Raw genomic sequence first — 134,729 nt, 5'->3', positions numbered from 1 at the left:
ATAAAGACACCAGGGTGATATGTTTGCCTCCCAGGTGCCAGGGTCAGGGATGTCTCAGACTGCGCCCATGCATTCTAAAGGAGGAGAGTCAACAGCCAGACATCTCGGAGCATATTGGCACCGATGATATAGGTAGGAAAAGAGAGGAAGTCCTTATGAGAGAAGTTAGGGAGTTTCGTACAACACTGAAAAGCAGGACCTCAAGGGTGGTAATTTCTGGATTGTGACCTGTATCATGTGCCAGTGAGCGTAAAAATAGGATGATTTGGCAGATGAATGCATGTCTAAGAAACTGGAGCAGGGGGCAGTGCTTCAGATTTCTGGATCATTGGGATCTCTTCTGGGGAAGGTATAAACTGTACAAAAGGGATGGGTTACACTCGAGTAATAGGGCTGAGGAAGGAGCTGTTAGTGTACAAGCAGAAGCAGTCTGTAGTGAGACTGTTAGGGAGGACAGGCAGGTGACAGAGCAAAATTGCAGTCAGTGGGATGAGTTGCAGTGAAACAGGGGACAAAAGCGACAAGGGTGATGAATACAGGACTGACCAAGTTATATTTGAGTGCACACCATATATAGAATAAGGCAGATGATCTTGCAGTGCAGTTAGAGATTGGCAAGTATGGTGTTGTGGTGTGGTGCTGATTCGTGACTGAAAAGAAGATTATAGTTGGGAGTTGAACATCCAAGGATACACATTGTATTGAGAGGACAGGCGGGAGGCAGAGGGGTTGTCATGGCTCTGTTGGTAAAAAAAATGAAATCAAATCCTTATAAAAAAAGTGACATAGAATTGAAAGATGTAGAATAATTGTGGGTAGAGTTAAGGAACTGTAAATGTAAAAAGACCCTGATGTGAGTTTTATACAGACCTCCGAACAATAGCCAGGATGTGAGCTACAAATTACACCAGGAGATAGAAAAGGCAGATGGTGGCAGAACAATAATAGCTGGAGCCTCTGGGGGCAATTTGGAAGGTGCAGGATAGATACATCCCAAAGAAGTATTCCAAAGGTAGGATAATGCAACCATGGCTGTCAAGAGAAGTCAAAACCGACAGAAACATAAACCAACATTCTACCAGGATGCTGCCTGGTTTAGAGAGTAGGCATTATGATCAGAGATTAAGGGAGCTAGGTCTTTACTCTTTGGAGAGGAGGAGGATGAGAGGAGACATGATAGAAGTGTACAAGATATTAAGAGGAATAGACAGAGTGGACAGCCAGCGCCTCTTTCCCAGGGCACCACTGCTCAATACAAGAGGACATGGCTTTAAGGTAAGGGGAGAGAAGTTCAAGGGGGATATTAGAGGAGTGTTTTACTCAGAGAATGGTTGGTGAGTGGAATGCACTGCCTGAGTCAGTGGTGGAGGCAAATACACTAGAGAAATTTAAGAGACTACTGGACAGGTATATGGAGGAATTTAAGGTGGGGGGGGGGGGTTATATGGGAGGCAGGGTTTAAGCATTGGCACAACATAGTGGGCCAAAGGGCCTGTACTGTGCTGTACTTTTCTATGTTCTATAAAAGCAATAGAGAGAGCACATAATAGAGCAAAAATCTGTGGGAAGTTAGAGGATCAGGAAGCTTTTAAAAACCAGTAGAAGGCAACTAAAAAAGTCATAAAGAGGGAAAAGATGGAATACAAAGTTAAGCTAGCCAATAGTATCACGGAGTATACCAAAAGCTTTTACAGATAAAGATAATGAGACACCAGAGGAGATATTGGACCACTGGAAAATGACACTAGAGAGGTAATAGTGGGGGGGGGGGGGGGGCAAGTAAATGACAGATGAACTGAGTAAGTATTTTCTATCAGCCTTCACTGTGGTGGACACTGGTAGTGTGTCAGAGGCTTGACAGTGTCGAGGGTTGAAGTGAGTGCAATTGGAATTACTAGGGATAGGGTTTTTGGGAAGCTTAATGGTCTGAAGGTAGATAATTCACCTGGACCAGATAGACCACACCCAGGGTTGAGAAAGATGTAGTGGAAGAGATTGTAGAGGCATTGGTATAGATCTTTCTGGCATGTTTCCAGTGGACTAAAAAATTGCAACTGTCACTCCATTCTACAAGAATGGAGGGAGGCAGAAGAAAGGAAACTATAAGCCAATTAGTCTGACCTCAGGGGCTGGGAAGATGTTGAAATCAACTGTGAAGGATGTGGTTTCAGGGTACTTGAACGCACATTGTAAAATAGGCCAAAGTCAGCATGGTTTCCTTTAGGGAAAATCTTGCCCGTCAAATCTGTTAGAAACCTTTTGAGGAAATAACAAGCAGGATAGACAAAGGAGAATTGGCTGATGTTGTGTACTTGGAATTTCAGAGGATCTTTGACAAGGTGTTCCACCTGATGCTGCTTCCATGGTATTACAGGAAAGAGATTAAGAGAGATAGAGCGTTGGCTGATTGGCGATCTGTAACTAGTAATGTTCTGCAAGGGTTGGTGTTGGGACCACTTCTTTATGTGCTGTGTGTCAATGATTTGGATGATGAAACTGATGGCTTTGTGATCTTGTTTGTCAATGATACAAAGACAGGTGGAGGAGTAGGTAGTGTTGAGGAAGCAGGAAGGCTACAGAAGGACAGACACATTAGGAGAATAGGAAAAGAAGTGGCAGATGGAATACCTCTATGAGGGTTCTCAATCATCCAAGTTGCTGGTAATCAAGGCTGTGTTGTCTAGAAGACGTTTTTCCATTCATCTGAAAGGCTTTTTCAGTTCTGATCCATGGTGGGTCGTTCTCCAGTTTATAAACCCTGTGAGTTGTTTAAAGGTACTGCAATCACATGAGAGCTGTTAAGAGTCATAGAGGTAATTAGTGGGCTATCAGTCTTTGCATGAATGGATGTGTGAAGTGTTGTGGAGATGCCGGGGTAGAGGTGTTAGGACTGCATTGTAAGTAGCTGATAGGTGGTGTTATACCCCACCCCCTCTGTTCAGGGATGGGTTATTCAGTTTGACAAAGATGGCTACTTTAACCCCTCTTTCAAATCACCTGTCCTTCCTGTCCAAAACGTGCACATTGTTATCATCAAAGGAGTGTCCCTTGTTTTTTAAGCGTAGATATACATCCGAATCTTGACCTGAGATATTAGCCCTCCTATATTGGGCCATCCATTTGTGAAGGGGTTGTTTAGCCTCGCTGATATGCAGCTCTGTGCAGTTCTCATTGCACTGGATAGCATATACAATATTGCTCTGTTTGTGTTTGGCTGTAAGATCCAAGGAGTGCAAGTATTTAAGAGAAGCCTTGAAAGCTTGTGGCTACCCTGACTGGGCCTTCATCAAGACAGCAGCAAAAACCAGCAGGGACATCAGGCCAACAGACAAAGGTAAGGAGCAAAGCAGACAGAAAAAACATAGTCATCTCATATGTAGCTGGAGTTCAGAGAAACTCAGAAGGATTTTCAAAAAACACCAAATGTCTGTGTTTTTTACACCTACAAATACACTCAGACAGAAACTCATCCACCCCAAAGACCCCACCACACATCTATTGAAGTTTGTCAAAGTGTTAGATTTCATCCCACATCTTTGCAAACCTCTAAGGAGGTAAAGGCACTGCCGTGCTTTCTTCATAATTGCAATTACGTGCTGGGCCCAGGATAGATCCTCTGAAATGATAACAACAAGGAATTTAAAGTTGCTGGTCTTCTCTACCTCTGACCCTCTGATGAGAACTGGTTCAAGGGCCTCTGGTTTCCCTCCTGAGTTCAATAATCGGCTCCTTGGTCTAGCTGACATTGAGTAAGAGGTTGCTGTTGTGGCGCCACTCAGCCAGATTTTTAAAATCCTTCCGACATACTGATTCATCACCATCTTTGATTCGGCCTACAGCAGTGGTATTGTCAGCAAACTTAAATATGGCATTGGAGCTCTGCTTAGCCACACAGTCATAAGTATAAAGCAAGTAGAACCGGGTGCAAAACACACAGCTTTGTGATGCACCTGTGCTGATGGAGATTGTGGAGGAGATGGTGTTGAGTCCGAACTGACTGGGGTCTACAAGTGAGGAAATTCAGATCCAATTGCACAAAGGGGTACAGAGGCGAAAGTCATGATTAGTTTTGAGGGGATGATAGTATTGAATTCCAAGCTGCGGTTGATAAAGAGCACCTTGATGAATGCATCTTTGCTGTCCATATATCCCACTGCTGAGCAAGGAGCCAAAGGAATGGAGTCAGCTGTGGATCTGTTGTACTGGCAGGCTCTTCTCAGGCAGGAGTTGATATGTTTCATTACCAAACTCTCAAAGAACATCATCCCAGTGGATGTAAGTACTACTGGACAAAAGTCAATGAGGCAAGTTTCCATGTTCTTCTTAGGCACTGGTTTCATTGAGGCCTACTTGAAGCAGATGGGTATCTCAGACTGCTAAAGTGAAATGTTGAACACACCAGCCAGTTTATTAGCATGAGGTCTTTAGTAGTTGGACCACTACCCCATCTGGTCCGGATGTTTTCCGTGGATTTATTCTCCTGAAGAATGCTCTCAGGTTAGCCTCAGAGACTGAAATCATGACATGATCATTGGGGGCAGTGGGAGTTGCTGAAGGCTCTTCCAAGTTTTGACAGTCATAACGAGCATAGAAGGCATTGAGCTCAATTGGGAGCAAAGGTATATTAATGATTCAGGTGATAATGGGTTAAACTGGGATTAGCAAATTTGTGGAAGATACCATGATTTTGGCTGTAGTAGTCAGTGAGAAAGACTATTAAAGCTTGTAGCATGATCTGGATCAGCTGGGAAAATGGGTTGAAAATAGCAGATGGAATTTAATGTGAGGTGTTTCACTTTGGGAGAACAAAGTAGAGTAAGACTTACACATTGATTGGTTGGGCTCTGAGGAGTGTCATAGAACAAAGGGATCTGGAAATATAGATCCATAATTCCTTGAAAGTGGCATCACAGGATTTCAGCACATTGCCTTTCCTATACAGACCATAGGGTACAGGAGTTGGGATGCCATGTTGAAGATATATACACATTGGTAAGGCCAAATTTAGAGTACCGTATGCAGTTCTGATCAGTTACCACGGGAAAGATATCAACAAGCTTGAAAGAGTACAGAAGAAATTTACAAGGATGTTCATGGGATTTGAGGGCCTGAGTTATAGGGAAAAGTTGAAAAGTGGGAAATTTATTCCCTGGAATGCACAAGAATAAGGGAGATCTTATACAAGTATGTACAATTATGTGGAGTATACAGTATATAGGGTGAAAGCATGCAGGCTTTTTTTTTCTTGAGGTTGGGTGATACTGGACCTAGAGGCCTTAGTTTAGAGTGAAAGGTGAAATATTTAAGGGGGATAAAAGGGTAAACTTCTTCACTCAGAGGGTAGTGTGAGTGTGGAACAAGCTGCCAGTGAATGTGGAAGATGTGGGTTCAATTGTAACAATTAAGAGAAGGTTGGATAGGTGGGGGAGAGGAAGTTGGGTGCAGGTAGAAGATCAGGTCAACATGGACTAAACGGGCCAAAAAGCCTGTTTCTGTGCTGTAATACTCCGTGACTCTAAGTGAAAACTGAGGGATAGAAGCTGATATTGGGAAGCAATGCAAAAGTATACCATTTTTGTAAGTCAATGTAGACTCAGATATTCTAATAGATAATAGACTTTGGTCCAGCAGGTAGAGAAATCCTCTTCATTTTCCATAGTCCCATAGTCACTTCTCCGAACATTAATCTTGAAGAGCAGATTGCTTTTCCAGTAGGGGTGGATCTATCTAAAGGCATGTGATCATGCAGAGTCTTTATGACCTGCCGAGCAACTGCCTGAAAGGGAAGTTTGGAAACAGAATATTTATGTCACATCATTTCACAGAATCTTAAAATATATAAGGTTGCAATTGGTCATTATGTAGAACCAAATTACTTGAGGGATTTATTTACTGGGTCACACTCCTCATTGCTCCAACTTCATGAGTATTTTTCAAACTTTTATCATCTTGCCGTTTCCAAACCTTTATAGATCATCTATCTTCTGTTTCAGTTAATGGATTCCATACCCTTGAAACCCCCCATGGGCAAAAAAGATAATTGTACTGCTGGTTCTTTGGCTTATGCCCTCTAGTTACTAATTAATGATTGAATGATGAAAATAATTTCTCTCCTTTCTTTATGAAAATACTTCAGTCATAAAAATTGCCAATTAATCTCATCTGAACAATTTTGTGCATATAAGGAGCTTTTGTCTTTCATATTCATTGATAGAATTGAAACATTTTATTCTTAATATTTTCTTAATTGACTTTTCTTGCATCATCTCGTGTTGACCTTCTGTCACAAGTCAACAAAAGCAAGTACTGAATATTTCTGATTTTTCTAACAATGCAGAAAACTGACTTTTTTTACTTTTAGAAATGTCTGCAGCTGATTCTCTAAGCCTTTCTGGCTCTTTGCTACTTTTTAAAGCTTTAACACCTAATGCATATTCCTTTATCTTATTCTTCCTCTGAAGCTATTTAACACTACAATGCTCTGCATTGAAAGTAATTTGGCCTCCATTTGCTATGTGCAACAGAAGTTATTTAGAGTTTTCTTAACTGCGGTCTTATTTTGTCATCTGCACATTTTGGTAATGTATTCCTTACTCAAAAGGAAAAAAAAGTCAAGATCATAAATTTAAATCAATTCCCAAAGGGCGGTAACAACGAGGCTATCAAAAATACCCTTCACATTGTGCCTATCTCTGCAGCCAGAGATCGCCTGTTTTAATTTTTCAGTTCTTGCACTTCTCAGTTCGAATAGTTGAAATTTGAAGGGATTGTTATATATTTGGTAAATGATTTGACTTATACCATATATTTTAAATAGACTTAATATGTGTTGCGTCCATGGATTTTATTGATGTTCCTGTTTACTGGTGGTGCAGCTTGACTTGCTTTCATTTCAGGTTTTCCATGCTGTACGAAAGCTTTGAGATCTAGGTTTAAAAAAAAAGAGTAGAATTTGTCTTTCCTTTTCGTTAGTCCTGACGAAGGGTCTCGGCCCGAAACGTCGACAGCGCTTCTCCCTATAGATGCTGCCTGGCCTGCTGCGTTCCACCAGCATTTTGTGTGTGTTGGTTGAGTAGAATTTGTCTGTAGGTTTCAAGAGCAGAAAAAGGCATGAGACACAAAAACAAAACCTACTCTCACTTTACCTCAGAGAAACATATTGCCTTCTGTTGAATTCTTCATTTCATCTCCGGGAATCTGGGTGGAGTTTTGGTTGCCATCTGACAATCTAGAATATCGCTTACAGATACAGTATATTGGCCAGATGTCTATTCTATTGAATACATGAAAAAACTTTTAAGAGATTCAGCACACAGCAGGCCCTTCCATACACCACCCTTCATAGAGCCAGAGCACATATGATTAGTGGATATGGTACGGGGGGGTGGGGGGGGGCAAATGATGTGATAAGAGTTGCTCTGTGATTCACATTGCTGTCAACATTATTGTCCGGAAATGTCTAGGTGTATTGTACGAAGTTGTGTATCCCCATCCACCTCCAAGTCTGAGGCTACGTCCACACTAGACCGGATAATTTTGAAAACGTCTGATTTGCGTAAAAATGATAGGCATCTACACCATGAGTTTTTGAAAATACCTCTGTCCATATTAAAACGGGTATTTGGGCGAATCTCCTATTGGACATGTGCAGGACACATCTACAGAAAACAAGCGACATGTTTGGTGTCGAATCTCGCAGTGAAAGTGCGTGCTTGTGCAGTTACAGACTAGAAAAACTTAAAAAGAAATTGCCAAATGATGGACAGCTGTTGGCTCTTGCGCAGGAGGACTTAAAACTAAAAAATAACAAACACTAGAGCATACGGAGGCAACCGACAGGGAGTTCATGGACAGTACGACCTGGCTGATGATGAACATTGAAAAACTGACTAACTCTGCTGCATTAATAAAGCCCCTTGTTAAATGTATAAAACATGTCTGCATCAATGTTGTCTTGTATTTCCATACAATGTTACATTAGGCTGTTACACATCTATTGTCAGAGAAGTACTTGCATAAATAGGTAAACCACCTTCATACGAGCAAGGACAGAAAACAGGGCAAAGTGAGTATGCTCATTTATTCAGTAAGTTATGGGTCAAAGTATTTGGTGAGTACATTTCTAACTCTTCTGGCTTCAGTCTCGTTGCCGTCTGTTCTGAAATTGTTAGGTTGTGTGTGGGGGGTTGCGTTCAGGAAAACAATGAAATGCCACCATCTGTTTCGGCACGTCATGACAGCGTTTCTAGAAATCTCCGGTTACCCTGTCCACACTACTCTTGCCCAAGCGGCATTTTCAAATTTAAACACTCTGGAGGGCGTTTTAGAAAAGCTCCATTTTCAGGGGAGGAAAACGCCGTTTCAGTGTGAACAGAGGGAGAAAACGAAGAGAAAAAGCTTCGGTTATGGATTTATCCGGTCTAGTGTGGATGTAGCCTAAGTGAGTGACGGGGTGGAGATATGTCTCTACCAAAGAAGGTGTAAAGTGCTACTTCCCTCTGTTAGCCTGCAGGTCACCCTTGGGTAAAATGTATCAGCTGCTTAGCCGCCTCCCACTCCTTTAATCAAGCTCATGTGAAACCATGGGAGCAGGTGATGGATGGTCAAATCACATCACAAATCCGGGTTATGTGACCACTGGCACCAGGCAGACAATCTCTGAAGAGTACCAATAATGGCTGGGGTCACCTGTCTTGTAAAGACACTGCCAGAAGAAAGCAACGACAGGACAATTCCATAGAAAAATTTGCAAGGAACAACCACGGTCATAGAAAGACCATGATCGCCCGTATTATACAACACGACACATAATGAACAAGTGATTAAGTGACAAAAGAACACTAAAAAGAATTGAAGAACATTTGGGAGTTTATTGTTACAGTGAGAGGCAGGGATGGAACTGACGAGATTGTTCTGCTGAAGGTCTGCTTAGAACTGTTAGGCCAAACAACTTCCTGTTGTGCTAATGATGCCTCTAATCACATTCTGGTCATGTATATTGTGCCTATTAGTTACCTTCTTTAGACAGTTGTTCAAAATGCCCACATATCTATGAATAAAAAATGCCTCATCAGATTTTGTTTGGCTTCCTAATTATTAATTATTTTTTGAGGTATTTTGACCTTTTGAAATGATTTGCCTGTGTTAGCATGGCAGACATTATGATCTTGAAAATTCAAGATGACAGGAGGGAATGTGAAAGCCTTTTGTTTTATGACATGGATAAAATTAATCAAATTTCATTTCTCTTTTGATTTGTGATCTCTGAGCTCGCTATTTACATGTTTTTGATGGGTAACTCAACCATTCGTCATTTTTTCCATCTATTTTCCAATTCATGGCCTTGCTTGTTTGAGCAATATTTCACATGAAGAATGATGATCTGTCAAACTCCGAGGGACTTTAACAATCACCATTCTTCATATGTGAATGAATGCAGTGGCAAAGAGAATGTTATGACTTACGCCCGACCGTGCCAGCTTCCAGAATGTAGACTCTCTAACTCTCTGGAATATGGATAGCTGGCGTAGCTCCTTTAAAGATCCAAGCCCACCTTGCTAATTGGCAGCCATGTTATGGCGCAGGATTTTAATATTTAAAGAGTACCTGAACTGAGGTTCAGCGCTCAAACATTCGGTGAACTTCGGATTCTTGTCTAACATTAGCTTACAACCCTGTCTTCTTCTCAGTCTTGCATCGTGTCTTGATTCTAATCTTCGATACTCCAGCACCTGGGTCCTAACCATCCTCATCGAGGTCTCTCGTCACAGTACAATTGAGCCTAACATGGGCCTGGTGGGGTATCAGAGCTTCTTGTTAGCTGTGGCCAGCCACAGCGAGAAAAATTCTAGGCAGAGCCTGGATATATATGACCTCCAGGTCGCCATGTACCAAGTATCGTGAGGAGGAAGCCAGAGTTTCTCGGGTGAGATGATTCCAGTTCATCTTCTGTGCCCGGAGAGATTCAGTGGTGAACCGGGTTCTTGCCACGGCTTCCTCACTCAGTGTTCATTGGTGTTTGAACTCCAGCCATCCCGGTTCCCTACAGAGTGCGGAAAGGTGGACTTCATGATCTCTCTCCTGAGTGGGAGATCCCTGGCCTGGTCCACCAAGCAATGGGAGTGAAGGTCAGAATGTGTTCCACCATCCCGCTGGAGCAAACTGAGCCTTGGACCATCTCATGAAGGTGCCTCAGGGTAGTTGGTCAGCCTTGGCCACTCTGTACTGCCATGGACTTCAAGGTGAACTGAAGGATGCCCTTGCCTTGAGAGGGCTGGTAGAGGACTTAGAGGCGCTGATCAATCGATCTGCCTCGATAATTGCCTGGTGGAGCAAGAGTGGGACTACCTCAAGAGGTCGAAGAGGGCTAGCCCATTCCCAGCCACAAGGCATTGCAGTTCCACTTCCCAACCTCAGACAATGAACAGCCTTTTTCTTGTTCAAGATAGCCTGGAGATATTACAATAGTCATGGGAGACTTCAATATGCAAGTAGACTGGGAAAATCAGGATGGTGCTGGATTCCAGGAGAGGGGATTTCTAGAGTGCCTATCAGATGGCTTTTTAGAGCAGCTTGTGGTTGAAGTCAACAGAGGATCAGCGATTCTGGATTAGATGTTGTGCAATGAAGCAGAATTGATTAGAGACCTTCAGGTAAAAGAATCCTTCAGGGAAGTGATCATAATATGATCAAGCAACACGCACAAAATGCTGGTGGAATGCAGCAGGCCAGGCAGCATCTATAGGAAGAGATCAAATTCACCCTGAAATTGAGAAGGAGAAGCTAATGTCAGATGTATCAGTATTACAGTGGAGTAATGAGAATTACAGAGGCATGAGCGAGGAGGTGGCCAGAATTGATTGAAAAAGGACACTGGCAGGGATGATTGCAGAGCAGCAATGGTTGGAATTTCTGGAAGCAATTTGGAAGGTGCAGGGTACATACTTCCTAAAGAGGGATCCCAAAAAGGAAAGATGACACAACCAGAAGTCAAAGCCAACAAAAAAGTCAAAGCGAGGGCATATAATAGAACAAAAATTAGTGGGATGTTAGAGGACTGAGAAGCTTTTAAAAACCAACAGAAGGCAACTAAAAAAATCATTAAGGTAAAAACGGAATACAAAATTAAGCTAGCTAATAATATTAAAGAAGATACCAAAAGTTTCTTCAGATACATAAAGTGTAAAAGAGAGGTGAGAGTGGATAGCAGACCGCTGGAAAATGATGCTGGTGAAGTAGTAGTGGGGGACAGGGAAATGGCGGATGAACTGAATAAGTATTTTATATCGGTCTTCACTGTGGAAGACAGTAACAGTATGGTGGAAGTTCCAGGTGTCAGGAATCATAAAGTCTGTGAAGTGACCATAACTAGAGAGAAGGGTCTTGGGAAACTGAAAAATCTGAAGGTAGATAAGTCACCTGAACCAGAGTTCTGACAGATGTGGCTGAAGAGATCGTGGAGGCATTACTGATGATCTTTCAGGAATCACTGAATTCTGGAATAGTTCTGGAAGACTGGAAATTGCAAATGTCACACCACTCTTCAAGAATGGAGAGAGGTAGAAGAAAGGAAATTATAGGCCAGTTAGACTGACCTCCGTGGTTGGGAAGATGTTGGAGTCAATTATTAACGATGAGGTCTCAGGATACTTGGAGGCACATGATAAAATAGTCTGTAGTCAGCATGGTTTCCTCAAGGGAAAGACCTAAGGTATATAAGTCACCCAGACCAGAGGAACTGCACCCTAGGGTTCTGAATGCAGAAGGTAGCATTTGAGATTGGACTCTGGCATGGCACCAGAGGACTGGAAAATTGCAAATGTCACTCCACTCTTTAAGAAAGGAGGAAGGCAGCAGAAAGGTAATTATAGACCAGTTAGCCTGACCTCAGTGTTTGGGAAGATGTTAGAGTCAATTGTAAAGAATGAGGTGATGGAGTACTTGGTGACAAAGGACAAGATAGTACAAAGACAGCATGGTTTCCTTCAGGAAAAATCCTGCCTGAAGAACCTGTTGGAATTCTTTGAGGACATTACAAGTAGGATAGATAAAGGGAATGAAGTGGATGTTATATATTTGGACTTTCAGAAGGCCTGTGACAATATGCCACACATGAGGCTGCTTACCAAGTTAAATGCCCATGGAATTACAGTAAAGTTTCTAACATGGTTAGAGTATTGGCTGATTGGTAAGAGGTAGTGAGTGGGAATAAAAGGGTCCTTTTCTGGTTGGCTGCCAGTGACTAGTGGTGTTCCACAGGGGTCAGTGTTGGGATCACTTCTTTTTATGCTGTATATAAATGATTTAGATGATGGGATAGATGGTTTCGTTGCCATGTTTGCAGAAGATACAAAGATTGGTGAAGGGGCAGGTAGTGTTGAAGAAACAGGTAGGATGCAGAAGGACTTGGACAGATTCGGAGAATGGACAAGAAAGTGGCAAATGAAATACAATGATGGTCAAACACTTTGGTAGTAGAAATAAATGTGCAGACTATTTTCTGAATGGGGAGAAAATCCAGGAATCTGAGATGCAGAGGGACGTGGGAGTCCTTGTGCAGAACACCCTGAAGGTTAATTTGCAGGATGAGTTGGTGGTGAGGAAGCCAAATGCAATGTTAGCATTCTTTTCAAGAGGTCTAGAATACAAGAGCAAGATGTGATGCTAAGACTTTATAAGGCATTGATGAAGCCTCACTTTGAGTATTGTGAACAGTTTTGAGCCCCTCATCTTAGAAAAGATGTGCTGGCGTTGGAGACGGTCCAGAGAAGGTTCACAAGGATGATCCTAGGAATGAAAGGGTTATCATATGAGGAATGTTTGATGGCTCTGGATCTGTACTCACTAGAATTCAGAAGGATGAGGGGATCTCATTGGAACTTTTCAAATGTTGAAAGGCCTAGACAGAGTAGATGTGGAAAGGATGTTTCCCATGGTGGGAGAGTCTAGGACAAGAGGGCACAGCCTCAGGATAGAGGGGCACCCTTTCAAAAAGGGTGGTGGATTTGTGGAACTTGTTGCCACATGCAGCTGTGGAGGCCAGGTCATTGGGTGTATTTAAGGTAGAGATTGATAGGTTCTTGATGGGACATGGCAACAAAGGTTATGGGGAGGAGGCCGAGAAATGGGGTTGAGGAAAAAATAGGTTGAGGTTGACGGTCTGTCTCTCTGGAATTTAATAGCTGGCATGTCCCACTTAAAGTTTCATGTCCACCCCGCTAACTGGTGGTCTTGGTTTGGTGCCAGGATTTAATGAACACCTGAACCGAGGTTTGGTGCTCAATTGTCAGCTCAACTTTGGATTCTTGTCTAGGGTCTGGTTTAGAACCCTGTCTTCATTTCAGTCTCCTATTGTGTCTCATTTCTAGTCTTGGATACTCATGCACTTTAGTCCTAACCATTCTCCCCCAGGTCTCTCGCCACAGAAGAGTCAGCAATTCTAAAAGTCAGTCCCCACCTCACCAGATTTGCACCCAGTTCTCTGTTATCCAGTTAGATTAGAAAGATAGGCCCTTGTTTTTCACTCAGCTGGAGGACAATGAGGCCATTACTAATATGGTGAGCTTCATCATGCTAGTCGGCACTGAAACTTGGGCCTTTGGTTGAAATCACTGCATCTGTGCTATCATATTGCAGATGTAAGAGGAGATGAATTACTGAGGATAACTAAATTTGTTAAGGATACTCCATGCTCCCTCTCAATTGACAAGAGTTAAGGGCAACGTGAGATCAAAAGTGGTCACATATGATGATTATATGTGAACCTTTGCAATAACTTCCCTCTGTGGTTAGCGGAAACATAATTTTTTTTTTGGAAAGATTGAAACAATCTTTGAGATTCTCTGGCATTCCTTCTCATCCCTGGGGTCTGGAATGAGACTATGAATTTGTGTCTAACCTTCCTCTCCACTGAGTTTTAAAATCTCAGCAGGTCTTGATATTTTTCAAAGGCAATATGATCTTTTCAACTTGTTCTGTGGTGACAGTGAGACAGGATCATTTGCTGTGACATGGAGTCCTAGGTGAGTGTCATGGACAGGAATTCTTTCGAATGGCTCCAACCTTAAGCTCCTCTTCATTCTCAGTTCTCTGTGTGATAGAACCTTGGGTATTTGGGCCAGAGATGGCCTTGAGAGTGCAGAAGAATTGAGACCTGATCATCTACAGCATATTATAGGAGGACAATACAGATTATAGATAGACCTTGTGTACCCCAGACAAAGACTATGCCTTTTATGCAGTGTGCTTAACAGATGGACACAGAACTTGTGCTATACAATTGGTGGGTGAAATATGCTGAGGAAGAAAGTGAGGTACTATGGAGAGACAATGACTATACAAATGGTGAACAGCATCTCTTATTGGTGGCAATGTGTATTAAAGGTATTTATAGATTGAGATTCTGTATAATGGCCAGATGGGTAATATGTATTTTAGGCGGACAATTTAAAAGAAAGATTAGGTAGAATTACCCGATAACGTATACGATGTGTGTTATAGGAATCGTGCAGCGGCCGACATTGTTTATCACAAACGATCATTGTGTACTATAGACGAACAGTGTATGTAATAGGCAGCGTTTATAAAAGGTGGCAAGTGTGTGTTTACCTGTCATGTTGCCGGATGCCTGCGGGACTGAGCTGACCGGACCGGGTGAAGTGTAGCCGCGAGTACGGTGCAGAGGGGGGCAGGGCACTGTACCGCTGGCTGGCAGCCTCCGAATTGATGGCTAGCGGAATGATTCACGGAGAGGGAGACGCGTCCGACAGTTCCAAACAATCATTTGTAAAATATATCAACTGCGAGGGCAGCCCACAATTGGATAAGGTAAACATTTTTTTTCATCTTTCCGAAGGATCAGCCCCGGAGAGTTTACTTCAGTAAGAGTGTCAGCCGGGGCTGACATCAAGCATTTCAGTAATTGATCAGGATTTGTCTGTTCTGTTCTCCGTAAGAAACTATTCTATAACTTTTCTGAATTCGGACTTTGTTGTGATGGCTTGACTTTGATGACATAAACCTCCATATAGTCAAACCTGAGAAAACAACCATCCACGGACAAAACAAAATGTTGATTTTCCTGGATGTCAAACACTGGGGAAAACTCCAAGAAAGCATAATTATATCAACTCCTTACTTAAAAGCAGAAGCGGCTTCTAATGCAGAAGGGAGGGGTGAACTATTTCCTTCGAGAGGAAGTGAGCTCCACTTTGAGAGCAGTTGGTGGAGAAGGAGCGGCAGGAAATGTCCCGTGATTGTCCAGACTTAACTCTGGCAACACTCAGTGGGTCATACCGCGTCTGTGGAGGGAGAATTGAATGTTTCAGTAATATTCCGGCGAAGCCTGGCCCAGACTTTCGGAGATTGTGATTGTAAATTGGAACCAGGGCGAGGTGCAGTAATTGTACAAGGGGAACGGAGTCAGGCTGAGGCGCAACGACAAGGATGTTCAATGAGTCACAGTGGGGGGGGGGGGGGGGGGAAGAAAACAAATGGAAATCTGTTGTGAATAATACCTAGTCATTGCCTACATTTTCCATCCCAGCCAACATGTCTGGTGCTGCAGCTCAGAGATCTAATTCAGCTCACGCTAAGTCGCCTCATCTGGCACCATCATGTCAGCTTCCCGGTTTGTAAAATTCCTAGTCTTGTTTTCAAATCTCTCCATGTTCCCATTTCTGTACTCCTGTGGAAATTCCTCCTGTCGGTGATCCCCGCCCTCCTTCAGCCGTGGACACTCATCCACCACAGGTGGCCAGGCTCCAGAACATCTCCTGCAGCTCATCTTTTTTTCCCTGTGTTACCTGGAGAAACTGATAGTATGCTTAAGGGGCACTAGGTAGTAAGTCACAGTCGGAGTTAGCAAAAGTAGCTGAAACTAGCCTTGCATTTGCCCCAGTTTGCAACAATATGGTGAGTCCTACTTTCTGGGATCCGCCTTTGAAACTTCAGCGAGTTTCAGACTTCAAGGCAGGAGAGGAGAACGTAAAGTCTGAGGCCTGCTTTGTGATGGATAGCACTGAATTAGTCACTGCACTTCGTCACTGGACTGCAGAAAATGTGGAACCCTTTCGATGGGGATTCCATAGCATTGCTTTGAGAAATTGTGACAGGGATCCTGCATCTGGACAGATCACATAGGGCCAGAGCTCCATTGACTTCAATGGGAATTTTAAGGACGTAGGTTAGGAGACAAAATGGAGTACCATATTTGGATTGACAGTCAATAATGAATGGGATGCGACTGGAATCCGTGCTGGGGCCCCAATTATCTATATAAAAACAGGTTTAGATAAAGTGACCAAGTGTACTGCATAAATATGTTGATGATAAAAGGAAACACGAGGAAATCTGCAGATGCTGCAAATTCAAGCAACAACACACACAAAATGCTGGTGGAACGCAGCAGGCCAGGCAGCATCTATAGGGAGAAGCACTGTCGATGTTTCGGGCCGAGACCCTTCGTCAGGACTAACTGAAAGGAAAGATAGTAAGAGATTTGAAAGTAGGAGGGGGAGGGGAAAATGTGAAATGATAGGAGAAGACCGGAGGGGGTGGGGTAAAGCTGAGAGCCGGAAAGGTGATTGGCAAAAGTGATACACAGCTGGAGAAGGGAAAGGATCATGGGACAGGAGGCCTAGGGAGAAAGAAAGGGGGAGGAGAGCACCAGAGGGAGATTGAGAACAGGCAGAGTGATGGGCAAAGAGAGAGAAAAATAAGGAAGAGGGGGGAAAAAAACTAAATCTATCAGGGATGGGGTAAGAAGGGGAGGAGGGGCATTAACGGAAGTTAGAGAGGTCAATGTTCATGCCATCAGGTTGGAGGCTACCCAGCTGGTATATAAGGCGTTGTTCCTCCAACCTGAGTGTGGCTTCATCTTGACAGTAGAGGAGGCCATGGGTAGACATATCAAAATGGGAATGGGACGTGGAATTAAAATGTGTGGCCACTGGGAGATCCTGCTTTCTCTGACGGACCGAGCGTAGGTGTTCAGCGAATTGGTCTCCCAGTCTGCGTCGGGTCTCACCAGTATATAAAAGGCCACACCGGGAGCACCGGACGCAGTAAACCACACCAGCCGACTCACAGGTGAAGTGTTGCCTCACCTGGAAGGACTGTCTGGGGCCCTGAATGGTGGTGAGGGAGGAAGTGTAAGGGCAGGGGTAGCACTTGTCCTGAATGGTGGTGAGGATGATGGGTTAGCACACAGTGAGGACTATACAACAAGTCTGTAAGCCAAAGGTTCCTATCCTGGGGTCCACCGACCCCTCAGTTAATGGTAGGGGTCCATGGCATAAAAAAGGTTGGGAACCCCAGCTGTAAAGGGATGTACATAGATTAAATGAGTGGCTAAGAAAGTAAAATGCGAGCAAGCGAGAGGTTATTTACTTTGCTAAGAAAGAATTAGAAGGAAATTGGAGTATTCTGATTTACAGGGACTATAGCGGACTATTAATGAATTGGGTGGCAGTTTGGAGATACATCTCTACCAAATGCACTCCTTCCCTCCGTTAGCCTGCAGGTCACCCCTGGGAAAGGCGTAGCACCTGTTTAGCACCTTAGCACCCTTCCCGTGCCCCCCCCCCCCCCCCCCCACCGCAATCAGGGTCATGTGAAGCAATGGGAGCAGGTGGCGGATGGTGATATGAGCAGCTGTTGTATATCACGTCCTAATTACTGACGCCACACAGTCAACCTCTAAAGATTAGTGATAATGGCCAGAGTCACCCATTTCGCAATGACACTGCCCAGAAGAAAGCAATGGCAAACTACTTCTGTGGAAAAGTTTGCCAAGAGCAATCATGGCCGTGGAAACACCATGATCGTCTACATCATATGACACAGCACATAATGATGACGATGATGATTAATGAATATATTCATGTTCAAAATAGTGCAGAGAAGGTTCACAAGTTTGATTTCTGGAAAGAAGGTGTCAGATATGAAGAGAAGATAAACAAATTGAGCATTTACCCACTGGAGTCTAGAGGAATGAGAAGTAATCTTATTGAAATACATACAGGAGATTGTCAGGGTATTGACAGGGTGAATGTGGCAAGCTCCCCACCCCCCAGCACCCATCTCCCCCCCCCCCCCCCAGTGGGGCTACCTTTGAACTAGAGAGCATAATTTCAGAATAAGCTGTCATCCATTTAAAATAGAGGTGGGAAAGAATTCTTTGGTACTCATTACAGAAAGAGCTTTGGAGTCAGAATCATGAAATACATTCAAGGCAGAAATTTGCAACCAAGCATAATTAAATAGATAAGACATAACATAACTTTTGAATGTACAAAATATAGTGCAGATATTGGTGATTGGAAAGAATACAACGACAATAGTATTACCAAGACAATTAATAAGAGGCACGAATAAGAATTTTGGAAACAAACTCAAATTCAATAGAAAACACTTAATGATTTTATTGGAGAAAATGATTATGGTTATATTAAATAATGATTTTATGGCAGTACTTATAATAGAGAAAACGGATGACATGCTGGATAGCCTAAGGCATGCAATTATAAACTGGGGACATGGAGATCAAATTAAATGTAAAGAACAAAATAATGGTAATGAAAAAAAATAATGACAATAAAGAGTTACAAAACCCCTGGACTAGATGGCTTCAATTCATGGATCTTTAAGAAAGCAATAGGGAACACTGCAGATGTCCAATATTTAATTTTACATTACGGTCTCTGTCAAAAGCCTTTCCTTTGTTTTTGTAAATGCTTGACATTCTTTGAAGAAGATGAGAGAGAAAAACAGAATATAGACATTAGCCAAGGATACCTGTAGGAGTCCCATGGAGTCCAATAAATGGATGCAGATCTCCCTGATTTCCAAAGCTTTTTCACCAAAATTCCTTGGATTTCCATTTAATCATGTGCAAGCCTTGCAGCCTTAGTGAATAAAAAGAAATAGTTATAGACAAAAGGAATGTTTATTTTAAGTTCCTTTTAAATTTACTTCTATATAATTGTTGTTGTGTTTTCAATCATTTTATTTAAAAATGTATTTTTCATTTTTAATAGGCTTGAGTCTTTGTCACAAACAAATTCTCAGTGGCAGCCAGTAAGCCTAGAATTAGGGCCTTATTGATTGGCAAGGCAGCCGTAGAGGCAGAACCAGTCAGAAATCTATTGGAAAAAAGTTGATGGAAAATACAACCTATTAAAAGATTACATGATTGGGCAAATTGGGTAAACAGATCTCAAGTATAGGCAAATATGAGTTCATCCATTTTGGAAATAAGTATGTTAGAACAGAGTACTTTCAAAATGGCTTACAAAATAAAAACAGCGGAATTGCATAGGTCTTTAGAGTGTCATGGTCAAGTAGACAAGGTATTCAAAAAATAATAAAAGGAAAGTTGACTCTTAAACTAGGTGGAAGTTAAGTTCCAACTATTCAAAGCCTTGATTAAATGACAGTTCTGGAAGGATATATTGGGCTTAGGGGGTACAGCATATGTAGATTTACCAGATTTATAGTAGGACTCCAAGTGTTAAATTAATGGAAGAAATGAAACATTTTTGGGTTATATTTGCTCAAATATTCTGAAAATGTTAAGGGCACAGTTTAGATAAACAAAGGAGAAATTAATTCTGCCATAATAAATAGAAGGTGTTCAAAATGCTCAGTGGGTTAAGCAGTATTTGTAAAGTAAAATACAGAATTAGCATTCAGGATGATTCTGCTTGTACTCAGGTTCATTTCTGACTTCTAGTGTTGAATGTGTGGAATTTTCACAATTTCACTGTGACAGTGTGGGGTTGTTTCAGCACACACAATTCCTCCTATATTCCTAAAACATGTAGGTTAATAGGTTAATTAGTCACTATAACTTAACCCTAGTATGTGGATAAGTAGAAACTGGGTTGGGAAGGTGTGTGATTAAGGGAGAAAGTTGCAGGAATGCAGGGAGAAAAAACTGACTCGTATATAGATGGTTGTAGTTGGAAGGTTAATTGGTATAAACTTGGTGGTCTGAGTTGTTGTATTGCTCTAAGTCTCCAGCTCCAGGTAGAAGGAGGTGAATGAGAATGGATGGGAGAGCAAAGTAGTGTTGGAATAGGGGGATATTATACACATCAGTCATTCAAAATCGGAAATACAAGAGAATATTGGAATTACTCAGCAGATCAGGTAGCATCTGAGGTGTCAGGATAACCTAGTTGCAATTCAGGTCAATTTCATCAGAAATGGTTAGTTCTGATGCAAGTAGATAACCTGGTTATCTGAAACTGTTGTAGCCTCTGTTAAGTGTTGGGTTGTAACTTGCCTGGTCAGGAGATCTCTTCCTTGAGTTCATATTTGAATTCAAGTTTAACTATTATTCAACTATACATGAATATAACCAAAAGAAACAGTGTACTTCCAGGACCAAGATGCAAAACACATTACTTACAGCACATAGCACATAACACAAATAGCACATATGGTTACAATTTCCGAAAAACATACAGTCACAAAGAAAACTAAAATAATATAGCCCAAATCCTTGAGTGGTATGACTGTAGATTGATGGTAGGTTGTCCTGGTCAAACTTGTTTTCCACCAAGTGAACACCAAAGGGCAAGTAGCAAGTGAATACTGGAGTTCATTATTGGAGTATTGTAAAAAACTAAGCTTGTCAATCTTAGAGTGAGGTGGAGAGTTAAAGTGACAGGCAGCTGGAAACTCAGGATCACCTTTGAGGGCTGCTGTTTCAGAATCAGAATCAGAATCAGATTTATTATCACTGACTTGTATGATGTGAAGGTTGTTACATATGAACTCTTCTCGGGCTTCCAGCCAGGTACAGGTGTCGATTTTAACTGACGTTTTGATGATAAACTCCTCCATCTTTATCAGGGACGATGCCAAGGCATGACTAGTCCGGTGCTATATATACTCAACTTCCATCATCCGTCCCTCCTGATTGGTTAGTCCTCAACCAATCAGGTTTCTGCTGTCCCACCATGTTTAAAAATGTATTCCACTTCTTACTGGGAGCAAGACCTTCATCCTTTGTTAAAGTTCTTATTCTCTATAGTCTTATTCAATGGCTTCCTTCACCAGGCGGTCCCAAAAGCCATTGGCGTGGCACAGTAATTTTGTGTGTCAAAGTCAATCCTGTGGTCATTGCATATGCCGTGTTCTGCTACCGCTGATTTCTTTGGGTAAGCTAAATGGATACATCTCCTATGCTCCTTGTTACGATTTCTGGCCACACGAGGCCAGTACTACTGTTTCGTGCCAATGGCTTTTGAGACCGCTTGGTGAAATAAGACTAGAGAACAATAATATTAACAAAGTCAAAGGTCTCAGACCACATAAAAACTGGAATACAATTTTAAACATGGTGGGACAGCAGAAATCTGATTGGTTGAAGACTAACTAATCAGAGGGATGGACAACAGGAGATGTGTATATATGCCACTGGACTAGATGTGCCTAGGCATCATCCTTGATGAAGGTGGCAGAGATGATCTTTGAAACATTGGTTAAAATCAGACCTGTACCCAGCAGGAAGCCTGAGAAGAGTTTATGCGTCATATAAGCTGGGAAAGCGCCAAAACCTTTTTCATCAAATTTGTTATTTTACGACAACCACTATGATGAGTTGTGATGAAAGTCATCAAACTGAAATGTTAACTGATTTTTCTCTCCACTGATAGACAATAGGTGCAGAAGTAGACCATTCGGCCCTTAGAGCCCGCACCGCCATTTTGAGATCATGGCTGATCAACTACTATCAATACCCGGTTCCTGCCTTGTCCCCATATCCCTTGATTCCCCTATCCATAAGATACCTATCTAGCTCCTTCTTGAAAGCATCCAGAGAATTGGCCTCCACTACCTCCCGAGGCAGTGCATTCCAGACCCCCACAACTCTCTGGGAGAAGAAGTTTTTCCTTAACCCTGTCCTAAATGACCTACCCCTTATTCTCAAACCATGCCCTCTGGTACTGGACTCTCCTAGCATCTGGAACATATTTCCTGCCTCTATCTTGTCCAATCCCTTAATAATCTTATATGTTTCAATCAGATCCCCTCTCAATCTCCTTAATTCCAGCGTGTACAAGCCCAATCTCTCTAACCTCTCTGCGTAAGACAGTCCAGACATCCCAGGAATTAACCTCGTGAATCTACGCTGCACTTCCTCTACAGCCAGGATGTCCTTCCTTAACCCTGAAGACCAAAACTGTACACAATACTCCAGGTGTGGTCTCACCAGGGCTCTGTACAAATGCAAGAGGATTTCCTTGCTCTTGTACTCAATTCCCTTTGTAATAAAGGCCAACATTCCATTCGCCTTCTTCACTGCCTGCTGCACTTGCTCATTCACCTTCAGTGACTGATGAACAAGGACTCCGAGATCTCTTTGTATTTCTCCCTTACCCAACTCTACACCGTTCAGATAATAATTCTCCTTCCTGTTCTTACTCCCAAAGTGGATAACCTCACACTTATTCACATTAAACGCCATCTGCCAAGTATCTGCCCACTCACCCAGCCTATCCAAGTCACCCTGAATTCTCCTAACATCCTCATCACATGTCACACTGCCACCCAGCTTAGTATCATCAGCAAATTTGCTGATGTTATTTTCTATGCCTTCATCCAAATCAATAACGTAAATGGTAAACAGCTGTGGTCCCAATACCGAGCCCTGTGGCACCCCACTAGTCACCACCTGCCATTCCGAGAAACACCCATTCACCGCTACCCTTTGCTTTCTATCTGCCAACCAGTTTTCTATCCATGTCAATGCCTTCCCCCTGATGCCCTGAGCTTTGATTTTACCCACCAATCTTCTATGTGGGACCTTATCAAATGCCTTCTGAAAATCGAGGTACACTACATCCACTGGATCTCCCCCATCTAACTTCCTGGTTACATCCTTGAAAAACTCCAACAGATTAGTCAAGCATGATTTACCCTTGGTAAATCCATGCTGGCTCGGCCCAATCCTATCACTGCTATCTAGATATGCCACTATTTCATCCTTAATAATGGACTCTAGCATCACCGATGTCAGGCTGACAGGTCGATAGTTCTCTGTTTTCTCCCTCCCTCCTTTCTTAAAAAGTGGGGTAACATTAGCCATTCTCCAATCCTCAGGAACTGATCCTGAATCTAAGGAACATTGGAAAATGATTACCAATGCATCCGCAATTTCCAGGGCCACCTCCTTTAGTACCCTAGGGTGCAGACCATCTGGACCTGGGGATTTGTCAGCCTTCAGTCCCATCAGTCTTCTCATCACCGTTTCCTTCCGAATGTCAATCTGTTTCATTTCCTCTGTTACCCTATGTCCTTGGCCCATCCATACATCTGGGAGATTGCTTGTGTCTTCCTTAGTGAAAACAGATCTAAAGGACTCATTAAGTTCTTCTGCCATTTCTCTGTTTCCCATAACAATTTCACCCAATTCATTCTTCAAGGGCCCAACATTGTTCTTAACTATCTTCTTTCTCTTCACATACCTAAAAAAGCTTTTGCTATCTTCCTTTATATTCCTGGCTAGCTTGTGTTCGTACCTCATTTTTTCTCCCCGTATTGTCTTTTTAGTTAAGTTCTGTTGTTCCTTAAAAACTTCCCAATCATCTGTCCTCCCACTCACCTTAGCTCTGTCATATTTCCTCTTTTTTTAATGCTATGCAATCTCTGACTTCCTTTGTCAACCACTGTGGCCCCTTTCCCCCCTTTGAATCCTTCCTTCTCTGGGGGATGAACTGATTTTGCACCTTGTGCATTATTCCCAAGAATACCTGCCATTGCTGTTCCACTGTCTTTTCTGCTAGGCTATCCGTCCAGTCAACTTTGGCCAGCTCCTCCCTCATGGCTCCATAGTTTCCCCTGTTCATCTGCAACACTGACACCTCCGAGCTGCCCTTATCCTTCTCAAATTGCAGATAAAAGCTTATCATATTATGATCACTACCTCCTAATGGCTCCTTTACTGCAAGATCGCTTATCAAATCCTGTTCATTACATAACACTAGATCCAGAATAGTCTTGTCCCTGGTCGGCTCTCGTACAAGCTGTTCCAAGAATGCATCCCGTAGGCACTCTACAAACTCCCTATCCTGGGGTCCAGCACCAACCTGATTCTCCCAGTTCACCTGCATGTTGAAATCCCCCATAACTACTGCGACATTACCTTTGCCACATGTCAATGTTAACTCCCTATTCAACTTGCACCCAATATCCATGCCACTGTTTGGTGGCCTGTAGACAACACCCATTTGGGTCCTTTTGCCCTTACTGTTCCTCAGTTCTATCCACACAGACTCTACTTCTCCTGACCTTATGTCTCCCCTTGCAAAGGACTGAATCTCATTCCTCACCAACAGGGCCACCCCACCCCCTCTGCCCACATTTCTGTCCCTACGATAGCACGTATACACTTGTACATTCATTTCCCAGGTCTGATCTCCCTGCAGCCATGTCGCCGTTATCCCAACAACATCATAGTTACCCATTCGCACCTGGGCTTCAAGCTCATCCACCTTATTTCTGACACTTCGTGCATTCAGATATATAGAATTTTTAACCCATTTCTCCTCTCTCTGTTTGAATCGCTGCCTATTGTGCTTAACCCAGCTCCCCGAACTCCCATCGGGCTATACGCCCCTAGAATTTTGTTGTCCTTCCTAAATTTACTTATTCTTTCAACACATTTAACTCCATGTTCTGTCAGACCATCCCTCTGTACATGAGTCCTCCTTATCACTTGTTCTGCCCCACCTTCCTCTACTACACACTTAATATTCCGGAACCATGTAGTCCCCACCTGTCCTTTATTCTTCCTCTTGCTATCCTCTCTCACATTCTGGATCCCCACTCCCTGCAAATTCAGTTTAAACCCCCCCAAGAAGCACTAGCAAACTTCCCTGCAAGAATGTTAGTACTGCTCCAGTTCAGGTGTAAACTGTCCCTTCGGAACAGATCCCACCTTCCCTGGAACCAAGCCCAATTATCTACAAACCTGAAGCCCTCCCTCCTGCACCATCCTCTCAGCCACGTATTAATCTTTATAATCCTTCTGTTCCTTGCCTCACTCGCACGTGGCACAGGTAGCAATCCTGAGATTGTTACCCTGGAGGTCCTGCTCTTCAGCTTCGCACCTAACTCCCTGAACTCCCTACGCAGGACCCCCTCACTCATCCTACCCACATCATTGGTCCCTACATGGACCACGGCATCTGGATTCTTGCCCTCCCTCTCGAGAATATTGCCTGGCCTGTTAGTACTTACAGAATTTCCTTTTATCAGTCCAGATTTCCAGCACGTCTGTTTTGTTTTTCATTAACTAGTTCTGTTGTTTGGAGAGTCTAGATCTGGGAAGATGTGGGATAGTAGGGTTAGGTTAGGCTCAGGTTTTTCAGAGATGAATTTGGAAACACTCCCTCATATTGCAGATGGCAGAACTTTTGAACTCACACACAAATGGAAGTTGATGCTGGGCCAGTTGTTAATTTTGAAGAAGGTCATACATTCAAGCAGGAGTTGCCCATTTAGTCCCTTTCATTTATTCCACTGTTCAATCTCAAGACCATAAGATACAAGAGCAGAATTAGGCCATTTTGCTCTGCCATTTCATCATGGCTGATACAATTTTCCTTTCAGCCCCAATCTCCTGCCCTCTCCTCATATCCCTTCATGCCCTGACCAATCAAGAATCTGCCTTAAATATACATAAAGACAGCCTCCACAGCTGCCTGTGGCAAAGAATTGCACAGATACACCACCCTTTGGCTAACGAAATTCCTCCTCATCTCTGCACTAAAAGGATGCCCCTCTAATCTGAGGCCTCTGATCTTGGACACTCCCAGCACAGGAAACATCCTCTTCACATCCACTCTATCAAGGCCTTTCACCATTCGGTAGGTCATCAGTTCATCAAATCATCATTGGCCTTTTACCTTAGCACCACTTATCCATATTCCATGTTTGCCTTAATATCCAGAATTCTGTTGAGCTTTGGAGATGCTGGAGGTCTGGAGCAACATACGTAAAATGTTGGATCCTGAGGAAGGGTCTTGGCCAAAATGTAGCCTGTTCATTTCCTTCCATTAATGATCCCTTCCTTGCTGATTTCCTCCAGCATTTTGTGGTGTGTTATGTCTGTTGAGCTCTGCCCTTCTGGGTGTAGAGATTTCTTAAGACCATAAGATATATGAGGAGAAGTCTGCTCCACTATTCAATTATAGTTGATCCTCTTTTCTCCTCCTCAGCCCCATTTCCCGGCCTACTCCCCATGACTTTTGATGCCATGCCCAATCAAGAACCCATCAAGCTCTGCTGTAAATACACCCAATGACCTGGTCTCCACCACTGCCTGTGGTAATAACTTCCACAAATTCACCACCCTCTGGCTAAAGAATTTTCTCTGCATCACTGTTTCAAATGGACACCCCTCTATCCTGAGGCTGTGCTCTCTTGTCTTAGACTCCCCTACTATGGGAAATATCCTTTCCACGTCTACTCTGTATAGACCTTTCAACTATCCACCTGGATGATAAAGTCTCTTCTTATCTGAGTCCTGATTGGTGTACTCCTTATTTTAAGGTTTTGACCGATGATTCTAGATATCCAAGTCAACACATACATTGTCCTTATACTTACCCTGTCAATCGCTGTATGTTTCCGTGTGAGCACCTCTTATTCTTCTAAATTCTAGAGAGTCTAGGTGTTGTCTGCTTAATCTCTCAACTTTGGACAATTTCCCGAAACTGCTCTGGTGAATCTGATGGGTGCGTGGAATGCACTGCCAGCAACAGTGGTAGAGGTGGATACAACAGGGTCTTTTAAGAGACTCTTGGATAGGTACATGGAGCTTAGAAAAATAGAGGCTATACGGTAATGAAATTCTAGGCAATTCTAGAGTAGGTTACATGGTCAGCACCACATTGTGGGCTGAAGAACCTGTAATGTGCTGTAGATTTTCTATGTTTCTATGTTCTATGTTTCTTAATCTTTGCTGCACTCATTCTAAGATAAGAAAATTCTTGAGGAAGACACTACCAATACACAAGATTCTTGGAAGACACGTTTATTCTTCTTTTCTTCAAATGCCCTTGGAAAGAAGGCCACCATACTCTTTGTTTCCCTCTCCTCCTGTTACACCTCCATTTTAACTTTAAGTAATTCATGATGCTTTTAAAATTTCTTCCATGAAGGTACATGATTGCACATTTTTTCCCATTATGTTTCATCCGCCAAGTCCTGGTCTGAAATTGAAAAATTACTGTTAATCAAAATAATTGGAAGAAACAGGAAGCATGGTATATGGAGTTTTGACAGGGATTAGCTCATTGACTAGTGGAGTAGGATTGAGGGCCCACTCTCATTCCTATCATTTTTATCCACATTCAGACTTGGGCATAAATTCTACATCCATAAAGGCCAAGGGCCAATAAATTTTCTAAGTCATTCAATTTTCTTTCCTGTGACTGAAACTCGTGTATGATTTCTAAAGGTACTAATATGTTCTAATGTTGAAAAGGATCTTGATTGGGATGAGGTCGAAGTAGAGCCGGCCTGTGTGCTGGACAATGTGGAGATTAAGGAAGAAGTACTGGATCTTCTTAAAAACATTAAGATTGATAAATCCTCAGGGCCGGATATGATACACCCCAGGTTGTTGTGGGAATTGAGAGAAGAGATCGCAGGAGCATTAGCTATGATCTTTGAATCCTCTTTGGCTGCAGGGGAAGTGCCGGAGGACTGGAGAATGGCAAATGTAGTTCCCTTGTTTAAAAAAGGTAATAGGGAGAAACCTGGGAACTATAGACTGGTGAGTCTTACGTCAGTGGTCTGCAAACTACTGGAAAGGATTCTTAAGGATAGGATCTACGAGCATTTGGAGAAGTACAGTCTACTCTTGGATAGTCAACATGGCTTTGTGAAGGGAAGATCATGCCTCATGAGCCTGTTGAGTTTTTTGAAGAGGTAACAAAAGAAATTGATGAGGGTAGGGCAGTGGATGTGGTCTACATGGACTTTAGCAAGGCATTTGACAAGGTCCCTCACGAGAGACTCATCCAGAAAGTCATGAGGCATGGGATAAGTGGAACCTTGGCTGTTTGGATAAAAAATTGGCTTAAAGGAAGAAAGCAGATGGTAGTTGTGGAAGGAAAGTATTCTGCCTGGAGGTCGGTAACTAGTGGAGTGCCACAGGGATCTGTTCTGGGACTCCTGCTATTTATGATTTTAATAAATGACCTGGATGTAGAAGCAGAAGGATGGGTGAGTAAATTTGCGGATGACACGAAGATTGGAGGAGTTGTGGATGGAGCTGTAGGTTGTCGAAGGTTACAAGAAGATATAGACAGGCTGCAGAGTAGGGCAGAAAAATGGCAGATGGAGTGCAATCCGGACAAGTGTGAGGTCAAAGTGTGAGCGATTTTGGAAGGACAAACCAGAAGACTGAGTACAGGATTAATGATCAGTTACTTAAGAGTGTGGATGAACAAAGGGATCTTGGAGTTCAAATCCATGTATCCCTCAAGGTTGCTGCGCAGGTTGATAGGGTAGTTAAGAAGGCCTATGGGATGCTAGGCTTCATTAACGGGGGATTGAGTTCAAGAGTAGAGAGGTCATGTTGCAACTCTACAAATCTCTGGTGACACCTCACTTAGAGTATTGTGTTCAGTTCCGGTCACCTCATTATAGGAAGGATGTGGAAGCTATGGAGAGGGTGCAGAGGAGACTTACCAGGATGTTGCCTGGTTTGGAGAACAAGTCATATGAAGCAAGGTTAGCAGAGCTGGGACTTTTCTCTTTGTAGCGTAGAAGAATGAGAGGGGACTTGATAGAGGTTTACAAGATTATGAGAGGCATAGATAGGGTGGATAGTCAGTACCTGTTTCCCAGGGCACCAATAGCAAACACCAGAGGGCATATGTACAAAATTAAGGGAGGGAAGTTTAGGGGAGACATCAGGGGTAAGTTTTTTTTACACAGAGGGTTGTGAGTGCCTGGAATGACTTGCCAGGGATGGTGGTGGAGGCTAAAACATTAGGGCTATTTAAGAGGCTCTTGGACAGGCACATGGATGAAAGAAAAGTAGAGGGTTATGGGGTAGTGAGGGTTTAGTACTTTTTTTAAAGGATTATATGGGTCAGCACAACATGGAGGGCTGAAGGGCCTGTACTGTGCTGTAGTGTTCTATGGTTGTACGGAAACTTCATCTTTAATAAAGACCATAATAGAATAAGGATTCCCAAATTGGGGTCCATGACATAAACAAGGTTGGGAACCCTTGTCATAGAGTCAAGTTATACAATAGAGACTTTATCCATTGCCAAGTTTTTGTTTATCCACCCTAATCCCATTTCCCCTCATGAGGATGCTATTCTTCTATGTCTTGCCTATTAAAGTGTCTGTCAAAATTCCTCTTAAACATAGTAATTTTACATGATTTCCTATCTCTTCTGCTGGTGCGTTCCAGATGTCAAATATTCTGTGTAATAAGGAAACTCCTTACTGCTCAGATCCTCTTTAAAACCCCTTTCACTCACCTTAAACATACACCCTCTTGTTTTTGTTATCCTTACCATGGGAAAGAAGATTTAGGATGTTTACCCTTTCAAGTCACCTCCCAACCTCCTTCTCTCAGAGAGATGAAGCCCAGCCTAGCAAAACTCTGCACATTAACTAAGGTCTTTCAGATCAGACAACATCCTGGTGAATTTCCTCTGCTTTCACTCTAACACAAGCACACACTTGAATTAGAATCATAACCTAATTCAGATAGATTTATATGGTGAGATATGATTTTAATTCCTAATGACAATTTTTAGAAAAATTGTGTTGTTTCCAGTATTTGCTCCTCATGGATGTGACAGCTCAAAAAAGCTTTTTGCCAACTGAATGACTGAGCTCAGCTGCAGTGCTACAGGAATTGTTTATAACAGACTAAGGGAAGACCATATATATTGATTGTATTTTTCTAGCCTGCAGTCATGGAATGGAACCATATCTTATCGAATAACTGTGCTTTTCTCTTGTCATTCCTTTCATTCTATTACCCTTTAACCGCAACTGAAGAAAAAAAGCTCATGTGATCATTTTTATTCCTGTAGTTGACAATGTATATATTCAGAATGTCTCCAAATGCTTTAGACCCAATAAATTATTTTTGATCGGAAGTCACTTTTGAAATAGCAGTGACTAAATGTGGCATACCTACAAACAGAAATGGAGAAATGACTCTGTTTATATAATGATAATTGCTAATTTTATATAAAAATAAATATTATTCATAACAAATACTCATTTACAGGAACGAACTATGCAATGCCTTTTTATTCTTCATAGACATTGTGTTCTATTACCTTTCTTAAAACTCTTGCCACTCAAGTGGCCCACTGAAGTGGTATATTGCTACAATAATTGAGGGCTTCTATACCCAAGCCAGCCTCTCGCTGTCAAGCAGAAGAAGAAGCCTGTACCATGGTCTTCCCCACCTTGCCCTTCCGGTGGCGGCACCAGGCTTCAGTGTGTCCCTCAGCATGTGCTCCATTGCCTGCTCCATGCCAGTCAGCAGCATTAATCTACAGGCATCTCTCTGTGCTGACAAACCAACAAGTTCTTGGTGGACCAGGATTATGAACCAAATATTGGTGAGCGCATAATGTATACATCCTTGGTAGTCTTTGAAAAATAGCTGTAGGTCCTTTTGATTCTACCTTACAGTACAAGCAGGTACTGACTCAATGATACAGCACTAGTCTAGATTTTTATGTTCAAGGTTTTACAAACCGCGCACATATATACTGAATGGTGCAGTCGATGAAAACTGAAATTAATTAGAATTGTTTGAACCTGGCTGAGGTGAACTTTAGTTAGCCTAAGTGGGGTGATGAATTCTGACTTAATGCAACAGTGAGAAAAAAAGAAAATGACATCTTCTTTGTCCTTTTTAGGATGGTTTTATAGTATTTTGATGGTTTCAGAGTATGTTGAAATAAACAAGATGCATTTTAAGCAATGCATTTACTTTGAATTGTTTATCGTTTATGAAAAGATGTTTGATCAGTTTCCAAATTGTGGATATTGTAATAATGATATGTGTCTGCTTTAGGCCAAAACTTCGAGAAGATTGTCTACACGCAGCAAGATATATTTTGCAATTGGAGGCGCTCCGTATGAGGTGGTTGGTACCACAATAGGCTTCTTCCTGCAAATCTATCTACTTGATGTAGCTCAGGTGAGTATATTTAGAGAAGGATAGACTTGCATAAAATAATTATTGAAAATAACTGCATTTTATCCTTTTAGGAACAAGTAACAATTGATATTACTAATGGAAGTTGCCAGCAGTCACAGTGGGGTTATATTTAGTTCAAAAGTTGAACCAGAGAGTTCATTCACTGTCTCTAAATCAGTGTGACATAAATTGACAAAGGTTCACATTGTGACTGAAACCATGGCCACAAAACCCTAGTTCTAATGTACAAATTGATTGAAAATTCATTCTTTACAGAGTCAGCAGTATACTATTCAATCCAATGAACTGTTTGTCATCCTTTTGGAAAGAATATATTTATTGAGCCAAACAAGTAGCAATACAATTGGATGATTCTAATTCAGTTGAAACAAGTGCAGCTGCTGTAGTGGAAACAAAAATGAAACAACACAGATCCTTCCATTAAAACAAAGACCTAACAGTCGGGCACTTCAGCCAATTGAGAAGTACAGTTCTATATTTATTTTATAATCAAATTGACAGTGAGTGATTTAAAATATATTAAAGACCTTGAAGTCCATGAACTCACTGGAGATGCAGAAGTTGCAATCAATAGTAAATCAATGGGACTGCATTCTATTCAGACTTGGTACGTGTTATATTAAAAACAGTCTTGGATTGGGAACCCGTCTGATCAGCAATTTGCTAAAAGGATTTATAATATTCTTTGCTCCACAGTAGAAAAGCAGCTCTTATATTTGTATGCGTCATGTCTCTTCAAACAACTCCATCATATTTGCTCATTCTGACCATTTATGTAACCACAAAGATGGTCATAGCAATGTTGCAAGGCAAAATAAAAAGCTGATTTCCCCCTTCCCTCTCTCAAGTCCACCACTTGGAGGAGTTCTTTATTTACTGAGCATGCATCAGAATGCCCTATATTCTCTCCATGTATTGCAAGCTGTGCTTTAGGTGACAAATATCATTGAATTTAGCTTTTAGCCTTCTCACAAGATGTTGCTATTTTACAAAATGCAAGTCTAAAACCAGATTTTGTCATTAAGGACAGAGGAACATGTGAGTAAGGATGTAAGAATCAGGAGAAGTCGGCTCAGCCCCTTATGCTAGCTCCGTCAGCCAAAAAATCATGGCTGATTAAATTTTGGTCTTAGCACCGGTTGCCCATGCCCTCCCCATACCGACTGGTTCCATTCTTGCTTCAGTGATGTTATCTTGACATCTCCCTGGCGTAGAGAATTCCAGAGATTCACAGCCCTCAAAGGGAACTTATTCCTCTTCACTTCCATCTGAAATGGTTGATAGACTAATTTTGAAATGACACTTCATAATGTTTGATACCTCACTGGGGGAAATATTCTCTCCGCACTCTCCTTCAGAATCTTACACTTCTCATTGAGGTCATTGTGCTCATTTTCTAAGCACAAGTGTGCATGGATTCAATCTGTTCACCCTCTCTTCTACGTCAATGATGTCATTCCAGGACTCAGACTAGTGAGTATTCTCTGCACTGGCTCCAGACAGGTATGTGCTTCCATAGAGTTAGGAACTAGGTTTCTATTCCAGATTTCCAGCATGTGCAGTGTTTTGCTTTGCAACAGGAAGCAATGCGATTGCAGCAGGACTTAAATTGGAAGAATGGGCAAAAAAGTGGCAGATGGAATACAGCATTGAGAAATGTATGATAATGCATTTTGGTAAAAGGAACAATTGTGTGGACTATTATGTAAATGGGGAGAAGGTTCAAACATCAGAGGTGCAGAGGGACTTAGGAGTCCTCATGCAAGACTCCCAGAAGGTTAATTTACAGGTTGACTCTGTGGTAACGAAGGCAAATGTAACGTTGGCATTTATTTCACAGGGAATATAACAGCAAGGAGATAATGCTGAGCCTTTATAAGACACTAGTCAGGCCACATGGAGTATTGTCAACAGTTTTAGGCCCCATATCTCAAAAATGATGTGTTGTCAATGGAGAGAGTCGAGAAGAGGTGCATGAAGATGAAGAGGTTAACATATGAGGAGTGTTTAGTAGCTATAGGCCTGTACTCACTGGAATTTAGAGGAATGTGGGGCATCTCTGAAATCTACTGAATTTTGAAAGGACTAGATAGGGTGGATGTGGAGAGGATGTTTCCTCTTGTGGGGGTATCCAGAACTACAGTACACAGCCTCAAAACTGAAGGGTGACCTTTTAGAACAGAGGTAAGGAGAAAATTTTGTATCCAGAGAGTAGTAAATCTGTGGAATGCTCTGCTACAGACTGTGGTGGAGGCAAAGTCTGTGGGTATGTTTAAGGCTGTTTCCTGATCAGGCAGGGCATCAAAGGATATGGCAAGATGGCAAGTGTATGGGGTTGAGTGGGAACCACAATCAGCCATGGTGGAATGGCAGAATAGACTTGATGGGCTGAATGGCTTAATTCTGCTCCTATGACTTATGGTCTTAAAATGAAATGTGCCAGACAAAAGCAAAACACTGCACATGCTTGAAATCTGAAATAGAAACAGAAAAGGCTACAGGACCTGTGGATGGAAAAACAGTGTTCTTAGTCTATTAGAGCTCTATCCACACATTTTGAATGTTTCCAACATTTCTTACTTCTCTTCTAATATTTATATTTTTGTGTATCTGTGCACTTGTAATGCTGCTGTGGCATTGAAATTTCCTTTGGGAATATAGATAGATAGATACTTCATTGATCCCAAAGGAAATTACAGTGTCAAAGTAACATTCCAAGTGTACAGACATTCAAATATAAGAAGAGAGGAAAGAAAGAATAAAAAAAGTAGCCTCAAACAGTCTAACAGGGGAGGGGATAATCTCTTCCCCGGCTATAGTTTGACTCATTATAGAGCCTAATGGTCGACAATAAGAATGACCTCATATCGTGCTCTAGTCTTAGCCTATTATTGAAAGTGCTCCTCTATTCAACCAAGGTGGCATACAGAGGATGAGAGATATTGTCTATAATTGTCAGGATTTTCCCATTGGGTCCTTTGTTCTGCCACAACCTCCAGTGTGACCAGTTCGACTCTTGCAACAAAGCCAGCTTTTCTAATCAGTTTTATTGGTCCTGTTGGCATCACCCATGATGACGCCGTTGCCCCAGCACATCACCTCATAGGAGATAATACCGGCGACAACAGACTAGTAGAACATGTGTAGGAGAGGCCTGCATAGTCCAAAGGACATCATTCTCCTCAGGAAGTAGGAGTGCCAGAGTGCCTAAGACTTCGCATAGTGTTGTAATAATTTTATGTATTGCACTGTACTGCTGTTGCAAAAAAAAACAATTTTCATGACAGATACATGTGTGTGATGAAAAACCTGATCTCGATATGAGCCGAGAGTGGGAAGGGGGCAGGGGGAAGGGAATCATGTTTGGAAAAAGGAAAAGGGAGACGGCAGGGAATGGAAGCACCAGAGAGACATTGTGTAAAGATCAATAAACCAATTGTTTGGAATCAAATGTGCGTGCCAGGTGTCGGTCTGGCTGTGTTTCCAGCTGCGCCAACCCCGACCCTGGCACTTCTCTGCCACCTGTCCCACATCCTTCCTGCGGCGTTCCACCCTCGTCATTTCCAACGTCCTTTGCTCCTGCCAGATTTACAAACTCGCTCTGCACTCCACCTTGACAAATACAGTACTGTGCAAAGTCTTGGACACTTCCAAACTTTGAGTCACTGCAAGCATGAAGGACAATAACATGAACACCTTCGCCTTCAGTTCTTCACCTTAGTTACTTTCATTGCACCATTTATGCAAGCTCTGCAAAACCTTTGTTGATCTAAGTGTGTTCTTTCATGTAAAAATTGTGTAAAACTCATGATTAATTGATTTTTTTTCTCATATGATGCTCATCTGATGTCATGTGCTTGTGATGATGCTGCAGTTAACCCTTTCATTACACCCGTGCATGGATGTACTTGTGCATATAAAAATGAACTTGACTTTGACTTTGTTAATAAAGAGTCAAAAACATCACCAGATAGGAACCTCAGATAGAAAATTAACACGAGAAAGCTGAAGTCACCCATGTTAGCAAGAATAAATTTTGTCTGAGAGGGGATATATTACGTCAAAAACATTACTAGACCCAAAAACTTTGAGTCCATTTAAGCCCTATCTAAAAAAAGTGTTATTTTTCCAATTTCCCTTGTGGCCTGAGTGAGTGTTGAGCTTCTGTAATGTACCAGTGCTCACTGTAATAGCATTGAAGTCACTACCATTTAGGATCCTTGGGGACATCAGAAAAGGAAGTTATTAGTCTTCCACTCTAAATTGAAAGCACAGAAGTGAATAGCAAGACACTTGCTCAGCCAGACTCCTTTCTTATGTTATATTAGTTGTAAGAATGTTTTCTTCTCATTCCTTTTCTCATTTTTGATTTCAGATAGCTCCATTTCAAGCTTCCTTAGTACTGTTCATTGGAAGAGCCTGGGATGCTATTACAGATCCAGCCATTGGATATTTAATCAGTAAAAGCAAGTGGACAAAGATCGGAAGATTAATGCCTTGGTCAGTAAGCTTTATAGATATTTTAAAAGGCGTGTATGCAAGGGATTTGCAATGTTTTGGGATCAAACCCCAGACGTCACTACCATTGTGATGATCACTGAATCAAAGATGCAACTAACAGGCCAATTTTACCTCACATCTGGTGGGAACTCGATGGATGAGACTGCCCAAAGTTAGTAAATGTTATTAAAAAAGGCTATATTTATCTTTCAACAAGTTCTAAGCAGACTTGCTATAATTATCTAGAATATCAAAAGTTAAGAATGATTAATCTTAACTTTTGAAAGGAATTTACAGATTAGACTGAAAAGTACTTTAGTCTTCTGATGAGAGTGTCTGTAACATCATAACACCTTGAAATCAGAGCCAGTTTTAGAAATGAAATTAGGGAACAATTATTCTCCCAAAAGTGTGTATAGAACTCTCGCCAATAAAACACAACAAATCTGAGGTAGGAAGATTTTTCCCAGACATGAGAAATGCAGCACATAGGTCAAGTTATGATACAGATCATGGTGGCAGAATAGGTTAAGGAGCAGAAAGGACCGATCATGTATCTACGCTCCCATGTTCAGAGAAGCTGAATCTGAAAAATGTTCCCCAAACCGTTAGTGAGATTTGAAAAATGAAGCCCCTGTTCAAGTAGGTAAAAGGTCTAAAATAAGTGAAAACTAGATTATAGATAAGATTATAATTCGGGCCTCACTGCAGACTTACTTTTATACTTCATGATCAATGCATTTCAGTGTAACTGTGAAGTTTCTTTAAGATTAATCCAGAGTATCTAATTTCTCCTAGTAGAATTTAAAATTGAAGTTTAAAAAAAAGAATGATTTCTATGGAACACCTATATTATGCATGTTTTCAGCCTGCCATGGGCAGGAGTTGCACATCGTGAAGAAGAAAACAACATTGTGCAAACCTGGTCTGGTGAACTGGGAGCTTCATTTTCTCGAGATGATACAGTTTGCGAACCCTTGCACAGCTATTACAATTAGAACAGGGGTTTCTTTTGGTGTTTTATATAAACAACAAATTTAATGAGGTTTTGATAGCAACATAACTTTTCTCCATTATTATGAAACAAAACAGAAATTGCCCATAGAATGCATAGCATGGTAATGCAATGAATTTATTTTCTGGCTTGGAATACCCCAAACCACATTCGTTGATAACAATCTTTTGCACTGGAATGCAACAATCATCCACCAATTGTGTAAACTTCAGCACAAATTCACCATTGGACCTGAAACCTTATTTGAATAATTTCAATGTGTCATGGTCCTTTTTGTTTTGGGTGGGAGGCATAGAGTTATTGAAACAACATCTCTGGATTTGTTTAGCCCATGTGGTAGCATGGGGAAGTCCTGAGAGGCTGGAGAAGTAAATGGTGACTATGGGATGCAGTGGTGCAGCATGAAAGAGGGTTCACACAGAAGTAAATTAAAGAGAAACCTTGCGACTCATCCTTGGTGAATAATAGAGCAGCTGAGTTTGTCCAGAACACAGGCAAGTTACTGCATGAGCACACTCAGCATAGTGAACAGGTCAACAAGTCAGAGCTCACCCACTCACATTGTACCAATTGTGCAGCTGATTTGTTAAGCCATTTGTACCACAGTGTGTCGTCTTCTTTTTCACATTATGCTTAACGTGGCATATTCAAATGAACTTTCCCAGTGAATTTTAAAGTGTAAACATACAGTTTGGAAAAAGGTTTAATTTGTGGCATAAGTTCCAACATTTGAGGAAATATAGAGCCAGTTGATCAAATATAATGAAAAGTACATGTTTCTCCTATGAGAATGTTATCTCATCAACTCCCCCATCAACCTTCCTCACTACAAGATGAGGACGACACACAATAAAAATAACACTGAAATTGTATTAGTAGCTAAATGCTAAATCAAGCTATGAAGTGTTAGGTTATATCTAGGATATTGCAGGGACTCCTTAATTTCATTAGACACAGATTGTTAAGGGTTACATTCACCGTGTATTCAATGTTACTTGTTATGTTGTACGTTATTATGTTTTGGGGATGGGGTTTATATATATATATATATACACACACACACCATTTGTTGGTGGTGAGAATAAAGTGTACTTTAGAAGTACTGTAATTACACTTGTGTCGATATTTACTGACACTTGTCCAATATGTTTATACACAAATCCAGCATCAACATTTCAGCTGAAGAATCAAATTAACATAGGAGTATAGATCATTCCTCCATACCATCAGCCTTATACATTATGGTAAAGTAAACAAGCTTAAATAATGGCAGGGCAGAAGACAAACATAGCATAGTTATTAGATATCATTTTTTCCACAACATCATATCTGCTCTGTAAGATTTGCTATAGCTGAGGGATTGCTTCAGTTAGAAAAAAAACAATATAAAATATTCAAGAACCTGGAGGAACTCAGCAAGTCAGGTGGCACCTATAGAGGAAAATGGATAGTCGATGTTTTGAGTTAAGACCTTTCACTAAATATTCATTTCCCGTCCTGATTTCAGATTCCAGCATCTGCAATAAAAAATATTGTTCATTTACTTTTTTCTCAAAAGGAGTCACACATATATAATTGACTTCTTCTAAAAGGTGTTTTTTTAGAGATGGTTTGTCAGTAACACTTGAATTACCGTCAAAGTGCTTTCTAGCGACATTCTTAAATAGTGAGATAACTTAATAATGGGATAATTTGAGACTAGCATGACAGAAGAAAGGACTCTGGCCTAGAATATTCTGGCTGAGTGAGCTACCTGCTGTTGCTGCTTGACTGCAAAATTCATGATTTCCTGGCGCAGGTCTTCCAGCATCAGCTTTTCAAAGGTAGTCTGTTCAAACCTAGCAGCTGCACAATGCCATTCCCATTGAACTGATATCATGTGGTAGGTCCTGAATAAGCACTGTCCACAGAAATGCTTTAATAGTTTGCCAGGATAACCCATACCCCAAGTTCGAACTGGGTATTAAATAGATTGAACATTTGTGAATCTGTGATATTGAAAATAATTCAAAATTAAATACATTAACAATTTTACAAAATAAATACTGAAAACAATTAAATACATGGCATTTAAGACAATAAAAATGCAAATTACATGAAAATTGTCTCTTTCCCTCATTGCCTTCCCAATCCATTGAAAGGAAGAGAGTCATTGATTTCTCATTAGATTGAACCTCACAAGAAGTTTGGAGTTTCCACAATTACGGATAGTCCCAATCTCTCTGACAGTTAAAGACAGAAAAGTTGGTACTACTCAGGAAAAAATAAAATGAATGGAATAAAAGTAAGAATTTAACATTTGCAAGAAATATTACGCTTGGAAATAATAAGATGAAAGGGTAATGAAATGCGCACAAATGGAAGTAGAAGTGGATATCAATGTCATTTTTTCATCCACTAGTAGTTTAATTGGTCAGTTTCAAATGCAGAGGAATTGCCAGCTGGGGCCCAAGGGAGGCTGATTAATCTACATGATGATAGCTTTACATAGCAATCACAAAGGATTAATGGAAACCACATGACATGCAATCGCCTCTTCATCAACTTTCAATGCATCTGTTCCCTCCACTGCATTTTAATTATGAATGATTGACAGATTGGACGACAAAGCTCTTGGCTGAAATGATTTTTGATTGGAGGTTGATGGGTAGATGTTGACTGTAACATTTTTAATAAACAGCGGCACAATAACAGTGCACACTCCTACCTTGCAGACGCAATCCTGACTCAAAATTACTATTTGCTTTCCAAGGTATAAATTGGCTCTCCTTCTCCCCGTGCTACAGCAATGATGCCTGAAATTAAAATAAACCGCATCTAGAAATTTAATTGCTTGGAGCAAACCTTTAATTCTAGAAGTCCCAAATGTGTCTATCTATTGAGCATTTATGTTGATCGTTCCTGGATACTGTCTGGGTTTCTTCATGCTTTATGATGTGTATGTAGGAGATTCTCCAGCAAAATAGCCAACTATTTTCAACTCCTTCCTCAATTACCTTACCTCCATCAAAATATCAAATATAACAAAGTTCATGATTATTTTGGTGTTCAGCTCCAGCGTCAATTTCTCGGACCTTGACAAATTCCTACTTTTGCTGTTTGACTGCAAAATTCATGATCTCTTGGCAAAATGCTGGAGGAGCTCAGCAGGCCAGGCAGCATCTGTGGAAAAGAGTAACCTTTTGTGCCGAGACCCTTCATCAGGACTGGGGAAAAATACGAGAAGTCAGAGCAAGAAGGTGGGGGAGGAGTGGAAGTATGAGGTGGTAGGCGATAGGTGAAACAAGGAGGGGGAGGAGTGGAAGTATGAGGTGGTAGGTGATAGGTGAAACAAGGAGGGGAGGGGTGGAAGTATGAGGTGGTAGGTGATAGGTGAAACAAGGAGGGGGAGGAGTGGAAGTATGAGGTGGTAGGTGATAGGTGAAACAAGGAGGGGAGGGGTGGAAGTATGAGGTGGTAGGCGATAGGTGAAACAAGGAGGGGGAGGGGTGGAAGTATGAGGTGGTAGGCGATAGGTGAAACAAGGAGGGGAGGGGTGGAAGTATGAGGTGGTAGGCGATAAGTGAAACAAGGAGGGGGAGGAGTGGAAGTATGAGGTGGTAGGCGATAGGTGAAACAAGGAGGGGAGGGGTGGAAGTATGAGGTGGTAGGTGATAGGTGAAACAAGGAGGGGGAGGGGTGGAAGTATGAGGTGGTAGGTGATAGGTGAAACAAGGAGGGGGAGGGGTGGAAGTATGAGGTGGTAGGTGATAGGTGAAACAAGGAGGGGGAGGAGTGGAAGTATGAGGTGGTAGGTGATAGGTGAAACAAGGAGGGGGAGGGGTGGAAGTATGAGGTGGTAGGTGATAGGTGAAACAAGGAGGGGGAGGAGTGGAAGTATGAGGTGGTAGGTGATAGGTGAAACAAGGAGGGGGAGGAGTGGAAGTATGAGGTGGTAGGTGATAGGTGAAACAAGGAGGGGAGGGGTGGAAGTATGAGGTGGTAGGCGATAGGTGAAACAAGGAGGGGGAGGGGTGGAAGTATGAGGTGGTAGGTGATAGGTGAAACAAGGAGGGGGAGGAGTGGAAGTATGAGGTGGTAGGTGATAGGTGAAACAAGGAGGGGGAGGGGTGGAAGTATGAGGTGGTAGGCGATAGGTGAAACAAGGAGGGGGAGGGGTGGAAGTATGAGGTGGTAGGCGATAGGTGAAACAAGGAGGGGGAGGAGTGGAAGTATGAGGTGGTAGGCGATAGGTGAAACAAGGAGGGGGAGGAGTGGAAGTATGAGGTGGTAGGTGATAGGTGAAACAAGGAGGGGGAGGAGTGGAAGTATGAGGTGGTAGGTGATAGGTGAAACAAGGAGGGGGAGGAGTGGAAGTATGAGGTGGTAGGTGATAGGTGAAACAAGGAGGGGGAGGAGTGGAAGTATGAGGTGGTAGGCGATAGGTGAAACAAGGAGGGGGAGGAGTGGAAGTATGAGGTGGTAGGTGATAGGTGAAACAAGGAGGGGGAGGAGTGGAAGTATGAGGTGGTAGGTGATAGGTGAAACAAGGAGGGGAGGGGTGGAAGTATGAGGTGGTAGGTGATAGGTGAAACAAGGAGGGGGAGGAGTGGAAGTATGAGGTGGTAGGTGATAGGTGAAACAAGGAGGGGGAGGAGTGGAAGTATGAGGTGGTAGGTGATAGGTGAAACAAGGAGGGGGAGGAGTGGAAGTATGAGGTGGTAGGTGATAGGTGAAACAAGGAGGGGGAGGGGTGGAAGTATGAGGTGGTAGGCGATAGGTGAAACAAGGAGGGGGAGGAGTGGAAGTATGAGGTGGTAGGCGATAGGTGAAACAAGGAGGGGGAGGAGTGGAAGTATGAGGTGGTAGGCGATAGGTGAAACAAGGAGGGGGAGGAGTGGAAGTATGAGGTGGTAGGTGATAGGTGAAACAAGGAGGGGGAGGAGTGGAAGTATGAGGTGGTAGGTGATAGGTGAAACAAGGAGGGGGAGGAGTGGAAGTATGAGGTGGTAGGTGATAGGTGAAGCAAGGAGGGGGAGGAGTGGAAGTATGAGGTGGTAGGTGATAGGTGAAGCAAGGAGGGGGAGGAGTGGAAGTATGAGGTGGTAGGTGATAGGTGAAACAAGGAGGGGGAGGAGTGGAAGTATGAGGTGGTAGGTGATAGGTGAAACAAGGAGGGGGAGGAGTGGAAGTATGAGGTGGTAGGTGATAGGTGAAGCAAGGAGGGGGAGGGGTGGAAGTATGAGGTGGTAGGTGATAGGTGAAACAAGGAGGGGGAGGAGTGGAAGTATGAGGTGGTAGGTGATAGGTGAAACAAGGAGGGGGAGGGGTGGAAGTATGAGGTGGTAGGCGATAAGTGAAACAAGGAGGGGGAGGAGTGGAAGTATGAGGTGGTAGGCGATAGGTGAAACAAGGAGGGGAGGGGTGGAAGTATGAGGTGGTAGGTGATAGGTGAAACAAGGAGGGGGAGGGGTGGAAGTATGAGGTGGTAGGTGATAGGTGAAACAAGGAGGGGGAGGGGTGGAAGTATGAGGTGGTAGGTGATAGGTGAAACAAGGAGGGGGAGGAGTGGAAGTATGAGGTGGTAGGTGATAGGTGAAACAAGGAGGGGGAGGGGTGGAAGTATGAGGTGGTAGGTGATAGGTGAAACAAGGAGGGGGAGGGGTGGAAGTATGAGGTGGTAGGTGATAGGTGAAACAAGGAGGGGGAGGAGTGAAAGTATGAGGTGGTAGGTGATAGGTGAAACAAGGAGGGGGAGGGGTGGAAGTATGAGGTGGTAGGCGATAGGTGAAACAAGGAGGGGGAGGAGTGGAAGTATGAGGTGGTAGGTGATAGGTGAAACAAGGAGGGGGAGGAGTGAAAGTATGAGGTGGTAGGTGATAGGTGAAACAAGGAGGGGGAGGGGTGGAAGTATGAGGTGGTAGGCGATAGGTGAAACAAGGAGGGGGAGGAGTGGAAGTATGAGGTGGTAGGTGATAGGTGAAACAAGGAGGGGGAGGAGTGAAAGTATGAGGTGGTAGGTGATAGGTGAAACAAGGAGGGGGAGGGGTGGAAGTATGAGGTGGTAGGTGATAGGTGAAACAAGGAGGGGGAGGGGTGGAAGTATGAGGTGGTAGGTGATAGGTGAAACAAGGAGGGGGAGGGGTGGAAGTATGAGGTGGTAGGTGATAGGTGAAACAAGGAGGGGGAGGAGTGGAAGTATGAGGTGGTAGGTGATAGGTGAAACAAGGAGGGGGAGGGGTGGAAGTATGAGGTGGTAGGCGATAGGTGAAACAAGGAGGGGGAGGAGTGGAAGTATGAGGTGGTAGGTGATAGGTGAAACAAGGAGGGGGAGGAGTGAAAGTATGAGGTGGTAGGTGATAGGTGAAACAAGGAGGGGGAGGGGTGGAAGTATGAGGTGGTAGGTGATAGGTGAAACAAGGAGGGGGAGGGGTGGAAGTATGAGGTGGTAGGTGATAGGTGAAACAAGGAGGGGGAGGGGTGGAAGTATGAGGTGGTAGGTGATAGGTGAAACAAGGAGGGGGAGGAGTGGAAGTATGAGGTGGTAGGTGATAGGTGAAACAAGGAGGGGGAGGGGTGGAAGTATGAGGTGGTAGGTGATAGGTGAAACAAGGAGGGGGAGGAGTGGAAGTATGAGGTGGTAGGTGATAGGTGAAACAAGGAGGGGGAGGGGTGGAAGTATGAGGTGGTAGGTGATAGGTGAAACAAGGAGGGGGAGGGGTGGAAGTATGAGGTGGTAGGTGATAGGTGAAACAAGGAGGGGGAGGAGTGGAAGTATGAGGTGGTAGGTGATAGGTGAAACAAGGAGGGGAGGGGTGGAAGTATGAGGTGGTAGGTGATAGGTGAAACAAGGTGGGGGAGGAGTGGAAGTATGAGGTGGTAGGTGATAGGTGAAACAAGGAGGGGGAGGAGTGGAAGTATGAGGTGGTAGGTGATAGGTGAAACAAGGAGGGGGAGGGGTGGAAGTATGAGGTGGTAGGTGATAGGTGAAACAAGGAGGGGGAGGAGTGGAAGTATGAGGTGGTAGGTGATAGGTGAAACAAGGAGGGGAGGGGTGGAAGTATGAGGTGGTAGGTGATAGGTGAAACAAGGAGGGGGAGGAGTGGAAGTATGAGGTGGTAGGTGATAGGTGAAACAAGGAGGGGGAGGGGTGGAAGTATGAGGTGGTAGGTGATAGGTGAAACAAGGAGGGGGAGGGGTGGAAGTATGAGGTGGTAGGTGATAGGTGAAACAAGGAGGGGAGGGGTGGAAGTATGAGGTGGTAGGTGATAGGTGAAACAAGGAGGGGGAGGAGTGGAAGTATGAGGTGGTAGGTGATAGGTGAAACAAGGAGGGGAGGGGTGGAAGTATGAGGTGGTAGGTGATAGGTGAAACAAGGAGGGGGAGGAGTGGAAGTATGAGGTGGTAGGTGATAGGTGAAACAAGGAGGGGAGGGGTGGAAGTATGAGGTGGTAGGCGATAAGTGAAACAAGGTGGGGGAGGAGTGGAAGTATGAGGTGGTAGGTGATAGGTGAAACAAGGAGGGGGAGGGGTGGAAGTATGAGGTGGTAGGTGATAGGTGAAACAAGGAGGGGGAGGGGTGGAAGTATGAGGTGGTAGGTGATAGGTGAAACAAGGAGGGGGAGGGGTGGAAGTATGAGGTGGTAGGTGATAGGTGAAACAAGGAGGGGGAGGGGTGGAAGTATGAGGTGGTAGGTGATAGGTGAAACAAGGAGGGGGAGGGGTGGAAGTATGAGGTGGTAGGTGATAGGTGAAACAAGGAGGGGAGGGGTGGAAGTATGAGGTGGTAGGCGATAGGTGAAACAAGGAGGGGGAGGGGTGGAAGTATGAGGTGGTAGGTGATAGGTGAAACAAGGAGGGGGAGGAGTGAAAGTATGAGGTGGTAGGCGATAGGTGAAACAAGGAGGGGAGGAGTGGAAGTATGAGGTGGTAGGTGATAGGTGAAACAAGGAGGGGGAGGAGTGGAAGTATGAGGTGGTAGGCGATAGGTGAAACAAGGAGGGGGAGGGGTGGAAGTATGAGGTGGTAGGTGATAGGTGAAACAAGGAGGGGGAGGGGTGGAAGTATGAGGTGGTAGGTGATAGGTGAAACAAGGAGGGGGAGGGGTGGAAGTATGAGGTGGTAGGCGATAGGTGAAACAAGGAGGGGGAGGGGTGGAAGTATGAGGTGGTAGGTGATAGGTGAAACAAGGAGGGGGAGGGGTGGAAGTATGAGGTGGTAGGTGATAGGTGAAACAAGGAGGGGGAGGGGTGGAAGTATGAGGTGGTAGGTGATAGGTGAAACAAGGAGGGGGAGGGGTGGAAGTATGAGGTGGTAGGCGATAGGTGAAACAAGGAGGGGGAGGGGTGGAAGTATGAGGTGGTAGGTGATAGGTGAAACAAGGAGGGGGAGGGGTGAAAGTATGAGGTGGTAGGCGATAGGTGAAACAAGGAGGGGGAGGAGTGGAAGTATGAGGTGGTAGGTGATAGGTGAAACAAGGAGGGGGAGGAGTGGAAGTATGAGGTGGTAGGCGATAGGTGAAACAAGGAGGGGAGGGGTGGAAGTATGAGGTGGTAGGTGATAGGTGAAACAAGGAGGGGAGGGGTGGAAGTATGAGGTGGTAGGTGATAGGTGAAACAAGGAGGGGGAGGGGTGGAAGTATGAGGTGGTAGGTGATAGGTGAAACAAGGAGGGGAGGGGTGGAAGTATGAGGTGGTAGGTGATAGGTGAAACAAGGAGGGGGAGGGGTGGAAGTATGAGGTGGTAGGTGATAGGTGAAACAAGGAGGGGAGGGGTGGAAGTATGAGGTGGTAGGTGATAGGTGAAACAAGGAGGGGGAGGGGTGGAAGTATGAGGTGGTAGGTGATAGGTGAAACAAGGAGGGGGAGGAGTGGAAGTATGAGGTGGTAGGTGATAGGTGAAACAAGGAGGGGGAGGAGTGGAAGTATGAGGTGGTAGGTGATAGGTGAAACAAGGAGGGGGAGGGGTGGAAGTATGAGGTGGTAGGTGATAGGTGAAACAAGGAGGGGGAGGGGTGGAAGTATGAGGTGGTAGGTGATAGGTGAAACAAGGAGGGGGAGGAGTGGAAGTATGAGGTGGTAGGTGATAGGTGAAACAAGGAGGGGGAGGGGTGGAAGTATGAGGTGGTAGGTGATAGGTGAAACAAGGAGGGGAGGAGTGGAAGTATGAGGTGGTAGGTGATAGTGAAACAAGGAGGGGGAGGGGTGGAAGTATGAGGTGGTAGGTGATAGGTGAAACAAGGAGGGGGAGGGGTGGAAGTATGAGGTGGTAGGTGATAGGTGAAACAAGGAGGGGAGGGGTGGAAGTATGAGGTGGTAGGTGATAGGTGAAACAAGGAGGGGGAGGAGTGGAAGTATGAGGTGGTAGGTGATAGGTGAAACAAGGAGGGGGAGGGGTGGAAGTATGAGGTGGTAGGTGATAGGTGAAACAAGGAGGGGAGGAGTGGAAGTATGAGGTGGTAGGTGATAGGTGAAACAAGGAGGGGGAGGGGTGGAAGTATGAGGTGGTAGGTGATAGGTGAAACAAGGAGGGGGAGGGGTGGAAGTATGAGGTGGTAGGTGATAGGTGAAACAAGGAGGGGGAGGGGTGGAAGTATGAGGTGGTAGGCGATAGGTGAAACAAGGAGGGGGAGGAGTGGAAGTATGAGGTGGTAGGTGATAGGTGAAACAAGGAGGGGGAGGGGTGGAAGTATGAGGTGGTAGGTGATAGGTGAAACAAGGAGGGGGAGGAGTGGAAGTATGAGGTGGTAGGTGATAGGTGAAACAAGGAGGGGGAGGAGTGGAAGTATGAGGTGGTAGGCGATAAGTGAAACAAGGAGGGGGAGGAGTGGAAGTATGAGGTGGTAGGCGATAGGTGAAACAAGGAGGGGGAGGAGTGGAAGTATGAGGTGGTAGGTGATAGGTGAAACAAGGAGGGGGAGGGGTGGAAGTATGAGGTGGTAGGTGATAGGTGAAACAAGGAGGGGGAGGAGTGGAAGTATGAGGTGGTAGGTGATAGGTGAAACAAGGAGGGGGAGGAGTGGAAGTATGAGGTGGTAGGCGATAGGTGAAACAAGGAGGGGGAGGGGTGGAAGTATGAGGTGGTAGGTGATAGGTGAAACAAGGAGGGGGAGGGGTGAATTAAAGAGCTGGGAGGTCAATTGGGAGCTGGGAAAGCGATAAAGGGCTGGAGAAGTAGGTATCTGCTGGAGACTCCATGGAAAGAGGAAGGAGCACCAAAGGGCGCAGATGGGCAGGTAAGCAGATAAGGTGACAGAGGGAAATGGGAATGGGGAATGAAGGGGGGGGGGCAATTACTAGAAGTTCAGGAATTCAATGTACATGCCATCAGGTTGGAGGGTAGCCAGATTTTGAAATGGCCTGTGGCTGCAAGCAACAAGAACCCTGTAACATTCAAGGAAAGGATGATAAATGATATTCATGTCATAGAACTGCTAGACAACAACTGTCTGGAACTAAAGGCAGCTGTTGCCTAATCCTGCATTCAGTGGAATCACCACCCCTACCACATTAACATCCGCCTGTCACCATTGAGCAAAAACAATTGGGCCAGCCTTTTTAATAGTGTGACTACAAGAATAGTCAGAGGCTGAGCATTCTGCAGTGAGTGACATATCTCACTCCCTAATGCCTACTCACTGTCTATAGATCACTCCTCAGGAGAGTGATGGAATACTCTCCAACAACATTCCAGAAGCTTGACACTTTCCCTCAACAGAGAAGCCAAGCTCTGACCTGAACGCAAGCCTCCAAAGATTCACTTGTTTCACCCCTGGTACAAGGTGGTGGCAGTGTGTCCCTTCAATAAAATTCACTGCATGGATTTGCCTAAGCATCTTTGGCAATAACTTGTAAACCCTCAGCCTCTGCCACTAAAACAATAAAGGCAACAGGTGCATGGGATTACCAATATTGGCAAGCTCTCTCCAAGTCACTCAACATCCTTATACCATCTTTGCTGTTTATTAATGGTCGCCAGCTCTAGGCCCTGGTCCTCCCTACTTAACAGCAAATGGAAGTGCCTTTACCAGAAGGACTATAGATAGCTCATAGTCCTGTTCTCAATGGTAACCAGGGATGGGCAATAAATGCCAGTCTTGACAGCAACATTCGCATTTAGTAAATGAAAACAACAAGAGTGAAACTATGACATTGTGATAGCCTAATCACATTAGTTCATCAAATTTATTGCGGAGATATCAGGCTTGATGTATGGTGAGAAGTCGTGGACACGAGGCCTATATTTATTATTATGATTGAGATACAGTGCGGAAGAGCCCCGTCCAGCCCTTCGAGCCACACCGCTCAGCAATCCCCTGATTTAATTGGGGCCTAACCACAGGACTGTTGACGACGACCAATTAACCTACCAACTGGGACATCTTTGGGCTGTGGGAGGAAACCAGAGCATTCGGAGGAAACCCACGCAGTCACAGGGAGAACATATAAACTCCTCACAAGCAGCAGTGGGAAATGAACTTGTGTCGCCTGTACTGTAAAGCATTGTGCTAACCACTACACTACCACACTACCCGGTCCTCTGAAGGTTGGAAGAATCAGAGATGATCTTAATGAAATATGGAAAACTCTTATTGGGATTAAGAAAGGAGATGCAGAGTTGATGTTTCCCTTGGCTGGGATGTCAAAACCAAAGGTCAGTCAGCATCTCAGACCATTTCACCATTCATGCCAGAGTGAGAAGATATTTCTTACCCAGAGTGCCGTGAATCCTTTGAAGTCTCTAGCTAAGATGGCTGTGGAGATTCAGTTGCTGAATACATTAGGTATAAAGGGAAGCAAGGTATATTCTGCAGATTACAGTAGTCAAGTGGTGCTGAGATAAAAAAATAGCATAATCGTTGACTGGTTGAGTAGGCGCAAGCTTCTGTTCTCATGGTCACCATTATTCGTAAGCACATTATTTTGATAAACTGAATTTAAATTTCCCAACTGATTAGTTGGGATGTGAATTCACATCACAGTTATGAGGCAAAGTTTTTGATTACCGGTCCATTTAAAACAGCAGGGCAAAGCTTTTCCATATTTCTTGATTCAGCACTCTTTTCTGCTCAGGCAGATCTTGCTTTATATATGAAAAGACCTCAAGTGAACAAAGCAAGTTGAGGTACTTAGGGAAAAAAAAACAGGAATTTAGAATTCTTCATCAGTTGAGCATGGATTACAAAAGCAAGGAACTAATGTTAAACTTCAATAAAGCACTAAATTGGCCCCACTTGGGTAGTTATATTCAAAATGTTGCAGAGATATATCCTAGGATGTGCTGGGCCACATCATCAGTAATGTCACCTGGGGTCATCGAGTGTTTTCGGTTTCTCAACATCAGACATACTTGTCCAGGTGATACAGCCAGGGTTGATCAGGCCCTGGCTTGTGTGCGAGCAGCACTGGTCCATGGGTCACATCTCTTGATCCATAGCCATCTGGAGGCTCGTTCTGCAGCCATCATGACGGTTCTGATGGCTCTTTTCTTTGCAACTCCCATAATGCCAAGGAGAGAATAGGTTCTGCACAGCAAGCAGCCAGCTAAACCTCTGCATACCACCTCCATAGGCTGGCATCATGCCCTTTGCCCATTTCTGGTACTGCTCTACCAGCTCCAGGTACTTGGCTCTTACACTCAAACGCCTCCTCAATCTGGTCTTCTCCAAGGAACTGTCAGTTCTACCATGATCACCTGTTTCGATGTTTCTGACAGAATGACCATGTCAGGCCTCAGGGATGATGTAATGATCTTTAATTGCTTGCCAAGATTAGCACTGTCTTCTGTTGTTTATTGCAAAAATATACAGACCTTCCTTGCATCATTACCAGTTTATAAGGAAGATTCTTGTTCACCCAGCCTCCTCTCAATCTCCATACAAAATCAGGGCATCAAACATCAAACATCCTGAGGTGAATTGCATTAAAAAGAGCTACAGATACAATGCCAATGCTATTTCATAAACATTCCAGAGCACTGATGCCGAAGTTTCAAGAGAAGGAAATGCTCCACACAAATCAGCCCACAAATACCTACCTTATGTTATATTTTAGCTGTGATATTTTTGCAAGACACAAACAAAATGTTCAGTTTGTTTTTCCAGTGGTTTTTCCCAATTCATCATTCACACATCTGTGTAACTAGCGCATTCATTCACACTTGTGTTTTGTGTCTCGCTCTTTTAAAAAGATGTAAATGGATTCAACTGACATATACAATAAAAGTAGGAATATAGCAACAGGAGTTGGCACCTATTTTGAGCCTGCCCCTCCATTAACATCATCATGGATGATCTGCCCTCATTTCAACTCCTCTTCTGTATCTGTTTCTAGTAACTCATTCTCTGAGCTTTCAAAAATGTTTCTACCTCCTCAAACATCTGTATTTATCTAGCCTTCATAACTCTAAAACTCTAAAATATTGCAGAGGTTCAGATCCCTTGTGCAAGAATGTACCTCCAATTGAAACATCTCAAAATCTAACCCATCCTCTCTTGGGATCTTGTGCGGTTCAATAGATCATCCCTCATTCTTCTAAATTCCAAAAGAATACAAGTGTTGTTGGGGATGTCAAGTGGGTTAAAGCAATTCATTGCCAATAAAGTTGCACACGAATTGTCTCACGGAAGATTGACTATTGGACCTATCACTGCGGACCAAATACCAACATCACCTTCTCATCAAAATATTTTCTCATTGTGAGATCATGTTGCCTTTCATTCCATCATAAAATGTATCAGATTTAAGTGAGGATTTGCCAAAGTGGAAGGTTAGAGAGGATTTTTAACTTAAGAACAAAATTAGTTCAGCGAGTTTGAGTTCTGTGTCATGACTACAAACTCCTGCCCAATAATGGTGTTGAAAAGGATGGATATTTTCCAAAAAAAAAAGAGAAAAAGAATGAATTTATCTTTCTCCCCCACTTGGCTTGAGGCAACCTGACTGGAAGCATTGGCTGTGATGCAAAGAATCATCCTGACGATCAACCAACAAGCTGGTCAGCTGACTGCAAGCCATGGGGTTCTGTAATGGTGAATTATTGCCCAGCAAAAGAATGATTGCAGTGTCCTGAGCATCAGGCATTGATTTGCAAGATATGGGAATAAGCATTGCACATTAGTGGGATATTACTAGGATGAAAATCTGCTTTTCTCGTAAATTTACTGTCACAAGGGTTTCATCTATTGCTCGTCTTGGGAATAGCATAGTTTTTTCTCTTTTTGCTTGTGAGGTAAGACGAGAAGTTGTTCAACCCTTCTGAAAGGAGTGTTGGGAATAGGAGTGTTTGATACAAAACACCTAACACTGCCAGAAAGCTCCATAGCACAAAGAAACTGAAGGCAGTTCTCTTCTCAATGCCAGCATCACAGAGCAGGTACAGGAGTGTGCAACCACACACTTAGCATTTTAACAACAGCTTCTTCCCCTCTACCGTCAAATTTCTGAATGGACAATGAACCCATGTACACTATCTCAATATTTTTGCACTACTTATTTAATTTAATTTTTATATATATTTCCTATTGCAATTTATCATTTTTTTATTTATTGCACTGTCCTGCTGCTGCAAAAGAAATTTCATGACATGCTGTATGCCAATGATATTAAGCCTGATTCCGATTCTGATGGATGTTATAAGAGTAGGTCTCCATGAAGCCTCTCTCCAGGGATGCCAACGTAACTCCTTTCATGTCCTCATAGTCTTTCTCTTCAAAGTATAAAAATGGAAATATTCCCTTTCAGAAATACATATTCTCTTACATTGCAGCACCTTGAGGAGAGATGAATTAAAAATGTAAACAGAAATTTTGACAAACCAGGAGAGGTAAGGGAATTAAGTAGTCATTGCAGGCTCCCCTGTGGCCTTTCCCCTCAGCAACAAGTATACCCCTTTGGATACTGCTCGGTGGAGGGGGTGGCTATCAAATCATGACAGTGACTGCCAGGTTGGTGGTGCTGTGGCTGACACTGAGCCTCAACAGGGAAGAGTTAAGTCAGGTAGTGCAGTAGTTATAGGGGACTGGATAAGGAGATTCTGTGGCCCCAAACAGACACCAGGATGGTGTACTGCCTCCTGGGTGCTAGGGTTCATGATGCATTGGAGTGGTTGTAGGATATTCTCAATGGGGGGGGGGGGTCGAAGTGGGACAGCCAAAGGTCCAAAGGCAGAGAAAGGGAAAAGGTCTTACACTGTGTATATAGAGTTAGGAAAGAGGCTGAAGAGAAGGACCTCCAAGGTTGCAATCTCCGGATTACTCCCTGTGCCGCAGGCTAGTGCAGGTAGGAAAGGGGTGATAGCATGGATGAATGAGTGGGTGCAGAGGTGGGACAGGGGACAGAGTATCAATTCCCTAGATCATTGAACCTTTTGTGGGGAAGGGAGTGACCTGTTCAACAGGAACGGGTTGCACCTGAACTGGAGGGGGACCTATCTCCTGACGGGGAGGTTTGCTGATGCTGCCTGGCAGAATTTAAACTAGTTGTGCAGGGGTCTGGGAACCAGAACTCCAGGTCAGTAAGGGAAGGATCAGGCTGGAAGATAGATGTCAGGAAACATTGAAAGGCAAAATTAAAATAACAGTATGATGGGTCAGATAGCTCTAAGTGCTAGGAGTCTTTTGGATAAGGGTGATGAAATTAGGGCAGGGATCAGTACATGGAACTATGGTGTTGTGGCCATTACTGAAACTTGGTTGAGAGAGGGGCAGGAATGGGTGATTAATGTACCAGGTTTTTAAAGTTTTAGAAAAGATAGAGAAGGAGGTAAAAAAAAAGAGGGAGATGTTGCACAACTAACTCAGAGGAGACCATTTGGGTAAAACTCAGGAATAAAGGTGGAATCACACTGATGGAACTGTACTACATGTCCCCAATAGCCACCAGGACACGGTGGAACAAATATGTAATCAGATTAAGAAAATATGTAAAAATATTAGGTTTGTTGTCATAGGTGATTTCAACTTCCCCAATGTAGACTGGAACCTTCCGAGTGTTAGGGGCTCAGATGGGGATGAATTTGTTAAGTGTATCCAGAAAGCTTTCTTAAATCAGTATATGGATGATCCAGCAAGAGGAGTGGCCATACTGGACCTTGTATCGGGTGATGAATTTGACCGGGCAGCTGACCATTCAGTGCGTGAGCAGTTCGGGAAGTGACCACAACCGGCCCCTCTATAGGAAGGACGTTGCGGCTTTGGAGAGGATGGAGAAGAGGCTCACCAGGATGCTGCCTGGTTTAGAGGGCATGTGCTATCACAAGAGGCTGGATAAACTTGGCTTGTTGCATCAGAGGCTCAGGTAAGATCTGATAGAGGCTTATAAGATTATGAGAGGCACAGATAGAGTTTCCAGAGAGTATCTGTTTGCCAAGGCTGAAATATCCAAAACCAGAGGCCTTGCATTGAGGGTGAGAGGGGGCAGGTTCAAGGTGGATGTGAGGGGTAAGATTTTTTTTGGATGCCTGGTATGGTGATAGAGGCAAAAACATTGGAGGCTTTATGAGACGTTTGGATAGGCGTATGGATGCAAGGAGGATGGAGGGATATGGCATAGGTAGGAGCGATTAATTTTTGGGCTTTTTTGATTTGCTTTTTAGCAGCATTGTGGGCCGAATGGCCTGTTTCTGTGCTGTACTCTTCCATGTTCTAAAATGAAGAGAAGTAACAAAGTAATTCTTTTATTCCTCTGCCATTTTCTGTTCCTTTTATAACTTCTGTTTGTCTGCCAGAGAGAGATATTTCCCCCCTTTAGTCCTTTCCTTTTGAAATATCTATGAAACCTCTAACAGTCGGGTTTATCTTTCTGGTTATATTCTATATTACATTTCTTTATCAATTTCTTGGTGCTTATTTGCTGAGATTCTAATGTGGTCTCAGCTTCTCTTCCTATGGTACAGTATGTTTCCAATCATCAAGCCTACCTCCATTTCTAGGAGCATTATGATATTAAACTAAGGCTACATCCACACTAGACGGGATAATTTTGAAAACGCCGGTTTTGTGTAAAAACGATAGGCATCCACACTATTCATTTTTAAAAATATCTCTATCCGCATTGAAACGGATATTTCGGCAAATCTCCTCCTCCTACTGGGCATGCGCACGACACATCGACCGAAAACAAGCGACATGTTTGGTGTCGAATCTCGCTGTAAAAGTGCGTGTTTGTGTAGTTACAGACTAGAAAAAAAACTTAAAACAGACAACTGTTGGCTTTTGCACAGGAGAACTTAAAAAATAAAAAAACAAATACTGGAGCATATGGAGGCAACTGACAGGGAGTTCATGGACAGATTGACCTGGCTGACGATGAACATTGAAAAACTGACTAACTCTGTTGCATTAATAAAGAACCTTGTTAAATGTATAAAACATGTCTGCATCAGTGTTATCTTGTATTTCCATACAATGTTACATTAGGCTGTTACACATCTATTGTCAGAGAAGTACTTGCATAAATAGGTAAACCACCTTCACACGAGCAAGGACAGAAAACAGGGCAAAGTGAGTATACTTATTTATTCAGTAAGTTATGAGTCAAAGTATTTGGTGAGTACATTTCCAACTCTTCTGGCGTCAGTTTTGTTGCAGTCTGTTCTGAACTAGGTTGCGTTCAAGAAAACAACCTATTCAAGAAAACAGACGCGCTGCCGTCTGACAGTATTTTCAGAAGTCTCCGGTTACCCCGTCCACACTGATCCAGTGTTTTCAAAAATACACACTTTGGAGAGTGTTTCTGAAAAGCTCTGGTTTCGGGGGACAAAAACACCATTTTAGTGTGGACGGAGGGTAAAAACGAGTAGAAAAAGCTTTGGTTACAGATTTATCTGGTTGTGTGTGGATGTAGCCTAAATGAAGAACATATTTTCTTTTGCAAACCTCAAACTAAGTGGATCCTCAGATGTCTAATGTCTTGTGAAGGAGGTGGTAATGTATTGCAGATTTCAATACAATCTTTACCTGGCAGATGATTTTCAACCACCAGACCAGGGTTTAGGTTATAAATCAACAGACCACTTTATGTGACACTAAACAGGATGAAAGATGAAATTAACAAGATATTTATGACTTTAACCAATGGTGTCAAAAATGGTACAGATGCTTTCCTACCTTTCAATTTTAAACTAAAAAAATGCAACTATCTGTTTTATCTCACGTTATCTGTTTCTTTCAGAGTGGTTACTTTTAAATGGTCTAAACACCCAACTGGAAACTCCTCACCAGGAATCATAATTATACTTGGCATCACTAACCTTACAATGAGACGTGCACAGACATGCATTGAATAGAAATACTGGCCGCGACTCTTGTGTAATAAAGAGGCGGTTCTGTGCTGACTTTCTCAAAATTAGTGCATCAAGTCATAACTTCAAAGATAAGTTGCAACACAAAAGGCTATTTAGCCCATCTTGTTGCTTTCTGCTGTAAAGGATCCACCTGCCTCATCCCACTTTCTAGCACTTAGGTCCGTACCCCAGCAGCCCATACACGATTCTCCAGATACACATCCACAGATTTTTCAAGGCGAATCAGATTTTGCCTTTGTTGTTCGTCACTTCAGGCAGGAAGTTTCAGACCCTTCAATATGTCAAAGTGATAAACAATCTTTCCTCATCCTGTCTCTAATCCTTCTGATTTCATCTATTCCACCCAGTTTTTTTTTATCCAGCTAAATAAAATTACCCTTCCTGTTTACTCTATTAAGATCCTCTTAATTTTGCACATCCCATTTAAAACTTCTCAGCATCCTCTGTTTCAAAGAAAACAACCAAGTAAATGATATATAACTATCTGCCAAGTCTTGATACCCTTAATTTGCTATTGGAGAATAAAAACAAGCAGGGATTTTTAAAACAAATCTGAATCACAAGATTAGAACTTTTATTTAGGAAACCTGTACTTTAACAGATGTTAGCAAGAATGATGTCACTGTGTCTCTAAACGGAAGACTTAATTAATATTACCAACAAATGAAATTTCAGATATGTCAGATGTGCAAATATAAATGTTACCACTTACAGTATTTCACCAGATGAATTTAATTAAGAATTTGTACTGAAAATGTCACTGCAGTAACTGCTGTAGCTGTCGTTTGTTGTTGTTTTTTGGGGGGGATGTGAGCATCGGGAACAAGCCTGGCCAGTTCTTTGCAAAGGTTCTGCGCAGGTACTTACCGGTATTTGAATTACTACATTCCGTCAGTGAAAGCACTCAGGCAGGGAGGGAGTTTCAGGAATTAGGCGCAGGGTCAATTTCCGAGCCAGGGTGGTGTGTTTGTCTTTTTTATTTGATAATTTTTAAGAGATAAAGTATAGTATCAGGCCCTTCTGCCCCAACAGGCCTGTGCCACAGACTTACAGCCATGTGACCATTTAACCTACTTACACATACATCTTTGGCTTGTGGGAGGAAAGTGGAGCACCTGGAAAAAAACCTGCACAGTCATGGGGGAGATCAGGGGCAGAATTGAACCAGGGTTGTTGGTGGAATAATCACACTAGATAGATAGATAGATAGATAGATAGATAGATAGATACTTTATTCATCCCCATGGGGAAATTCAACTTTTTTTCCCAATGTTCTAACTGCTACGTTATCGTGCTGCCTTCCAGAGGACAGTGTAGGTAGTGATCTATGCTTGCTGGCCTTGTTGTTCTTGATGGCAGAGTTGTGGGTCTGCAAGGTGCTGCCACAGTAGTCTCAGCGACTAACTGCAGTGGTTTTTGTACATGCCTTGATGACGGAGAGATTGAATGTCATTTGGTGAATAGAGTTAAAGTTAAATAAATTGCCACCATCCATGACGGAGCCATCTTCTTGAAGTGGTGCAGATTATTCGGCATGTACAGTTACACCAAATGGCATGCAACAATAGAATCTTACTGTGCAATTGAGGCCTGTAAAACATAAAGGTGAGCATTGTGCCATCACTCATTCCCACTTGATCAAAGCTGAACACCTCCCCACTTCTAGACCCCTCCCCACATTCCAACCATCGGAGATATATCACAAACAAGAGAAACCCCGCGGATGCTGAAAATTTATTGTGCCTTTACAAGTGAGCTATGCAGAAGAAAAAGTTTGATGGTACCTTGAGTTTCTTCCCTTAGAACACTTCTTTAATGAAATGCTATTCATTCTTCACTTTTCTAGGATTATTGGCTCCACACCTTTTGCAGTAATTTCCTACATTTTCCTGTGGTATGTACCACCACTGAAAACAGGGAGGTTCCTCTGGTATGTAGTCTTCTATTGTCTGTTCCAGACTCTACTCACAGTAAGTACCTAAAATAGTGACTCAACAGAGTCTGATTTATTAAAGTGTCATGCAATCGATTGTTATAATGTGCAGAATTGAAGGTTCATACAACATTTAAAGTAGACATGAAAAATAGTACTGCATCTAAACATACAAGAAGCGTGTTTGGAGTATTTCTGGGGCAGATATTTTGAAATAATTTGCTAATAAGGCCAACATTTAGAGCAGGTTGAATAAATGGGACATGCAGATATTATTCAAAAGGAACCTGGATGTATCAAGTGGCTCACCAAAATGTATTTCAACATATATAAATGGACTAAATAACAGAAAGTGTAACAACATGCTTGATAAATTGCTAACTTCAAATATTCTATACATGGCTGTACTTGACGTGCATGAACATTTCTTTAGCTGCACCACAGTGCCAAACTGTCAGGAAATAACTGACAATCACTTCTGGGAGATTGCATTTACCTCAGAGGGGATTGACGGAAAGGCCATGCAGACCCCTTTCCAGGTGATGGAGCGAGAGAGTGAGAGCAGAGTAAATACTGTGAACAGATCTGACCTGGAAAAGGTACAAAAATACCTTACTTGAGTGAACCAGATCTGATTAAGACAAAGGGAAAGAACGAATTGGCAGAACAGGGGAAGATCAAGGAGCAACTTGATAGAGATTTTAAAAAAACATCCTTGGCGTAGAGGTGTTTGCAGTTATGAGGGACATCAGTTCTGGGGGCCATGAACATGAGCTAGCTAGTAATAAATCCCACAGGAGATTCAGGGGAATATTTCCTATTGGAAAGTTCTTTGGAATGTAGATCTAATTAACACAAGATATAATTAATATAGGCCTCATAAATGTTGCAAGTAAGAAAACCAGATTATCACATGAGAGAGAAAAGGTTATACGAATATGAGGAGGCTGTGCCGAACACAAATACTAATACAAACTGAAAAAGGATCTAGTGCTTTCCTGTTGTATATGCCAAATAGACTCATCTTGGGCTTCCAGCCGGATACAGGTATCTCCATTAGGGATGATGCCTGGGTATGTCTAGTCTAGTGGTATTTATACCCCCATCATCTGTCCCTTCTGAATGGTTAGTCCTCATCCAATCAGGTTTCCGGTGACCCACCTTGTTTACAGTTGAATTCCAATTCTTATTAGAGCAAGACCTTCATCTTTGTTAAAATTCTTTTCCTCTGGTTTTATTTCAATGGCTTATTTCACCAGGCAGTCCCAGAAGCCATTGGCACAGCACAGTAGTTTTGTGCCATTGAAGTCAATCCTCTGACCTTTGCAAATGCAATGTTCTGCTAATGACCTAGGACTCAGGACAGCTGGTGTTTACAGGATTCCCTATGAATGTAGAGCAGCATATAACGGCCAAAGAGGACATACAGTGGAAAGCTGCATCAAGGAGCTCAGAGGTGTATCCATTTGGGTTACCCGGAGAAATCAGCGGTTGCAGAACATTGCATTCACAATGCTCAATGTAGCCAATTATTTCATTGAGGGAGATTTAAAAAAACACTTAAAACAAACCACTGAATGATTCTCTTAGGTCTGCTGAGAACATTCCTCAGAGATCTAATGTTCAGGTTAGAGACGGTTGCCAAATAAGTTTTTAAATGCTGATCCTATGTGTCCCAGGAGAAATTAATATAGCTATTAAATGATTTGATATTGGACATAAGCTTATATCCACTTATAAATATTACTTCAGAGAGAAGAATATTTGATTTTTTCCTTCTATGTTCTTCCTGGAATATCGTCCTTTCCACAGTACATCAGGTTGCACCGTGTTTACAGTATGTGTTTACATTTACAGTAGCATAACATCCAGTGCAAACTCATAGGCTTCTATAGTTCCTACTTCTTCACCATAAGAGATAGGGAAGAATTGGGCCATATGGCCCATTATGTCTGTTCAGCCATTTCATCATGGCTGATCTATTTTCCTTCTCAAACCCATTCTCCTGCCTTCTCCACCTAACCTTTCATGTTCTGACTAATTGAGAACCTATCAACCTTCACCTTAAATACACCCAGTGACCTGACCTCCATAGCTGCCTGTGGCAATGAATTCCACAGGTTCGCCACCCTCTGGCTAAAGAAACACCACCCTCTTCTCCATTCCACATGGACGTCCCTCTATTGTGAGGCTGTGCCCTTGTTTGAGACTCCCCACTATAGGAAACATCCTCTCCATCTAGGCCTTTCAACATTCAGTGGTCTCAATGAGATTCCCCCCCCACCCCATTCTTCTAAAGTCCAGCGAGTATAGACCCATTGTCAAATGTTCCCCATATGATAACCCTTTCATTCACTGAAGCATTCTCATAAACCTCCTCTGAACCTTTTTCAATGTCAGCACATCCCTTCTTAAGTAAGGGGCCGAAAACTGCTCACAATACTCTGAGTGAGGCCTCAAACTTGGCCACAAAGCCATCAATTCCATCATCTAAATCATCGATATGTAATGTAAAATAAGCAGTCCCAACACCGATCCCTGCAGAACACCACTAATCACCAGCAGCCAACCAGAAAAGGCTCCCTTTATTCCCACTCTTTGCCTCCTGCCAATCAGTCAATGCTCTATCCAAGCTAGTATCTTTCCAGTAATACCTCATGTATGGCACCTTGTCAGAAGCTTTCTGAAAATCCACATATACAACATCCTTCATCTATCCTGCCTCAAAGAATTTCAATAGATCTGTTAGGCAAGATTTTCCCTTAAGGAAACCAGGCTGACTTTGGCCGATTTTATCATGTGCCTCCAACTACCCCGAGACCTCATAATTAACTATTGACTCTAACACCTTCATAACTACTGAGGTCAGACCAACTGGCCAAAATTTTCTTTCCTTTTCCTCCCTCCCTTCTTGAAGGGTGGAGTGACATTTGTAATTTTCCAGTCTTCCAGAACCATGTGGAATCTAGCGATTTTTGAAAGATCATACCAACGTCTCCACATTTTTGCCAGCCACATCTGAAGGAGGTGATGGGTAGATTGTGGAGACATTGGTAATGATGTATACAATCTGGTCCAGGTGACTCATCCACCTTCAGACATTTCAGCTTCCTGAGCACTTTTTCCTTATTAATAGTAATTGCACTCACTTCTGCCTCCTAACACTCTCGAACTTCCATCTGGTGTTTTCCATATTGAAGACGGATGCAAAATACTTATTTAGTTCATTCACCATTCCTCTGCCCTCCATTACTACCTCTGCAGCATCATTTTCTAGCAGTCTGATATCTATTCTTGCCTTTCTTTCACTTTATATATCTGAAAAAACATTTGGTACCATTGATATCATTGGCTAGCTTACCTTCATATTTCATCTTTTCCCTCCTTAATACTTTTTAAGTAGCCTTCTCTTAGTTTTTAAAAAGCTTCCCAATCCTTTAACCTTCCACTAAGTTTTTCCTCTATTATATGCCTTCTCTTGCTTTTTTGTTTTTGACTTCCCTTGTCAGCCAAGGTTGCACTAACCTGCCTGTATGAAAATTCTTTTGGATGTGTCTATGCTGTGCATTCTGAAGTGCTTGCAGAAACTTCAGCCATTGCTGTTTAGCCATCATCCCTGCTAATATCCTCTTCCGATCAACTCATCTCTCACGCCTCTAATTCCCTTTACTACATTGTAATACTGATACAGCTGACTTTAGCTTCTCCCTCTTAAATTGCTGGTTGAAGTTCGTCACCTTATGATCATTGTCTCCTTTACCTTAAGCTCCCTAATCAAATCCAGTTTATTACACAACACAGGATGGCCTTTCTCCCAATGGGTTCAACCACAAGCTGTTCCAAAAGCCATCTCAGAGGTATTACGCTCTGAAACTTAAAAGCATTAAACAAATTCGAAGAAACACACTGGATTCCAAAATGCAGGTATAATGTTGATTGTTTCCCGATTGTTCAGGGCATCAAATGTTATGGCGAGCAGGCAGGTGTATGGGGTTGAGTGGGATCTGGGATCAGCCATGATGGAATGGCAGAACAGACTCGATGGGATGAATTGCCTAATTCTTCTCCCCTTACTTCAGTGAGGCGTGCATGTATCATGATGATGTGCGCAATTCAAGTATTTATATATAAAACCCATAATGAATTATTGAATCGAACAAGAATGCTGAATCAAACTATATACACAAAACATTCAATGATTGAAATATTAAATACACAACACCCCTCCCTGCTTAACTACAAATTCCATCTCAATATAGACTGCATCTCAACTATCTACATATTATCTTATATAATAACTACAATGTACAGGCATCCACACCATAGTAATTTTAAATTGTTTGATTCAGACCGCAAGATCGCATTGCTGCGGAGGCTTTCTTACTCTTGTGGGATAATGTCTTTCCCGACAAGGTGGGGGGAGGGGATCATTATGCTTGGAAGGAGAGACTTGTGGCTGTGAAACAATCTCAGCTTCTGGGGCCTCCTCCATGGTGGCCGTTGGAGATGACTCTGAAACTGCAGGAAGTAGATCTGACAATGGTAGCCACCTTTCTACTTCCTTTTCTCTCTCTGGATCTACTTTGAGCCCTCTCTTTCTTTCTCACGTTCCTTCTTTTTCTCTTTAACATTCTCTTTCTCCATCTCTTTCGTCCTTCTTCTAGTTTGTGCACAATCTTGGGAATGCCCATTTGGTTCATTGGCGTAATTTCTTACTAATCCTTTACGATCTGATTGGTCCTCGTGGTTGCCTCATCCACAGCATTATCTGATGAATCCTCTGTTTTCATATCTCCATTGACTCCTTTCTTTTTGACCTTCCATTCATCCAGCTGGGCTTTGGTCTTTGCATTTACTTTTACAAGCATCTTGTCTCCCACTCGAAGTTCATGCAATAACCTTAATGCATGCAGGGTAGATTCTGATTCTTTATGCTCACAAAAGCTGAATGCTTGCAACTTTCCTGAAGCTCCTTGAACTCTCTGCTAGCTTAAAACATAGCCATATTGTACAGGTAACTGCCTGATTAACATATCAACAGCTTTCTTATATACTGTACATCACCTACAAAAACTATTATATTTAGACCACTGCTTTCGACACTTTCGTGCTTTCTCTGAGTAGCATGGTCCTTCCTTGGTCCAATACACTTTATTGGACTTTTTTCCACTAATGCCTGCATGTCTCCTGCTGGCCAACGGTTCATGATTGTTTGCATGACAACTATTGTGACATTATCCAGTATCTTTCTTAATTCACTTGTTGGCTTCATTGCAGGCAATGTGGCATGCAAACGGTGGATGGACCTTCAATCAAGTTGTAGTTGTCACAGCCACTCACGTCCTGACAAAGCTGGTCCTTCTGTTCTTACCACATACAAGCTGAATGTGGGGTGTAGGTTGTTGTATTTCACTGTTACAAATGTCATTCTCGCAGGAGTCATCTGTTCTCCAGTACAACTTCGTTGGATATCTGCAGGCTTCGGTGTAGCATCTTTGAAATGCTATTCAAAGTGATTTTGTGGAATGACTGAAACAGTTGAAGCAGTGTGTAATTCCATTTTAATTAATTTGCCGTTCACTTCTGCTGTAAGCCATATTGCTTGTCTATTGTTAAATTTCACACTGTAGATCTCAAGGCTACACAATCCTGTCCACTGTCATTGTCAAATTTTTCATCAACGGCATACAGATTTCAGTGCTGTTTCTGAAACTGCAACTAGACTTGTTAGCATTTTCTCGTCCCTGTGCAATCTGTTTATTTTTGTCTGCCCGACATGCTCTTTGTATGTGTCTTGCTTGTTGTATTTTCTGCAAGTTTCACTTTTAACCTTGCATTAGTATGTGAGCTCCTGCCACAACAGTATCACAACTGGTCAGCTTCTGTTAGACGATGCAATTTTGTTTCCGCTTGCTTTCATTCCTGACCAACTCAATTGTGCGTTTGTTTGCTGTTCCATTGATATAGTGATTTCAATCACTCTTTTAAATGTATGTTGTATTTTTGAATGTTTTCTTTTAAGATCCCACAAACTAAACAATCTCAGTGCATCACTAAGACAACTACCGAACTGACAACGCTCAGACAATCTCTCCAATTCAGCCACGTACTCTGAAATGAACAAGTGTTCTGCAATCAACAATGGCTTTGGTTCTGAGTGTTCCTGCATTACTCTGACAATATTACCAAAGCTCACTTCTGCCACTTTAGTTGGAGCAGTCAAGGCAAAGTATGCTTTTAGACCCATTGCACTTAGCAAAAATTGGCTATTTTATTTGCTTCAAAATACTGTTCCAATAGAGTATACATGAGCCAATTGTGTAATCAAACACGCTAATCTTTCCAATGTAGCCAGCCATTTCTGAATGGTTACTATCATCCTGTACTCACTCTATAAACCTGTGAATTCTTCTGTTTTCTTACTCAATTTTAATAAAAACCTTCATGATGTCCTCCCTTCTGAAGAAGACATATTTTTCATAACTCCACCATCCCAGCTGTGGTTTTGTTTAGTTCAAAGTCTTGCTTTACTTTAGCAGGTTGGTAGCAGTCTCAGGTTTGATTTAAAAATACCTCCTCACCAATGTTATGTTTTGTAACTTCAAAACAGTAAGCTAATTAAAAGGAAGAGATGGAAACCTGGGAATGCAGGTCCAGTTCGAGTTTACTTTAAGCAAAATTTACACGTATCATGTGGTAGCAAGATGATATATGTAACTATATATTTATACATACAACTTGTAATTAAAAGAACATGAATGCTTAATCAACAAGCTCACTCAAATATTGTTGAAATATTAAATACACAACAGTAAGCATTCTATAAATTCTCTTTTAATATGATGCACATCTTTGAAAGATCCTGCACTGCTTTTCTTCCAGCCACAGTTCCGTGATGACAATACCATAACTGCCAATTTTAACTGCACTATCAGCTCATGCACTTTGTTTTGTATATTGTGTGCATTCAAAATAACACCTTCAGTTGTGTTTAGCATACCTCTTCTCAAATTTGTATCCATGCTGCCTGAAGTCAAGTACTTAACACTTTCTAAACTTAGTTTTATATTTAGAATTCAGTAATATTTCCCGTACTCTTCTTCCCTTATACTTTATGCATACTTTTCCAATCATTTGAACCCATCTCTCCTATTATTTAGTTCAAAGCTATCCATAAACTAGTTATGTAACTTACCAGGACCCTAGTCCCAGCACAGCTCAAGAGCAGCCCATCCGATTGAAACAGCTTCCTCCTCTGATACTGTTGCAAAAGTCCCATAAATTTAAACCCACTTCACCTCACCAATCGTTGAGCCATGCATTTAACTCTAATCTTATTGACCCTGCGCCAATTTGCATATGGCTCAGGTAGTAAGCCAGAAATTATTACTTTTTTGGTTCTGCATTTTAATTTAGACCCAAGCTTCTCAAATTTCATTAGAAGAAGCTTTTTTCTTGTTTTTCCTATGTCGTTAGTACCCACATGGAATACAACAACAGGATTTTTTCCCTTCCACTCCAAATTCCACTGCAGGTCAGATGAAATGGCATGAACCTGGGAATGAGTTGGGTAATATAGACTTCATTCTTGTGACAGAATTGTGTCTACTCTCCCAATTATACTATTCCCAATAACAACCATATTTCTCTTTTCTCCTGCCTCTCAAATGGCTCTCTGAACCACAGTTAGGTTGCTGATCCTTCCTACAGCACCCCACCCCCACCCACATAGAATCTCAGACCACTTGGGCAGACTCAAGGGCTGAGGCTCTTCCGGCACTATCTCTTGGATCCACCCATCTGCCTCACTCACAGTCACACTCTCTTATCCATGAGCACAGAGCAGGTTTGAAGTAGTTAATCTACACTCTGAAACACAGCGTCCAGGTAACTCTCCACTGATACACCAGGGGCTTGAAACTCAGGTTCCACATCATCGGTTCTGAGTTTCATTCTTAAAGCCGCAGTCACCAGGACTCACAGTGGGATCCATCTCCCACATCACCTGATCCTAGAGTTAGAGTGCTGAACAGAACCTTTCAGTCCAATAGGCCACACCACCTAGCAACCCACTATTTAATCTCAGCCTAATCACAGGACAATTTACAATGCCAAATTAATGTACTAACTGGTACATCTTTGGAGCGTGGGAGGAAACCAGAGCACCCAGAGGAAACCCACACATTCACAGGGAGGAGGTATAATCTCCTTATGCACAACATCAGAATTGAACTCTGAACTCCAATGTCCCAAGCTGTAATAGCATCATGCTAACTGCTAAATTTCTTTATTTAATTACTATGCTGTTAGTAACCTCATTTAAGTCTCAACCACAAGCAATGAGTCTGTTCAAGTAGTGTTAAGGCAAAAGGTTAAAGGTCTTAATTGATCTTACCTGGCCTACTCCAAAATTTCTCAAGAGACACAGACACACACACACACACACACACACACACACACACACACACACACACACACACACACACACACACACACACACACACACACACACACACACACACACACACACACCTCTGCTTGAACTTGCTTTGTTTTATTGGCAGCTATTGCCCAATTAGCCAACAAGCCAGCTGATGTGACTTGCTGTTTTAACCATTTCCTCTCTTGTTCTTGCTTCTGTAGAGTGAAACTAAACTCACCAGCAATGAGCCTTGCTATTGCAACCACTTCCCATTTTCACTTCTGTTGAGTGTATCTCACTGGCAATGGGACTTGCTGTTTTAAATCCATCCACCTGCCTTTAAAGGATGTCAAGGTTTGGACTAGTAAATTATTCACTGGTCCAATCCCATCATCAGCCCCAACATTATTACATAATATGTATTTGATACATTCCATCCTTCAATTAAATTTTTCATTCCCACTGATTATATAAAAATCCCAGTATTCTGAATTTAAATTATATGTTTAATGTTTTTGTTTCTTCTCTATTCATTCTAAAACTGCATACCCCATCGCTATTAAATTAAGCTTTTTAGAACTAAATGCCTCATTCTTGATTCTTGCATATGTGTGATTTCTTGAGCAATATTTAGTAATAAGTTCAAATATTACACTCCACTAAAGAACAACCATATTCTTTCCTTTCCTGAATATGATTTGAAAAGGCATGAAGTTTAAATACATGAATGAAAATATGTGAACTATCAGCAGATTAGAGTCAAAAATGGTCAGAATAATTATGATAATAAGTACAAGTATTTGAATAATAGTAATTTGTGGAAACATTTGATTCCAAGTCGGTATTTGTAATTTGAAACTACATACTGATCAAACCATGATCTAGAACATATCTGTCAAGTGATATTCTGTTGAGAGTCACTCTGGATTAAGCAATGGGGACATTCCAAAGCAGCCCTGCTTTACCACCTGTACCTTCTTTTCCAGTGTTTCCACGTGCCGTACTCAGCCCTCATCATGTTTCTGAGCAGCGACCAGAAGGAGAGAGACACAGCAACTGCTTACCGTGAGTAGAATTTCTTCCAAAAATAAGTTTCAGTAAAATCCAACGACTTGTTTTACGGATATTCACTTTGAACTTGTCTGAGGCCATCTGCTGATAATAGTAAGAGTAGACGTGTTCTGTCGTTTAATGGATACGTTATAAACTGGAACATTACAACATAAACAGAAGCAGGCATTAGCCATTCAAACCCTCATGGTTGCACTGCCATTTCGTGAAATTAAGGTTGATCTTTTAATTCAATGTCACTTTCCTCCACTGACCATATATATCATTTATTAATATATAATTATGTATTGATCTATGTTTGGATATTCTGATCAATCGGCCCTCCACAGCCCTAGTGTAGACAGAATTCCAAAGACTTACAAATATCTGAGTGAAGAAAAGTTCTCATCCCTGGCATTATTTTAAAATTCTGACCACCAGTGCCTAAGAAGAATGTGGTAACCTGCCTCAATGAGTATTGTCTGATAAAACTTACATCCACTGTGATGAAGTGTTTTGAGATGTTGGTGATGAAACATGCCTGAGAAGTGATTCAGATCCATTTCAATTTGCCAACCATCACAATGGATCCACAGCAGAAGATATTTCAATGGCTCTTCACTCAACCCTGGATTATCTGGACAGCATAGGTGCATACATCAGGATGCTCTTAATTGACTAGAGTGTGGCATTCAGTACTATAATCCCCTCAAAACTACTCAATAAGCTTCAAGACCTTGGCCTTACTATCTCCTTGTGCAATTGGATTCTCAATTTCCTCACTTGCAGATGCCAGTCAGCATCTCCTCCACTATCTGCATCAGCACAGGTGCATCACAAGGCCCTTGTTCTACTGGCTTTACACTTACGACTGTGAGGCTAAGCACAATGCCAATGCCCCATTTAAGCCTGCTGATGACACCACTGACATTGGCTGAATCAAAGGTGGTGATGAATCAGCATATAGGAGGGAGACTGAAAATCTGGCTGAGTTGTGCCATGAAAAAATTGTTTTCTCAATAATCGCAGGAGCAATGAGCTGATTATTGACCTCAGGAGGAGGAAACCAGAGGTCCATTAGCCATTCCTCATCAGGGGATCAGAGGTTGACTGGGTCAGCAACTTTAAATTCCTCAGTGTTATAATTTCGCAGGACCTGTCCTGGCTCCAGTACGTAAGTGAAATTGTGAAGGAAGCACAGCAGTGCCTCTACTTCCTTAGAAATTTGCGAAGATTCAGTATGATATCTAAAAATTTGATGAACTTCTATAGATGTGTGGCGGAAAGTATATTGACCAGTTTCATCACAGCTTGGTATGAAAACACCAATGCTCTGGTATGGAAAATCCTACAAAAATTTGAATATAGCTTGGCCCATCATGGGTAAAGGCCTCTCCACCATTGAGCATATCTACACAAAGCATTGACACAGGAAAGCAGCATCCATCATCAGGGACCCTGACAACCCAGGTCATGCTCACTTCCCACTGCTGCCATCAGGAAGTAGGTCAGGAGCCTCAGGGCTCACTCCACCAGGTTCAGGAGCAGCTATTGCCCTCAACCATCAGGCTCTTGAACCAGTGGGGATAAATTTACTCAACTTCATTTGCTTTGTTACTGAACTGTTCCCACAATTATGGACTCACTTTCAAGAATTCTTCATCTCATGTTTATTGCTTGCTTGCTTATTTATTTATTTATTGACTGATTGATTGATTGATTATTTCCTGTTTCTTTTGTATTTGCACAGTTTGTTGTCTTTTGCACGTTATATGTTGTCTGTCCCATTGGGTGCAGTCTTTCATTGATTCTATTATGGTTCTTGGACTTATGGAGTACCCTCACAAGAAAACAAATCCCATAGTTGTATACTTTGACATATATGTACTTTGGTAATAAATTTTCTTTGAACCTTGAACTTTAGAAGCCTGAGCCAGGGAAGGTATCGTCCCTGCAACTATCCTGTCCAGCCTCATAGAGTCATTTCAATGATGTAATCTCTCAATCTTACTAACTGAGGGGAGTCCGCCATGCCTATATTTCTCTGCATATGAAAAATCACCCCCATCCCAAGAATCATTTGTTTAAACTTTGTTGCTCTCCATCTATTGCAATTATATCCTTTCTGAGCACCAGTATATTTGCACAATATTCCAGAATAAATTTCACCAAAGCCCTGCATTGTTGGAGTAACAGGTCTCTTCTATTAAATCCTCTTGAAATAAATCTGACTTATCACTTGCCTTCCTAATTGATTTCTGGACCTGCGTGTTAACTTTCTGTAATTCCTGGACGAGGATACCCAGATCCCAATGAACAACAATAGCTTTTGACTTCTCACCATTTAAAACCATGGAGATTTTCTATCAAATAAATGAGCTCTCATTTCTAATGTTTCTGATGTTCTTATGTCCCAGAAGTAAGAGCTGGACATTTGTCCTCTTCCCTGCTCTGCCATTCAATAAGAATGAGATATGTTGTGTCCTCGTCCATTCACCAAGCCTGTCCTTATATCCCTTAGACCTTCATTCTCACACTGCCACCCGGCTTAGTATCACCAACAAACTTGCCATATCACTCAGTGGCCAGATGTTGAGGTGGATTGAAGGTTTCTAATGGTGGTAATGGCCCACTTGTCACAGCTTCCCAAAATAAAAATGACAGGTTTATTCCAACTTGGCATTCTGTCTGTTAATCAATTCTCATTCCATGTCAGTATATTACCTCCAATACAGTGTGTTGGATTTTATTAAACATATTCTTGCTTGGCACCTTATTGAGGTCCTTCTGGATATCCCAAATACATCATATCAACTGGTGCATCCTATTTATACAAATCGATAGAAATTCAAAATGTTCTAACAGATTTATCAAATATGATTTTACTTCCATAAATTCATGTTGATTCCATCGTTCCTGCTATTATTTTCCAAGTACTCTGTTTCCACTTCCTTAATAACTGATCCCAGCATTTCCCCTATTGATGTCAGCATATCTGATCTATAGTTCCTGGTTCTCTCTATCTCTACTTTGATAAATCGACTCTAAAGAATTCTAGAAGGTGCCAGACATTTTCTACAAACTTTTTCACCAATGAAATATCTGCCACTTCCTATTTCTCCAATTTAAACTGTAAGCTTAGCTATTTTTTCCTTTTTTCACATATCTGTACAAAACTTAGTCTGAAAAAGGACCTAGTGCTTTCCCAGTGTATATGATGAATAAACACTTCTCAGGCTTCCAGTAGTGAGAGTAAGCATTCAGCACGGACTAGAAGAGCCAAGATGGCCTGTTTCCGTGCTGTAATTGTTATATGGTTATATAGAGTGCAGGTATCGATTATAACCAATGTTTTGATGTCAAACTCTGCCATCTTCATCAGGGATGATGCCTGAACATGTCTAGTTTGGTGGTATTTATACTCCCGTCAACCATCCCTCCTGATTGGTTAGATGGGTGGCATACACAGGATTCCCTGTGAATGCGAGGCTGCTTATGTATCGACCAGACGGGATGCATGGTGGAAACCTGCATCAAAGAGCACGGGAGATGTATCTGTTTGAGTTACCTGGAGAAATCAATGGTAGCGGAACATTGTATTCACAATGGCTATAGGACTGACTTTGATGGCACAAACTACTGTGCTTTGCCAATGGCTTTTGGGATCACCTGGTGAAGGAAGCTGTTGAAATAAAACTGGAGGAAAAGAATGTTAACAAAGATGAATTTCTCTCTCTAAGTAACAACTGGAATTTGATTGTAAACAAGGTGGGACATTGGAAACCTGATTGGGTGAGGGCTAACCAGTCAGGAGGGATGGACGACGGGTATTTAAATACCACCAGACTAGACATGCCCAGGCATCATCCCTGATGAAGTTGGTAGAGTTTGTCATCAAAACATTGGTTAAAGTCAATACCTGCATCCAGCTGGAAACTTTTAGTCTGTTTTCATGTTCCATACTAAGCTCCTTACTAGTACTCCCAAGAATATTATCCCCTTACTCATCAAAACATTTATCCTTTATTGGGGTATTATGCAGTTTTCCCAATCCTTAGGCATTGCTTTTATGCGATAAGTTGTCAACCTATCCTTTGATCTGATATTGTCTTCTCTAGATAGCCACATATAGCTTAATCTTTCCGTTGTTTTACCTTATAATATGTATTTTTAAAGTTAGACCTTGCTCATATACTGTCATAATTTTAATGTACTTTCCTTATACTATAACCAACTTTTGCTTCATGTCTTTGCAGACACTATATGGGTGATCCTTGATTAGTGTGTTTGTATGAACCATCAGCACTTTGTTACCAACCCCGTGGAAGATACCTCAAGCTAAATTAATAATTTACAATATAAAATCAATAGTGATGGACAAAAACTGTAAATTAACTTTGGAGCTTTACATTATATTTGCCGGAGGTTACATCCATTAAATTCTTTTGCAATTTTATTGCATTATAGATACATGATGTTAGTTGTCTCTACGTTGTCTTTGGGTTCCTTGATTCATATTTGGAGTACAGTTTCGAAGCATATAATTGCAGAAGAAAAATAAACAGTTCAAGAGAGAACTGCTTGCATCATTGATATATTAGGAGACCAATTTTCTATCCCACAGTAGGATGAGTAATCCACCCCTTATATAAGGATATGTTTGAGATAGATTGATATTCTATTTTAGACTTTTAACTTGTTCAAACTCCCATCTAAACCACACCCACTTATTTTTAGGAATTATCTTTCCTTGTGTGGACTCTTCTCACTTCAAACAGACACTGCCTAATATCCTGAGCCGTTCCCAGCATTTTCTGTTTTTAGTTCAGTATTTCATCATCTGCAGAATTTTTGATTTTGTCACAGAGATCTAACTTTATTTTAATGTACCGATGTCTTGCTGAAAGGTTACTTAAATCAATCATGATGAAAAGTCATCAGTATTGGGATATTCTAAAGAACTATTTGACATTCAAATTTTAGCCGAATTAAACGAGAAACCAAGGTTCTGATGGTTTCAGATAACAACAGGGTAATATTGTACAAGCAAAAAAATCATGATGGTTTCTCAGAGTAGGCTCATACAGAAAGTCAGGAGCTCTTTCTTTGTGGTTTCAAAATTGGGTGTCCACAGAAGGCAAAGGGTAGTGGAAGAAGGAATGGATTCTGGCTGGAAGTTGGTGGCTAGTGGTGCTCTGCAGGGATGTGTTCTGGTACACCAGCCCTTCGTGATTTTTATAAATTACCTGGATGAGGAAATGAAGAGGTGAGTTAGTAACTTTGTGGTTGACTTGAAGGTTGGAGGTGTTGTGGATAGTGTAGAATGTTGTTGTAGGTTACAATAGGATATAGACAGGATGCAAAGTTGGATGGAGAAGTGGGAGATGGAGTTAAATCTGAAAAAGTTGAAATTATACATAATTTGACAGATCGTGCTTGAAATTAGAGTACAAACTTAATGACAAGATTCTTACCAGTGTGGAGGAACAGAGGGACCTTGAAGTGCAAGACCATACATCCTCAAAGTTGCTGCCATGTCATTAGTCAGGGGATTGAGTTTAAGAGCCATGAGGTAATATTGTAGTTCTATAAAACTCTGGTTAGGTCACACCTGAAGTATGTGTTAAGTTCTGGTCGTTTCCTTATGGGAAGAATATGGAAGCTTTAGAGAGGATGCAGCAGAGATTTAGCAGGATGCTGCCTAGATTAGAGAATGTGCGTATGGTTGAGCAAGATTTCTCTTTGGAGTGACATGATGAGTTGCACCTTGATAGACGTGTATAAGTTGATAAGAGGTATGGATAGAGTGGATAGCCAATGTCTGTTTTCCCAGTGTGACAAGGGCAGAGGACATTCACTTAAGGTGAGTGGAGGAAAGTTTAGATGAGTTGACAGAAATAGTTTTTTTTTAAAAAAATGCATGGAGTGGTGGGTGCCAGGAACATACTGCTGGGGGTGGTAGTAAAGGTTGATACAATAGGAAAATTTAAAATAATCTTAGATTGGTACATGGATGTAACAAAACTGAGGGTTTTGGGCTGTGTAGGAGGGAAGGGTTAGGTGGATCAGATGGAAGGGTTAGATGGAGTTATATCAGTCAGCCCAACATTATGGGCCGAAGGGCCTATACTGAGCTCTTCTACGCTTCTACCTTTCTTTAACAGCTTTCGAAAATAAAGCTGATCAGCGGGATGAAGTTTGCAGGTATAGTTATGAAATAGAATTCTTTAAAAATCTGGCACTGCAAATTCCTAAATGGATGCTAACCTTTGCATCAGTTTGACAATACACCTGCACATCAAGTTGTCTGTGCACTTTTGCTCTCAACAGAGCCATACTGTGATTTCCAGAATAATTCCTAGGCATATAGAAGTACCAATTACCCTCAGTGCATAAAGACTTTGTGCCATGCAATGAAACCTATTCCAGGTTTGAAGAATAGTTAAACATGCTCTGCCAATTTTTCTTGGAGAGAACTACTCATTTTTCAGAGGGAAGAAAGACCAAAGTTCATTACTGCAAAAGGTTAAGATATCAAGGGGTTCACATTAAATTTAGAAAGTCTTGAACAATCAGGGTTGTCTGGTAAGCGTCATTCACTCAAAAGGTAACAGAATTGTTAAATAAAATAGCAGAGAAGCAGAGAAGATAAAAGGGTTCAAGGAAAAAATTTAAAGCAAAATGTTTTTAAAGAATATGGAGAGAATGTGAAATGCAAGAGATTCTGCAGATGCTGGAAATCCAGAACAACACACACAAAATGGAGGAAATGTGGTTTTTGCAAATTGGATAGGCTCATTTCAACTGGAAAGCAACATATGGGTAGCATGCAAAGTTTTGCCCCAGTGAGCTCTTTAGCACTTGGATCATTACTTTAAAACAGTTTACTTAAATGTTTATTTTCAGTGTTTCTAGTGTCCTGATTTTGTGGTACATCACTCATGCCAAGAATTTTCAATACTGCTTCATCCCTATATGATTTGCATATTTCCTGTTAAAAGCAAAACAAAAATGAAGTGGTACATAATATCTTTCCACATTAAAGATGTTGATTTTAGAAGCAAGATGAGAAAAAGAAATGAGGCTTACTTCTGTCACAATAATATTATGGGTACATGATGATGAGAAATGTCTTGTTTCCTAGCGCTAACATCCCACGCCTTGGTAAAGCACAAAATGTACAAGCAGGTGATGAGAAAAGCATTAGTGAGCGTTGCAATGTTTCTTCAGCAAGGAAAATAAAGTGTGACTTCTCTAGTTCCTGTGGAAATGCAAAACCTAAAGGGACAAAGGTGATAAAGAAATAGAGAAATTTTTCAATAATTACTTGTGTTAAAAGTGGAATGTGGTAATAGATGTAGATTGATTCCATTTGGTTTCATTGAAACATTTAATGCTAATGACTATAGATGAATGTATGCCTCATTGTAAACACGCTTTTTATTTTTCTATAACTAAGCAGTATGAAAATCACTAGATATGGTGATCGAAAGGAAACCAGCATTTTTTTTTTACCCTGTACACCTCAGACTTTAGATACAACACTGGGTCATGTCTTTTGCAGAAACTCTCTGGTGACTCAGCAATAACTGGGTGTATAAAGGGAGGAAGGGACAATGAATACAAGGGAGGACTTTGTCAAAGGATGCAAGCTGAATCATCTGCAGCTCAACATCAGTAAGACAAAGGAGATGGTGAGGGAGTTTAGGAAAACTAAGCCTGCATTTCCCCCTGTTACTATTGATGGTGAAGATGTGGATGTGGTGAGGATCTACAGGTACCTGGGGTTGCACCTGGATGACAGATGCACAGAGGCTGTGTACAAGAAGAGCCAGAGCCACCTCTACTTCCTGAGGAGACTGAGGTCCATTGGACTATGCAGGCCTTTCCTTCACATGTTCTACCAGTCTGTTGTCACCAGTACAATCTTCAATGTGGTGGTGTGCTGGGGCAATGGCATCAACATGGGTGATGCCAGCAGGCTCAATGAACTGATTAGAGAGGCTGGCCCTGTTATAGGAGTCAAACCGGACACACTGGAGGCTGTGGTAGAACAAAGGGGCCCTACGGAAAATTCCGGCAATTCGGGACAATGTTTCTCACCCTCTGCATGCCACCTTGGCTGAACAGAGGAGCACTTTCAGAGATAGAGTAAGACAACTGTGCTGCTCCAAAGAGCGCTATACAAGATCATTCTTACCCTCGGCCATTAGGCTCTATAATGAGTCAAAGTATAGCTGAGGAAGTGATGACCCCCCCTCCTTTTAGACTGTTTGAGGTAACTGATTTTTTATTCTTTCTTACTCCTCTTTTAATCATTTGTATATTTGTATATCTGTGCACGTGTAATGTTCCTGTGGCACTGTGATTTCCTTTGGGATCAATAAAGTAACTATCGATCTATTTTTCTCATTCTTCTACAGGTATGACAATGGAAGCATTTGGAACAATGATTGGAGCTGCTGTCCAGGGGCAAATTGTTGCACAGGGCCATACCTTCAATCACTGCCTTCTACAGAATATGTCAGAGGATGCCAGTACCAACTCCACTATGATAATTAGTCAGCTTGATGGCAACATCAGCGTTTTGCAGCCAAAAGACTTGCTCTCTCAATCGGTAAGTGATTTAGCTAGATACCCCAAAATTGGATAGGTAAAGAAATTTGAACAAACTCTTTTCAGATCTTTCAGATTGTCCTCAGATCCTGATCCCTACTGAAATTCTGGATGAAGAGCACGAAGTTCCTTAGTGTGAACATAACAGACGATCTAACACGGACCCACAACACCTGCTCACTAGTCAAGAAGGCACAGCAGCATGTACCTTTTTGAGTAGATTGAAGCATGCAAGGGTCCCCATCCCCATTCTAGCAACTGCCTACAAGAGTACCATCGAGTGTGCCCTGTCCGGTTGCAGAAACTGCAAGGTCCTACAGAAGATAGTAAAAACAGACGAGAGGATCACTGGGGTCTCCCTCCCCACTATTGTGACATTTACCAGGAGCATTGCTGACGAAGGTCCCGAAGCATGCCATCTCACAATCTCTTTGATCCATTACCATCATGGAGGTACAGAGGCATCAGGACTAGGACTTCCAGACTGTGTAAAAGCTTCTTCTCTCACACTGTAGGTCCAATGAATTCCCTGTCACCACTGAAGACTTGTCATTAAGACCATGAGCTATTTTCTGTTTACCTGTACTGTGCACTATGTGCATCTTTGAATGGTATTTTACAACTTATATTTTGGTTTACGTGCTATGTGTGAAATATGTTTTGTGAGTGCACAATGGTCCAGAGGAACATTGTTTCAATTGGTTCTATATATGTGCAGCCAGATGACAAAGAGCTTGAACTTGAACTTGAAGAGGTGGGCTTGGAGGAGAGGTATTAGATCATAAGACCATTAGGCAGAAGAGCAGAATTAGACCATTGAGTCTGGTCTGCTATTTCATCATGGCTGATCCATTTCCCTCTCAATCCCATTCTCCTGACTTCTCCCCATAACCTTTCATGTCCTAATTAATCAAGAACTTATCAACCTCCATCTTAAATGCACCCAATGACCTGGCCTTCATTGCTGCCTCAGGTATTTAAATGGACCTACATCTACATCTCCTCATCTACGTATAAATGGATGTCCTGCTATTCTGAGGCTGTGTCCTCTGGTCCTAGACTTTCCCCTCCACAGAAAACAACTTCTCTACATCCACTCTAACTAGGCCTTTCAACATTTGATAGGTTTCAGTGAGATCCCTTCTCATTCTTCTAAACTCCAGCAAGTAAAGACCCAGAGCCAACAATCGCTCCTCATTCGATAGGTCTTTCATTCCCTGAATCATTGTTGTGAACCTCCTCTGAACCCTCTCCAATGACAGCACATCCTTTCTTAAATGAAAGGCCCAGAACTGCTCACAATACTCTGTCAGGCCTCACCAGTGCCTTATAAAGCCTCAGCATTGCTTTTGTATTCTAGTCCTCTTGAAATGAATGATAACATCGCATTTGCCTTCCACACCATTCCCTTTGCACCTTGAATGTTTCTCCCCGTTTAGAAAATAGTCTATCATTTTATTCCTTCTACCAAAGTCATGACCATACACTTCCTGACACTGTATTCCATTGGCCACTTCTTTGCCCGATCTCCTAATCTGTCCAAGTCTTTGCACAGCCTCCTTGCTTCCTCAACAACACCTGCCCCTCCATCTATCTTCATATCATCCGCAAGCTTGACCACAAAGCCACCATTCCACCATCCAAATCATTGACGCAGAATGTAAAAAGCAGCGGTCCCAACACTGCCCCCTGCTGAACACCACTAGTCACTGGCAGACAATCAGAAAAGGGTCCTTTTATTCCCACTCGCTGCCTCTTGTCAATCAGCCACTGCCCTATCCATGCTAGTGTGGGTATTGGTGTGGAATTAGTGGTGATTTGTCTGCTATACCCACTGTAATTACATATGACCTCTTGACTACATTTAGTGACAGTGATTTCAGCAAATCTGGCTAATTCCACCCGAGTACTGTGAATAATAAATGCTGTTACAAGAGGAGGGCACTCTTGTCTTGCAGTGGTGTTAACTTCTGTTCACAATCCTGTGCCCCAGTGGTAACTCCTGTCAGAAGAATCTCTTGGTAAAGTGGCGTATCTTTAATTGGGCAGATAACACTGAAACTCTCCATTCAGTCAAGTCGGCCTGCAGACCCGTTATTCTAAGTAGAACATTAATATGCAGCTGTGGAACTCTGTCACCTGTAGAATGTCCTCTCTGTTAAATGGACTATCATGCATACTTGTCTCTCAGGCTTTTTGTTCCTTTCTCCCACTCCAGCTTCTCACTCAAAGTGCTCAATGAATCATCATTTTGCAAGTTTCTTACTTTGTTACACTTGCTTCTTCAGGGGCAATTTCTTCAACATCAGAGAGCAGTCTTGCAGAATCCTTTCACGGCCATAATAAACTTGACCAGCGCCTATTCTTTACATTTATCCATGGAAAAGGTCCCTGATTTACGCTTTGCACAGCAATCACTGATGTGAATGAGTCAGTGAAATCATTCATCTTTTAAGAAGTTCTCTTCAGTAACTAGTAGTGCACTGATCTTTACCTGTTCTTTTCCTATCTAAACAGCTATAACATACTTCCTTATTTGCTTCTAACACTAAATTTCTTTACAATTTGAAGTGGTCTGCCTGAGGTTGTTTATTTAGTCAATAGTGAACATGCACCAATCATATGGGATCGCCCAGTGAGTTTGTTTTCAATAACTTCAGTGAATGAAGAGGGCATGCCAAATTTCTGCAGCCTCCTGATGAAGTTTTTCAAATCTGCTCTGCATCCATTCTTAAGAATTGATGACCCTAGATTAAAAACATCAGTTCTGTTTGTCTCCCTTCAGGGACTGATTGATTACGTGAAGATATTTTATTTTATTTACCTTTTTGATTTTGTTTATATAGATAGCATCTCAATTTTCCTTTGCCATATCAACTGCTGGATATTAGGGGTTACTAATTTAGCATATGTTGCTTTAGGGACATTGTGATTATAATTCCATGGTTTATGGCAAAACACATAACTGTCAGTCACTTCATTTGAAATAAAGCTTAACATTAGGCTGTTTATGATGGAAGCTGGCTTTTGTAACTGTGCACAATAATTCTCTGAAGAAAGCACTTTTTAAAATTTATTTTCTGCTCTATGAGACACGTGACATTAGTGAAATGTAGGTGAATACTTTCTCATTTCACTTGTCTAGTGTAACATCAAATACCCTCAGGTCAAAACATCCCAGGAAATCTTCAAAGGAATATGAACAACACTCACACACTAAGTAGATGCTGTCTCATAGCACAAAGCTAATTATATAAATGCTTTTTGTAACGTGTAGCACTACTCTCACTGTAGCTCATTGCTGATAGTTCTCTCAGTGATGTAGATTTGTATAATTTGCTGTGCCTATTTTCCCTTAATGGAAACTCACTTCTGTTCAAGGCCAGATTGGTGAGCTACATTTAAAGGAAGTGTGTGTTGAGGAAATGGAAAACAAAGTTCTGTGCCTTTCATTTACTTGTATTCCTGCAAAACAGAGGCACAAAATATACCCAATTTTTTTAAAAATAGGTAGGACTATGAGAAGTCCATTTAGCCCCAAAATCACCGGAGACTGAGCATGTAAGGGTCCTAAATATCAGTTCTAAGAGTGTAGTGATAGCTCCAGTCTGGGACCACAGAGGGTCTGGCCTAAAAAAATTGACCAATCAGAACAAGGTCAATTCAAACTAACCAATCAGGAATAGGCAATTCAGATCCAGCTCTTCAGGATCGAGCTTTAAGCCCTGCTCATGCCTTTCTCACTTGAGAGTGTATATAAGGAGGTGTCTTGGAGTGGACTTGTCGTTTGACTAACTTGTGCCTGAGGAAGATGGTCGGGTTTATTGTTGAAATGTCGCAATCAGTATCTGTAATTATGTGACTGTTAAAGCCAAAGGATAATATGGATACATTTGATAACTGGTCCCAAAGCTTCCATTTTGTATCCTACCTCACTTAATTGCCTTGATTCCACATGCCATAACATCTCTGGTTAGAAAAGGATCTGCTGATTGAGCTTCATTAGAAAATTATCAATTGTACATGTAGTTTTGGTTACCAAAAGGTGAAATTTCGAACACTATTTGGATGAGCAACTGTTTCTTAGTTTCTCTCTTAAATACTTTGACTATGAATTTAAAATATAATTCACTGAGGATTCTCCCACAGGTTAAAAGGAGAATCACTCCATCTACTCAGTCAATCCCTTCCCAGAACAGAGAGACCTAAACTTTCTAAAATTGCTTTTAAGCTTCTCAGGTTACCATAAAATGTTTTATATTCCAGGGAATAATAGCCTACTTTATGCAACTTCACGTAATCTAATCTTTCGAGCCCTGTTGATGAGTTTACATCATTTTCCAGAATCTTATTTTGCTTCCAAGATGCATTATCCAAAGGAAAAACTGGTCCCCCAGACGTAGACTAAAAATGCTTTTGTATAGTTGCAGTAAATTATTTTCCCATTTTCAGCTCTTTACTGAAAAAGATTAACATTCCATTAACCATTCTAATTATCTTTTCATCTGATTACCAGTTTTCAGTGATTGCAGTATTTCAAATTCTATGTCATCAGATCTCCACTTTCTGGCTCTTTGTTAAAAAGATACTTGTACCTAACCTCCATCAGTCCAAAATCATTATCAAAAGTCCCAGAAATGAAATCAATCAGAAACACTCAACAGGCCAGGCAGTATCTGCGGAAGTAGAAGCAGTTAAAGTTTTCAGTCAACTGCCCTTCATCAGAACTCTCTGACCCGCTGAGTATTTCCAGTATTTTACTATTTCAGATTTCTAGCATCTGCAGCTCTTCTTATGATTTTTATTTACCAAAAATTAAATCCAACTGCCAGAGTTTTCCCCTGTGTAATTTTATGCTCCTTCCTTCTTTACAGTACCTTCCATTATTGGAAGGTTGGGATGTACTGAGCTATCAATGTCACCGATAAACATGGTGAGCCTAACACAAGTCCCTGAGTCACTTCTTCCCAATTCATGGACAAACTCATTAACCCTCCTTCCTGATTTATTTAATCTCCAAACCAATTTAATAATTTGACTTCAATTCCATTGACAGTTTCCATGTGGAACTTGGAATGCTGAAATAATGTAGATGATCCCCTGTGTATTACTTTAGTTTTCCCTCAAAGGAAGTCAATTAGGTTCATCAAACATGACCTACCACTTGTAAATCAATATTGAGACTCATTAATCAGTTTCAATTTCTTCAAGTGCTTCCATCATAAGTGCCTTATTTATATATTCCAATGTTTACAACAATATATGTTAAACGAATGGGTAAATTCTTTATTGACTTCTCTTGCCTGTAATTAAATGATTATGTTTTTAATTTCCCAGCCAAAATGAGAGTTTGCTTTGAAGCATCGTTGCTTAAGCGTTTGTAATTTATGCCACTACCTTACTGGAAACCGAGGGGGTGGAAGCTTTCCATAAGCAGAGTCACTCTTTAGCACTAATTTAGTGCCTGTACCGATCTTATGAGGACCCAAGAGACTGCAGATGCGGGAAATCTGGAGCAACACACAAAAGAGGTGGAGAAACTCTGTAGGTCAGGCAGCATTTGTGAAGGAAAATGACAGTTAATGTTTCAACTTGGGACCCTTCAGCAGAATTTCCCCAGTCACAGCCTGTAATGTTATGAATAAGAATCAGCTTTAATATCACCGGCATATGCCATGAAATTTGTCTTTGCAGCAGCAGAACAATGCAATACATAATAAAGGAAAACAGACTAAGTATATATATTAAATGGTTAAATTAAATAAGTAGTGCAAAAATAAAAATGTAGTGAGGTAGCGGTCATGGGTTCAATGTTTATTCAGAAATCAGATGGTAAAGGGGAAGAAGCTGTTCCTGAATTGTTGACTGAGTGCCTTTAGGCTCCTGTACCTCCTACCTGATGAGAAGAGGGCATGTCTTGGTGATGAGGGTCCTTAATGATGGACGGCACCTTTCTGAGGCATCACTCCTTGAAGTTGACCTGGGTACTATGGAAGTCAATGGTCATGATCGCGCTGACTATGTTTACAACTCTCTCCAGCTTATTTTGATCCTGTGCAGTAATCCTCACCCCCCCCCCCCCGCCCCCACTATATCAGATGGTGAAGCAGCCAGTTAGAATGCACTCTATGGTACATCTGTAGAAATTTGTGAGTGTCTTTGGTGACATACCAAATCTCCTAAAGCTCTTAATGAAATATAGCTGGTTGCGCCTTCTTTGCAGTTGCATTGATATGTTGGGCCTAGAATAGATCCTCAGAGATGTTGACACCCAGGAACTTGGAAGTGCTCTATCTTTCCTCTTCTGAAGACTGCTGTGTGTTTCCTCATCTTACCTTTTCTGAAATCCACAATCAGTTCTCTGGACTTGAAATGTCGATGTTGAGTTCAAGGTTGTTGCTGCAACACCACTCAACTAGCAGATATATCTTACTCCTGCACGCCCTCTCACCACCATCTGAAATTCTGACAATAGTTATATCGTCAGCAAATTTATGAGCAATGTGCATCCAGTCATCTTGTGTTTCCTGATCCCATGGAAACGCAATCAAGTGTCAGGTGCCTGGCCTGGCCTAGTATTCAAGGTCATATTATAGGTGGGTCCGTAGTTTGAGGCCTGGTGTTCTGCAGGTCCTGCTGTAGACTGAGACCCAAAGGTCGAATCAGAAGTCTGGAAGTCAAAGTCCGATAGCTAGAGCCCCAGGTATGCTAATCTCTGAGGAATTCTAAGGCATAATGTGCACAGCATTGGGTGTGTTTATTGTATATACAAATGACACATTTTCACCCTTTGTTTTGATATACAACGAATCTTGAATCTTAGCATACTGGTGAAGCCCTGACCCTGACCACAGGCAAAGGCTGCCCAGCGGGGGTTCTGCCCTCTCCACCTATTGCTCCCTAAGGGTGGTGCCCCACACCTGCCCAGGTGTCCGCGACTGGCCCAGGCCTCCGTGTTTTCCGCCTGGGAGGCGGCTCTCTCACACTGACACTCTCTCACTCACACTGACGCTCTCTCTCTCTCACACTGACACTCTCTCTCTCACTGAATCTCTCTCTCACGCTGATTCTCTCTCTCGCACTGACACACTCTCTCACACTGACACTCTCTCTCACACTGAATCTCTCTCTCACGCTGACTCTCTCTCTCGCACTGACACACTCTCTCACACTGACACTCTCTCTCACACTGACACTCTCTCTCATGCTGACTCTCTCGCCTTGACACACTCTCTCACACTGACACTCTCTCACTCACACTGACACTCTCTCTCACGCTGACTCTCTCTCCCTCTCGCACTGACACACTCTCTCTCACACTCAGACTTTGTCTCTTGCACTGACATTCTCCCTCCCTAACTGACAATCTTTCTCTCGCACTGAAACCCTCTCTTGCACTGACATTCTCATTCTCACACTGACACTCTTTCACTCACACTGAATCTCTCTCTCACAAGGACTTTGTCCTTTGTTCAGGACAAAGTCTTATCTGTTGTTGAACATTGTGGGGCTTTGGAGGAGATTGCTGGGTCCTGACGGAAATTTTTGAATCTTTGCTAGTCACTGGTGAGGTGCCAGATGATTTGAGGACAGCAAATTTGAAACCTTTATTCAAGAAGATAAGCAGGTAATTAGAGGCCAGTGGGCCTAATGTCAGTGCTAGGAAAGTTGTTGAAAAACTTCTGAGGAACATGATTAATCTATACTGGGTACTCGGAAAGGCAGTGTTCAACCAGGAACAGTCAACATAACTTTGTTGGTGACAGGTCTTGTTTGCCGAACTTGAGTTTTTTTGAAGAAGCAACAAAATGTATTGATGAAGACAGTGTGGTTGATGTACTAAAGAACTTCAGGAACACCTTTGATAAAGGTCTAAAGGTAGATAAGTCACCTGGACCAGATGGTTTACACCTCAGCGTTCTGAAAGAGGTGGCTGCAGAGATTGTGGAGGTATTAGTAATGATCCTTCAGGAATCACTAGATTCTGGAATGGTTCCAGAAGACTGGAAAATTGTAAATGTCACTCCACTCTTCAAGAAGGGAGAGAGGCAGAAGAAAAGGAAATTATAGGCCTGTTTGTCTGACCTCAGTGGTTAGGAAGATATTGGAGTCAATTGTTAAGGATGTGGTTTCGGGGTACTTGGAGGCACATGATAAAATAGGCCATACTCAGTGTGCCACACATGAGGCTGCTTAACAGCTACAAGCCCATGGTACTACAGAGAAGATACTAGCATGGATAAAATAGTGGCTGATTGACAGGAGGCAAAGAGTGGAAATAAAGGGAGCCTTTTCTGATTGGCTGCCGGAGACTAGTGATATTCCACAGGGGTCTGTATTGGGACCAATTCTTTTTAAGTTATATATTAATGATCAGGATGATGGAATTGATGGCCTTGTTGCAAAGTTTGCAGAAGATAGGTGAAGGGGCAGGTAGCTTTGAGGAAGTAGAGGGTCTACAGAACGAACTCGACAGATTTGGAGAATGAACAAAGAGTGCAGTGTGGGGATGTCAACGGTCATGCACTTTTGTAGAAGAAATGAAAGGAGTGACTATTTTCTAAATAGAAACTAGAAAAAACTGAGGCACAAAGGGACTTGGGAGTCCTTGTGCAGCATTCACGAAAGGTTAATTTCAAAGTTGAGTCTGTGGTGAGGAAGGCAAATGCAATGTTAGCATTCATTTCAAGAGGACTGGAATATAAAAGCAAGGATGTAACTTTGAGACTTTATAAAGCAATGGTGAGGCTTCACTTGGAGTATTGTGAATAGGTTTGGGCTCTTTATTTTAGAAATCATGAGCTAAAACTGGAGAGAATTCAAAGGAGGTTCGCAAAAATGATTCCAGGATTCAATGGCTTGTCATATGAAGCGCTTTTGATGACCCTGGGGCTATATTCACTAGAATTCAGAAGAATGAGGAATGAACTCCTTGAAACCTATCAAATGGTGAAAAGCCTTGACAGAGTGGATGTGGAGAAGATATTTCCTATGGTGGGAGAGTCTAAGACCAAAGTACACAGCCTCAGAATAGAGAAGCATCCTTTTAGAATGGAGATGAAATGGAATTTCTTTAGCCAGAGGGTGGTGAATCTGGGGAATTCTCTGCCACAGGCAGCTATGGAGGCCAGGTCTTTATGTACAATATAATTAAGGCAGAGGTTGATAGATTATTGATCGGTCAGGCAGGAAGGGGTGTTTGGAGAAGGCAGGAGACTGAGGCTGAGAGGGAAAATGGATCTACGATGATGAACTGGCAGAGCAAACTCGATGGGCCGAATGGCCTAAATCTGCTCCAATGTCTTATGGTCTTGTATCAAAATGGGTAGAAATCATGGGATTCAAGAAACGGTGGAAAACTGGGTCCAAAGTTGGTAATAGGAGAAGGGGGTGGTGGTGAAGGATTGCTTTTGTGATTGCAGCCAGTGTTCAGTGGTCTATCAATGGGATAGTTACTGGGACCTCTGTAGTTTGTCTCATGCATTAATATTTTGGATATGTGGGAGTAATAGCTAGTAAGTGTGTAGATGACATTCACATTGGTGGCATTATTGATAGTGAAGAGGAGGGTCTCAGAATAAAATAGATAACCTGGTCAATTGACCAGTGCAATGGCACATAGAATTTAATTGAGATTAAATTCACAATAAGTGCAAGTAATGCATTTTTGTAGGCCTAATTAGGGTAGGATATATACCATAGGATTCTAAGGAGTACTCAGGAACGTAGAGACATTGATATACGAGTACACAGGTAGACGATATACAGGATGCTGGTTTTCATTAGCTGGGGCAAAGGATATCAGGATAAGGCAACATAGCGCAACTTCATTAAACTTTGGTTAAACCTCAGATAGAGTATTGATTGCATTTCTGCTGATCACAACATGTGACTGCACTGGAGATGTGCAAAAGAGATTTACTGGGACATTGACTGGGATGAAGTGTTTCAGTCATGAGGAGAGAATGAATAAGCTGGGTTTGTTTTTCTTAGTATAGAAGAGACTAAGGAGCATCTTGAGAGAGATGTATAAACTTTTAAGAGACATAAGTGTGGTGGATGGTGAAGAACTTTTCACCATAACGGAGACATCTAAATCCAGAGGGCACAGGTTTACGGTGAGGATTGGAGGAGATCTGAGGATTTTGTTTTTCATCCAGAGGGTTATTGCCTTCTGGGATGCATTACTTGAGAAGACATTGGAGGTAAGAACTCTCACAAGATTTAAAAAGTATCTGGACGAGCACTTGAATTCCCAAGACACAGAAGACTATGGGCCAAATGCTGGTAAACACAATTAGTATAGGCGGGGTACATGATGACCAGTGTGCACAAGGTGGAATAAATGGCCTGTTGTGTATAAATAATTGTTGAATAGGTATTTCAGTTCCTTAACTTCTTTTGTTGTGTCATTCATGTCTATTTTTAAAAGACACATCAATGGTGAGAAGATGTCTCCTTTTGTGGGAAAACCTAAAATTAGGGAGCATGGTTTCAGAGCAAGTGATTCATCATTTAATGTAGAGATGAGAAGTTCTTTTGTCAAGGGGTTATGATCCTTTGGTATTGGTCTCCTTAACCCAAAAGAACTCTGGAAGTAGAGAATGAATATATTCAATGTTGAGAAAGACAGTTTTATGAAGGTAATTTTACATGATAACAATTGTGAGAGATGGGTGTCTGATCTGCTGCTCCTCTAAGGATTACACAGGTGAAATAGTCTCCATTTCTTTTGGAATGCTTAAATATCTGTGCACCCTTAATTGAACAGTTTTAACTTTATTGTCTCTGCTCTTTTATAGAAAGATTCGTACATGATTGCTGCTGGTATTGTCGGAGGCATTTACATTTTTTGTTCAATTGTTCTGTTCTTTGGTGTGAAAGAGACAAATGGTAAGTATCTCCATGGAGATGTAAATCTGTTCTTGCACCAAGTTGCTTCTGAAACACACAAGTAATTTGTTGTTTTTTTAACTAAGATTACTATTGTATATGCATTCCCCCATATGTATTTTATTCACAAAATAGTAACTATACAATCCGCGTTATTCCTTTGTCAGCATTGACAGTATTTTCTCTATTATGTTCACTTTATATACAGTATTTAAAGAGTAGTTCAACATGGCATTTCTATTTCTATTTCTAACATGCTTGAGGGACTATTACAAAAGGCCTATTCCAAGCAGCAAGTGTATCTCTGCAAACGAGCTGCTCAGAGAAAAGCTCCTGCATTCCTTCGCAGGTATCTTGGCAAGCACTCAGTCCAGAAGCAGATGGATGAAGGTGTCATCTCCACTGCAGATGCCGCAAGGAGAGGGCATGGCATGAGGGATCTGACACGTAGGGCCCTTTTCATCACCAGCCAAACAAGGTCTTGGTGCTTATTTCAATGTATTGGTGATGGGGAATTCTGATAAATTATGAGAACAGTCTTCCCTGGGAACCATCCAACAGATCCCATTGTGTCCTTTTCCTGTAGACCCTCAAGAATATGCTGTGCAAACTGATGGATTTGCAATCACTAACATCTCCCTGAGGTACAGGTGGTTTGGCACGTTCAGACTGAAGGGAGTTGTTCTACAGAAGCATGCTCTGTTTTGCAGCAGTGGGGCAGGCAGGACCTCAGCACACGGTGGAACTTGGTGTTTGTGCTTGGCGCAGCCACGTGCAAATGCACAGGTCAGGGTGAGGACCATGTGAGACCAGCCATGATCAACAATTATATACATTCTACAGTGCTACAATATAAAAAAAATGGAATGGTCTTGTTTAAAAAGGTAGAGTACAAATAAATTCCAAAATGTAGGGCTTCAGTAATTTGCATGATTTCTTAAATTAGAAATATGAGCTTTGCTGAAGTTGTTTCTTCCCACTGAGATTGAATAATGGAAGTAAACAATGGATACAAACAGAAAATGTTGGAATTACGCAAGTGCAAAGACTAAAGACCTATATCTGAAATCCTGATTTGTTGTTTCAACCTACACAGGCTTATTTATTAGTCATTTCACTTCACATTTGCTGCCACGTTTCTCCTCTTTACTTGACAAGCGAGTGCGTGATTGGAGAAACATTAACTGAGAGGGAATGAGCAGGATACTTTCATGTCTTGCTTCTGCCTCAGGATTCAGAAGAACTCACAAGCGGTGCAAGATTTACTTTTTCATTTCTTGTTTTATCAGGACTTTTGCAGTGTATTATACTGAACTGCCGACCAGGGGTATAAAAACTGTTGTGGAGTGATTATTGGTGTGTTAGAAAGGTTGAGAAACATACAGGCTATATGTGATCAGAGTCATAACAATCAACAATTTGTACTGCAAATTTATAAAATTAGGGATACTCAGAGCTTGAATAATTTATGGGCCATCCAATAAAGTAATATTACTGAAATAATTGGATTATTTTTTGGCTACTAAAGAGACTATTATTTTTATGAGTGAAATAATCTATGAGGTTATTGTAACTGCAGAAAGCTGTTACAAAAAGAACACCCACAGGGATCAATATAAAGGAAGAAAATGAATATTCAGTGGGTTGTGGGAAAAAGCTGAATGAAGTTAACTGGATCAGTATTATCCTAGAATAAGAATTAAATACAGCAAAGAAAAGATACCCCTGTAATTTGAAAAGATTACCTATTAAGGACCATAAGGGCAGGATAGTGAAATGCTCTGCTTGTAGGATGTGGGAAGCCAGGGAGACCTCCAATGCTCTTGACTACAACTGCGAGAAGCGCTTCCAGTTGCAGCTTCTAATAAACCATCTTAAGGAGTTGGTGCTGGAACTGGATGAAGTCCAGATCATTCCGGAGGCTGAAAGAGTGATAGAAAGGACATATAGAGGGGTAGTTACACTCAAGGTGTAGGACACAGGAAACTGGGTGACAGTCAGGAAAGGGAAAGTGGTTAAGGAGCCAGTGCAGATCCCCCTCACCAACAGGTATATCGCCTTGGATACTGTCGGGGAGAGGGGAATTGACCTAACAGAGGAAAGTCACAGTAATCGGGTCTCTGGCACTGAGTCTGCCTCTGTGACTCAGAAGGGAAGAGGGGAGAAAAGGCGTGCTGTGGTGATAGGGGATTCGTTCTTTAGGGGAATGGACAGGAAGTTCTGTGGGCAAGAACGAGATTCCTGGATGGTATGCAGCCTCCTGGGTTCCGGGGTCCGGGATATCTCAGATCGAGTCCTCAGCATTCTTAGGTGGGAGGGTGAACAGCCAAAAGTTGTGGTCCATGTAGGTACCAATGACATGGGCAGGATGAGTGATGAGGTTCTGCACAGGGAGTTCAGGGAGTTAGGTGCTAAATTAAAGGGCAGGACCTCCAGAGGTGTGATCTCAGGATTGCTACCCATACCATTTGCTAGTGAGGCCAGAAGCAGGAAGATTATACAGTTTAATATGTGGTTAAGGAGTTGTTGTAGAGGGAGGGTATAAGATACTGAGATAATTGGGCTTTCTTCCAGGGAAGATGGGACCTGTACCGAAGGGGCATTTGCAGCTTAACTGGAGAAGGTTTGTTAATGCTGCACGTTAGGGTTGAAACTAGAGTTGCAGGGGGATGGGAACCAGAGTGCCAGAAGAGTTAGTGGAGAGGTTGTGGAGGCAGATGTTGGTAAGACCTCAGATAAAGCTGGGAAGCAAAAGGTTGAGCACGGTGCGACTAGTGTCCTGAGCTGCGTATATTTAAATGCAAGAAGTATTGTAGGAAAGGCGGATAATACTGCTGAAGAAGAGATAACTGGTGTAAAAGCAGAGGTATTGTGCAGTGAGGACAGGCTGTTGATAAGGGAAAATTGTAGTCAGCAAGATAAGGTGCTATGTAAAAGGTGGACAAAATTGAAAAGTGTGAATATAGGACTGAAGGAGACATATCTGAATATGCACAGCATACAGAATAAGTTAGATGAACTTGCAGCAGAGTTGCAGATTGGCAGGTATGATGTTGTAGGCATCACTGAATCAGGGCTGTAAGATTATAGCTGGGAGCTTAATGTCCAGGGATACTCATTGTATTGAAAGGATAGTCAGGAAGGCAGAGGAAGTGACGATGCCCTATTGGTAAAAAAATGAAATCAAATCGTTGGAAAGAGGTGACATAAGGTTGGAAGCTGTTGAATCATTGTGGATAGAGCTAAGGAACTGCAAGGGTAAAAGGACGCTGATGGGAGTTGTATACAAACCCCCAAACAGTATTAAGGATGTGGCCTACAAATAACAACGGGAGGTAGAAAATGCGTGCCAAAAGGGCAATAGTCATGGGGGATTTAATATGTAGGCAGATAGGGAAAAATCAGGTTGGTGCTGAATTTCAGGTGACGTAATTTCTAGAGTGCCTACGAGATGGCTTTTTTGAGCAGCTCATGGTTTAGCCCACTAGTGGATCAGCTGTTCTGGATTGAGTGTTGTGCAATGAACCGGACTTGATTAGAGAGTTTAAGATAAAAGAACCCTTAGGGGTAAGTGCTCATAATATGATCGAATTCAACCTGAAACTTGAGTAAGAGAAGCTAAAGTCAGATGTATCAGTATTACAGTGGAGTTAAGGGCTTTACAGAAGCATGAGAGAGGAGTTGGCCAGAATTGATTAGAAAGCAATACTTGCAGGGATGACAGCAGATCAGCAATGGCTGGAATTTCTGGAAGCAATTCAGAAGCTACAGGATGTATACATCCCAAAGAGGAAGAAGTATTCTAAAGGAAAGAAGACACAACTGTGACTAACAAAATCAAAGCCAACATAAAAGCCAAAGAGGGCATATAAAAACATAGAAACATAGAAAATAGGTGCAGGAGTAGGCCATTTGGCCCTTCGAGCCTGCACCACCATTCAGTATGATCATGGCTGATCATCCAACTCAGAACCCTGTACCTGCTTTCTCTCCATACCCCCTGATCCCTTTAGCCACAAGGGCCATATCTAACTCCCTCTTAAATATAGCCAATGAACGGGCCTCAACTGTTTCCTGTGGCAGAGAATTCCACAGATTCACCACTCTCTGTGTGAAGAAGTTTTTCCTCGGTCCTAAAAGGCTTCCCCTTTTCCTTAAACTGTGACCCCTCGTTCTGGACAGAGCAAAAATATAACAGAGCAAAAATAAATGGAAATATATAGGATTGGGAAGCTTTTAAAAACAAACAGTAAGCCACTAAAAAAAGTCATTATGAAGATAAAGATGGAATTTGAAAGTAAACTAATCAATAATATTAAAGATAATACCAACAGTTTCTTCAGATACATAAAGTGTTTCATCTTTATCTTCTTAATGTCTTTGTTGGTTGCCTACTGTTGTTTTTTTAAAAGCTTCCCAATCCTCTAACTTTCCACTAATTTTTGCTGTGTTATATGCCCTCTCTTTGGCTTTTATTTTGGCTTTGACTTGTCTTGTTAACCATGGTTGTGTCTTCTTTCCTTTAAAATACTCTTCCTCTTTGGGATGAGTATATCCCAGAGGAATGATGAATAAATTGTTTACCTCCCACTTTCGAATTATGGTTTCTGACTCAGAAGATGATAGGTTCAAACCTCACGACTATAGTGTTTAATTGTGGCTGATAACCAAAATGTAGGCAATCAGTAAATCCTTATATAAGACGTTAAGCTAATTCCTATGTATCCAGGTGTCCCAACTCACTATTTGAAGATTGACTTGTTTTATTGTTGTGCTTCTTTCCAGCAAATCCACAGGACCAGCTAAATTAGTTGTCCATTCCACTGTTTTTTCATGCAATCCTGCTCGCTTTATTCATGCAGTGTGTTCCACAAAACAGTAGTGCCCATGCACTATGCACTGTGAGATACCAAAGATGCTATGTCAATGCAGGTTCCTTCTTTAAAAGATGTACTGAAGGATATTGGAAATACTTATGGCTTGATAATAGAACTGGGACAGGTTACTGGGGGCATGATTCTCAAGCCCTAGGGCAGCCAACTCCGGTCACCAAAGTCAAATAATTCTTTTAAATTAGTTGGCTCATGAGATGCAAACATAGTTGGCAGTGGCAGCATTCATTACCATTACTAATTGTCCTGACTAGGAGTCAATCTCATTGGCGCCTCTGGGTTCACAGTTCAGTTAAGACCGAATAAGAATGTCCTTGAAAGGCATTAGTGAACCAGACAGGTTTTTAACTGGAAAAAGCTGGTAAACTCAGCAACTTTTACTGGTTAAGTTTTAATCTCAGTTTTGCCAGTTTGCACCAGTGTTTCCAGATTTAGATAAATAGGACTCGTCCCCACAAAAATTCATTAAGTAAATGGCCTGATATGGATTTCTCAATAGCCTAACCTGGCAATGACGCAGCAGTTCCAAACAATGTGCTGACCAAGACAAGTGTATGCAAGATTATGTAAATGTAGGATTTAACACAACAAACCCTTAAATTAAGTGCATTTTGAGTTTTTGGCTGTGGGTAGTGGGATCAATACTATAGTCCTGGCTGTTCCAAATCTATTTTAATAATTTCAAGTTCAAGTTTCTAGTTTAATTATCATTCAACCATACATGAATATAGACAAACAAAACACCATTCCTCTGAGGCCAAGGTGAAAAATGCATTACCAACAGTACACAGTAAACTGCACATAGCACAAATAGCTCCTATTGTTATGATTTCAGAAAAACGTAGTCACAAAGAGAGAAAAAATATCGAGCCCCGGTCCCTGATTTGTCCTGATCCAGCTTGTTCTTCCACTGAGTGACACCAGAGGGCAGCACCGAGCAAATACTGGAGACCAGCACTGAGCAAACACTGGAGGGCAGCATTGAGTGAGCAGCCAGTGAGCTCCCAGTGTAATAAATCCAAGTTTGTTGAAGATACTAAGCTGGGTGGTAGTGTATGTTGTGATGAGCTCACAAGTTTCAAAGAGATATAAGCAGGCTAATATGGACAGTATACTGTTAATAGCAAGATCATTAAGTGCTGATATACAGAGGAATCTTGGGGTCCAAGTCCATAGCTCTCTGAGAGTGGCTATATAGGTTGATGGGGTGGTAAAGATGGTGCAACTTCAACAGAGATAAGTGGGGCAAGTTTCTAACACAGAGGTGGGTGCCTAGAATCGCTGTCAGAATTGGGGTGTAGGCAAAAATGATAGATGTGTTCCAGAGGCTCTTAAATAGGCATGTAAATATACAGAGAACAGAGGAAAATAGGCATTGTGTAGGCAGAAGAGTTTAGTATAGTTAGGCATTTAATTACTAGTTTAATTAGTTCAGTACAACACCATGAGCTGAAGGGCCATTTCCTGTTCTATGTTCTATTATGTGCAGATCTATTCTCTGTGTATATGAATGGATACCATTGGGTTAGAGAGACAGCAGTTTTAGCTTAATTCCTGAGATGGAGGGAGGGGTGGAAGTGTAGAAGGGTTTATCGCTGGGGAGGGATTAAGTAGAGTGGACATATATTCCTTTGAATTTAAAATAATAACAGCTAATTTTGCACACACAACACAAACACAGACATGTATTTCCTATAGGGCTTGACCAGACAGGCATAGGAATGACGGGTGTCCAGACTGACAGGCACAGAATAAGTGTTATGTTATTCAGGTCTGAGATGAGATAACATTCCTTCACCGATATGGGTACTGATTCCGTGGAATTCATTACCCATGAGGGATGTGGTGGTATGCATATTTAAGACAGAGATAAATAGATTTTTGGATTTTAAGGGAATCAAGAGAAATGGGATGATATAGGAAGATAGTTTTGTTGAGCTGAATGATCAGCCATCATGTTGTTGAATGGCAGAGTAGAATTAGGGGCCGCAAAAGGTCCACTGCTGCTCTTTTGTTTCGACTTGTGGAGAGGAAATATCAGATAGGGTGTGTAATAAACTGCTGAAACATCAATGTCCCTTTTTTACTTCCACCAAAGCTGAATTTCATCTCCACTTTGAACAGGAGTTCCGGAAAAAAAATTAATGGACTCTTAATTAATATTTGGTCAAAAAATTATGACACTTAATGAACAATTAATCCATCACAACTATAATGCTCAGAATAAGCTTAGAATGTCCCAATCTTAATGTCTGATAGACCGGTATTATCACTCAGACAATGTTTGATTATTTAAAACCACATTTCTTCTAGATCATTTTTGTAGAACTTACCTCCTCTTGGAATTGATGTAACTCTGGCTCTTTCTTATTATCTTAATGGGAAAAAAATCTCTGAATTTTTAATGCATTTATTGACATTAAATACCGAACTTCATTGTCCATCCATTATTCCCCTGAGGAAGCATTGAAGAATCAATTACATCAGTGCTGGGCTGTCTTGATGAGAATAGCAAATTTCCTTCCTGAAGTGTACTGGCGAACCTTTTCAGGTGTGTTTTTAACACCAGTTCTCCAGTTTCATTACTACCATGACTGATTAGTTTCTTTTTCATTCCCCAGCTACCATTCTGAGAGTTTTTAATAATTAGGTCTTTTTCAGGCCGAAACAAGATTCTTGGCCCTCAGTACTTACATTTTATAATATCAGTGATCTGGTGGAGGAGGTAGAGCAGAGCATAGGGTATCCAAGTTGGCTGATGACACAAAAATAAGTGGGAGGGCATGTTGCAATGAGGGTATTAGAGTTGCTACAGGATAGAGCTAGGTTGCATGAGCGGGGAGAACCTTGGCAAATGGAGTTTAATGTGGGAACGTGTGATGTTATGTATTTCAACAAAAAGGGAGAAAGAGAGCAGATGAGTGAAATACAGAGGGATGGATCACAGAAACCTTAGCAGGCAGCTACAGCAAGTAGTCACAGGTGTGTAATTTGATGGCCTTTATTGCGAGGGGGTTACAGTTTAGCAATAGGCAAGTATTGTGGCATTTGTATAGGACCCTGCTGAAGCCACACCTGGAATTCCACGCAGTTTGTTCTCTTAGCCAAGAAAGGATAGATTGGTAATTCAAAGGAGATTAAATAGGTGCATTCCTAGTTGAGAGAGTTGTCAATGTTCAAATTAAATTTATTATCAAAGTACATATCTGTCACCATATACAACCCTGAGGTTCATTTTTTGCAGGCATACAGAGTAAATCCAAGAAATACAATAGTCAATGGAAGACTGCACCCAACACAAAAGACAAACAACCAATGTGCAAAAGGCAACAAACTGTGCAAAGAGGAAAGAGAAAAATCAAATAAACAATAAATATCGAGAATATGACAAATGAAGAATAAATAAATAAATAAATAAATAAATAAATAAATAAATAAATAAATAAATAGATAAACAAACAAACAAACAAACAGATAAATAAATAAATAAGCAAGCAGTAAACATGAGATGAAGAGTCTTTGAAAGGGAGAACAGTTCGGGTTGTGGGAATCCATTTAGAAAATAGGTTGTGGAAACAGTTCATTGATGGGGCAAATGAAGCTGAGTGAAGTTAACCCTCTGGTTTAACAGCCTGCTGGTTGAGGGGTAATAACTGTTCCTAAACCTGGTAGTGTGGGTCTTGGTGCTCTGATATCTTCTTTCTAATGACAGCAGCGAGAGGAGAGCATGGGCTGGATGGTAGGGTTCCTTGATGTTGGGTGCTGCTTTACTGTGACATCATTCTGTGTCAGACCAGAAGACATGGGAGCAGAATGTGGCCATTCAGCCCATTGAGTCTGCTCTGAAGCTGCCAAATGCTCCTCATGTGTTAATTCCTTCATTCCTGCAATCATCCTTGTGAACCTCCTCTGGACTCTTCCCAATGACAACACATCCTTTCTGAGATATCGGGCCCAAACAATGTGCTCAATGGTGGACTGAGTAATATCCAGTACTTTTTGTAGGATTTTCCATTCAAGGGCATTGGTGTTTCCATACCAGGCCATGATGCAACCAGTCTAATCACCATTATCTAAACAAATTAGATTTATACTCTTTGGCATTTAAAAGAATAAGGGGTGGTCTTATTGAAACAGCTGAAGATCTTTATCAGTATGACAGGGTAAATGTTGAGATATTTCAACTCATGGGAGAATCGAAAATCAATAAGCGTAGTAACATTTAAAACAGAAGTGTGTAGGAAATTCTTTTTGCAGAGGGTGGTGCATTTCTGGAATTTTCTACTCGGAATTGTGTGGAAACTAAATTAATGGAGTTATTTAATGAGGAAGCAGATCATTATTTGAATTGATAAATAGTGTTGAAGGTTATAGAGTACTGGCAGAGGAAAGGAGTTGAGGCCTGGATCAAATCAGTCCTGATCATATTGAATGGTGGAGTAGGCTTGGTGAGCTGATAGGCCTATTCCTACTGCTGTCTTCTTTGGATCGCTTTCCCCTAGATTAATGATCCAGTATATTAGTCCCTAATGCAATTATTTAACCAAACTGGTGCTGTATTTTTAAACAAGACAAAGATCAAGAACATGCTTAAAATTTCAGCATGAAAGAACGTTGAAAAAATGAAGAGGGCCATTTTAACCTAACATATCCAGTGGGAAACTGTCAGATCAGACAGAATGGCAATTTCTGTCTGGATGACTCAGGTTTAAATAATCCTGCGGATTTGCATTTATATAGTTTTATTTTCACAATTTTTTAAAGGGTTTTAAAATACATTCCTTGTATGAATTACTTTGAACTCCAAGCAAACCTCACATGTACAGACACATTTAGAGGGCATGAGAATATTTACAATACTTTTAAAAGCGTGTTTGCTTAATTAACTTCAACTGCGTACAACCTCTATGTTCTTGCAATTCATTCCAAAAGCCCTCCAATCTGACATCCAGTCAGCCAGTTCAGTCCAGGTTTTTAAAAAATTAGATTCATTTATATTTATATTATATTTATATTTATATTCCACTCACTGGAATTTAGAAGATTGAGGGGGGATCTTATTGAAACGTATAAAATTCTAAAGGGATTGGACAGGTGAAATGCAGGAAGATTGTTTCCGATGTTGGGGAAGTCCAGAACCAGGGGTCACAGTTTAAGGATAAAGGGGAAGCCTTTTAGGACCGAGATGAGGAAAAACTTCTTCACACAGAGAATGGTGAATCTGTGGAATTCTCTGCCACAGGAAACAGTTGAGGCCGGTTCATTGGCTATATTTAAGAGGAAGTTAGATATGGCCCTTGTGGCTAAAGGGATCAGGGGGTATGGAGAGAAAGCAGGTACAGTGTTCTGAGTTGGATGATCAGCCATGATCATACTGAATGGCGGTGCAGGCTCGAAGGGCCGAATGACCTACTCCTGCACCTATTTTCTATGTTTCTATGTTTTTATTTATTAATATTGCATGACTTGTTTAATAAAATGTGAAGGGCAATTAGTTTGATGTTCCTTTTTCTTGGTTAGACCCCTACACTGTGAAGTCAGGCAAACCAATTCCATTCCTAAAAGGAATGAAACTTGTGATGAGGCATGGTCCCTACGTGAAGCTGACTACATCTTTTCTCTTCATATCTTTGGCCCTTCAGGTAATCCTCCTGAATGTTTAAATCTGGACCATAATATTCCACTGCATTGAAAATGTTAGGAGTACATGAACGTTACAGATGTATTTTTTCCAGTTTGTAATCATTCTAAGCAGCATGCTAATCTTGTATTATTTTGGGTGATTTTTCCATGTTAAAGATTCCATAAAATGTAAATTGTTTTCATCCTGTCATATATTTGCCAAGAAAAAGATTAATATTGCATCATTGCACAAATATTCTATTTGTTTAGGTAAAATTATTTATTAATGTAAAACTTATGGGCATTCTCCTTAGTTTGGATTTGAAGGAGAATCGCATGTTATAATTTGACTATGATAAAACGAGTGAAGTTTATATTGAACCACTGTTCATAAACTGTGACAGTTACAATGTAGAAATAGCTAGTTCTCAGTGATGAATTTGAGAAAGACTGCTGCAATTTCTGAAGTCCACACAGGTACAGGTCCTCCCCAGGTTACAACACAGTTCCAATCCCGATACAACACAGTTCCAATCCCAAGAACTGATGATTACCCAAACAGTTTGCAAGTCATAAACGTGGCCATCTGTTTATGACTTGGTTTATAAAAACATAAACCAACCAAGGGCAGTGGGTGCTTAACTCAACCATGCAGAGTTTTCTGCAAGTTCCAGTGGTATCGCTCCCAACGGCGAAGGTCCTGCAGCCTCATTGTAAAAGGAAAATCCATCTTTCCAAACTCCCAAATGTTTCTTTGTTTATACAGAGTATCCACAAACTGGGTGTTCATGACCTGGGGGAAACCTGAATGCTTGAGCTTGGACATCACAAAGTTGCCACCCTACACTTTCACAGGGCGTGATATTGAAGTTTTCACTCATGCAATCAACATGGAAATCACTGTCAAGCCCCGAACTCAAACTATTACACATTTATGAATGATCAAAGCTTAAGCTTTTACAGATTTAGTCTCATCATTCCTGCCTAACATTCTTGGTTCGCCATTATAAGGAGCAAATCAGACATGAGTAATTTTATATATGCAGCTAAATGCAGAAATTGCCAAGTTGCTACTGGAACAAAAACAGAAATTGCCTGAAAAACTGAGTAGGTCAGAGAACATTTATAGAGGGGAGAAAAAGTACTGTCTGAGTTTCAAGTTCATGATCATTTGTATTTACTGTTTTTGTTGCAGGTTCCAGCATCAGCAATGGTTTTGCATCAAGTTTCTACTATAGTTGCTCTGGACTTCCAGAACTTACACTAAAACCAAATTTTGAATAACTTGCAATACGTAAATTTCTTATTTATGTAATAGGCATTTAATAGTCATTCCTGAAAGTTGTCATGACAGATCGTAAACATCCAGATAATTCATAGTTATTATATGGAAAGCTTCATTCACAATCCAAATTATAGGATAAAATCTTATTCCTTTAGGTAAGTATTGCTAGTTTAAGAAAGCATAAAATGTCTTTCCCTCTTTATTTTGCTTTCTGTACAATGATTTGCACTTAATCTTCCTATTTCCGAATGCACGAGTCATAAACCATTCTCCAACTGGATTAGTTAAAGTCACTAAAGGAATTTGGAATTTTAAAGTCACTGAAGTCCCAGATCCTAGAGAATGCTATAATATATTTATTTCTAAACGTAAACCAACAGGAAAGTTGTGGGCTAGTCTACACATAATGCTCACGTGATGCTTCGTTATTCAGCCCTGGTATTAAAATTCAGCTAATTTTTCATCAATTTATGATTTATAATGAATTTACCTTCTCATTCACAGCTCGTAGAGGGGAATTTTGCTCTCTTTTGCACCTATGCTGTAGATCTTCGACATCATTTTCAAAATATCGTCCTTACAATTCTGGTATGTTTAATTTTAGCTTTTGTCTTGGCGTATACACTTACACTCAGAGTTTATGTGAAGATGGTTCTGCTTCATGAAGCAAAGACAAAAGAAAATATTAATTCAAATCCAAAAGTATTTTAGAAACTAAATGCTGGTGTTTAACGGGTTCTAAAGCTAGAACTAAAAATCCTGTTTACTCATCTCTTCATAATCCTGCTGCAAATGATTGTTGTTCTTAACACAAGCAGACACCGATGTCAGTGCTGCTTATATCAAAACATTCTATATAACACAATGGATGTTTATATGATATAGGAAATAATCTTAAAGCTATGCACACAATATGATTAAACTGGAAACTACTTTTAAACCTCAGTGAGTTGGAGACAATGCATCCACTAGCCTATGAAATAGGTGATGAAATTCTAACTTGCAACATGTTTAAAAACAAGAATGCTTCCTGATAAAGTTATACAGGTCGTGTTTGCGTGAGTTAGAGGTAAAGGGATCCTGTAGTAGAGAGAAAGTATTGATCATCCTGAAGTTTGACAGGACTGGAAGAAGGATCCTCGGTTTTGACAGGACTGTTTGTCAGTACTATAGTGAAGGCATGGAGATAAAAAGAATTGCAGCAGTAATTTTGGAGTTTGGAAGGAATGCAAAGGGATTCGGGAGTTTGAGGGATCATCACAAGTGTGCTGGTGGCTGATGGCACTTTAATGAGCATTGCAGAGTATAATAGGATTCCAGAGAGGATCCTGCCCTGTGTTTGGCATTAAATAAGGATTCGAGCTTTTCAGGGAGCTGCAGTGAGGATCTCGGAACTCGATGGGACTGTAATGCTGAGCCTGAATTTTCGGTGAACTGCTGATAGAATTTTGGTGTTGAAAAGTACAAAAAGGCTCTTGAATTTTCAGAGGAATATCATGATGACCTAGAGTTTGTTAGGCTGGTAGAAAGGATTCTAAAGCTTCACAGGAATTTAGATAGAATCCTGGATTTGTTAAGACTCTGGCAAAGATCCTGGTGATTGAGAGAATTGAGAGGCTTGGCAGGACTATTGTGAGAGTCCTAGGATTAACAAGAATGTAGAAGATCTTGAATATTCCAAAGACAGGAGCATGGATCATTCAGTTTGCCTGCAAAATCTTAAGAGGATCCAAAGAATGATTGGATAATCCTGGATTATCAGAAAACTGTAGTGAGGATTATAATGTTTGCCGAGCGTCAATCACCAAGCTGTTGAACCAGTCTGAACTGTTCTCGCAACTGAAGGACTCCCTTTCAAGGACTCGTCTCATGTTCTCTATATTTATTTCTTTTCTTTAATATTTGCACAGTTCATTCTTTTGCACTTTGGTTGTTTGCCCATCCTGTTGTGTGCAGTTCTTCATTGATTCTGTTGTGTTTCTTGGATTACTGTATGTGCCCACAAGAAAATGAATTGTAGGGTTGTATATGGTGACATATATGCACTTTGATAATAAATTTCCTTTGAACTTTGAAGACTACAATTAGGATCCAGGAGTCAGCCAGTGCTGCAGTGGTAATCCTTGAGCTTCATGGAGTTTTAGAGAGAATCCTGAATTTTTACAGAAATTGGATAGGACACTGAAATTCAACAAGACTGTAGTGAGGATCCTAGAGTTTGATGAGAATTACTTTAATCCCCAATATTTAAAATAAGTTGAATGTTTACATCTGCATTAGGGAAAATGCAGAAAATTCCTGATTGGGTGGTGAATTGCCAGCTTAACTTAGTTTCTGGAAACAATGTTTTTGTTTCAATAGTGCTTTACTCATTGTTATCAATTGTACACCATCATTACTGCCCATGTAGGCTGATTGAATTATCAATTTACAGGTATCTACTGCTGTAGCCATCCCATTCTGGCAGTGGTTCCTACAGAGATTTGGGAAGAAAACTGCAGTTTACTGTGGCATTACTGTATGTATTGAAATACTTTTATTTTTAGTTTTTGTTTTATAGATCTCTTTTATTTTGCTGCCATGACTCCTTACAAAAGGCAGTTATATATCCGGGGGATTAAGTTTGTCATTTTTCCATTCTGCAATGTCAGATTAGAAAGAGAAAAGTTGTTACATTTGACTGAGAAGTGCTGCATCTACATTGGTTCCATTGTACGAAAAGGAAGTTCAGTAGTTATGTCATCCTTTTGCAAGTGAAGAGGAAGGGACAGGCATATCATTCTTTCCCTGTGGTATGCTCCTGTCCTGCCATGAAAGTTATAGATGTTGGGCTGCTTGACCGACTGCCATGTCATTTAGAAGAGAGTCTAGCAATGTTTCCTCTAACTTGTAAATACTAGTGTGCGCAAAAATCTTGCGCTGTGGTATGTTTTGCCCAATGACAACAACATCTGCGCACTGAACTTTTAAGTGGAGGTAAACTTGAAGCTCTTCTAAGGATAAAAAGCTACGGTCCAGCGTGTTGCTCATTGGTTAAAAGAAATAAAATTAACTGCAGATAAGAACTTTGATCTCCTCAGAGTTTGATTGTTTTCTCTTTCGTTCATCTGCACTCTCTCAAAACATATGCAGCAGGCCTGTAGCGGGGAATGAAGGATTTTTTCACAGGAGCTTTTGCACACCGTCCATATGTGATTTACTTGCTAAATGACGCTTTCAAAAGTTAAGTTTCCAAACATTACAAACAAGAGAAAAGCTGCAGATGCTGGAAATCTGAGCAACACACATAAAATGCTGGAGGAACTCAGCAGGCCAGGCAGCATCTATGGAAAAGAGTACAGTCGACGTTACGGGCCAAAACTGTTCGGCAGGACCCTTCCAAATATTACTCCACTTCTTCCCAGTTGCAAATTCTCCAGCAACTTTAGCATCATGACGATACTCACAGTAACGCCAGCTTCTGTATTGTACATAAATATTTCTCGTAGCTGCATGTTCCTGACCTCATGAGCTTTCGGTGTAGTAGTTTCTACTGTTTCATTAAGCCGTTCTGCTTTAAATGAACTAGCAGTTCTTTTGCACTTCACACCCTTTGCTTCTTTGGAATTCAACATAGTGAATTGATCATTTATTTGATAAAAACAGTACAAATAATCCAGTTCTAAAATCTGCAAACAAGTCATCACAAACTTCACATTGTCAACACCGTCTGTATCAGAAACCAGAAAAGGAAATGTGATTGTGATATATAATTAACATGCCAAGTTTAAAGTTTGTGTGCAGTTTAAATTCCTTTGAGCACTCAGTTCTGATCACCTCACCACAGGAAGGACGTGGATACTATAGAAAGAATACAGAGGAGATTTACAAGGATGTTGTCCGGATTGGAGGGGGTACCTTATGAGAATAGGTTGAGTGAACATGGCCTTTTCTCCTTGGAGCAATGGAGGATGAGAGGTGACCTGATAAAGGTTTATAAGATGATGAGGGGCATTAATTTCTGAGCACATTATTTGAAGTTCTGTGAACTATTTTATCTCTAACTGGTGAGTCTCTAAAATCTCCAAACTTTCAGGACTTACTGGGTGTGTGAAGCCCAACTAACACCTTGTTTTTGGTCACAGGAAAATAACTTGTATCTTTCAAACATGATGTTTTTACTTGGGACAAAATACTCTTCAGATGTTTTCATCGGAGTGTCCAATGTAAAGTCTGTGCCATCAATTTGAAAGCTGTTGTAGATGTCCAAAGCATTTTCTCCAATTACTTGGAGAAAGATATTTTCAAGTTTTCATCCATGCTTCATGGCTAAGTATATACTGAATAGCTGTTTGAAGAGTTTCCAGATGCGTTAGATTTCTGGTAAACTGCATAGGTGCAGGAAGATTTGGGTTATCCATTATGGGGATTTTCGGTGTTCTCACCTTAATCTCTTGATGAACTTCTGGACACAATGTGCTCTGTTGCATCACTGGTCGCTGACCTCACTTGCTTCAGTGCAGTATTTTTTTTCTGACTGAACTAGCATCTCTCTCTTAGATGCTGGTGGAATTCATTTACACTCCATTTTCAGACCTCTCACCAACTTCTGCCACTGAGTTATGTTTGTTCTTAATAAAGACAAACAATGTGGGTAAAGATGCTAACACATATTTATTTGAGACACTCCAGGAATGGCTTCTCCTTGGCCTGAACGCAACCCAGCCAGCTCACCAACATCACTTCCTGTTGCAGGTGAACCACCCACATTGCACAGTGGGAACTAAAATTCTTTATGATTATATATACACATAATAACACGAGAAGGAAGGGGGAAGGTGTCAGAATGAAAAACTGGGAGGTGATAGCTAAGTGGGTAGGTACATTTCCCTGCACTCACACAACCCTCCAGCAGAGGTCAGCAGCAGCAATATCCCTGCCAGATGCATTTTCCATCTTGGCTCATCCATTATATTCAGCTCAACCCCAATGAGGTTTGAATAATTCAGCAGAAACAAGAACTAAATCTGGCTTTGTTATAATCTAATTGTTGAAGGTTTGGTTAAACCTTTAAGGGCTGAGACAAATGTGGGTGACTTTAACTACAGGGCTGGAATTTAGACCTGCTGGATTTCTGTTCTGAGTAAGATCTGGCTCAAAGTCTCACTGGGAAGGGCAATAAATGTGTGTCACTGAAGGGACATGGATGCAGAAAATTCAAATGTTCAGTACTAGAGAAATTCTCTATTCATTTAAGTAACACTGAATAATGATGCCCTATGCAACCTTTCTATTTGCCTACCTTCATGTGCTAAGCAAAGAAAATCAATGATGGATAGAAAATAGTTCAGCACTTTGCAGTAAATGTCACAGGGGAACATCAATGTAAGCCTATTGCCCTGAGATAACATAGCAGACTTGCTCATTTTGTTGTATTCTCTCCTGTTTACAGTGGATTATTCCATTTTTAATCATGATGGTTTCCATTACAAACAATCTGATTGTTTCCTATATGGTAGCAGTCTCCTCAGGTCTGAGTGTGGCTTCGTATTTCCTTTTGCTTTGGTAAGTACCTGGGATTTATTTACCTGACTTGGGACTTGTGCATCCAGTGGTCAACCTGATAACCGTTCCTCACATGTAAACACGCTCATTGACCTAATACACTTTTTCTTACCCATAATTTCACACTGCAAAACTTGCTTTTCCACAAAATAGTCTCTCTTAACCTTATTTTTACAATCTGACTTAAAATCAGAATATCCAATAGAGAATAATCAATCCGTTTTCTAACTTGTATCTGAAAAGTTTCTTTTCATGAGTTTGCAATAGAAGTTCTAATTAATCATATCACATATTCCCAAATTTACGTTGGAGACAGAGGTGAAGTCCAAGCTGGCTCTGCCTCAGACTTTGCGTTTCATCATTTTTCCAGGATTCAATGACAGAACTCACTCTTTACCACATCAAACTGCTATGTTTGAGGAAGTTTACAGGATATGGCTAAATTAAATCATTTAAAACCTTTGTAGGGCTTGATGGTAATCAATGAATGATGCAAATGCCTTTGGTGACCACAAAAATAACTAGGTAACTTGTTTCATAAAAATGACTCATAGTTTCACAAGCGATCTTCAACTTCCTCTCTCAAAACTCTGTTAAGCTACCTTTTCTGTTACAAGGGGAACATTCCCAGTTTCCACTCTGTCATGTGACCTTCACTCCTCATCTCCCCAGTATCCTTCCTAAGGCCTTAGTGAAGTTTAGTACTCAGAATTATGCACATTAATCTAACAGATCTAATCAGTAAATTGTAAAGGTTTATCATTAGTTACGGTACTTGTTTTCGTTCCAAAGGACCCTTTTTGTAAAGCTTGGTATTCCTTACACTTTCTTAAGCCTTATCAACTTGCCCTGTCATCTTTGTGAATCAGTGAATATCAGGGCCCTCTGCTTTTCCTGCTGTCCCCCCTCCAGCCTCAAAAGCAAAGTTCAAAGTAGATTGTTGAATCAGTTCAGAGTGGAGGTGATTAAAGTCATCCATGCCGGTTGAGGAGTCTGATGGGTTTTAGGGCAATACATGTTCCTGATCCTGGTGGTGTGTGATGCACCATCAATAACTCTCCGAGACGTGAGGCGAGATATTGGCTTTTATTGGCTGGAAGAAAGAACAAGCAGTAATTGACCACCATACTACATCCTGGAGACTGAGGGCAGGGCTCAGGCCTCAATCGCCTTTATACCGGGGTCAGTGGGAGGAGCCACAGGAGCAGTCAGCAGGGGGTCATGTCCAGACAGGTATATGTAGTTCACCACAGTGTGGAACTTAAGGCTTCTGTACCTCCTGCCCAAAGGTAATAGTAAGAAGAGGGCCTGTCCTGGATGGTGAGGGTTTTAGATGATGATGTTGTTTTCTTGTGGCAACAATCCTTGTAAATGTATTCAATGGTGGGGACCAATGGACCAATTTTATCTGTATATACAAAGTACCTGGGATACTTTTGTACTTCTCTTCTAATATTTGTGTATCTGTGCACTTGTGATGCTACGTTGACACTATACTTTCCTTTGGGATCAATAAAGTATTTATCTATCTATCTATAATATTGTCCCAGGTAAGATAATCCATTAATCTATGAGAAAACTGTGTAACAGAAACCTTTCATATTTCTTATATTACCTTGTGACACAAAAGGCAAACATTTGGCTTCTCACGTTTTCAGGAATCAAGACTATAGGAAACTATTAATTCAAATCCAAACTGGTTTAGGATCTAGATGTGGCTATTTGATGGCGCTGAACCTGGAACTGAAAATCCTGCTTATTTGTTTCTTCTATGTTGCTGCAAATACTCATTGTTCTTATGAACAGTGTTACTTATCATGTTAAAACATTCTGCATATCAGTATGAGTGCTGATATGATACAAGAAATAATCTCAGGGCTACCCGTGCATAATGATTCAACAGAGAACCACAGCTGGACCAGAGTATCTTAGAGGCTAAGTTACAGAATTGGTACACTACCCTCTTAAAAGCCTGTATATAGGTTGGCACTTTACCAATAAGTAAAGTTTTTGATCTTGCAACATTTTAAAAACCAACATATTTCACAAGAGGCAAAGATTGGAAGTTTGACTCATCAAGTCTATCTCAGCTCTTAGAATATTTCCATCAATCCCATACTGCCACCTATTTCCCTGTAACCTATTCGTGTTAGGAGAGTTCCAAGAATTTGGCCGAGCAATGATTGATGAAGTAAAGGCAAACTATTTCTAAGTCAGAATGCTGTATGGCTGGGAGGGCACCTTCAAGGTAATTGAGCCAAACAGCATTGTGGGTATATCCACACCTCAAGGGCTAAAGTGGGATCAAGAAGGCAGCTTACCGTCACCTTTGAGGTGGCTTGGATGGCAAAGCCCACATTTTATGAATAAATAAAAAGAATGGATTAAAAATCATGCAGCATCTAGGGGTGGTGTAGGCCAGCGAGGCGGTTCAGAAACTTATGGACTGTTAATCCTTTGTTGCTATTGTCCTTCTAGCTGGAGGTGGTGGTGGGTTTGGAAAGTGTTGCCTATGGAGTCTTGAGTTGCTGCAGTGCATTGCATGGACAGGAGAAATTGCTGCCACTATGCATTGGTGGAGGAGTGAGTGAATGTCTATGGATGGGATGCCTATCAAGTAGGTGTCCACATCTTGCATGCCGTTGAGTTTTTTGAGGGTTGTTGAAGCTGCGCTCATCCAGGCTGGTGCATGTGGTGCCGATGCATTTAAAAGTCATGAAAAGGCCTCCAACAGCACGTGCTGTCAGAAAGTTATGTGGGTGATCCAGGGTACGGCACTTTAATTCTGCTGTCTGCAGTCTATACATCACTTGTGGCCCACTGACAGATCCTGTGGAGCAAGATGGGATGATAGTTTAGTGCAACTGTAGGGTTAAGGTGGGGGCAGAACATTACCTTTTCAAAAAAGGTAACGTAAAACAGAAGAAAGAATAAATCAGCAAATTTAAAATTGCTGTCATCAATTCAAAATGTTACATAAAATCTATTTTTTCTTGAATTAAAATACTACAAAATTTTAAGATGGTTTTGCATAAAAGACAAGATATACCACTTATCACTCAAGTAGTCTCAAAGCTCTTTCCAACTTATTGATATCAATCAAAAAGATAAATTCTCATTTGAAGAATGCTTGGCTATTTTATAAATAGTGTATTTATACATGTTTTATTGGAAAAATATTCAATTTTGAATATTTAAATAATGGAAAAGCAATAGGATTTCTACTCACAGCAGTAACCTTGCACATGTCATAATCTTGACAGGTCTAACAAACCAGTTTGGTGCGATGATGGATTGGTTGCTGATAAAAATGTTTTAAAAGTGCGGAAGAATGACAGATTATCTCCTCACCTCAGTGTCAATCTCAGATGATTTGTGTGTACAGGCCTTCACAAAGAATGTTCCTTGTCAGAAAGAAACCACAAAAGCTGTTTTGAACTTGTTATGTTGGTGGGCACTGTGGGATAGTCTCATGAGCTATAACAGGACAGACCCTCAAGCTTGTCACACACAATGGAATACTATTTTTCGAAGTAGCATCTAGTCAGCATTACCACCCTCTTCGCTCATGGTAAATGAAAACTTCTGCACCACAGATGACAGATGCACCACCATGTAAAGAACTTGTTGGCATTTTACTACTGTGCATTTATAGAATACCATTGTTTGCAAGTACCTTATATAAAGATCTATTTGTTTCTCATTTCAGGTCTTTGCTTCCTGATGTGGTGGATGATTTTAGACTTCAAAACCCATTCATAAAAGGATTAGAACCTATATTTTGTTCATTTTATGTTTTCTTCACCAAGCTTGCTGCTGGAGTTTCTCTCGGGTTCTCTACACTTAGCCTGGAGTAAGTGTTTCTGATACATCTTTCAAGAATCAGATTCATTATCATCCACTTGCATTATATGCTGTGAAATCTGTCTAGCAGCAGTAGTAAGGAAAATAATTTCTCTTTTAAAACACACATCCTCATTAATTCTCAGACTCACTAAATAGAATGAGAACACAGTAAAGGCGAGTACTTCTTAAACTTTGTGAAATATGGATAAGAATATCTTGTGTATGCAGGTAAAGAATTCACACTCATGAGCATTAAGCAAGGTGCAGAGTGAAGATCTACGTAAGCTGTCCCATCCTAGTCCTACCCTGCATCAATACGATATCTGCTACCCTAGATAACGGCTTCTTTTTCTGTCCATTCACACTGATGCAGCACAATTCAGAGGAAAGGCAGTAAGATGATACATTAAAGGGGCCTTCAGAAATTAACTGTGACACTGAGCATTCTGCTTCTGATTCTCGCTCGAGCTTAGTAATTTCGGCAAACTCGAAGGGCATTATATTAGGATTCTGATCATTTCATTGCATCTACAATTAGCTGACACAAAGCCTGCACAGCATTCTGATTTGATATTTAATAGCAGTTTTGCTTTGATATCAATGATCTACCTCATGTGAGAAAGTTAATATTACATTTCCAATCAGAATTCTTTAATGTGAAAAATGTATATGGGAGAATAGATGCCCTGAAGGCTTGATAGTGAGCACTGTTTGTATCTTAGATTTGCAGGCTACGAAACGGGAGCGTGCTCTCAGCCGGCCCCTGTGGCTTTCACCCTAAAGCTGCTGGTGGGGGCAGCGCCCACTGGACTGATAATCATTGGATTATTGATATTCCAGTTCTACCCAATAACAGAAGAAGTCCGAATGAGAAACAAACTGGCACTCCAAGAGCTAAGGTACATACTTATTATGGAATTGTTTGATCAAAGCAAAGAGGCAGTGGGGGAACAAGGGCTGATTGTCCCATGTTTGTTCCAGAAGTAAAAATTCCGCCTAAGTGATAGCATCGAGTGAGTGGTGCCACATCCACAATTCAATGTACTCCCTACTCGATGTTCACTTTGTTAAGGTAAGCAAAACCAAAGGGTGGGAGGGTAGTGGGGTACAGGTGATTATTAGACCTAGATCCATGATAAAAGTGCATCACATGCAAAATACAGGGGATGCTCAGCAAGGTCGGGTAGTGTCTTTGGAGGAGAATAACAGTCAATGCATAGGAGATGTTTAATTTGTTAAACATTGCATGGTCTGTATGTAGAACTTCTTCAGAAACTGAAATGGAGTTAATTTAATACATTAATTTTGACTATATACAGAAGATTCATTGAACATTTTTCTAAACAAAAGGCCTTCTTTCGATGATAATGCAAGTACAATACTTTTATTTGGTGTAATAAGTGTAATTGGTTTCATCAATGGATGTCCTACAACAGCTCAATACAGGAATCAAATTAAGAGAAAATAGGTGTATGATCTGACTCTGACACATCAAAGAGTCTCGGATTTATGGTTGCCTAGTAACAGATGGCAGCCAAGGTGGCAATAATGGACTTTCTGATTGGTGCCTTACTGCTGGCTAAAATTATTTTTGTGCACGGCTTTTTTCCTGCAATTACAGTTCTCCTTTATGAATACCATTGTGAATTCCTGTCATTAAGCAGAAGCATTTGTCACTAGCTCAAGAACTCTGGGGCCAGAGAGTGCTTAATGTATGCCTATATTTAATTACCATTTCAGTTTCTGATCATGATACAAGGCGGGGAGAAATCTACTTCTGCAGGCTGTGTTGGTGTGACCACACCTTCACTCTGCATCACACAGCTTTAATCTTTGATCACGACACCAATATGGCCCTGAGCGAGAACATCTTATGTGTAGTATTGGAGGTAGGTTCACTACTTTTTGGAATATTGACTGGAAGTCCTTCCTGTGTTTGGGCAGTGGCTGGATGCTGCTGGTTCAGTTTTGCTGTCTGTGAGGCAATTTTGTGCTATTTGTACCATTCGTGAAAAGAGCACATAGGAAGACAAACAAAAACAGGACCAGGCTAACGCCTGCTCTAGCTTCAATCAGATTGTAGATGATTTTTTTAAAATCTCAGCAACACTTTCCTATGGAACATCCACAGCTCTTAATCCCCTTAATATCTAAAAATCTACAAATCTTTATCCTGAACATATTCAGTCACTGAACTTCCATAGCTCTTCCAAATGAAAAAATTCACTATCTACCAAATGAAGAAATTCTGCCTCAGTCCTGAATGGTTTATCCCTTAACTTGAGATTGCACAGCTTTCCCAACACAGGAGAAACATCAACTCTACATTTATGTGCCAAGCCCAGTGAGAATTTGAATGAGAACACATCTCATTTTACGAATGTCACAAGGGTATAGTTCTACTCTGCTTAATCGTTCTTCACTTGATAAGCCACCATCCCAGGAACCTTTGTTGTACTCTCTCTATTGCAAGTAATAAGGGTTCATGTAAAGAATATTTGTGATTCAGGCATCTAATTATTACATTCAGAATTCTAAATATACCATTAAAATCAATATGTGATTAATGCTCGAAGATACTGAAAGTTAATTGGTACAAAACTGCAAACAGGTGCTAAACAGTGGATGTGCTAATCAGATCTGCTTGCAAACCTGGAGGCAGCATGCAAATTTAGGTCTATTTGCTTAATATGATCATTTTAAATTGCCTGAATGTGTGAAAAACATTTGGGTTTGCCATTTAAATGCTGAAAGAATTCATAGGGTGGTACCAGGCCTACACACTTCCGCAGAATGACACATGGCAACGGCGGTGGTACGATCACTCGAGTTGAGTACGATGTTCTCCTGAGTGATTAGCTATTGGTGGGTCTTCAGGTGACCATAGAGGCTGATCCGGGATCCACATATTCTGGTCAGTCTGGACAAGTGTAAGTGGTGGCTGTGGTTCATTGTTAGGTCCTTTGACTAGTCAGTCTCTCCTTCTGCAGCTGCTGTTTGTTCTCTGAGGCACAGCGGAGGTCGCTCTCATGTAGCGCAGCTCCCTCTTGAACAGATTTCCTCCAGATCTATCTACTGAGTGCAGTGCCATCCCAGATTTTGGATGTAAATGTTGAATTTCTTCAGGATGATTTTGATATCATCTTTGAAGCATTTTCTTTGCCAACCAGGGCTTGCCGACCTTCCTTCAATTGGCAGTAAGGGATCTGATTGAGGAGACAGGAGTTAGGTATTGCGTGGAGTTGGTGTTGCTTTATGTGATGGAGATACTGTTCATGTTGGCTTCCTCCAGTATACTGGTGTTAGTGTGCCTGTCCTTCCAGCTGATCCTCAAAATATTCCGGTAATTATTTTTGGTGATATTGTACCAGGGCTTTCAGGTGCCTATTGTAGGTGATCCTTGATTCAGCTCCATATAGTAAAGTAGGAAGTGTGTGTGTGTGCCCTTAACTCCTGGTGGAGCCGTCGGAGCACTGTCATGACAAGCTTTTTGCACCGATCGTTTTGGTGATTGCTCATCGTACGGCGTGTCTTGGGCATCTGAAACCTGGCGGAGCCCATCCCTGTCCAGGAATGTAGGAAGTTCGACTGCTTTAAAGACCAAAAGTTTTGTTTGGACCTGAACGTCATGGTCTTCAAAACTATTTTCCTTAATCATAAATAGATGTCTGCTTTTGAGAGAATGCTGCCAAAGTAGGGAGAGTGGTCTACATTTTTAAGGGTGATATTGTCAAGTTTTATGGAGGGTGGGGTAAATAGCTGGTTGAGTGGTAGCTGATATAGGACCTGTGTTTTTTTATATTCTAAACAAGACCCAGGGTCCTATGTGCCTTGGCAAAGGCTTTCAGAATATATTGGAGGTCTTCTTCAGAGGTGCTGGCGATGGCGTTGTCATCCCCATGCTGAAGCTCCGTGATAGTTCAGGTGCTGACCTTGTTCTTGGCCTTGAACCAGTTGGGGTTGAAAAGCTTGTTGTCCATTCTAGGCATGATTGAGATTCTCTGTGACTGGTCTTGGCCATTGAGGTGAAGAATAGCAGCAATAAAGAAGGCAAATAGGGTGGGTGCAATGATACAGCTCTGTCTGACTCCTGTGTTGACAGTGAAGGGTTCTGATTCTGTAGAGGCCTCAGCATTCACAAGTACTTGTCAGAGCAGCCATGTCTTGATGGTATGATGCACTATCAATAACTCCAAAAGACTGGAAGTAGAGGAAATACTGAAAGGCATTTATTTGCAGTAAAACGGAGCACGTCCATGCCGGATGACTGCCCTGGACTGTGGGAGGAGCAGTGACACAATCACCTTTATCCAGGGGTCTGTGGGAGGAGCCACAGGAGCAGTCAGCAGAGGGGCGTGTCCAGACAGATATACATGGTTTACCACATGGTATATGCCAGAGAACTTGGTGGTCTACTGTACCAAATGCCTCTGTCAAATCTATGAAAGCCAAGCAGAAAGCCTTTGTACTTTTTTGTGGTGTTTTCATGCAGTTGGCATGCCTGCGGTACGTCTAGATGGATGGAAACCTCACTGTGATGCATTGAGTACTACGTCAGATAGCGGATGGAGTCAGTTGATAATGATACATGCATGTTGACAGGAGGGAGCTGCCTCTGTAATTGCCACAGGCTGCCTTACCTCCCACTATTAGAGCATCCCTGAGCACTAAGGACAGTTATCCTTTTCCCAGACCTGTAGGAGCAGGGTATGTATGTAGTATAGGAGTCCACCTTCCTTGAGGATCACTGCTAGGACCAATGACTTTATTGCTTTTCAGGTTCCTGTTAGCATCTTGGACCTCTTGCATACAGGAGGTTCCCCCATGTCATCCCTCACAGGCCTCAGCAGGATTTGGTTAATAACTTTTGGTTCAGCAGTGCTCTTGTGCTTAAGAATTTCTTGAAAGAGTTCTCATTGTCAGTACATTTAGCAAGTTCTTCCCATCCTTTGAGTGCACAGGGTTTAATTCACAGTAACATGGACCATAGATTGCTTTGGTGGCACTGAAGAAGCTTCTTGTGTCACCAGGGTCTGCCAGTCTCTGGATTTCCAGGGCTTTCTCAGTCCACCGAGAATTCTTTAGCTCCCTCACACTACTTTAGCTCTGGAGTAAGCTTCTCTTTTGGCCTTGCTGCTGAAGTCTTTTTGCCAGGCACAAATGACTTTCCTTTTCTTGGACATAAGTTGTTCTACCTCCATGTCAAACCAGTCCTGATGTTTTCTGGACTTGTACCCAAGAATGTGTTTGCAGGTTTGAGAACGGTAGATTTAAGCAGATTCTTTGCTATCCTTTGGATGTTCCTGTTGAAGGTTTACCCCAAACAAGGCTTGGGTGACAGTGTCAAACAGTCTCTCAAAGTTTAGCCTTGGCCTGGTCTGCTTCTTATGAACATTCCTCTTTTTCATGAGTCTGATGGACGTGGTGGTGGTCCAGCAGTCATCTGTGCCAAACATGGCCCTTGTGATATCGATAACAGGGTGGTCCCTAGCTCAGGCAATGACATAGTCAATGAGATTCCATTGTTGAGATCAGAGGTACTGCCAAGATGCACTGAATTTATTTTTCTGGCTTAAGAGTATGTTCTTGATAATAAGATTTTGCTCAGCACATGGTGAGAAGCAGTACTCCATTTGAGTAGATGTTGCCAATGCCTTCCTTTCCTATGGTGCCCTTCCAATAGATAGAATGGATGGCTCAGAGACCAAGTGAAAGGTTTGACTAGTGAAGGAGATCCTGAGTAAGAGTGATATCATGAACCAACAGGGAGGGTAAAAGTACAAGAGTCACCCCCACTTCCTGTCCCACTTTCCTTTAAATGCTGATCATGTTTGCCTCCTGTGCCTCCTGGGAGTCTCCTGTCAAGGTGCCCCTGACCAAGCACCACTTACCCCTGATAAGTTGGCATAGAAAGCGTGGCACAGGATGCATTTATTTCAGATGGCATTCAGATAATTCCCAGGCAAAATGTTAACAGTTATTGGTAGACTTGATAATCCAGCCCAGAAACTCACAAAAGATGCATTTCAAGAAACCTCCTCAAGTACTCAGCAGAAGTAATATTAAAGGAAAAACTATACTTAGCAGGGTGTAAGCAACACACACAAAAAGCTGGAGGAATTGGCCCTGGTCTCGGCCTGAAACGCCAACTGTACTTTTTTCCATAGATGCTGCCTGGCCTGCTGAGTTCCTCCAGCATTTTGTCTGTGTTGTTTTGGATTTCCAGCATCTGCAGATTTTCTCTTGTCTGTGCTTAAGTAGGGTGTGAAATCTTTAGCAGGAACTTGTTTATTTCTTCATCTTCTATTGCCATTAGCAGAGGACATTGGATCCGGCACAAAAGCTAAAGTGCCATGCAGCCTCGTTAATATCAGAAGGCACTGTAAATAGGAATCAGCCCAACATCTTTCTCCATACAGTAGAATAATGCAAGCTTCAACTCTTGTACAAATGTAGTAGATTGCTCTTAAAGCTGATTAAAATCGTATTTCAACCGAGGAGTTCACTTCAGTCACCTTGATGGCACCTGAGCATTTAAAGTACCCAGGATAAAGTGTCGTGCTGAATTTGAATCCTAAGGAGACATTACAGAGTAGACGGCAGGATGCTTTCACCAATGAGAGTTTCGAATGAGGGCAAATAGTTTCAAGATAAGGAGCGAGTCAATTAAAACTGAGCTTCATAGAAACCTCTTCTCTCGAAGGGTGGTGAATCTCTGGAATTATCTGCTCCTGACAGTTGTGGAAGCTAGATCATGAGAAAGACTTTAAAGTGGAAGTAGATTCATTTTTGAGAGGTGAGGGGATTAAGGACATTGGACATCTGGCACAGTGAAGGTATAGGCCTGGGGTAGAGCTGCCACGATCATATTGAAAGGAGGGACAAGTGACCTACTCCTGGTACAATTTGCTTATATTCTTGTGTTTATGTTTAATGATTTCTTAAAAATTGGAACTTTCATGGAATTGGAAAAATTGGAAAGAGAACAAATATTTTTATGAACATCATTTTTAAAAACTGCAAGTCTGAATTAAAAACAGAAAATGCCACAAAAACTCAGTAGGTCTGGCATTACCTAGGGAAAAGGAAGCAAAGTTAGTGCTTTGGGTCTGAGATCCTTCATCAGAATATGTCTAGTTTTTTTGTAATATAGACACAAAGCATTCTATATTTTATTTTAAAGAAATAAGAAATACAGAATTCTCAAGTGAGGCACCATGATGTGTGCTGGATTGAGGGAAAGACTATGCTGGACTTTGAGTTGTGAACTGGTTCTGCCATGTCTCTGCCCCTCTCTGTACAAAACTAAAGTTGGAATTTTTGCAGCTGTCTCCAAGCCCATTCTGACAACAGACATAGGATTTCCAGAAATGTTGTCTCTTTCATCCTTCTTACAGTAAAACCTGAAAATACCCAAGCATGAAGTAATCTCAGTTTGGCTGTAGATAGGGCAAAATAGTATCACCGTTGATCACAGTGACCATTGTGACAAAAGAGCATTTAGAATCGATTTCCTTTCATCTTTGCCCAGGGTAGTTGCTTTCCAAACAGAAAAAGAGCCACATCACTGCCCCATTGAAGCAACCACCAGCTTCACATCTGCTAGCTCCTCTAAAAGACCTATAATGACATACTGGCAGAGATGCCCAGCAGAAAGAGACTACTGAAATGACATCTGCTGATTGTGAATGCTCCTTCAGAACCACAGGAGCAGGTCAACCAAACCTGCTCGCCTGATTCTCAGGGTTGAAGTCCACTTAAATTACTTTGTTTAATGGAGCATTTGGAAAAGATATAATCATATCTTAACACCTGGAAACAAAATTAAATCCATAGAAACTGTTTTTCTCCTAAAAAAAATTATGAAATGCAATTTCTCATTTAAATACTTAATGTGCTCTTCTGCTTTACAGGAACAACAGGCAGAACTGTGATCATCAACTGAATGACATGCGGAGAATATTGTGACAAATATCAGGACTGAATATGACAATCATTTACAAGCCATAGTTTCCAAAGTCTGCCGGAATTGTTACTGCTGCAGTATCTGTGTATATTACATAAACTGCAGAAGGATGCAAAGACTATTGCAACAATTTATATTTTAATACACCTTATGCAGATATTTTTTAAACCTAAAACAATGAATTTATTCATATAAAGAGAGAAGCTGAAAAAGTGTAGAAATGTAACATTGAGTAAAGGAATGTATAGTATTCACGCATTCCCTTTTATTTAATGTTTTTCAAATTTTAATTTATTACTGAGTAACCACTAATATACTATTTATTATAAATTACTATAAGTTGCACATTGCACATTTAGATGGAGATGTAACAAAGATTTTTACTCCTCATGTATGTGAAGGATGTAAGAAATAAAGTCAATTCAATTCAAAATTCAATTCAATTCAGATTTTCAGAGATTTTTCTTTTGAGAAGCATCGCTTTTCAATAATAATAATAATTATACTTTTTAATAAATTAGCCATGCTTTTAGAAGATTGGAAATACTTGGAGAATAAAATGGAGGTTTCAAATTCTTAAGGAAATACTACAAGAAATATTTATGATGAATGTCAAATTATTGAAGTTAGGTATTTCAATTTTCTCATGAAATAAAACATTTAAAATCAACAACACTCTAGCACTATCAACAACAATAGTTAAAAATCAAACTTTTAAAAGATTGGTGCACCACAAATGTTCATGCAAGGGACACAAAAATGTTTTTAAGTATCCATAATCTGATCACTTGCTTTGAACGTTTTGAAGTGTGTATACTTACAGGCATGCTGTAGACAATTGCTGTAATCTTCCAAATTGAAGGAGGTAAAGAAGAATATTGGCCAGAGCCAAGTTATTATGAGGTTTCCACAGTGTTGAATGTTGAAGATTCCCTAGAATTTGAGAAGGCATGAAATTACAATGCAAGTGACTAAATGGTGTTGTGAATTAGCACATGTATGTTTCACCTTTAACACTGAATGCAAGTTTACTAAATCTGTATGATAATCAAAGGATCTATTGTGAAGTGATGGACTCAGCAAGTCTTGATATAGTGCTTGAGAGCATAAGCTCCAAGCAATCATCAGCACAATGTTTGAAGTTAATCTTAGGGTTGGAGAGCATTGGTTGTCCACTGCAAGGCAAAGAAACTAAACCACAGATCAGGATATGAATTGAGGGATTTAAGAATCATTCTGTAGTTACCACACAGAGCTTGATACTGACATTACATTGCCAAGATTTTCAATCAATTCCATTAACATTCACCATGAGATATTTTAGAGATTGTCAAGACACAACTATATATTTAGAAAAGAAAGCCAGATGAAGTGATTGAAACAATTTTTTTTGCTTCATGGAGAAGTGCTTAGATACCGTAGATTCCGGACTACAGAGCGCACCTGATTAAAAGCCGCTGGCTCTAATTTTAGAAATAAAATCAATTTTTTAATTGTAAAGGCCGCACCGGATTTTAGGCCGCACCGGATTTTCGGCCGCAGGTGTCCCACGTTGTAATATGAGATATTTACACAGAAAGATATTACACGTGAGGATTTTTTTAACTTTTAATTAAATCCATATGGTAACAAAAACAAATACATATTGCAAATGCTTTTTTTCGAACCGTGCCCGTACGCGGCTACTTTTAAATATACGTTGCGTATACTTCTTTACTGAACAACATTCCAATATCTCCTAACGACTGGTAAAAAATATATATATTGCAGCCTACCAGGAAAAGTTATTGATCACCTTTAACTTAAAAGCAGCGTTCGCTCAGATCCAAAGCCGCTCGCGTAATGCGCTCCCTCCCTCCGTCCCGTTTCATCGCAAACCGGCATTTTCCCACAAGACACCGCGAAACCGGGTGTGACGTCATAGCATCCCGCGATGTAGTACAGAAAACAAATATAGTTAAAACTCTTCTAACTTTAACTAGAAAATGAATTACTAAGCGAAAATATTATAAACTAAGTAACTGCCATAAGGCAGCACAATGCTTCGAGTGTTTTCCATGTTGATGAGGGTGAGTACAAATGACTGATTTACAATAATTAAATTGTGAAAGTGCGCTTGATTTATCGTACAATTTCATTGGACCTCTGTGAACTACTCATCGATTTTATTGGTCTACTGTTACGAGGCAAAATGTTTACGAGGCGGCATGAAAAAAAATCATGTATTAGCCGCTCCGGATTATAGGCCGCAAAGTTCAAAGCTGTTCAAAATGTGGGAAAAAAGTAGCGGCTTAAAATCCGGAATCTACGGTAGTTACTTTGAAACCATGATCCAATTTAGAAATTTTGCACTTTCTGTTAAATTTGGATTGCTGGTCTAATAGCATTTTTCAGAGGTAGTAGAAAATTGAAATTGATAGAAAGGATCATGAGTAAGTGAGTATTATGGGAAGGCAATTAATTAGTTCATGTCCCAGAAACTACCCTGACTTAAAAGGCAGTCTTTATGCATCTGACAGAGACATATAAGTGATAGGTTATATATTAGATATAAAGAAAAAGTGATGGATATAATCAGTATCCTGAATAGACATAGGTTATAATTCATTGTAAAAATGTTATTTTAACATGCTGCTGTTGGTTATGACTTACCTCTGTGAGACACTTGAGGTTATGTAAACAGGTCTGATTTCTTAGAAGCAATGCATTGTACATACGCAAACACAGCCTTGTCCTCCTTAGCTTATTAATTAGGGCAGTATCCACAATCTGGCTCCTAAACTAGGGGTACAAAACTGACAGATATTTTCAAAAACAATATACAATTGTGCCAGTACACCTTTGCAGAGTAAAGTTCCTTTCAAACTCGCTTTAGCAGCCATGTCCAGGTGAACTCTCTGAAAGAAGAGTCCAGGTACAACTGATTCCAAAACTTTCTCCTTCACTCCTCTTGGAATGGGACAGATTAATCACTTTCTCCCCATGCTGACAGAAAACAAGCAATGTCTCAATAAAGGAAAAAAAATTATTAAGCTGTTATACCTTGTTATACGTTTGAATGTTTTGCCGATCAAAGCCACTGAGTTCTCAGAATTTATCTGGCAAATGCTATGGATTGTATGCCTTATGTTGGAGAATAGTCAAGACAATGGTTTAAGTATAATGCATCTGACATTCATCAAGTGTAAGAAGAAAATCTAAAATAATGATTAAAATTCTTAATATAATGTTATTATAATATTATAATTACTGTTATAATGTCCATGAGATTAATTTACAGTCCATAGGATGCGATCTTCTGTATACTCTCATATGAGTGTTTGTGTGTTAACAGGCTGAAAATACAGAGATCTAGCTCTTTGTGACTCACACATTTACCAATACAAGGGCCTGGAAGTGAGAGAGGAAACAATAATGTTTGTGGGATGGCAGGATATTAACTGAATGCTAAGCGGCAGCTTTTCCAGAGGTGGCAGATGTACAAAGTGGGTGTTGAGGCCTGGGAGACGCCCCCACATCTGAGTCAGAGCCTGTTCTGAGATCAGCTGAACAGGAGAGGAGTAACGAACATCACTCAAGGATGCTGGAGAATAAAGGGACAGAGCGCAGCATGCAAGCTACGTGGGGGTTTGAGAAACTTTAACACCTCTATGCCTCCTGTCCAATAACAGACACCAATCAAATCAAAGTAGCCTACGTTTTAAATTCCAATCTCGACCCTTCCTCCGGTAAAATGGAAAAACAGCAACTGTGTCTCTGGTCAGCCTTCAGACAGATCTACCCATTTAAGGACCCCTAAGTATTTAAGATCAGAAATGCATAATGGAACAGAAAATTAAACATTACATGAAACCACATCTAATATTTTATTAAACACTGTGGAGGGCATGGAAATATCTTTCATCAGATTCTGTTGATCAGAGTTAAACTGTGCCTGACTGTCAGCACTTAAACCACAAATCTATGCTATTGAAAGCCCAAATTAATATCACAACAGCACCTATATAAACAATATCAATAATGTAGGAAGATGTCTCAAGGTTCTTATCAAACAAAATTTGACTCCAGGCTACATAAGGAAATTCAAAGGTAGTATGGAGCTTTAGAGAGGAAATCTAAGGGTTTGGTACATGGGACCAATTACTGAACAATTAAATTCAGTTGATTAAGAAGGTGGAATAGACACAGAAACAGGGAGTAAGGTTATATAATACATAACTATTATGAATACACCTGCCTTGAGTCCTTTGGGGGAGGAGTAATGGAGTTGCTAGTGTGGATGTGAACTAAGAAGCTCCATAATAAACATATAAATAATGACTGATCTATTTTATCTCAACACAGTAAAATGAAAAACATCACATCATTTATAAAATCATGTATAGTTCAATATCATGTTGTTCTTTTTCTGTTTTGCTTTCCAAGCTAATAAGCTTAATGATATTCTTTACATTCAGCATTACAATAAACATTCAAAATCTCCGTCAGGACAGACTGGAGAATTCGTCTAATGAGGCTTTATGGGTGGAACGCAGGAATAAGAAAGGTATGACCACATTAATGGGGCTATATCATAGACCACCCAACAGCTTGCAGAATTTAGAGGAACAAATTTGTAGAGAGATCACAGACTGTTGCAAGAAACAGAAGGTTGTTATAGTAGGTGATTTGAACTTTCCTCATATTGACTGGGATTCCCATACTGTAAATGACTGGGTGGGATAAAGTCTGTCAAATGTGTTCAGGAAGGTTTCCTTAATCAGTACATAGAAATTTCAATGAGAGAGTGCGCAATACTTGATCTGCTATTAGCGAGTGAGATAGGGCAGGTGACAGAAGTTTGTTTATGGGAACACTTTGCATCTCATGATCATAATGCCATCAGTTTCAAAGTAACTATGGAAGAAGATAGGTCTGGTCTGCAGGGTGAGATTCTAAATTGGAGGAAGGCTAATTTTGATGGTATCAGAAAGGATCTGGCAAGTGTGGATTGCGACAAGCTATTTTCTGACAAAGGTGTACTTGGTAATTGGAAGCCTTCAGAAATGAAATGTTTAGAGTCAGAGCCTTTCAGAATAAAAGGTAAAGATAACAGGTTTAGACAGTTTGGAACAAAGGAGGTTCTTGTGGAGAACAAAAATGCAAGAGAACACTTAAGAAAGGAATCAGGAGGGCTAGAAGAAGACTGAAGGTTGCCCTGGCAGACAAGGTGAAGGAGAATCCTAATGGATTCTACAGATGCAAAGAGCAAAAATATTGCAAGGGACAAATTTGGTTCTCTAGAAGATCAGAATGGTAATCTATGTGTGGAGCCAAAAGAGATGGAGGAGATCTGAAATGGAAGTTTTGCATCTACAATTACTCTGGAGACAGACACGGAGTCTATAGAAGTGAGGCCATGCACATCAGCTTCATGGACCCTTGCAGACCACAGGGGAGGTGTTTGCTGTCTTGAGGCAAATTAGGGTGGATAAATACCCCAGGTCTGCTGGAGTGTTCCATCGGACCCTGTAAGAAGCAAGCGCAGAAACTGCAGGGGCCCTAGCAGAGATATCTGAATAATCTTCAACGACATTGGAGGATTGGAGGATAGCTAATGTTGTTCTACTGTTTAACAAAGGCTCTAAAACTAAACTAGGAAATTATATGCCGATGAGCCTGACATCAGTAGTGGCAAAGTTATTGGAAAGTATTCTTTTGGACTGGATAAATGAGTATTTAGATAAACATACTGATGTTTGATTAATAAGACTGGATGTTACAATCCCTAAAGTTTCTGCACTGCACTTGACTTGAGTGGAAGTAGTTCTTAAAGATGACCACTAGATGATATTACCACCATTACAACACATCTTCAGTTGTGTACCTCAACGTCACTGGGTGTTTTGGCCTTTTATCACAAGACACCCTCAGCCGAGGCAGGCCCACCACAGGCTGATCAGACCTGGTTAGTCTCTAGATGGTCACTTGGCAGCCCAGACAGCATCCCTTTTCAGCCACAGCCAGTGACTGCTCATTCCGGCGACATTAGCAAGTACTTTCATTGCCTTCCTACGGGCCTGCCCTCTGACTCCTCCTTCCCTCAGCAGCCTTACGGTGGAACTAACTACAAAGCCCCTGCACCCCACCTCAACTGGGCACAGTTTTACTTTCCAGCCTCGCTCCCCTGCTTCATCTGCTAGGTTGGCATATCGCAGCCTTTTCCGTTCGTAAACCCCATCCACAGCATCCTCCCAGGGGACCGTCAGCTCAATGATCAGACAGGAATTGGACCAAAGGACCAGGTCAGGCCGCAGGTTGGTTGTTGCAATTTCAGATGGGAAGGTAAGTTTCTGGCCTAAATCGACACGCGTTTTCCAGTCCCTGGCTACACTCAGTGGGCATGAGTCATGAGGCAAGGGATTAGCCCCCGGTTTCTCTCCTTCCCGGATGAAGGATGGTAGTTGTGGGACTGTTGTCTGGGCATTGAGAGCCCCGGCGTTGGTGGTTACTCTCTTACATTCAAGTTCAGCTGGCAAACTCCTCAGCACTTGGCTGTCTGGCCAGGTGTATCTGCCTTGTGTTAGGCTGGTCTTGCAACTAACCAAGATGTGCTTGAGGGATGCTGGAACTGCGCGCAGAGGACAGGCTGGATCCTCTCCCAGTCAAAGATTTAGGTTTGTAGGAGAGGGCAGGATATCATATATTGCTCTAATGATGAAGCTCAATCTGTTTGACTCCATGCTCCACAGCTCACTCCATGTGATTTTCCTCCTTTCAACACTCTCCCACCTCATCCAGCAGCCTTGCCTGGCTTGGGATATTGCTTTGGCACATCTGGCTGCTGCTTCTTGGGGGCGCATCTCCTCCACCAGGTGCCGGTGTTGTAGTAGCCTTTGGCCAGGTAGGTTTCATTACTCCAAGGTGAAAGCCTCCTCTGCCCTGTTGGACATAGCCCACTATGTCCTGGTGTGGGAGGGCGGCTTCTGCGTCCAGTACTGCTGCGGCGAGGGTCCATTTCTTCCCTGTTGCTAGAGCAGGAGCAACGCCTCTTCCAATTGGGTCCTGAGATTTTTTGAGTGTCATTTCCAGCCTTGCTTTGGCACACTTGTATTCCTCCACCAGGCTAGAAATTTGCAGAGAAAGGGCTCCGTTCCCGTAAAGTCCTATGCTGTTAAGGCAACTCGGTAACCCAAGCCACTTCCTCACGAGTTCACCAGCCTCTCCAGTCGATTTTCATGAGACATTGTGACCTCATAGATGGTAACTGGCCACATAGGTCAGGGCAGCACCAAAGCTCCAACCTTCCTGGGAGAGCCGTGTTGTTGATTAGCTTGAGGCCACTGATTGTATCCTGCCTTAGTTGTTCCACCTGCTCGGTATCTCTGACGTCTGTGTTGTACCAGCGTCCGAGGCTTTTGATGGGCTTCTCCAGGACAGTTGGTATTGGCTCAGCATTATGTCAGTGAGCCGGCCTTTGACAATTGAGATACTGCGAGACTTACTAGGTTTGATCTTCATTCGTGCCCATTTGATATTTCCCTAGAGTTTATCCAGCAGGCGTTTGGTGCATGCTTTTGTTGTTGTTATTGTGGTAATGTCATCCATATACGCCCTGATTGGAGGAAGATGTAGCCCATTCTTCAAGCGTTTCCCTCCGACCACCCATTGTGATGCTCGGATAATGAGCTCCATTGCAATGATAAATGCCAGAGAGTCGGCATGGCTTTGTGCAAGGTAGGTCATGTCTAACTAATCTTACAGAATTTTTCAAAGAAGCTGCCAGGAAAGTTGATGAAGGCAAGGCAGTAGATGTTGTCTACATGGACTTTAGCAAGGCATTTGGCAAAGTCCCGCATGGGAGGTTGGTCAAGAAGGTTCAGTCACTCAGCATTCAATATGAGGTAGCAAAATGGCTTAGACACTGGCTTTGGGGAGAAGCCAGAGAGTAGTAGTAGATTGTTGCCTTTCTGACAGCAGGCCTGTGACTAGTGGAGTGGCACTGGGTCCATTGTTGTTTGTCATCTATATCAATGTGGTTAACTGGATCAGCAAATTTGCAGATGACACCAAGATTGGGGATGTAGTTGACAGCAAGGAAGGCTATTAGAGTTTGTAGCAGGATCTGGACCAACTAGAAAAGTTGGCTGAAAAATTGCAGATGGAATTTAGTGCAGACAAGTTTTGCATTTCTGTTGGACCAACCAGGGTAGGTCTTACACAATGAGTGGTAGGGCACTGAGGAGTGTGGTAGGACAAAGGGATCTTGGATTACAGGTCCATAATTCATTGAAAGTGGCATCACAGGTAGATAAGGTCATAAAGAAAGCTTTTGGCACATTGGCCTTCATAAATCAATGTATTGAGTTTAGGAAATAGGATGTTATGTTGAAATTGTACAAGATGTTGGTGAGACCGAATTTGGAGTATTGTGTGCAGTTTTGTTCATCTACCTACAAGAAAGATATAAATAAGTTTGAAAGTGCACAGGGAAAATTTACAAGGATGTTGCTGGGTCTGGAGAACTGGAGTTATAAGGAAAGATTGAATAGGTTAGGACTTTATTCTTTGCAACATTGAAGATTGAAGGGAGATTTGATAGAGGTATACAAAATTATGACGGTTATAATTTTCCACTGAGGTTGGGAGGGACTACAACCAGAAGTCATGGTTTAAGGGAGAAAGGAGTACAGTATACGGGGAATATGAGGAGAAACATCTTCACTCAGAATGTCATGAGAGTGTGGAACAAGCTGCCATTGCAAGTGGTGCATGCAAGTTCGGTTTCAACATTTAGGAGAAGTTTGGATAGCTATATGGAGGGTAGGGGTATGGTGGACTTTGGTATGGGTGCAAGTTGATGGAAGTAGGCTGTTTAAATGATTCAGCATTGGCTAGATGGGCCAAATGGCCTGTTTCTGTGCTGTGCTTTTCTATGACTCTGTCATTAACAAAAAAAAAGTTAACACATTCATCTGTAAGAAATATTTGAACCGTGAGATTTGCTTCTTAAAGTTATTTTGCACATTTCCTATACTTGCACAGTACAAATGTTTTGTATCAGTTAGCCAAAGCAGGTTGCCCAGAACCAGCAGAGCAGATGTATAAAACATTCATATCAACTTCTCAGGAACTTGTCAAACTTTTCCCCTTAGCTTTGCAATATTGCATCCATAGCTCTGCCGAATTTGGTGATTATTACTTGTGTGGGAACATTTGAACAATTTTGAATGGTAATGAGGTTAATGAAGCTGATTAACTAGAAGTCAACCCTATGAAAACACCTCCTGGTGAAACCTAAAGGAAGCTACAATTAAAGTTGGCATATTGTAAATATTAAAAATGCAATATAATTTATGTAACCCTCTTATTGAAAAGTTGTTAAATAAAACATCACTTATATAATGTTTGCATCTAATTTTCATTGCTACAGCACTGGTGGATGACTTTGATCATTTTTTTTTATCCTAAATTTCTTTAAAAGTTGAACTATTATCTATGGAATCAAACAAAAATCAATTTAAAATATTGCTCAGCACAAAATTTCAGATTGCAACAGTTGTGTTGAATGAAATATATTTTCAAAAGAAGTTCTAGAAGCATCTACTTCAAACATCATGTTTTAGTGTCAAAGGTATTTCAAAAAGATACACACATCTTAGTCAACACACACAAAATGCTGGAGGAACTCAGCAGGCCAGGCAGCATCAATGGAAAAGAGTACAGTTGACATTTCAGGCTGAAATCCCAGTCCTGCCGAAGTGTTTTGGCCTAAAATGTTGACCGTACTCTGTTCCATAGATGCTACCTCACCTGCTGACATTTTGTGCGTGTTGTTCAGATCTCCAGCATCTGCAGATTTTCTCTTGTTTGTGATTGGCAAACTTATTGTTGCTATTTTATTTGTCCAAACATCTTTTTATCTATCATCTTCCCTTATGAAGCATAATTAAACTAAAATAACTGAAACCATCTGTAATAGACAGATCATTTTAATTCAACTCAATCACAGATCTGTACTTATAAAGTAAAATAGGATAATCAACATAATTGGAGAAATCTCAAGTCGCCATATGGCCCACTCCTGCGTCAGATCCTAGTGTTCCAATGTAACACAGTAGGTACCCACTCAAGCAAATAAAAAAAAACAGTCCGGCGTGTAGTATGCTAGGGCTAGCTATTGCATCTCAATAGAGCTTCTTAACACATTGAGCTATCACAGCTCAGATGTGCCAAAAGAGTAAAAAATCTTCACTGTTTGCAATAATAATGTTAACACTGTAAAATATTCCAAGGTCCAATGAAATGCCATCTGAGACAAAAAGGGAGATATCAGGAGGTGAGGAGCACCCTCTCCAAGTAGTTAGAGAGTAAAGATTTAGGCAGGGAATTCCAAAACATGGGCCTAGATGACTAAAGTGTTAACATAAATACTGGGGAAGGAGTAGGAGAGAGATGCATACAAGTTTCATAGAATAGTCATGAAGGACAGTGAATGAGAGAGGTAGCTTTGAAATTTCTTTACAAAGTGCTCCAGTTGGTAGAAAAACTTGTCTGTCAGAGGTTATAGAGGATAGTTTTCTAAATTTCAGGATATAAAGGACACTAAAGTCTTCCTTTTGCATTGTGTCCATATTGTTGATAAAAAAAATCTTTCTAGTAGCCCACCATGCACATGTAGTGATGAAATTGAGTTGAGATGAACTCAGTGGGATGGATGAAGCCTGCTGGGGCTTTGGCCTAGAGAGATAAGCCTTTCATTGGGTTAAAAAATATTAATCATAGTGAGTAAGGAGATTTTGTAGCTGTGGTGGGTGGGTTGCTGTGAATCATGATGCTTAAGGCATCACAAATGTTAATGGAGCAGCTGGAGGGGTAATGAAGCATTGTAGCTGAATGACTCATAGCAGAATCATCTTTAGTGGAAGGATTATGCAATAATTAAAATAAAGTGATGGTGTGACATTTTTATAACCTTGAAAACTTATAAAGTATTTCTAACGTGCATTAAATTATAACCACGCCTTCTCTTTTGGTGTTTGGTAATTTTGTAAGGGTTTATCTTTGGTACCCTTCACAATGAGAAAAACAAAATTGAAAGCAGTAAACTTAACATTTCAGGCATACTGATCTCCTAAATGACATTTAACAGAAGGTGATCAGAGTAAGGCTTCTTGTTATATTCTCCTCCTTAGAATAACGGTGCCTGTTACAGGGTTATATAATTGTATGCTATTTATATTTGAAAACCTGGTCCTTGAATTAGTTCGAGTTGCATTATTTCCTGCTCACTGGTTTTATTTATTTTGCAGCGCTCTTCTGTTGCATTTGTTGTGGGTTTAATATTTGAGAAATATTGTAAATATATTGCTTGATTAAACATTCTTTGTTGTTTAAAGAATGCATTGCAGGTTATGTGCAAAAGTACGTATATTGCATATATGTCATTACACCGCCACATCATACTTGCTCGTCTTCCTTAAAGAAAAAGCAAACTGAGTCCCGTTCTCCTAGTCTCCCATACTTTTCTTGCAATTAGTATTAAGTTTTATGTTACAAAACATAAGAGTGGTGATGAGGTATTTCTAAAATTTACCCAAGACAACTACTTATCTGTTGAAGTGCAGTGAGGTAAACCAGTTTTTAAAAAAGTTCAACGAGAAATGGTTGAGTTAAAAAAGCAGCGCACCGCCGGTACTCCCTCTCTGTGCTTGTTGGTTCATCCCTCATCTGCTGGGACATAGCAGTTTAGTGAGAGTGGCTCTGTGAGCAGTGTTTTGTACTCAGTGTGACATGTGGGAAGTCTGGGAGACCTCCAGTCCCTCAGATAACCACATTTGCTCCAGGTGCACCGAGTTATAGACAATAGGTGCAGGAGTAGGCCATTCGGCCCTTCGAGCCAGCACCACCATTCACTGTGATCATGGCTGATCATCCCCAATCAGTACCCCGTTCCTGTCTTCTCCCCATTTCCCTTGACTCCGCTATCTTTAAGAGCTCTATCTAACTCTTTCTTGAAAAAGAGTTGCAGCTAATATTGGAGAATAAAGTTGCAACGTTTGCTGTGTGGCCAGAACTATGTGACCAGCCTTGTGTTTGCTATTTACTATGTATCCAACTTATTAGCCAGAATGAAATCTCTGTATTGCCTCTGTACTATTGAACACATCAGTGCCTTGAGAATGTAGCTAACAGTGAAAGTAAGCATGTAGAGATAACGGTGGTAGACGGAATCGTGGAGTGGTGTGATGGTATGGGAACCAGTCAAGGCCGGGAAGGGGGACACGTGTTCTAAGGAGTAGAGTAGACAGGATCGTGCGATGGTGTGATGGTGTGAGAACCAGTCAAGGCACTAGAACAAGTATATGCCAATGAAACTAAGATAAGAAATTACTATAAAGAATACTGTGAACTAGGGCTCGGCGGACAATTTGTGACACGCTCATTAATTGTCTCAGCTTTTGTTTGCAAATAAAGGCTTAATCTTCTCGAAGAACCTTCTGCGTCTCCTGGTTACTTCAAGAAACCACGACACTAGGAGAACATATTAAGGAACTGGACTGGTAGCTCGATGGCCTTTGATTCATACAGAAGAATGAGGAGGTGATAGACAGGAACTACAGCGAGGTAGTCACCCCGAGGTTGCAGGAGACAGGTAACTGGGTGACTGTCAGGAGAAGGAGGGGAAATGCACAGCCAGTGCAGGTTACACCTGTGGCCGTTCCCCTTGGTAATAAGTATAAAACTTTAGATACTATTGAGGGGGAATGATCTACCATGGGGGAGCCACAGTAACCAGGTGTCTGGCACGGAGTCTAGCGCTGTGGCCCAGAAGAGCAGGGAGGTGAAGAGGACTGCAGTGTTGATAGAAGATTCCACCGTCACTGGAACAGAGGTCAGGTTCTGATAGAGCCACCTGGGTAGTATGTTGCCTCCCTGGTGCCTGGATCAGAGGTGTCCCAGATTGTGTCCATGGCACTCCCGAGGGTGAGGGTGAGCAGCCAGAAGTCTTGGTACATATTGACACCAATGACATAGGTAGAGAAGGTGAGGAGGTCCTGAAGAGAGATTTTAGGGAGAATCTATTAAAGAGTTAGATAGAGCTCTTAATGCTAGAATGCTGAGAAACAGGACCTCCAGGGTAGTAATCTCTGGTCTGCTGCCTGTGCCACGTGCCAGTGAGAGTAAGAACAGGATGATTTTGCAGGTGAACACGTGGCTGAGGAACTGATGCAGGGGTTCAGATTTATGGATCATTGGGATCTCTTCTGGGGAAGGTAGGACTGTACAAACAGGACAGGTTACACCTGAGCCTGAAGGGGTCCAATATTCTTGTGGCAGGTTGGCTAGGTTGTTCGGGAAATTTTAAACTGATTTGGCGGAACAGATTGATAGTGCTGAAGATGAGGCAGTTGGGTTACAAGCAGAGACAATGTGCATAGAGACTCCTAACGAAGAAAAGCTGATGGTAGGGAATAATTGAGTCAAAAGGATGTGTAGCAATGTAAAAAGCAGACAAAATTGAAAAGGGTGAATACAGGACTGAAGGTGTTATATTTGAATGTGCGTAGTATATGGAATAAGGTAAATTAACTTGTAGCATTGTTACAGGTTCCAGGTATAATTAGGGCATCACTGAATCATGGCTGAAAGAAGATTATGGCTGGGAGCTTAATGTCCAAAGATTCAAATTATATCAAAAGGATAGGCAAGAAGGCAGGGTGTTGGTGTGTTGCTCTGTTGGTAAAAAATTAAATCAAATCATTTGAAAGAGTTGACATAGTACTAGAAGGTGCTGAATCATTGTGGTTAGAGAGAAGGAACTGCATGGGTAAAAAGATCCTGATGGGAGTTGGATACAGATCGCCATACAGTAGTAAGAATGTGGTCTAGAAGTTACAACAGGAGATAGAAAATGCATGCCAAAAGGGTAATGTTACTACTGTCATGGGTGATTTTAATATGTAGGTAGATTGGGAAAATCAAGTTGGTGCTGGATTCCAAGAGGGGGAGTTGCTAGAATTCCTACAAGATGGCTTTTTAGAGCAGCTCGTGGTTGAGCCCACTAGGGGACTGGATATTCTGCACTGGGTGCTGTGCAATGAACTGGAATTGATTAGAGAGCTTAAGCTAAAAGGACCCTTGGCGTTAAGTGATCATAATATGATAGAATTCACCTTGAAATTTGAGAAGGAGGACCTGAAGCTAGATGTATCAGCATTATAGTGGAGGAAAGGGAATTACAGACACACGAGAAAGGAGCTGGCCAGAATTGACTGGAAAAGAACACTGACAGGGATGGTGACAGATCAGCAATGGCTGGAATTTCTGGAAGCAATTCAGAAGGCACAGGATACATATATTTTGAAGGCAAGATGACAAACTGTGGCTGACAAGGGAGGTGAGAGCCAACATAAAAGCCAAAGAGAGGACATAATTGAGCAAAAGTTAATGGGAAGTTAGAGGATTGGGAAGCTTTTAAAAACCAAAAGAAGGTAACTAAAAAAATCATTAAGGTAAAGATGGAATACAAAAATAAGCTAGCTAATAATATGAAAGAGAATACAAGAAGTTTTTTCAGATACATAAAGTGTAAAATAGGCAAAAGTGGATGTTGGACAGCTGGAAAATGATGCTAGAGAGGTCATAATGGGGACAAGGAAATGGCGGACGAAGTGAATAAGCATTTTGCATCAGTCTTCACTGTGGAAGACACTAGCAGTATGGTGGAAGTTCCAGGTGTCGGGGAGCATGAAGTGCGTGAAGTTACCATTTCTCGGGAGAAGGTTCTTGGGAAACTGAAAGGTCTGATGCTAGATAAGTCACCTGGACCAGATGGCCTACAGCCCAGTGGTCTAAAAGAGGTGTCTGAAGAGATTATGGAGGCATTGGTAATGATCTTTCAAGAATCACTAGATTCTGGATTGGTTTAAGAAGACTGTAAAATTACAAAAGTCACTCCACTCTTCAAGAAGGGAAAGAGACAGAAGAAAGGAAACTATAGGCCAGTTAGTCTGACTTCAATGATTGAGAAGATGATGGAGTTGATTGTTAAGGATGTGGTTTCAGGGTTCTTGGATGTCACATGATACAACAGGCCATAGTCAGCATGCCTTCCTCAACAGAAAATCTTGCCTGACAAATCTGCTGGAATCCTTGAAAGAAATAACAAACAAGATAGACAAAGCAGAAGCAGTTGATGCTGTGCACTTGAATTTTCAGAAGGCCTTTGACAAGGTGCCACATATATGCATTCTTAACAAGCTACGAGCACATGGTATTACAGTAAAGAGTCTAGCATGGATAAAGCAGTGGCTGATTGGTGGGAGGCAAAAAGTGGGAATAAAGGGAGCCTTTTCTGGCCAGCTGACAATGGCTAGTGGCGTTCCACGGGGGCTGTGTTGGCAGCGATTCTTTTTACGTTATATGTCAATGATTTGGAGGATTGAATTGATGGCTTTGTTGCAAAGTTTGCAGACGATATGAAGATAAGTGGAAGGACAGGGTGTTTTGAAGAAGTAGAGAGGCTACAGAAGGACATAAGATAGATTAGGCGAATGGGCAAAAAGGTGGCAGATGGAATACAGTGTCGGGAAATGTATGGTCATGCACTTTGGTAGTAGAAATGGCTACTTTTTGACTACTTTTGAAATGGAGAGAAAATACAAGAAACTGAAGCACAAAGGGACTTGGGAGTCCTTATGCAGGATTCCCTAAAGGTTAATTTGCAGATTGAGTCTATGGTGAGGAAGGCAAATGTGCTGCTAGCATTAATTTCAAAAGGACTAGAATATAAAAGCAAGGAAATAATGTTGAGACTTTAGAAAGCAATGGTGAGGCCTCATGGAATATTGTAAGCAATTTTGGGCCCCTTATCTTAGAAAGGATATGCTGGAGAGGGATTGAAGAATGTTTACGAATATGATTCTAGGTTTGAACGGCTTTTCAGATGAAGAGATTTGATGGCTCTGGGCCTATATTCACTGGAATTCAGAAGAATGAGGGGTGACCTCATTGAAACCTATCAAATGATGAAAGGCCTTGATAGGGTGGATGAGGAGTGGATTTTTCCTATGGTGGGAGAGTCTAAGACTAGAGGCCTCAAAATAGAGAGGTGTTCTTTTAGAATGGCGATGAAAAGAAATTCCTTTAGCCAGAGAGTGGTAAATCTGTGGAATTCTTCATCACAGGGAGCTGTGGAGGCCAAGTCTGTGTGTATTTTTAATGGAGAGGTTGATTGGTCAAGGCATGAAAGGATATGAGGAAGACAGGAGATTGAGAGGAAAACTGGATCAGCCATGATGAAATGGTGGGGTGGACTTGATGGGCCAAATGGCCTAATTTTGCTCCTATGTCTTATGGTCTTATAAATCTATAAAAGGCGGAAATGGCTGGCTACATTGGAAAGATATTCAATTGCACAAGAGATAACTGGAGTAGGTCTCAGTCATTACACAAAATGAGTTTGAAAGGCATTTCAAAGATACAGAACTGAAACCTGCAGATACCCAACTAAGAACTTAAACTAGAGAAAAGATAAAGTTATTACCCCTCAACCATCAGGCTCTTGAACAAAGGGGATAATTACATTCATTCTACTTCTGGTGTGTTGACTGTCTGCATTATAGCCTGGTGTGGGAACAGCAATGCCTTTGAGTGGGAAATTCTACAAAAGGTGGTGGATTCATACCGCATCACGGGTAAAACCCTTCCAACCTTCAAGCACTCCTATGTGAAACTTTGCTGTAGAAAAGCAGCATTCTTCATCAAAGATCCTCACTGCCCAAGCCTTGCTCTTTCCTCATCGCTGTCATCACATAGAAGGAACAAGTCTACCAGGTTCAAGCACAGTTACTACCCCTCAACCGTCAGGCTCTTGAACCAAAGGGGATAACTATGCTCTTTTTATTTCTGGTGTTCCTAGAAGCAATGGTCTCACTTTAAAGCTCTTCATCTTGTTATTTCATACTCTCGTTATTTATTGCTTTTTATTTATATTTGCATTTGTACAGTTTGTTGTTCATTGATCCTGTTTATCCTATAGATTTGTGGAGTATGCCCATAGTAAAAGAATATCAAAGTTGTATGTGGTGACATGTATGTACTCCAATAATAAATTTTACATTGAACTTTGAACTTCATCACATCACTCCCAGTACGTTACAAACCTAGCTCTTCATCCAGAGTCCTGGAGTACTTTGTTTTGAAAATCTATCCTTTTCTCCCTCTCTCCCTCTCACTGACCTGTCTGATGAACCAAAACTATGTTACAAAAGGTCATTATATCAAAAGGCAGATTTCTGCTGTGGGCCCTTGCCCACCATGCCCATCACATACAATCCAATAATAACGGAGGCTTGAATTTCTTCGGGTTAATAAGCTTTCAAACCAATGCATAACATAATTCCAAAATCTCTAATATTAAAAGATAACCAGATTTCAAAGAGCAATGTTAAATACACAGCAGCAGCAGTTATGGTAATATTTTATATTAGCATTAGCGTAGGAACATAAATATGTAGGCAGTGCACAATGACTGTGAGTGGGATATTTCTGATTAGATAAAAATGCTATCACTTGGGTTGTTAACTATATTAAACTTGAAAATGCAGCCACATTTCAGACTTTCATAGTTTGCCAAATCTTGCTGCCTAGAACAGGTTTTTTCCTAACAAAATCACTCCTTTATCTCTGGATACAATAATGCTGAAGGGAAATTATTGAGTGAATTTCTTTTCATAATTTTCTAATTCATTACTCAGATGGGTGAGCAATTTCAATTTCTGCCTTCTTCTTTTGAAAGTGCTTTCCCCTTAGATTCCTTCTTCACCTCTCCTGCCTATCCCCTCCCTGCTTTCCCTCCCCCACTCCTTGATTTTTCCTCTGATTGGTTTTCCACCCTCCCCCCACCTTCCTTATGGGGCACCTGCCCCCCCTTCTTCAGTCCTGACGAAGGGTCTCGGCCCGAAACGTTGACTGCTTGTTTCCATGGATGCTGCGCGACCTGCTGAGTTCCTCCAGTGTGTTTGTATGTGTCAATTTCAAGTTCCTGGATGTCAGCATCTCTGAAGATCTATCCTGGGCCCAACATATTAACGCAGTTACAAAGAAGGCGTGACAGCAGCTAAATTTCATTTGGAGTTTGAGGAGATTTGGTTTGCCACCAAAGGCACTTGCAAATTTTTGCAGATGTACTGTGGAGAGCATTCTGACTGGCTACATCACCATCTGGTGTTGGCGGGGGGGGGGGGCACTGCACTTGATCAAAATAAGCTGCAGAAAGTTGTAAACTCAGCCAGCTCCATCATGGGCACTAGCCTCACCAGCATCTAGAACATGTTCAAAGCCCGTTGCCTTAAAAAGGCGGTGTCCATCATTAAGGACCCCCACCACCCAGGGCATGCCCTCTTCTTTTTGCTACCATCAAGTAGAAGGTAGAGGAGCCTGAAAACACATACTCAGTGATTCAGAAACAGCTTTGCCATCAGATTTCTAAATGGACTTTGAACTCATGAACACCACCTCACTACTTTTATTTTCTATTAGCAGTACTTATTTAATTTAACTTTAAAAAAAATATACTTCTTGCTGTAATTTTCAGTTTATTAAGTATTGCAATGTACTGTTGCCACATAACAACTAGTTTCACAGCATATGCCAATGATATTAAATTTGATTCTGTTCTGTACTTGTTATCCATAAAGAAATTGTCTCTAATTGGTATCCCTTATTCCAATGTGAAAATTAAACTGTATCATATACTATTGTATATTATATCACAGCCTCAAACTAATAAGCTAATGGAACCTCAATCTTGTCCAAAATACGGTGCCATTTTGAACGTTTTCCTTCAATGTCTTTGAATTTGTTTTCAGATCCATATCTTTCATTCTGGCTCTTGGTGGACTGCAATGGTCCTTATGAATTATATCTTCTGTGACTGTCACAGGATTGTGTTACTGTTTCTCGACATCTGACATTGGTCCTATCACCTTCCACTTGCATCCTTAGATACAAATACTTTCAATAATGTCTCCTGTACAGTCAGAGGAGGTCTGCTGAACATTTATCCAATAACTCCATATTTCTATTCCACCAAGGTGATCCATCCACAAAATGCAACTCTAAGTGATATGGAATAGGATGGATGCACTAACACCCAGGAATGGAAAACGTTATAGAAGGTGATGGATCCACTCCAGTTCATCACTGGAGAAGTCCTCTCCACCATTGAGTACATTGACATGGAGCGATTCCACAGGAGAGCAGCATCACCATCCAAGCCATGCCCTCTTCTCCCTGCTACCGCTGGGCAGGAAGTTCAGAAGCCTTAGGTCCCACGGTGGTGAATATTCCTTTTCGAGGGTGTGAGGGGCTTAATGCTCACCTCAGCTCTCTACTGCAGCAGTGTGTCCTTTCCAAAGAGAGTTGTTAGTGACAATATAAAACTTCCTTGATCAACTTCTTGTTGCAAACAGGAGCCAATCTCCAGTTCTTAATGTAAATGGCAAGCAGTATCAATTTGAAGTGAAAAGTATAGCTTTGCATACAGTGTTACAGACCTCAGGTTACTCATCCAGAGCAGAAGGGGAGGAGCACAGTTTTAAGCAGCTTGGAAATAGGTTCAGAGGAGATGTCAGGGGTAAGTTGCTT

The 134,729-nt window shown here is 41.3% G+C and overlaps 1 protein-coding gene across 2 annotated transcripts; it reads left to right on the top strand.

Moving 5' to 3' along the window:
- Positions 1-14,502: 14,502 nt before the first annotated feature.
- Positions 14,503-115,453, top strand: mfsd2b (MFSD2 lysolipid transporter B, sphingolipid). Of its 2 annotated transcripts, XR_012100302.1 has the most exons (15): positions 14,503-14,826; positions 31,085-31,210; positions 35,607-35,731; positions 56,875-56,998; positions 66,370-66,448; positions 74,857-75,050; positions 85,852-85,942; positions 96,355-96,476; positions 98,246-98,329; positions 100,176-100,259; positions 103,173-103,285; positions 106,995-107,138; positions 107,854-108,030; positions 108,872-109,020; positions 115,045-115,453. XR_012100302.1 is itself a non-coding variant. In XM_073056960.1 (14 exons), the coding sequence occupies exons 1-14, from the start codon at positions 14,725-14,727 to the stop codon at positions 115,097-115,099; spliced, it is 1,620 nt and encodes a 539-aa protein (XP_072913061.1). In that variant the 5' UTR covers positions 14,503-14,724; the 3' UTR covers positions 115,100-115,453. The 2 variants fall into 2 exon arrangements, 1 of the variants encoding a protein (XP_072913061.1); XM_073056960.1 differs by lacking the exon at positions 108,872-109,020.
- The last annotated feature ends 19,276 nt before the right edge of the window (positions 115,454-134,729 follow it).

This window comes from Hemitrygon akajei, chromosome 9 (assembly GCF_048418815.1).
Source record: "Hemitrygon akajei chromosome 9, sHemAka1.3, whole genome shotgun sequence".
Classification (NCBI taxonomy): Eukaryota; Metazoa; Chordata; class Chondrichthyes; order Myliobatiformes; family Dasyatidae; genus Hemitrygon; species Hemitrygon akajei.
Note: the sequence above shows the minus strand (reverse complement) of the source record. Positions and strands in the feature narration are given on the sequence as shown.

What these genes read in the sequence shown, in the direction of transcription:
- mfsd2b (XM_073056960.1), top strand. Translation starts at nt 14,725, where the DNA reads ATGGCTAGCGGAATGATTCACGGAGAGGGAGACGCGTCCGACAGTTCC. An exon ending in AAGACTTGCTCTCTCAATCG is followed by an intron (nt 75,051 to 85,851) that starts GTAAGTGATTTA and finishes GCTCTTTTATAG; the next exon opens with AAAGATTCGTACATGATTGC. An exon ending in TGGTGTGAAAGAGACAAATG is followed by an intron (nt 85,943 to 96,354) that starts GTAAGTATCTCC and finishes TTTCTTGGTTAG; the next exon opens with ACCCCTACACTGTGAAGTCA.